The sequence below is a fragment of the Salvelinus alpinus genome, chromosome 33, assembly GCF_045679555.1.
Source record: "Salvelinus alpinus chromosome 33, SLU_Salpinus.1, whole genome shotgun sequence".
NCBI classification, from domain to species: domain Eukaryota; kingdom Metazoa; phylum Chordata; class Actinopteri; order Salmoniformes; family Salmonidae; genus Salvelinus; species Salvelinus alpinus.
Genome location: NC_092118.1, coordinates 21,223,795 through 21,353,505, shown reverse-complemented (window position 1 = coordinate 21,353,505; position 129,711 = coordinate 21,223,795). Strand labels below are relative to the sequence as shown.

General features: G+C 42.7%; 7 protein-coding genes and 1 long non-coding RNA gene across 18 annotated transcripts; 4 read left to right on the top strand and 4 right to left on the bottom strand.

Annotated features, from left to right (window-relative positions):
* The first annotated feature begins 126 nt into the window (after positions 1-126).
* Positions 127-12,349, top strand: LOC139562831 (genetic suppressor element 1-like). The gene is made up of 7 exons (XM_071380945.1): positions 127-260; positions 339-606; positions 1,516-1,629; positions 1,874-2,236; positions 7,741-8,085; positions 8,895-8,998; positions 9,428-12,349. The coding sequence occupies exons 2-7, from the start codon at positions 426-428 to the stop codon at positions 9,566-9,568; spliced, it is 1,248 nt and encodes a 415-aa protein (XP_071237046.1). The 5' UTR covers positions 127-260; positions 339-425; the 3' UTR covers positions 9,569-12,349.
* Positions 12,350-24,068: 11,719 nt separating this feature from the next.
* Positions 24,069-26,581, bottom strand: gins2 (GINS complex subunit 2). Its single transcript, XM_071381268.1, has 5 exons — positions 26,392-26,581; positions 25,950-26,064; positions 25,692-25,791; positions 25,430-25,556; positions 24,069-25,138 (listed from the first exon to the last, which is right to left on the bottom strand). The coding sequence occupies exons 1-5, from the start codon at positions 26,479-26,481 to the stop codon at positions 25,007-25,009; spliced, it is 564 nt and encodes a 187-aa protein (XP_071237369.1). The 5' UTR covers positions 26,482-26,581; the 3' UTR covers positions 24,069-25,006.
* A 3,941-nt stretch (positions 26,582-30,522) lies between these two features.
* On the bottom strand, positions 30,523-33,412 carry LOC139563241 (ER membrane protein complex subunit 8-like). The gene is made up of 5 exons (XM_071381705.1): positions 32,882-33,412; positions 32,518-32,594; positions 32,353-32,422; positions 32,160-32,254; positions 30,523-31,489 (listed from the first exon to the last, which is right to left on the bottom strand). Exons 1-5 carry the CDS (start codon positions 33,098-33,100, stop codon positions 31,330-31,332), a joined length of 621 nt encoding a protein of 206 aa, XP_071237806.1. The 5' UTR covers positions 33,101-33,412; the 3' UTR covers positions 30,523-31,329.
* Positions 33,413-34,951: 1,539 nt separating this feature from the next.
* On the top strand, positions 34,952-44,497 carry LOC139563239 (cytochrome c oxidase subunit 4 isoform 1, mitochondrial-like). Of its 3 annotated transcripts, none has more exons than XM_071381700.1 (5): positions 34,952-35,307; positions 39,012-39,088; positions 39,457-39,621; positions 42,851-42,982; positions 44,185-44,497. In XM_071381700.1, exons 1-5 carry the CDS (start codon positions 35,138-35,140, stop codon positions 44,319-44,321), a joined length of 681 nt encoding a protein of 226 aa, XP_071237801.1. In that variant the 5' UTR covers positions 34,952-35,137; the 3' UTR covers positions 44,322-44,497. The 3 variants fall into 3 exon arrangements, with proteins under 3 accessions (XP_071237801.1, XP_071237804.1, XP_071237803.1); XM_071381702.1 differs by having other exon boundaries at positions 35,173-35,321; XM_071381703.1 differs by lacking the exon at positions 42,851-42,982 and having other exon boundaries at positions 35,123-35,307.
* On the bottom strand, positions 36,342-37,417 carry LOC139563240 (histone H3.3A-like). Its single transcript, XM_071381704.1, has one exon. The coding sequence runs from the start codon at positions 37,330-37,332 to the stop codon at positions 36,922-36,924; it is 411 nt and encodes a 136-aa protein (XP_071237805.1). The 5' UTR covers positions 37,333-37,417; the 3' UTR covers positions 36,342-36,921.
* A 483-nt stretch (positions 44,498-44,980) lies between the features above and the next one.
* Positions 44,981-80,467, top strand: LOC139563238 (dual specificity protein phosphatase 22-A-like). 5 transcript variants are annotated; one of them, XM_071381698.1, is made up of 8 exons: positions 44,981-45,299; positions 47,766-47,799; positions 48,024-48,066; positions 48,631-48,713; positions 49,443-49,492; positions 59,400-59,474; positions 59,560-59,731; positions 78,974-80,467. In XM_071381698.1, the coding sequence occupies exons 2-8, from the start codon at positions 47,773-47,775 to the stop codon at positions 79,082-79,084; spliced, it is 561 nt and encodes a 186-aa protein (XP_071237799.1). In that variant the 5' UTR covers positions 44,981-45,299; positions 47,766-47,772; the 3' UTR covers positions 79,085-80,467. The 5 variants fall into 5 exon arrangements, with proteins under 5 accessions (XP_071237799.1, XP_071237800.1, XP_071237797.1 ...); XM_071381699.1 differs by having other exon boundaries at positions 44,982-45,299; positions 78,969-80,467; XM_071381696.1 differs by lacking the exon at positions 78,974-80,467 and adding an exon at positions 65,043-66,393 and having other exon boundaries at positions 44,986-45,299.
* Positions 80,468-84,261: 3,794 nt separating this feature from the next.
* On the top strand, positions 84,262-91,224 carry LOC139562998 (interferon regulatory factor 8-like). Of its 5 annotated transcripts, none has more exons than XM_071381224.1 (9): positions 84,262-84,401; positions 84,669-84,842; positions 86,911-87,094; positions 87,384-87,475; positions 87,731-87,839; positions 88,562-88,609; positions 88,722-89,126; positions 89,324-89,439; positions 89,983-91,224. In XM_071381224.1, the coding sequence occupies exons 2-9, from the start codon at positions 84,669-84,671 to the stop codon at positions 90,178-90,180; spliced, it is 1,326 nt and encodes a 441-aa protein (XP_071237325.1). In that variant the 5' UTR covers positions 84,262-84,401; the 3' UTR covers positions 90,181-91,224. The 5 variants fall into 5 exon arrangements, with proteins under 5 accessions (XP_071237325.1, XP_071237323.1, XP_071237324.1 ...); XM_071381222.1 differs by having other exon boundaries at positions 87,384-87,484; XM_071381223.1 differs by having other exon boundaries at positions 87,381-87,475.
* Positions 91,225-100,175: 8,951 nt separating this feature from the next.
* LOC139563353 (uncharacterized) lies at positions 100,176-115,163 on the bottom strand. Its single transcript, XR_011672540.1, has 3 exons — positions 115,024-115,163; positions 114,785-114,866; positions 100,176-100,473 (listed from the first exon to the last, which is right to left on the bottom strand). It is a non-coding gene; the product is annotated as an uncharacterized lncRNA (long non-coding RNA).
* Positions 115,164-129,711: the final 14,548 nt, after the last annotated feature.

Genomic DNA, 129,711 nt, shown 5'->3' with positions numbered 1-129,711 from the left:
TGGTAGTATGTACTGAAGTTGTTAGTTGTGTTTGTGTAGTGGTAGTATGTACTGAAGTTGTTAGGTTGTGTTTGTGTAGTGGTAGTATGTACTGAAGTTGTTAGTTGTATGTAAGTCAGTACTAACTGCCTCCTCTGGTCATTCCAGGTTACTACTACGAGCTGGATGACTCGTATGATGAGAGTGATGAGGAGGAGGTCAGGGCCCACCTCAGGAGGGTAGCAGGGCAGCCCCCTCTCAAACTGGACGACTCCACGGAGGTACGGTTTTATCCTGCACACACACTCTATACACACTGTTATCTCCTGGCTTTATAATACGTTCCTGTCCCCCTGTAGAAAGTGGACTTCCTGTGTGTGTTTGGTCTGACCACGGTGTCACGACGCGACCACCTGGTGCAGCAGAAGAGGAGGAAGAGGAGGAGGATGCTGAGGGAGCGCAGCCCCTCGCCCCCGGCTGTGCTGTCCAAACGCACCCCTCCTCCCCCGGCCCCCCTCAGCACCCACTTCACCCCAGAGGAGATGGACAGAGCCCCCGAACTGGAAGACAAGAAACGCTTCCTCACCATGTTCAGCCTGTCCCACGTCTCTGTACAGCAGAGGAGAGGTATGTACCCTACATCCTAAACACTACACCCTAACCCCTACTCACCATCCAACCTCACCGCACAGAGCAACTAACCTCCTAACCCTAAAGCTGTCATGGACATGGTTATCATGTCCACTGTGCTCTGGAGACATGTACACAGTGTGACAGACACCTGACATTTCACTATCTCTATTGTACATTATAAACTGGGTGGTTCCAGCCCTGATTCCTGATTGGCTGAAAGCCGTTGTATATCAAACCGTATACCACGGGTAAGACCATTTGTTTTGACTGTTCTAATTACATTGGTAACCAGTTTAGATGCGTTGTGCCTAAGAACACCTCTTAGCCTTGGTATATTGGCCATATACCACAGCCCTTGTGCCTTATTGCTTAATTATACGTTATATATTAAACACACTGTTGCTAGCATGCATTACACATTACACTGCCTCCCTCTTCAGTGTGACAGCTGGACTTTCTGTGAGGAGAAACAGATACACACACACACACAAACACACACACACACACACACACTGCTGTGGCGAGGCGTGTTGTGGCAGCGGCAGGTTTACGGCGATCCCGTGCTAATCCTGTGGATTTACCGCATGCTGCCTGCAGATGGTAGTGTGCAGCCTCCCACACAAACACACACACACACACTCACAGCAGAGGTGCAGCAGGAATTACAAAGACGTGGATGAGATGTTAATGCTCTCTCTCTCTCTCTCTCTCTCTCTCTCTCTCTCTCTCTCTCTCTCTCTCTCTCTCTCTCTCTCTCTCTCTCTCTCTCTCTCTCTCTCTCTCTCTCTCTCTCTCTCTCTCTCTCTCTCTCTCTCTCCCTCTCTCCCTCTCTCTCTCCCTCTCTCTCTCTCTCTCGCTCTCTCTCCCACTCTCTCTCTCTATATATACCTCTCTCTCTGCCAGATAATGAGATAGTGGTAGAATTGCTTCAGGCCATTAAACAGAAGAGCGTAACCTTGGATACCATCAGACATGCCCCTCAACCCCTATGTAAGACCCCCCAAGCACAGAACTCAGGTAAGCGCGCACGCACGCACAAACACAAACAAACACACACCCTCATTCTTTCCCTGCTGTTTGTGCTTAATCGATCAGACAGGTGTGTGAGAGACATCTCTGTAGCAATGTTACAGGCGGTAATGTTATGGGTTGGGGTTCAAATGATTGATTGCCTGCTGATGTCTTGATACAGTATATTTATATGATTCTGGGTGGGAATGTGTCTCAATTCATTGACTGTGACATCCGCCTGTCCCAACAGATCCTGCCTCAACGCTTTCCAGCGAATCAGATGAGCCACTCAGTGTCAGTCCCTCCTCCCCCGGCGGACTCCTGGGGCAGTCTAAACCCCCCTCCTCCTCTGACGCACTGAGACCAAAGGACCCCCCTCCTCCACTCCCCTACCCGGAAAAGACCCGTGGGCTCCCTGAGGGCCCCCCCTCCAAGAGGACCTCGTCATCCAGCCTGCTGAATAGCCTGCGGCCCCCCATGCAGCCTAAAGACGCTCCCCCCAGCCTGAACGGCCGGACCAAGCCCTGGGAGAGCTTTACTGCTGAAGAGTTTGCCCAGCAGTTCCACGAGTCTGTCCTCCAGTCCACACAGAAGGCCCTGCAGAAGCACAAAGGTACCGCAGCAGCTCTCGTTCATACTCCAGGTAGAAGTTACCCTCAGGCACAGATCTAGGATCAGCTTATACTGGGAATCTCCAGATCAAATCAAATTGTATTTGTCACATGCGCCGAATACAACAGGTGTAGACCTTACCGTGAAATGCTTACTTTCAAGCCCTCAACCAAAAATGCAGTTTTAAGAAAAATAAGAGTTAAGAAAAGATTTACTAAATAAACTAAAGTAAAAAGAAAGTAACGCAATAAAGTAACAATAACGAGGGTATATACAGGGGGTACCGCTACTGAGTCAATGTGCTGGGGTACAGGTTAGTCGAGGTAATGTGTACATGTAGGTAGGGGTAAAGTGACTATGTATAGATAATAGATAATAAACAGCGAGTAGCAGCATTGTAAAAAAACGGGGGTAAATGCAAATAGCAATTTTCTTAACTGTTCAGCAGTCTTATAGCTTGGTGGTAGAAGCTGTTAAGGAGCCTTTTGGACCTAGACTTGGAACTCCCGTACCTCTTGCCGTGCGGTAACAGAGAGAACAGTCTATGACTGGGGTGGCTGGAGTCTTTGACAATTTTTAGGGCCTTCCTCTGACACCGCCTGGTGTAGAGGTCCTGGATGGCAGGGAGACTCCAGCCACCCTAGTCATAGACTGTTCTCACTGCTACCGCACGGCAAGCGGTACCGGAGCGCCGAGTCTAGGTAAGAAAGGCTTCTTAACAGCTTCTACCCCCAAGCCATAAGCCTGCTGAACAGTTCATCAAATGGCTACCCAGACTATTTGCATTGCCCCCACCCTCTTTTATGCTGCTGCTGCTCTCTGTTTATAATCTATGCATAGTCACTTTAACTCTACCTACATGTACATATTACCTCAATTAACCGGTGCACCTGAACATTGACTCTGTAGCAGTACCCCCTGTATATAGCCTCGCTTGTTATTTTACTGCTGTTGTTTAATTATTTGTTACTTTTATTTTCTATTTTTTACCTAACACTTATTTTTCTTAAAACGGTATTGTTGGTTAAGGGCTTGTAAGTAAGCATTTCACTGTAGGGTCTTCACCTGTTGTATTTGGTGCATATGACAAATACAATTTGATTAGATTAGATTTTTCTGTTGTCCATGATCATCTCCTTTGTCTTGATTATGTTGAGGGAGATGTTGTTGTCCTGGCACAACACGGCCAGGTCTCTGACCTCCTCCCTATAGGCTGTCTCGTTGTTGACGGTGATCAGGCCTACCACTGTTGTGTCATCTGCAAACTTAATGATGGTGTTGGAGTCATGCTTGCCCACGCAGTCATGGGTGAACAGGGAATACAGGAGGAGACTAAGCATGCACCCTTGAGGGGCACCGGTGTTGAGGATCAGTGTGGCAGATGTGTTGTTGCCTACCCTACCCTGTTCAGTCCCAGGGTCCTTAGCTTAGTGATGAGCTTTGAGGGTACTATGGTGTTGAACGCTAAGCTGAAGTCAATGAATAGCATTCTCACGTAGGTGTTCCTTTTGACCAGGTGGGAAAGGGCAGTGTGGAGTGCAATAGAGATTGCATCATCTGTGGATCTGTTGGGGCGGTATGCAAATTGGAGTGGGTCTAGGGTTTCTGGGATGATGGTGTTGATGTGAGCCATGACCAGCCTTTCAAGCACTTCATGGCTACTGATGTGAGTGCTACGGGTCTGTAGTTATTTAGGCAGGTTACCTTGGTGTTCTTGGGCACAGGGACTATGGTGGTCTGCTTGAAGCATGTTGGTATTACAGACTCGGTCAGGGAGAGGTTGAAAATGTCAGTGAAGAAACCAGTTGAAACCAAAATAGATCCTAACCCTGACCATTAAGGTTGTGCAGCATTCATGGTGTTTTCTCATCGCAAGGGGTTAAATTTTAAAAAGATACTATCGTAAGTGCCAATGTATTGCCATTAAAGTAACAGGGTTGACTGTAACAGGGTTGAGGTTTTCATCTTAAATCAGCCATAAATCCCCTCGTGACAGAGGGAATGGAAGCTTGTTCTGTGCAACAGGGATGGGCAATTGAATGCAAGTTCCCCCCAAAAAATGTATTGTTAAAAAATGTCTCGCCTATCTATCAAATCAAATGTATTTATATAGCCCTTCTTACATCAGCTGATATCTCAAAGTGCTGTACAGAAACCCAGCCTAAAACCCCAAACAGCAAGCAATGCAGGTGTAGAAGCATGGTGGCTAGGAAAAACTCCCTAGAAAGGCCAAAACCTAGGAAGAAACCTAGAGAGGAACCAGGCTATGAGGGGTGGCCAGTCCTCTTCTGGCTGTGCCGGGTGGAGATTATAACAGAACATGGCCAAGATGTTCAAATGTTCATAAATGACCAGCATGGTCAAATAATAATAATCACAGTAGTTGTCGAGGGTGCAGCAAGTCAGCACCTCAGGAGTAAATGTCAGTTGGCTTTTCATAGCCGATCATTAAGAGTATCTCTACCGCTCCTGCTGTCTCTAGAGAGTTGAAAACAGCAGGTCTGGGACAGGTAGCACGTCCGGTGAACAGGTCAGGGTTCCATAGCCGCAGGCAGAACAGTTGAAACTGGAGCAGCAGCACGGCCATGTGGACTGGGGACAGCAAGGAGTCATCATGCCAGGTAATCCTGAGGCATGGTCCTAGGGCTCAGGTCCTCCGAGAGAAAGAAAAAGAGAGAATTAGAGAGAGCATACTTAAATTCACACAGGACACCGATAAGACAGGAGAAGTACTCCAGATATAACAAACTGACCCTAGCCAACCGACACATAAACTACTGCAGCATAAATACTGGAGGCTGAGACAGGAGGGGTCAGGAGACACTGTGGCCCCATCCGATGATACCCCCGGACAGGGCCAAAGAGGAAGGATATAACCCCACCCACTTTGCCAAAGCACAGCCCCCACACCACTAGAGGGATATCTTCAACCACCAACTTACCATCCTGAGACAAGGCCGAGTATAGCCCACAAAGATCTCCGCCACGGCACAACCCAAGGGGGGGGGGTGCCAACCCAGACAGGAAGACCACGTCAGTGACTCAACCCACTCAAGTGATGCACCCCTCCTAGGGACGGAATGAAAGTGCACCAGTAAGCCAGTGACTCAGCCCCTGTAATAGTGTTAGAGGCAGAGAATCCCAGTGGAGAGAGGGGAACCGGCCAGGCAGTGACAGCAAGGGCGGTTCGTTGCTCCAGAGCCTTTCCGTTCACCTTCACACTCCTGGGCCAGACTACACTCAATCATATAACCCACTGAAGAGATGAGTCTTCAGTAAAGACTTAAAAGTTGAGACCGAGTCTGCGTCTCTCACATGGGTAGGCAGACCATTCCATTAAAATGGAACTCTATAGGAGAAAGCCCTGCCTCCAGCTGTTTCCTTAGAAATTCTAGGGACAATTAGGAGGCCTGCGTCTTGTGACCGTAGCGTACGTGTAGGTATGTACGGCAGGACCAAATCGGAAAGATAGGTAGGAGCAAGCCCATGTAATGCTTTGTAGGTTAGCAGTAAAACCTTGGGTTCTAGTCAGGATTCTAGCAGCCGTATTTAGCACTAACTGAAGTTTATTTAGTGCTTTATCCGGGTAGCCGGAAAGTAGAGCATTGCAGTAGTCTAACCTAGAAGTAACAAAAGCATGGATAAATTTTTCTGCATCATTTTTGGACAGAAAGTTTCTGATTTTTGCAATGTTACATAGATGGAAAAAAGCTGTCTTTGAAACAGTCTTGATATGTTCGTCAAAAGAGAGATCAGGGTCCAGAGTAACGCCGAGGTCCTTCACAGTTTTATTTGAGACGACTTTACAAACATCAAGATTAATTGTCAGATTCAATAGAAGATCTCTTTGTTTCTTGGGACCTAGAACAAGCATCTCTGTTTTGTCCGAGTTTAAAAGTAGAAAGTTTGCAGCCATCCACTTCCTTATGTCTGAAACACAGGCTTCTAGCGAGAGCAATTTTGGGGCTTCACCATGTTTCATTGAAATGTACAACTGTGTGTCATCCGCATAGCAGTGAAAGTTAACATTATGTTTTCGAATGACATCCCGAAGAGGTAAAATATATAGTGAAAACAATAGTGGTCCTAAAACGGAACCTTGAGGAACACCGAAATGTACAGTTGATTTGTCAGAGGACAAACCATTCACAGAGACAAACTGATATCTTTCCGACAGATAAGATCTAAACCAGGCCAGAACTTGTCCGTGTAGACCAATTTGGGTTTCCAACCTCTACAAAAGAATGTGGTGATCGATGGTATCAAAGGCAGCACTAAGGTCTCTATCATCTCTATCATCTATCAATGGGTAACAGTGGTGACTTGTTTTGCTTGACTCGCACGGTTTTCCAGCCAAAAAGCATAGACCCAACTCACCTGCTTTTACACGATGATTTGACTATTATTTGTTCAATGTTTATTTTGAAAAACATATTTAAAAAGGAATAGTTTCACCATATTAAAACAAAAGTTCACTAAATTAAATGAATATTAATCTTCAGAAATTATTTTGTCAAACAAGAACATAACTAGGGCTAACAATGATGGTAATAAACTTGAAGAACTTTGGGTTAAAGACCCAATACAGTCAGAAACATGATATTCCTGTGTTTTATAAATATTTCCACACTATGAGTTTGAGATAATACTGTGAAATTGTGAAAATTATGATAATTCCCTTTTAGTGTAAGACTGTTTGGTGATTGGAGTTTTGGCCTGCCTGGTGACATCACCAGAAGGTACATTTGTTAATAAACCAATAAGAAAGAGAATAACTACTAGTTTTTAGTTTTCCCTGCCCTACTTTGACCACTCCCAGACAGTCCTAGCAAAATTCTTGCTTGAGAAATTGCTCTTTGCTAAAAGGCTATTTTGGTTTATTTTTGACCATTTTAATTGAAAACAATCACAGTACGATCCTTCATTTTTACCCAGAAATTATTTGAAATGTAGATAAAAAAAACTGCTGCATTGGACCTTTAAAAACATGCAAAGGACATGTTCTGAAGTTTGGCACCTTAGCAAATTTTTATTCAAAAGAAAAATCTGATTTATTGAATTTCCCATGTGGTCAATATTAAAGGGCACTTCATTGAGTATAACAGGCTTATACAATTCAGTATTGGTGCACAATTTCTCCTTTAAATATCAAAGGGGCGCAAAATGTTCTCTATTTGTGGAACAACCCAAGTAATAACAGTGATGATGTGTTAATGTAATATCTTGGGCTCCCGAGCGGCGCAGCGGTCAAAGACACTGTATCTCAGTGCAAGAGGCATCACTACAGTCCCTGGTTCGAATCCATCCTGTATCACATCTGGCTGTGATTGGGAGTCCTATAGGGCGGCGCACAATTGGCCCAGCGTTGTCTGGGTTTGGCCGGGGTAGGCCGTCATTGTAAATAAGAATTTGTTCTTAACTGACTTGCTAAGTTAAATAATGGTTAAATAAATATAAATATCCCTTTCTCTCCCTTTCTCTCTACCCCCCCCCCCCCCTCTCAAGGTGGAGCCACAGTGATCTCAGCGCCCTCTCACCTCCAGGACTCCTCCGTGCACTACAACATTCCAGAGCTGCAGAGCACCCCCAGCCGGCCGCCCCCGCCACACACACACCCTCACACACACCCGCACGCACACTCCATCCAACACCCGCACTCACACCCGCACCCCCAGCCCAATGGGCAGCACTGCCCCCCGCACCCCCACCGAGAGCCCCCAGGAGCGAGGGAGGAGCAGTCTGCACCAGAGGACTCAGAAGAAGACGAGGAAGAGGAGGAAGAGGAGGCCCCAGTACCCAGGTGGCAGGGGATTGAAGCGATCTTTGAAGCCTATCAGGAATACATTGAAGGTAAGCAGTCAGTCACTTTTCTGTTTATTTAAAGGCCCAGTGCAGTCAAAACGTTATTATTCTTTTTTGGGGCTGTTTTAGTGGGGTGAAGTTTTGTCCTGCTTGGCAGTGAATTAGTTAATAGACCAATAAGAAAGAGAGCTCCAAACCTCTCTGCCAATAAAATATATTTTTCAGTTTTCCCCTTCCCACTTAGAGCACTACCAGACACTCCTAGTCAAATTCTTGCTTGAGAAATTGCTATTTGCTAAGAAGCTTTTTTTTCTTCTTTTTTTGACCATTTTAATTGAAAACAATCACAATAAGGTACTTAACTGGCTGCATTGGACCTTTAATGACTAATGTCCTTGATTTTGGAATCGTTCATGTATGGTTGAAATCTAGAGACCAATGGACATTTATGACTTTTTGGTTATGAGTAGTTGTAGCGTATTCCCAACACTAGAGGGTGGTATTTATCTTTTTCTACTACTCTGTTGGTCCAACAAATAGGATGTAAACAGTCAAACATACATACACTATCTGTAATGAGTCTTGTGTAGTGAGTTGTGTGCTGCTTGCCTGTGGCAGTATGGTCTGCTGTAGCTCTAGCTGTGTCCTGCTCTCTGGTTATTGGTACATGGGGAGAGACAGGTAGGGAGTGTTAGCATGGATGCTAATGAGAACCCAGGTCATATCCCCTCAGGCTCACTGTTATTCTCTTCTCCTTCCTCTCTCCCTCTCCTCCTCTGCCTCCCTCCTCTCCTTCTCCTCCTTCTCCTCTCCCCCCCTTCTCTTCCCCTGCCTTCGGTCCTCCCTCCCTCCTTCAGAGCAAGGTGTGGAGCGCCAGGTGCTGCAGAGCCAGTGTCGGAGACTGGAGAACCAGCACTACAACCTGAGCCTGACAGCAGAGCAGCTCTCCCACAGCATGGGGGTAAGACCCTGTCTGCTACATCTATCATCACTGAGCTTCTTTCAAATCGTTTGGAGGAAATATAGTTTATATTTTAATCAGCTATGTTCAATTGTATTCTTCATACTGTAAAATATTATTAAATAATGCCACAGAATTCTAAGCAAATGTGTGTGTGTGTGTGTGTGTGTGTGTGTGTGTGTGTGTGTGTGTGTGTGTGTGTGTGTGTGTGTGTGTGTGTGTGTGTGTGTGTGTGTGTGTGTGTGTGTGTGTGTGTGTGTGTGTATACTTGTGCTGCATTTTTGTTACTTTCTCTTTATGGTGTTGTTACATTTTTGTTAATATGGTTTTATTGACTCTACTCCCCTCTCTCTCCTCTCTCTCCTCTCTCCTCTCTCTCCTCTCTCTCCTCTCTCTCTCTTCCCCCCCTCCCTCCTTCTCTGTTTAAAGGAGTTGATGTCTCAGAGACAGAAGTTGGCGGTGGAGAGGGAGAAGTTACAGGCCGAGTTGGAGCACTTCAGGAAGTGTCTGACGCTGCCGCAGCCCCACTGGGCCAGGGGAGGGCACTACAAGGGTTACCCCCCCAGGTGACAGCTCCACAGGAGAGAGGGATGGATTCATGGATTCATTGATAGATGGATGGGGCTGCCGCCAGCCTGCCAGGGACGGTGCCACCAGCCAGTGGTCTGTGCTAACCCTGGGGTCAGAGGGCGCAACGGGCACGTCACACATGGGGCAAAGCTCTAGGACGGCATGGTCAACACACACACAAACATACAGAAGAACACACTCACACCATTCTCTTCAGCAGGCACCAGTTACTCTCTTACATTGCAGTCCCAGCCCCATCCTGGGCTCCCCTCACAGCCACACCCACACAGACAATCCTGCAACCGGAGAGCAGCTCAGCCCTAGAATGGGTGTGGTCACGTGACAGAGCGCCATCTACCACCAATCCAATGCCCCTACCTCTGGCCAATCGGACAGGACTGAACCTCCCAGCATCTCTCCTGGCGGCAGGTCAGGCCAGCTTTCAAACTTGAAATGCACTTAAAGAGAAAGACCTGAAGAACTACCTGGTGGTACTGTGTTACGACAAAGAACTGTTCAAATTAGGGAAGAACTTACAAAATGCACATTTTGGAATGAATAAAGGAAATGTTTTATTTCGAGATGAGAATAAGAATTTAAAAGGTGCTTCAGCCTTGTATTGTAAATAATATTAAGACTAAAAATAATTTTGTATGTTTTTATTACTTTAATCATTGTTCTATTAAGAAGAAGAAAATAAGCCTGCCATTTTTTTATATGTTCATGCTTTTTTGGTTGAAACAGAAAGCTTAGCTTTTAGTGTTTGTTCTGCTGCTGGTCAGGACTGCCCTGTTCGGGGGTGTAGATTGAAGGAGAAAGGAGAGAGAGAACATGCTCCACTCCTCTCCTCTCCCCCTTTGACCCAGCCATGTGTTCTGCCATAGCAGCAGCCTGAGCTCCAGCCACAGCCCTCCCTCCCCTGGCCTCCAGGCCCTGTAAGGCTCACAGAGATGGGGGTAAGACCTAACTCCAGGCCCCACAGCCCTCCCTCCCCTGGCCTCCAGGCCCTGTAAGGCTCACTGAGATGGGGGTAAGACCTAACTCCAGGCCCCACAGCCCTCCCTCCCCTGGCCTCCAGGCCCTGTAAGGCTCACTGAGATGGGGGTAAGACCTAACTCCAGGCCCCACAGCCCTCCCTCCCCTGGCCTCCAGGCCCTGTAAGGCTCACAGAGATGGGGGTAAGACCTAACTCCAGGCCCCACAGCCCTCCCTCCCCTGGCCTCCAGGCCCCGTAAGGCTCACTGAGATGGGGGTAAGACCTAACTCCAGGCCCCACAGCCCTCCCTCTCCTGGCCTCCAGGCCCCGTAAGGCTCACTGAGATGGGGGTAAGACCTAACTCCAGGCCCCACAGCCCTCCCTCCCCTGGCCTCCAGGCCCCGTAAGGCTCACTGAGATGGGGGTAAGACCTAACTCCAGGCCCCACAGGCCTCCCAGATCCATGCACTCCGTCAGAACACCCACACAGAACCCCTCCTGTCAGGAACAGCATGTTTTACCACTCTCCCTGTGTGAGTAGTTACCCATGGGAAAGAGTGAGTGACAGCTACAGTTACAATGTCATCCTTTATTTTCTCTCTCTCCTTTTCCCCCCTTCAGCTCTAGTCCAGGGATGAGCCCTTAGTAGAACTGTTAACTGATAACTAGACCCATCTCTCTGGACCTTATCATTAAGCACGAGGGGCACAACACCCATTATAATGAGACATTCATATCACTAAACCCACAGAGAGGAGGGAACAATGCAGACAATACCACGTCAAGATTCTTCTCCTTTGTGTTTGCCATAAAAGGAAATAGTGCCAAAAAGTAGCCCTCCCTCGCACAAAATATCATGAGACTTTTTTAAACCTCCAAATAGAGTAATTAAACTAACTCCCTGAATTTAAATGACCATCCCACTTCTAAACATATTATATTACTACATTGATCCCACTTATCATAATGTCAAATCCCTTGCCAACAATTGGTTAATGGACAATTGTTTTTCACTTGAGGGCCTTCAAATCCAAAGTCAATTAAAGGTTCTCTTTTGCCAAGTATATGAATCCTTGTCCTGCACTGCACTATGCATCTATAGTGTGTGTTTTCATGCCTGCATCAGTGTCCACCTCGCTGCTGGCTATAGCTGTCTCCTGTGCCTCAGTACCCCTGTTCCCCATTCTCTCTATTCCCCTACCTTCCTTCTGTGGGAGTGTCTGGCCTTTTAGCCTTGCAGGAGGACCTCTGGCAGCATAGATCGCAATGCAGCGTGGGTATTGTAGTGCTGTCAGTCAGAGTTGACAAGGCTGAGTATGTAGTCCTAAACGGGTTCTGTTTGAACTCCAGTCTGATGCTGTGGATGTGAGATGACAGGGAGGGGAGGGTGGCTGCAGGTCTGGTCCCTACATCCCTCTTTGTTCCACTCCTGGTGAGCTCTCAGAGGAACACCCAGTTAGGGAGGCGGAACCATGTTTACAGACCAGAGCAGAGCTACGATAGAGCACCACTTGTCAATCAGACAGCAAGCGCTACTACTGAGTTAAGCAGCCAATGAGTTAGCGGGAGGACGTTAGGCCCTTCCCCAGAGCCTCCTTACTCTACCACGCACGCACACGCAATAGCCCCCTTACTCTATGGAGGATGTCTAGACTCTAGATGCTGTGAAACTCTGATTTTAAAATGTACTTGTTTGAATTAATTGTAATGTAATATATTATTTGTTGAATGTAGTAATTAGGTATTTATGAATATATTGCTGTAATTTCAGACAAAAAAATAAAAGAAAATATTTCAAAAATGTACTTGAATAGTTAAGTCTTCTCTTGGCACCATATCTTCCTGCAGGTTCACTGCATCCTTTTTCAGTATCTGAGTAAAATTCGAACTCTGATGTGTGTTTAACAGTGAGACTGAAGTCACACATGTCTGATAGAGATGGGGGTTATCAATTAAGTGTTTCTACTACATTGGATTTACCATCTGTTTATTATGAGGCAGGCAAAAACTGACAAGAGAAAATATAGTGAAATCATAAAATCACTCTTATGTCAAAACTTAATTATCTGTGATTACTGGACATAATATGTGATGGTTAGAATATGCATGGCATAGTTATAAAATGACAGTGTAGATTGTTACAGTACTTAACCACAACTGTTAGTATAGGACTCGGGAAGGACAAATCTTACCATTACATAGTATAGCTTTATATCCTTTAATAAAATGGTTAGTTCTGGCCTGGCATTATGATTATTGCAAACTAAAAGGTGTTTTCCATTGACGCTATATATCACTGTATTATATCAATAACTCTTTGTTAATATTAATTATGATTCAAACTAAAAGTTTCACAACAAAGTATTCAGTGATAAAGTTCATATGAATCATCACAGCCTGAAGGGCAGTCCTTCAGTCGCAGTCAGACAAGTTTCTCTACTCTTCCATCAAACCCTATCTACCCTACAGTAGGCTGGAAGTGGTGTGTTGGAGGACCAGTAGGGGGCACTCTTCCCTCTGGTCTAAGGAGTTCCCAATGCCCAGGGGCACTGACAGGGACATTGCCCTGCGTAAGGTGCAGCCTTTCAAACGGATGTCCTGACTGTGGTCATTAAAGATTCCATGGTACTTATTGTAACAGTAAGTGATGTAACCCTGGTGTCCTGGCTAACTTATTACACCCCTCAATCCTAATGGGTTTATACTGTGTGTTACTCCTCACCTCTACACCATGAAAGCTGATGTCTGGTGAGAATTCTGGCACAAATGGTTGCACCCATAGTTGTGTATGACTAGAGATTGATCCAGTCATAAGGTCATTTAGCAACATTTGACTTTATGTCTTGTTCGGAAATGACATTCTCATTCTGGATTGGATAGATTTGTATCACCCTTATTACTGCTTGAAGATATTTAACACTACCTCCAACAGAGGACTTGTGGATTGGCAGTACAAATCAAACACGGGCTACAATGGAAAACTATTACGTGTAGTTGAATTTCTCTGCACCTAGAGATACAGCCAGGCAGTCATCAACATCCACTTTGTCTTTTTCTCCACACTCTCTCAAAGGTGCCTCTGGGAATACTATCTCTTTCAAAATAAAAGTTCCCAGGGTGTAAACAATAACGGTGCCTCTACATTACAGTAAAATAAAAGTCGTAACAAAAGTAAGGCTAGAGATTTTTATATCAACATAAGTCTAGGCTTTAGAGCTTCCATTAGTACATATGTGTTACATCTCTGATTGTTTTGCCTGCCTGCTCTCATCCTTTTGGTTCTCAGCCTCTCTCACTTCCTTTTCTGAAATTTCTGACCCCACAAGCTGCATTACACATGCTCTTAAAGGCCTCATCATTTTCCACAGGATGTTTTGTATAGTTGTTCTCAAATTCAACTTCTGGACAAGTCAACAGTTCCATCAAGAGTTTTCTTAATTTACCAGAATGTCCTTGGCCTGTTAGTTGACTCTTTATCTCATAATGTATGTATATACTTGTTGCCCAAACTCTAGGATCATAATGTGATTGGGCAGTTGTCAGGCCATCCTTATTTACTTTACACCTTGCTGAAACAGAGGTAATTATGGGATTGCCCTTGGGAAAGACTGCTGTGAATTGTACACGTTGCTTAACGCTTCTGATCAATGTTGGTGACTCCATTGTTTTGCCTTTTCCAAGAAAGCTCTCTGTTAGTGTTTCCTCCCCATCTAGAAGTAAAACACAGAAGTTGGGCTCTGGATAGTATGTGCCTAGACTGAAGTATTTTGCTGTTTCATTTTGAATGCCGTTGTCAACCTGGCTTGGCCTCTTGAAATCCCCCTCAGGAAACTCAGTCTGTGGACATCACTGTTGGTCGGATGCCAGAGTGAGTGTTAGAGTGCTTTCTGACTATCTCTAAATAAGAGCTGTACACTTGGTTAAAGCTTCCAGTATCAGCGTCAATGAAACTGAAATAGATCAGATCGTCAGTATCCTCTCCTCTCAACTCTCTAACAAGCTGTTTAGTTTCTGCATGATTTTTTAGATATTCTCTGATATCCGTATGTGGTATTTCTTAAGGTCAGGTATGGGGCCATATTTAATGGTACTATTGGGTCCCCAGGTAAATGAAATGTTTTTTCCTATTTTTCTACCAGTTGAGGCAGCTGCTTCCTGAGCTCAGGAGGATCTTTGCCATTGAGGCCAATGATGATGGCCACGTCTTTCAGGAGCTCCTTATCTTCCTCCTTAAAGCCTGTATCCTCGAACAACATCAGTAACCTTTGAACCTGCGACTGGATTTGCTCCAGTGGTCGGTTGTTGTCAGGTAGTGGCACCCACATGGGCACATTGATCAGAAACTTGATCTTTTGATTCTGCTTCTGCTTCTGGGTTTGTTAGGAGAAATAACAAACACAAAGCATGTAAGGTTAGAAAATGATAATACTTTTGGTTAAAGGTCACTGTTAGAAATTTGCAGTATCCCTTGGAGAGGATATATTTCAACTGAAGCTCATTGACCTCTCACTGTAATTCATAGATTTGAGCCCAGATGTTGTTCTACTACAATAACACTGTTGTTGGCTCACCTGACTGGAACCCTGGTTGAGCTCGTTCCGTTCATCTTGTCTTCCACCCCTCCCCTGTCCCTCTTCCTACTAGAGGGCCCTGGCTGTGGGGTGTTGTTCGACCTCTTGGCACCAGGGGGCAAACCTTGCAGCTCAGTATTCTCCAAACTGCAGAACAAAACAGGAATAAATCATGCTTTGTTTAAACAGGTGTTATAACATAACTACCAGTAATAGGAATACTTACTTTGTTTTCCTCCAAAACTCCCTACATTAATAATTTTCACCAAATGGTGTCCCCACTATCCCCAATCTCCCTATTGTATTATGTGGTCGCTGGTGTCTGGGTTGTTGACATGAGACTGTCTGGTGGGCGGCTTCACAGTAGAGTCTGAGGGGAGAAACAGGCTATTCGGAGACAGAGCATTTGGGGAGGGAGGTAGAGATAGTGTTAGATTGAATGTGTAGTGATAAACCATCCTCTTCTCACCTGGTGGTACTTTACAAGCTGGGATGTCTACAGATTCATCAGATGCCTTCCCCAAACAGCAGGAGAACATTGAGGAGCGGGGATCTGGGGTCTTTCTTCTGATCTTTCTCATGATCTTTGTCTCTGTTGTCTGTTATTACCCTCCATGATGTCTCGGACAGACCTACTGTTATTACCCTCCATGATGTCTCGGACAGACCTACTGTTATTACCCTCCATGATGTCTCGGACAGACCTACTGTTATTACCCTCCATGATGTCTCGGACAGACCTACTGTTATTACCCTCCATGATGTCTCGGACAGACCTACTGTTATTACCCTCCATGATGTCTCGGACAGACCTACTGTATGAAAGCACAATACAAGACTCAGATGAGGAAAGGATCTGTGTCAAATCAAATTATATGTGCAATACATCTCCATTTCACAAATCTTCTTCTTAATTTGATAAATAATTGTAAATAGCAATACTTTTTTTGAGCACTTTCCTGTTACCGAGAATGGATTCTCATTTGATTACTGGCTATTGACATTTTATAAATCCAACCATACTTCATTGACACTTGAATGTTGATAGAGAATATACTAGAGCTTAGAATAGCATACTACATTTGATGAAGACATCGATCAACCCATTCACTATTTCCTTGTTTCTTAGTGAAACTAAATGATTCAGATGAAGGTTTTTCCTAATGCCTCTAAAGATGGAGATATGATTTGACCTCTGTAAAAATATATATCTGTTGATGTTCTCAGCAATCTACCCCAGTAGTTTCCCTGTGGGACTTGTGTTGTGTTGCAGGTCACCAACATTCCTCCACCATGTTGAATATTTCATTAGAGACCCATCTTCCCTTTCAGATATGTTCGCTAGAAAACTCTTGCGTCCCTGGTACTGTTCCTTATTTACTGTACAACATGAGGAAGCATTGTTGTGAGCACATTTTGGATAACTAAGGTTCCAAATATTATTTGTGGAACTAAAACAAGTTGACTAACATTTGGGGGTGATTACTAATACTGTATTTTAATACAGACAGCAATAAGTGACTACTTAAAAAAAAATATATATATATATTCAATACAGATATCAGAAAGCCACTACTTAAAAAATATATTTAAATTCAGATCTCAGGAAGTGATTCAGAAACAATTTAATTGGCAACCTTCAACTAATGGCAGATTAGTTGAACTAGCGTAAATTAACAAACAAATCAACCAATCAGATATTACTCCTTGAACAGCACATACAGACATCATGATACATACAGCGCATTCAGAAAGTATTCAGACCCCTTCACTTTTTCCACATTTTGTTACGTTACAGCCTTATTCTAAATGGATTAAATAAAAAATATCCTCATCAATCTACACATAATACTCCATAATGACAAAGCGAAAAAAGGTTACCTTATCGGTTACCCAGGATCGAGGGGAAAATGAACGTAGCAAAGTACAGAGAGATCCTTGATGAAAACCTGCTCCAGAGCGCTCAGGACCTCAGACTGGGTCGAAGGTTTACCTTCCAACAGGACAATGACCCTACGCACACAGCCAAGACAACGCAGGAGTAGCTTCAGGACAAGTCTCTGAATGTCCTTGAGTGGCCCAGCCAGAGCCCGGACTTAAACCCGATCTAACATCTCTGGAGAGACCTGAAAATATCTGTGCAGCGACACTCCCCATCCAACCTGACAGAGCTTGAGAGGATCTGCTGAGAAGATTGGGAGAAACTCCCACAAATACAGGTGTGCCAAGCTTGTAGCGTCATACCCAAGAAGACTCAAGGCTGTAATCGCTGTCAAAGGTGCTTCAACAAAGTACTGAGTAAGGGGTCTGAATACTTATGTAAATGTGATATTTCAGTTTTTTATTTTTAATACATTTGCACACACAAAAAAACTGTTTTTGCTTTGTCATTAAGAGGTATTATTGTAAAATTGACTGAATGTGTTTTTTCCCTCATCAATCTACATACAGTAAAAAAATATGTTTTTATCAATTTTAGAATAAGGATGCAATGCAAGAAAATGTGGAAAAGTCAAGGGGTGTGAATACTTTCCGAATGCACTGTCTGTTTTTCCATTTAGAAATAAAAGCATTTTATGTATCTAGTTCCCCCCCTACTTCTGCAACTACTATATTTTAGTTATAACATTTTCATGAATCTTTAAAAGAAAAATGAATTTCTCTTCCAATTTATCATTACATAATATTTAGTGTAGATCATTGACAAAAAAAATGGCAATCAAATCCATTTTAATCCCACTTTGTAACGCAATAAAATGTGAAGAAGTCCAAGTGGGTTGTAGAATTACTATAGGCACTGTATAGCCAAAATTAAAAATGTAGCTTCACTGTCCAGATTCACAGTGCTTGACTTGGGCAGGAGCTCACCGGAGCTCACCGGAGCTCACCGGAGCTGAGTACTGGCACTTAACATGTTCTTCTGCTTGAGCTCCTGTTCCTCTTATAGAATATTAGCACAAAAGTATTGTGGAGCTCCTGCACCAATATAAACAGTACCGACACCCAAAATGAGTACCGGCACCTATTTCAGTACAAGTCAAGCACTGCAAATTCATATGGTGAGGACTGTAAGTACAAACAAGGTGTCTTCTTGTTTCAAACATACACATCATACCAGTTTTAAAGGGATATTTTCCTGAGAATACATTATTTTCCACTTACTGGTACCTTGGCTGTAGTCGATTCAACAATGCAGTGTTTGGATATTCCCTTAGATACTTAGTCTTATATTTAGTTTTGTTATTATTACCGTTAACACTTATGGCTCTGTAATAACACTAACATTTTATTAACATGTTGTGTTACATATTGCATTTTCCCGATTGCATAGCAATGTAGTTGAGTTGATCATGTACAGTAAAGGTAATTAAAGGCAATTTACACTTGAGCCTTGTACTGAATCCCCACCCTTGTCCTTTAGTGTCAGTAGAATTACATAAACAAAAATACTTTGTGTTGTGTATATTTACGCTGCTAAGTTGTCATATAGGCCTATATTCCCTGTTCCTGATAGTCAATCCTGTCAATTTAGACAAATACGTAAATATACAATAAAACCTGACACAAAGTCTTACCCACTAATCGTCTTCTGATGACTCCACTGTCTTTACATGCCTTTTTTATTCATGCTTCAATGAGTGGTCCTTTGAGGCAGAAGCTCTGTATGTGAGCTGTTGACGGTTCCTCTTTATGAAGCCCAGAATAGGATGTGGCCTCTTATACCTCTCAAGAAAGAAGTTATCTGCATATTCTGCTCCTTTTCTAATAGGTGGAGGGAAGCATCTAAGAGGGAGAGGCATACTGTATAGCCTTCCCGTCAGTCATCTCATGGTCACTTTTAGAAAACAGGATATAGCAAGTTGGTGGCCATGAATCATGTCAAGCTAAACTTTGACACTATGTGTGTAACTGTAGTACATGCATTTGTGGGAAAAATTACAGTAAAGTGTGACTGCTTATTTTAATGAATAAAATTAGTTTTATTGAGGCAGTAGTGTAGGCTTACAGATATCTCTATAGACAGGTTTGTCACACCCTGATCTGTTTCACCTGTCTTTATGCTTGTCTCCACCCCCCTCCAGGTGTCGCCCATCTTCCTCATTATCCCCAGTGTATTTATACCTGTGGTCTCTGTTTGTCTGTTACCAGTTTGTCTTGTCTTGTCAAGCTTACCAGCGTGTTTTTCCGTGCTCCTGTTTTCCTAGTCTCTGTTTTTCTAGCCCTCCCGGTTCTGACCAGTTCTGCCTGCCCTGGCGCTGAGCCCGGCTGCCTGATCATTCAGCCTGCCTTAACCTCGAGCCTGCCTGCCCCACTGTACCTTTCAGACTATGACCTGGTTTATGAACTTCTGCCTGTCCCCGACCTGCCAATTGCCTGCCCCTTGTATTTCAATAAATATCAGAGACTCGAACCATCTGCCTCCTGTGTCTGCATCTGGGTCTCGCCCTGTGTCGTTATAAGGTTAGCTGACAACGTAAGGAAAACGATGTGCACGCTTCAATGGGGCAGAAGTCCATGTGTTGTTGCCTGATAGCTAGGAACAATGACAATAAGCTGCCTTGTGTGGAATCGTAGGTGGCTCGTTTCAGCTAGTTTTAACTTGTTCTTGATACCATGTCTTGTTTTTTTAGGTGTTTTGACTGTTGCCACATCTTTGCCAATATGACAACAACTGTAAAGATATATTTGAGAGACAACAAGTGCTAATTGTGTAAGTGTATTTATGTTTTCAATAAATATTGGAGATGAAGTATAGTTTACATGCTGTCAACAATCTTAGCCAGCCCCATTGGTCAAAATGAGCCAAGATTAGACCAGAAATAGATCCCACTTGTGACCGATGTAAACAGGCTCCTGCTACTTTATTACACATGTTTTGGACATGGCCGAAATGGACAGATTTCTGGATATCAATTTTTTAAACCTTTTCTAAGATACTGGAGAGACCTATAGAACCTTCTGCCTTTACTGCATAATTAAGAGTGGCACCACAGGAGGCCCCTCAACAGTTCTATGGAGTGGCACCACAGGAGGCCCCTCAACAGTTCTATGGAGTGGCACCACAGGAGCCCCCTCAGCAGTTCTATGGAGTGGCACCACGGGAGGCCCCTCTAAACAGTTCTATGGAGTAGCACCACGGTAGGCCCCTCTAAACAGTTCTATGGAGTGGCACGACAGCAGGCCCTCTAAACAGTTCTATGGAGTGGTACCACAGGAGGCCCCTCTAAACAGTTCTATGGAGTGGCACAACAGGAGGCCCCTCTAAACAGTTCTATGGAGTGGCACCAAAGAAGGCCCCTCTAAACAGTTCTATGGAGTGGCACGACAGCAGGCCCTCTAAACAGTTCTATGGAGTGGTACCACAGGAGGCCCCTCTAAACAGTTCTATGGAGTGGCACAACAGGAGGCCCCTCTAAACAGTTCTATGGAGTGGCACCACAGGAGGTCCTCTAAACAGTTATTTGGAGTGGCACAACAGGAGGCCCCTCTAAACAGTTCTATGGAGTGGCACCACAGGAGACCCCTCTAAACAGTTCTATGCAGTGGCACCACAGAAGGTCCCTCTAAACAGTTCTATGGAGTGGCACCACAGGAGGCCCCTCTAAACAGTTCTATGGAGTGGCACCACAGGAGACCCCTCTAAACAGTTCTATGGAGTGGCACCACAGGAGGCCCCTCTAAACAGTTCTATGGGCAACATGCTGGCATATACTACTCTTCAAGCTAGACGTCTTCTACTATTTAAGTTGAAGGATGGGTTTCCTCCTACTTTAACCATTTGATAAAGGAAGTTATGCAACATCTCAAGCTAGAGAAAATACGCTACTCCGTTATTTACATTTACATTTAAGTCATTTAGCAGACGCTCTTATCCAGAGCGACTTACAACGTTATGGGATCTGCAATGACATTGTATAATATCTAGCAACCTTTCCTATCGTTTGTAGAAGACATGGACCAGCTAATTTCACAACTCCATAAACCAAACCAAATTAGAATTTGTATCATTATTTCATTTTTTATTATTTTTTTTAACTTTTTGTTTTACATATCTTTATTTTTTATTTTTTTACTATTTGATTATATTATTCATTGTATATCATGCCTGCTTTCAGTCTAGTGTTGGGGTGGGGCTCTAATAGAGCATGGGGGGGTTGGGGGGGGGGGTTTGATTTGGTAGCGGATCCGTGTGTGTTCTGCCCTCTTACCTGTCTGTCCATTATCTGAATATTCATAAAAAAATGCCAAATATATATATTTTTTAATTCTTAGTCAGCTCTGTCTGTTTTGCCCCATAGCTCCCACGCGTCGGTTGTGTTGCTAAAGAACCCGTCTATACTAACCTGAACAGAGGCGTCATTAGAGTTTCAGAACATTCAGGGCTCAGCCCTGAAAACCTGGGGCTGACTCACCGCGAGGGGGAAGGGTGAAATAATATTACATATAATAAAGCATTGCATGTACTACGCCACCTTTTTAATACATGAGGGGAGGTTATCACATCTAGCCATAATGGTCCTGGAAGCATAGCCAGAAGGGTCCCCGAAAGCATAGCCAGAATGGTCTCTTCCGGGAAGGTCCCGGATGCATAGCCATTGCTATGCTTCTGGGACCATTCTGGCTACGCACTTAAATATTAACCTCTATATAGGCTATAATGTGACAAGATATACATGAATTCATATTTAATATGATTAATTCAACCTGAACAACAGTAGTCATTGCGTGGGTTAACCAGAGATGGAAGAAGAAGGACTTTTCTGTGGGTGGATGACATTTCTCAAGTCGGCTGAGGTCTGATTCTCCACTCTATCATTTCTTAGGAACTGAGCAACATGCGAGAGGGCTGCCCAGTCCCACATGAAAAACATTTCCTGAGGTGTAACATCTATTCTGTCAGTAAATAGAAAGGCTACACAACATTGTTAATAATAAAACCTGTAGGATTCTATTCCAATGGTCTTACCAGGGCGGAAGACTCATACTCGTTCTGTCGGTGGATAGGTGTGTTGTCCTTACTAGCGCTATCAAGGACTAATTCTCCTGCAGCAAACCATATTTTTGTGAGGACATTATTACATGAAATCGTGTCAGTTTACACTGACAAACACTGCAACACTAGACATTTTATGTAGAATGCATACGCTGAGGCAAAGTACTGAACACAGTTATTTGGACATAGACTGGCTAAAACTTTTCATTTGGCTCTATACTCCAGCATTTTGGATTTGAGATCAAATGTTTTCTATGAGGTGACAGTACAGAATGTCACCTTTTATTTGAGGGTATTTTCATACATATCTGTTATACCGTTTATAAATGAAAGCACTTTATGTATCTAGTCCCCCCATTTGAATGCGTCATAAGTATTCTGAGAAATTCACTTATAGTGTATTCAATTTAGTCAAGTTAAGTATTTGGTCCCATATTCCTAGCACGCAATGACTATATCAAGCTTGTGACTCTACAAACTTGTTTCAGTTTTTCCCTGAAACTCAAAAGTACTCATTACATTTTGAACGGCTAGCATGACAGGAAAATGGTCCAGTTCACACACTTATCAAGAGAGCATCCCTGGTCATCCCTATTGCCTCTAATCTGGCAGACTCACTAAACACAAATACTTTGTTTGTAAATGATGTCTGTGTTGGAGTGTGCTCCTGGCTATCCATAAATAAATTAAAACAAATTGTGCCATCTAGTTTGTTTAATATAGGGAATTTGAAATGATTTATAGCAATTACATTTACTTTTGATACTTAAGTATATTTAAAACCAAATACTTTTAGACTTTTACTCAAGTAGCATTTTATTGGGTGACTTTCACTTTTACTTGAGTCATTTTCTATTTAAGGTATCTTTACTTTCACTTACTGACTGCGACATCATGTCAAAGAAGCAGTCCTTAGTAAAAACATATATCCAGCTGGACTGCTTCATGGCACAGACATGGCAAAGCAATCACTGAATTTATCTAGAGTAGGCGGATCTAAATATACTGAACAAAAATTTTACGCAACATGCAACAATTTCAAAGTTTTTACTGAGTTACAGTTCATATAAGGAGATAAGTCAATTGAAATAAATGAATTAGGCCCTAATCTATGGATTTCACATGATTGGGTAGGGGTGCAGCCATGGGTGGGCCTTGGAGGGCATAGGCCCACCCACTTGGCAGCCAGGCCCAGCCAACCAGAATTATTTTTTTTCCACACAAAGGGGCTTTATTACAGACAGAAATACTTAATTCCCAATTTTTTTACATTTCTATCGGTTTTATTATACTTTCGTTGTGTGCTAGATCATATGGGTTGAAAAGTGTTTTTATCCTCAGATGAAAGCCTAAGGTCATAGCTAGATTAATAAAATATTGCCCTCTTGCTAACTTCATGACTACAGCCATAGCGAAACAGCTGTCAGCTCAACTTTAATAAACTTAACTGGGAAAGCTGATATGCTTCAGTTTTCTGCCATACGACTGGTTTCACATTTTGTTTGCAGTGATTATAAGGTAAAATAGATCTAAAACAACTGTCATTTCTAACTACAATCCCATTATCCAAACGGTTTACTCATTTAGCTAGCTCTTATCAATCTGTAAATTGCAGTGCATGGAGGATGGTATTATTGGAAACCGACAGGGTGCTCGGTCTTATTAGTTTTATCATGCGTAATGGAGGTAGAATAATGAGGGAATTAAGTTAAAAAAACAGTGTAGAATACAGCGTATCTGTAGACACACCACCACACCTTCATTTCTTTAATCGCCACCCCAAACGAATAGCGGTTATGATTAGCATGCTATTCTCAAGCTTAAATTCAAGGTCAGAATACACATAAAGAGTGTACATGCAACTGTCTTATGTATCCAGAGGGCCATACATGTAGAAATGTGGGTTATGAGGTGTCCCCTGGCCTAACATAAGGGGATGTACTTTGTCACAACACACACTTAACAAAAATATATACATATTTTAATTACACATACTGAAACATAACATGTTATAACGTTCCGCATGTTGCTTCTTTGATTTCCCAATGTAGGCCTGCCCCCCTCCGTCCATAACATTATGTTGTTCCTCTTCCTCAAACTAGACTTACCAGTCTATTCAGAATCATACATGGATGATACCTGTTACACAAGGTATCTATCTCTAAACCATCACTGCTACCTCTATTAAGCATGACATTTATACAAATATTTTAAAAGGCATCAACCCAGATTTTGGGGGGAAAAGTCCAACCATACATGGATCAGCCAGACCAAAGCAGGGCGTTTCCTCCAGGGAGTCCATGACCTGTTGAAGAGGACTGCCGAAACAAATCCAATGAGATAACACATTGTACTAAGGAATCAGATAGTTGTGGCATGACAACTTCAGATAAGGGCTCCCACTTCAAAAGATCTGCTGGTCAGCTCTGTCTTCACTTGGACCAGACTTAAGGCCCTATAAAATCGGTTTTACTTTTTGCCTGATTCCATTAGATGTTTTTCTAAATTTCCATTTTGTTTTCCAGGTTTCGTGTTTTCACTCAAAAAACAACAACACTTTTAATAGAAAAGTCCACAAGAATGATTAAACCACATCAGAAATGTACTCTTCAGAAAGTAGCAGGAAATACAAACCACTGACGCATTCTGTTCATGCCTTATGATAAACTTGGGCTAATTAATGTTCAATAAGATTCCCTACTAAGTTCAATGCATTTTAGAATTTTGTTGAATTCTGATTTAATGTCTGGATTCCATGATTCCATCCGCGTTCTCCGTATTGCAGATTTTATTTTACTTTGCAGCTGGTGCAAATGCTTAGTAAAGCTGGGCCTAAGTCTGCTCCATCTTGGAGGAGAAGGAGAGGCTGCGGCGCAGGTCTAGTCCGTAAATACAGATCAGTGGTGGTCCTGGGCTTTGCCCCCACTGGAGCCGGGCTGCAAGTTGGAGCGCAGCTTATACATGCAGTTGAGAGTGTCCAGCAGGAACGACCGTGTCGTGTTAATCTCCATCAGAGTCAGGTTGTCCAGCTGGAGACGGAAAGATGGAGAGGGAGATGAAAAGGAGAATGTAAATAAGGGAAGAAAATGTTTCTACACAAAGTTCATAGACAGATGCATTCATCTAACTATACTTTACTTCTATCAACATATTAATGCCACGTCTATCATGCTGCCTTGTTGACAATATGACCCGGTGGCGCTGACTACTGTTCCATTTGAGCAGGGAGGTACGCCCTTGTCGGTTTTTCCGGTCAAATGACGGGCCATAACCCGGTGTCCCCAGGTTATAATCGAACTTCCTCTGTGATTGATTGATACCTTGGCGTGTGCTTCCTGCTGGCTGATGAAGCTGTCAGCAGAGAGGCGGAGCTTGGCGATGCGCGTGTCCCAGATGTCCTTCACCAGTGTGCGGATCTCATCCGCTTTGGGAATGTTATCAGATGCACTGCAGAGAAACAGGGATATATGACAACAGCTTGAACACACCTTCCAATTCCAGTCAAATTATAAATCAATAGCTATATCCAAACTAAGACAATATATCCAAGCTTAAAGTTAGGAAGTGTAGGATGATACTGACTGGTTGAGTAGCAGCTTGGTCAGCTCCATGTAGTATGGACTGGGGACAGGGGTGAATGTGTCTTCCTTCCTCTCTAGCTCTCTTATCTCCTCCAGTTTCTCTTCACACATGTGAAAAAATAAAGAAGTTCAGCTCTGACAATGGTTTAAGTAGAAGTACCATCTTTGTAGAGAATATATTAACATACATAATTTATACATATTGATATTTAACCAGGATTATGATAAACCCTCAGAGACACCTGTCTCCTTAACTTACCTACATCCATCCACTCTGGTGGCACTATCCTGCATTTCTGCCTCTGTTTCAGATTGAGGGCCAGCCACACAGGCACGTCGACAGGTAGCCCTGGGTTAAAAGGACCAAGATCACCCTGGAGACAGAAATCCACTTCTGAGTCATACAGAATGTAAACAAACGTACAGTATCAGTAACGCGTTAGCTAGTTAGCCATGTGCCATCCCCATGGATCTGGCATAAAAACATGGGAGTCTGGAGTGTAGCCAGCTAGCTAGCTAGATGGCTAGTAAATGACTGTGGTCTGTATTAATGTAGCTAGCTAGTAGTTATGAATTAGCTAGTTATTAAACAACATCCGTGATCAGGCCAGAAAAAATAGCCTAGCTAGCTAACAAGCTAGGCTAACGTCGTAACTAAACAAGAAACTGGTTAGCCATGCTAAAGACGTTAACCAACTCACCCCGATCAAGTAGATTTTGTCAAGACTGAAATTGGGGATAATCTTCACTACCTCCTTCTCGGCAAGGAATTCGACCTCAGAAGGGTCCATTATAACCTTACTTTTATCGTTTTACGTGTAACGTTATCTCCGCAGCAACAGTGCCTATAGTATCGACGTTTTCGCAAGTTCCCGCGAAATATTCAGAGTAGTGTCACTTCAAACGCGGAAGTCCCGCCTCCTCTCCAAATCAGTCAATTGCATACAATCGTCACTGGGTGGCAGTATTTACCCACACTAGAGGCACAGACGCACAACATGGCCAGAGACCGTAGAGAAAGACCTGCAGAGAGAAACAACACTTCATGTAGCCATCTGAAATAATTGGATGGGTTTCATAAACAATTTGGGGTCGATTCCGACCCGAGTTAAGCGTGCGTAAATGGAATGTAGGCTAATTCTCTTTTTTTATGCACTTTTCTATCTATGTGTATGCTGACCTTGATTCTATTCAACCCGCTATTCGTTCCGGCTGGAGAGCTAAGAAATTAAGGTGTGGCGGAGATATGTCCAAAAAGAAAAACGTACTGAACAGTGTTCAATACGAATGGGGTAATTAACAATGGGATTTAAAAGTGTTTTCTAAAGATGATTATTATAATTATTATAATTATATTATTATTCATATTGTTATTACTAGTATTATTAATACTACCATTAAAAATAACGTTTTGTTATTTCTAACTGTTATTTCCATGATAACTATTTAGTAATCATTATTTTTAAAGCTGTTAACAATAATGTCAATGTTATAATCAGGCTGACTAGCTCTCGTTCAGGCAAATGAGAAAGAAGTCCACTCAGGCTATCCGGAAGGCTAAAGTTAGTTACTTTAAGGAGAAGTTCTCTCTGAGTCTAACCCCAAGAAGTTCTGGAAAATGGTTAAAGACCTGGAGAATAAACCTTCCTCCTCACAGCTGCCCATGTCCCTTAATGTTGATGATGTGGTTGTTACTGACAAGAAGCACATGGCTGAGCTCTTTAATCAACACTTTATTAAGTCAGGATTCCTATTTGACTCAGCCATGCCTCCTTGCCCGTCCAACATTTCCTCATCTCCCACCCCTTCTAATACGAGTATCCCCGATGCTTCTCCCTCTTTTTCCCCTGCCCGCCTCATAGTTTCTCCCTGCAGGCAGTCACTGAGTCCGAGGTGCTAAAGGAGCTCCTGAAACTTGACCCCAAAAAAACATCTGGGTCAGATGGTTTAGACCCATTCTTCTTTAAGGTTGTGGCCCTTATCATCGCCAAGCCTATCTCCGACCTTTTTAACCTGTCTCTCCTTTCTGGGGAGGTTCCCATTGCTTGGAAGGCAGCCACAGTTCGTCCTTTATTTAAAGGGGGAGATCAAGCTGATCCTAATTGTTACAGGCCTATTTCTATTTTGCCCTGTTGGAAAAACTTGTCAATAATCAAATGACTGGCTTTCTTGATGTCTATAGTATTCTCTATGGTATGCAAACTGGTTTCCGCTCAGGTTATGGATGTGTCACTGCAACCTTATATGTCCTTAATGATGTCACCATTGCCCTTGATTCTAAGCAATGTTGTGCTGCTATTTTTATTGACTTGGCCAAAGCTTTTGATACGGTAGACCATTCAATTTTTGTGTCCCGGCTAAGGAGTATGGGTGTCTCTGAGGGGTCTTTGGCCTGGTTTGCTAATTACCTCATTCAAAGAGCGCAGTGTAAAAAGTCAGAAAATCTGCTGTCTCAGCCACTGCCTGTCACCAATGGAGCTCTCCAAGGCTCAACGCTCTTCTCAATTTACATCAACAACATAGCTCAGGCAGTAAGAAGCTCTCTCATCCATTTATATGCAGATGATACCGTCAGCTGGCCCCTCCCCGGATTTTGTGTTAAATGCTCTACAACAAATCTTTCTTACTGTCCAACAAGCTTTCTTTACCCTTAACCTTGTTCTGAACACCTCCAAAACAAAGGTCATGTGGTTTGGTAAGAAGAATGCCCCTCTTCCCACATGTGTTATTACTACCTCTGAGGGTTTAGAGCTTGAGGTAGTCACCTCATACAAGTACTTGAGAGTATGGCTAGACGGTACACTGTCCTTCTCTCAGCACATATCAAAGCTGCAGACTAAAGTTAAATCTAGACTTGGTTTCCTCTATTGTAATTGCGCCTCTTTCACTCCAGCTGCCAAATTAACCCTGATTCAGATGACCATCCTACCCATGCTAGATTACGGAGACATAATTTATAGATCGGCAGGTAAGGGTGCTCTCGAGCGGCTAGATGTTCTTTATCATTTGGCCATCAGATTTTCCGCCAATGCTCCTTATAGGACACATCAATGCACTCTATACTCCTCTGTAAACTGGTCATCTCTGTATACCTGTCGCATAACCCACTGGTTGATGCTTATTTATCAAAACCTCTTAGGTCTCACTCCCCCCTATTTGAGATATCTACTGCAGCCCTCATACTCCACATACAACACCCGTTCTGCCAGTCACATTCTGTTAAAGGTCCCCAAAGCACACACATCCCTGGGTCGCTCATCTTTTCAGTTTGCTGCAGCTAGCGACTGGAACGAGCTGCAACAAACACTCAAACTGGACAGTTTTATCACAATCTCTTCATTCAAAGACTCAATCATGTCAGTTGTGGCTGCTTTGCGTGAGGTATTTTTGTCTCTACCTTCTTGCCCTTTGTGCTGATGTTTGTGCTCAATAATGTTTGTACCATGTTTTGTGCTGCTACCATGTTGTGTTTCTACCATGTTGTTGTCATGTTGTGATAACCCACTGTTCCTAGGCCGTCATTGAAAATAAGAATTTGTTCTTAACTGACTTGCCTAGTTAAATAAAGGTAAAATAAGTAAAAAATGTGTGGATCATATTAGGGTAATGTTGTGCAATAGTGTGGGACATGTAGCCTATTAGAATAATTATGGAACTCAGACCACACATACCCATTGTCATACAGTTCCATGATTAGTGAGGATTAGGGTAGATTAATATGACTGTTGTTCAACACTTATTGTCTGCTTTTTTCCACCTTCCAATATTTAGTGGTTTAAACTCGAATTTGACAACTTTCAGGATGAAACAAACCACTATTTTCGATTCAATATATTTTGTGCATAAAGGCTCTCCAAACCTGTTTTATTAATGATTCATACATACTTTCCTAACCCTAAAATCTACCAGTTGGTGCTGAAACGGTGGGATCTTTCATTGATCCCTGTATTCTGAGTCCCTTCTCTCTATGTTTCCTAGTCTGTCTACAAAATTCTAATGAAAGGTACACCATATTTAAAGGGATGGCTTAAGATAAATGTACTATAAATCCTATGAAATGAAAACTCCACAAGAAAATCTGTTGGCCAAATGTATTCAGCACATGCAAGGGAACCACCTCAAATGTTCTACTGCTTAAGCTCCTGTTTCGCTTACAGAATATTAGTTCAAAAGTATTGTGGAGCTCCTGCACCTAAATGTAAACAGTAATGGCACCCAAAATGAGTACGGACACCTATTTCAGTCCAAGCACTGGGTAAGTCTGATTACTAACTACTGAGAAGTGCTTAGGAAAGGCGTGTGTAAGAAAGGCTTTCCTGATCATTTCCTGTCGGAATGGGGCCCTATGGTAGTAGTTCCATCATATTCTCAGGTTATGGAAAGTTCTTCGGGGTATGTGCTCTTTCAGGAATCAGTTTTTCACCATACCATTTGTCATGGCCCCTTACTTCTACCAGAGATGGTTTAAAATGAACTTTTCTATACTGTTTCAGCTTCTATATCTTGTCTTGATGGACCCTCATAGATTGGAAAGTATTTTCCGGCCTCCCGAGTGGTGCAGCGGTCTAAGGCACTGCATTGCATTGCAGTGCTTGAGGCGTCACTACAGACCCGGGTTTGATCCCGGGCTGTGTCACAACCGGCCGTGACCGGGAGTCCCATAGGGTGACTCCATTAATATCCACTGTATGCTGTCTCAACCCAAAGTGATGGAACACTGCATCCTAAATTGAACACTCAACTCATTCAGATCTATGGATCCCTCAAGTGTGTAGGGCAGCACTAGAGTAAGGGAGTGATTTTAGAAAAAGGCATTAAAAACATGCACAATATCTGAAAAGTTACATTTTATTTGTACATTCTGTCTATTTTATTTTTTTTACAAAAAGGTTTAATATATCAAAACCTCAAATAATTTTATTTAGACTTATCTTAATTCAACCTGAAATATCTAATTAATCAATAATAATAACATGGATATGCTTTTATCCCGAGTGACTTAGTTTATTACCTATCCAATAACATAATTTATTTCAGCAATTAAAGTAAAGAATAATCAGATCATCTTTTAACAAATAAATACTAAGCTATCTCTTATAAGAAAAACAGGAGGAAAACAGTTCTGAGAATATAAACATTAAGACTTAATAGGTAGTGAAATAAAACAACATATCTCATTGATTACAATCCTGTAATATTTCAATAAGTCACAGCTCAGAACAATAATTTATAATGTCTATCATCTCTGTAACACTACTATTTCTGAAGAACCTAAAGTATTCAATAAGTCAAAATAAATGATATTCATGTTTCCCCACCATTCAGAATTACACATACATCTTCATTAACTATTAGCATACAAAAACCATGAGAAAGAAAATTAACACCTTGCATTGAATGACACCAAGGTCTTGATCCTCCCTACTATGGGATCAAAGATCCCAATGGTACCTGTGTCCTGCTTGCCCATGAAAATAGACTGGCCAGTGCTCCGAAAGCTCTCTTCCCTGTGAGAGCAATTCACTAGGAACAAAGACTTAGCATTCAGCATTCCTGCGCTACAGTAGTATTAGCACGTCCAACGCCGTTTTGGCCGCAATGTCTTTGTCTAGTGCAGTGCAGTCACTCGACTGGAAGGCTTAGCACAGGTGCAGCACAGACTTGTTGATCTCAGGGTTGGTCCAGTCATTCCTGAGGTCGTCTAGGTGATTGTCGAAGTCGATCAGGCTCTCGTAGGACCTGCCCTCCAGCAGAGCCGACGTGATCTTCTGAGCCTCACACCAGTCCTCAAAGCAGTCCCTGGAACACACACAAACCAACACTCCAGAACCGCAGCTCCACGTTCGAGAATCACAAATCAAATTGCATTTGTCACAAGCGCCAAATATAACTGGTGTAGACTTCACCGTGAAATGCTCGCTTATGAACCCTTCCCAACAATGCAGAGTTTAAAAATAAAATAGTAACACGAGGAATAAATTTAAATACACAAGAATGGAGCAATATACAGGGAGTACCAGTACCAGATCAATGTGCAGAGGTACGAGGTATTTGAGGTAGATATGTACATGAAGGCAGGGTAAAGTGACTAGGCATCAGGATAGATAATAATAGTAAAATAAATATCTACCACACTAGGTTCTATTTCACTAACAGATATAGTATACCATGTAGTTCCAAATCTTTTTCTTTGGACAGGAATAAGACACCGATCAAGAAATGATGCTTCCACAAGTCTAAAACTGCTGCAGTGTTGCAATGCGGTATGCAAGGCTGACCATATAATTACATATAGAACTCATTTCAGTAATTTTATAGGATCTCTGAGAGGTCGACAGCCTGTGTATATCGTCTAGCAGTTAAGACTGTCAAATGTCTGCATGTCCAAATCTATTTGGATAAATGGCTGTTCAGTAGCTTTGATATATCTAGCCCACATGACATATTAGGAAAGCTCAGGAACACTTACGCATTACAGTCCCTGCATTTCCACTTGTTTTCATGGTGGTCATATATGGCTAATATGGGCTCATAGCAGCCCATGGTGAATCTGGTGCTGTCCACCTGAGGAACACAACATGATTAGAGATACAGTGGTCAGTGTACATTACTGAATTCAGTATTGTGGCAGTTCTGATACTGGACGGCTAATAGAGGATTACCATAATCATTGCTGCTTCGCTGAAGTTCTCTGCAATCCTGGCCCCAACTTTTTCAGCAACCTGGTTAGGTCTGTGGGAGTCAAAAGAAGACAGAGTACATTGTGTATCATATCAACACAACTCTCCACAGAGCTTGAAAGGGATCCTGTATCAAAATATTGTTACCTGAAGTCCTTTGTGCGCTCGTTGGCTTGGTAATACCCAGCTATGACATATTTGTTCTCTTTACACCACGTGTCAATCTGGAAGTGGGCAAAGAAAAAAATGATTAGCTTGTTTGACTAGCTGACTAAACTCAACACCACTGTGAAGGAAGTTTCTGATAAACTCCACCAATAGACAAGTTCATCAGAAACTTCCTTCACTATGATGTTGAGTTTAGCTTGACGTGTCAGCAGGATTGACAGCTGTTAAATGCACTTCTACTTCAACAGCCCCAGTAACTTGTTGTGGTGAACATGCAATGGAGTAACATGAATATTTTATAAACATGATGTGAATAGAAGATAAAGACGATCAATTCACTCACCAATGTAAGTGCCACTTCCAGCATAGGTGCCAATGCAAGTGTGCCGTGGAATAGTGGTATACAATCCACACAGAGGATTGGAGTGGAGTGGCTGTCTTTTTTCTTCTCCTTCTGTTTCTCAGCAACCAGTAATCCGTTCACGGCGCAATGAGGATATTTAGCAGCATGCAAAAGCATCTTGCAATAAGCCTGAGTTGTCAATTTAATACTCATTCTCATTCCGAGATAAACACTAAACTAGCTAATTGTACAAGGATGGTCTGGAGACTGCTAGCTTGACAGCTAGCCAACGGATATCATACCCGATACAACAGAGAGACAGTGACAGCTCCGCCAGGTTGACCACGGTAATCGAGTCTCTTATAACTAGCTACCTACATTAAGGTCACTTTTCGTGAATGTTACAGTGCAGTGATGTATGTTGGTCACGACGATAGCGTTATATCCTACTACAAATTCACTCTGCTTGGCTTCTCTCTGGTGGTTTGCACCGGTACTATACTACACACACACCGCTGTGAAACAGGCAAGAATAACTAAGTACTTCTGGGTCACGGATATTTGGAATCCTTCAGAATAAAAATCCAGCCTTGTATACTTATTAAAATTATGGAAAATGTGCACAATTATCGATATATTGTATACTACTTATCATACAAAGAATAATTTAAAGTAATTATATAAGACATTGTCATTTATTTGTTGATATGTTTATATTTTAAAGCCTAAATGGTCATCAATGTTTTTTGTGTGTGTACTCATTTATTGCACCTTACAAAAGTATTTGTACGTTGTGTCACAGTAAAAGGGGATTCCACTCTACTCAGGAGCACTTCTTGTTTCCAAATACACAGAGTTTACACCCAGAGGAGTGTTGCTGTTCATTTGGCGGCACTTAGAGTGGCCCGTCATCTTAAATCCAATAGTTTGTTCATATTGGACATACATATTGTACCTATCTGTACATTGTGTCACAGTAAAAGGGGGGTCATTCTACTCAGGAGCACATTTAGTTTCCAAATACACAGAGTTTACACCCAGAGGAGCATCACTGCTGATTTGGTGGCCTTTAAAGTGTGGCCCATCAACTTAAATCCAATGTCCAATATGAAAAATCTGTTTTATTTAAATTGATGGGCCACCCTATACGGCCCACCAAATGAGCAGCGACACTCCTCTGGGTGTAAACTCTGTGGATTTGGAAACTTTGAGTGCTCCTAAGTAGAATGGATTGTGTACTACTATGCAAAAAGAAAAACGTACTGAACAGTGTTCAAACCAAATGGGTTAATTAAGAATGGTATTTACAAGTCTTTTCAAAAGTTGATTATTATAATTATTGTAATATTATTAATATTGTTATTACTATTAGTATTAATAGTAGCATTATAAATCATGTTTTGTTATTTATTACTGTTCTTACCATGATAACTATTTAGTCATCATTAGTTTTATCTCAATCTCTTCATTCAAAGACTCAATCATGGACACTCTTACTGACAGTTGTGGCTGCTTTAAGTGATGTATTGTTGTCTCAACCTTCTTGCCCTTTGTGCTGTTGTCTGTGCCCAATAATGTTCATACCCTGTTTTGTGCTGCTACCATGTTTTTGTCATGTTGTGCTGCTACCATGCTATGTTGTTGTCTTGGGTATCTCTTCATGTAGTGTTGTGTTGTCTGTCTTCTCATGATGTGTGTTTTTGTACTATATTTTTTATTTAATTTATTTTTAATCCCAGCACACGTCACTGGCAGGAGGCCTTTTGGTCGGCCTTCATTGTAAATAATAATTTGTTCTTAACTGACTTGCCTAGTTAAATAAAGGTTAAATAAAAGTATTTGTAATGCTGTTAACAATAATGTCAACGCTATAATATTATTTGTGCTATAATGGCGATTAACTGTATTCCTTTTTCACAAAATTCTAAGTCTGCTAACATTTCCTCATAAAATGTTACGAATTTCAACCGTTTGTATTATTTTTCATCATCTTCATTGCGAAACTTTTACTTTAAAGGAAAATCTCCGAGGTCAAGGCCTTATTCTAGCTAGGTCTTGCTTATTCTTGCTGGCGGAACGAAGGTAGCACACACCCTGGTTGAATCCCACACCGTATGGCAGGCCAAATACACCATTTTGGTTAATATCAGGGCACACCGCGTGACAGGAAGAATGCCAATGCTGCGCAACATGGTAGCAATTTAACACTAGTTTCGCTACATTGTCGTAAAAGTTCAAATTCAATTGCACAGCTAAATGAATCACCACGCACATTATTTTACAAACACATTTGAATATGTACATAATAGTGTGACTACTATGACCGATTGTCCTTCCATAGTTTCCCATAATCCCGCGCTAGCTACGTATTTCCGGTTAATCACATATCCTTTATGGTTTTTGGAGCGTTGGCGAAACGAGAACAAGTAAGAGATTGCGGGTGAATTTTCTAAATTATTAGACGTCTGATATACAGCTGTCATAGAAAATATTATATCGTTTTTTAATGAAGATAAACATGCTACACATGTGCTGTGTAATCAGCAATGGATTTGTCAATGTTTCCGAGAGCGGAGTGAAGAGATGTGACATTGAAGAGAGAGGCAGACAAGACAAGGGGCAAATAGGCAATGGTTGGCTAGGCTAGCTTCCTAGCTAACGTTAGCAAGGTGCCCTTTTCCTGTATGTAGTCAGTTTTGTGGGTATTCCTCCTCATAGTAATGTGTAGTGTTACTGTGGATTTTAGACCGGAACAGGAATATTACACAATGTTGGATGTCTGCCATGTATTTGACCTTGCGCCAGTTAGCGATGATTAGCATTGTTAGCTTGCGTGTGAGCCTTCTAGCTAGCTATCGTTTGAGCCAGTGGTGTGTATAACCCCCGGATGCCTGACGGGGCGCAGTATTAAGGTCACTGCGCAGTCATCTTGGTGGTACTCCTCAATTGTAAAACATATTTTGGAAGCTATAGAAATGCATTTATTAATTTCTACATTCGTTTTTGACACGTTCATTCTATTAGACACCTTCATGCATACTTTGACATTAAGCGAGAAACAAATAAATAAAAACTATTTCCTAAAATTATATATTTTCATAGTACTAATGTTACTGTCCCCAGTACAACAACGAATATACTTAAATACATAACATTTTGTCTTTGAAACATTTAATTTAAATACTGTAGAATTCCAATCATTCCAATGGCTGACTGCTCCTACTTGTGAGTGCCAATATGGCCGACCGATGGCTTCAAAGCATCTCAATGACCATTACATAGGTTGCAGTCCAAACACTTAAGACACACTATCCCCTCAGCCCTCAAATTAAGTGGACACCTCTGATGACGTATCATGACGTCTGACGAGTACACTTTCAGGGCAAGAGGCGAGGAAGGAACACGTGTTTTTTTTGTGGAACATCTGTTTATCACATTTTGTGAGAATTCTGCATATTACAAATGTCTGCTTTTAAAAAATTAACAGAAAATTAAAATCAAAACCAGTAAGAAAAGGGTATCACAACCTGAGAAAGGAACTAAAATATTACCTGGATTAAAAAATGGGAGAAATACATAAACATTACGCTACATATAGGCCTTTGCAATGTTTTGAATCAATGTCATTTATCAATTTCAGAACAGAATTAACTATTTGTAAATGTATCCTGTAAACAGTAGAAACACTAGTTGTAAAAAAACTAATGAAAGGGTACATGTAAAAAAAACAATGCATGTCTATCAATTAGAAAAGCCTGTTATAATAATGTAATAGCATCGTCAATAGGAGAAAATGCTTGCCCAAGATGCTTCTTCATGCATGCACCCTTTGCCGTGCTGATTTGCACATACATTAAAGGTGTGACTCCAATCAGCTTCAAAACAGATACACAAAGTACCCTAAAAGTCTTCTGCTAAGAGAACTACAGGGGACAAGACTGCACACTACTTTTAACACATCATTACTCGGATCAAGCTACTCGAGGAAAAATGGGAAGGGAGGGAAAGACAGCTTGAGGACACGTAAATTAGGGAGGCATCTAAGTGCGCTCCCCACGGATACGACGGGCCAGCTGGATGTCTTTGGGCATGATGGTGACACGCTTGGCATGGATGGTGCACAAGTTGGTGTCCTCAAACAAACCAACAAGGTATGCCTTGCTGGCCTCCTGCAGGGCTCCAATGGCTGCACTCTGGAAAGGCAGGTCATTCTTGAAGTCCTGGGCGATTTCTCTCACCAAGCGCTGGAAGGGCAGCTTGCGGATCAGCAGCTCAGTGGACTTCTGGTACCGACGGATCTCATGCAGGGCCACCGTACCAGGCCTGTGGCGATGGGGCTTCTTGACCCCACCAGTAGAAGGGGCGATCTTGCAGGCAGCTTTGGTGGCCAGCTGCTTACGTGGGGCTTTGCCTCCAGTAGATTTACGGGCTGTCTGCTTGGTACGGGCCATGGCTCCTACAAATCACCTTTGATACAACAGACAATGTTAAAAATATGAATCTCGTGTCCTTATTTATTGCGTTTACACCTGGAAGGAACGATTTTTAAACGGACCGCCCTTGCCCAAAAATGTGTCACTTGTTCATCCTGCGATGATTGTTTTCAGCCACTGTAGATTGTGGGTGCTTTATACGCGCTACAGTCAATTATGATTGCATGTCTACTTATATTAACTATATAATTATCAATTTACGCCTACTGTATGATAGCTATCAAATTAATTATCTAACTAATGTTAGCCTGCCTAGCTGGAACTTCTGAAGAAGGAACATGTTTTATTTCTACAATTTCCAAAAGATAACCGAACAAAAACATAATTACTTTTACGAGATGTGTGTGTGCTGTCATGTGCATTAGTAGTACAATTTCTAACCTTTTTACATTAGTTTTTACTTACACTTGTATGTTGACTTCTCCATTGTTGTTTTTATGTTTTAACTGACTTTTCTTAGCGGATGTACAATTGTCGCGAATTGAAATATGGGGAGTTTCAGGCCCGGAGTGAACATAATTGTGCACTCGCAAACTCGACTAAAAACGAGTGCTGAGGTGGCTTCAGTTGCAAACTATCGTTGCTTGGCTAATCATTTGGACCGCCCTCCTGAAACTCCCCGTAATTCAATTTGCAATTGATCCAATACCTGGGCTTGAGGAGATGATGAATATGATGACATTTCCTCTGAAGTCCAGATCCTTCAATTCAAAGTCCCAATAACCAGTTCTGCAAATGTTATGTCAAAACGTTCAGTACACAACAATATATGGTGTTTCATAGAGCAACTATCGTCATTACTGCCGTTACTCATGGTTTGTACTTCCAATAAAGGTCAAAGTAAAAACACATTTTTGTTGACCTTTTTTGGAAGTGCATGCCATGCGTAACATCAGTAATAACGATAGTAGTTCTGCGAAACTCCATATTTTGATGAGTCCAGAATGCATTTTTGCATAATTAAAGTTTGCAGAGCTGGCTAATGGGACTTTGAACTGAAGGATCCTGGGCGTCGGAGGAAATCTCATATTCATCCCCTCCACAAGCCCAGGTACTAGTTCAGCTAACGTTAGCCTAGGTTGAATATAACAAATCATTATTTTCAACATAGATGTTAGCTAGCTATCTATTAGCCTGTCTAATGTTACCATTGAAATGTTTGGTTAATGGAAGCTTGAAATGTCCACTGCTGATGGGATGGCTAGTTAGGTTTAGTTTGCTAGGCAACTTTCTAGCGTAGACATTTTAGCTGGGTAACTTTATCTAGGTTAACGTAGCTAAGTAGCTAGCTAGTTTTTCCTATTTTTTGCCAGTTCTGTTTCTTAGATTTGTATTTGTTACAAAAACTGGTTGCTAGCTATGTGTGCTTGGGCAGTGACCATAACTAGTTGCTAAACGTCAGATTAGGGAGGCGTGCAGTTTCATAAATTATTTTGTTGAACAGTTGCTATTTTTTGACAAATTGATTAAGAAAAAAACTATTTTACAAAGACCTGATGGCTAGCCGCTAGGCTATAGTTCCATGTCATCAGAATAACCTCTTTGCGATGCGTTGGTCAGTAATGTTTTGTTACATTAGTAGCTAGCGATATTCATTTTTCATCAAGGTTTTTCTCATACATGTTATTTTCTTTCAGAATGCTGGCCACCAGAGCCCTTAGCCTTGTTGGCAAACGTGCCATTTCCACATCAATCTGTGTACGTGGGGGACATGGTGAGTGACTGTTGGCAGCACACACCACATACTTGACCTTCATGGTATGGACCTTTAAACCACCGTCTGTAAATTGTACCTACCACTAAAAAGTTGGCACACAAACAAATGTTAACAATGGATAAAATACACCACCACCAGCATGGTTTGGAGATGTACAGTAATCAGACAATACCAGTTTATTGTAGAATTAGAGATTTTAAGTTTTTTTTTAGGTAAACTGAAAAAGCAGTTATGCGGCTCCCATGGGCACACAGTATGTATTTGCATATACACATATTTGCTAAGCAGGTCCCATGCAGGTTTGAATACATGTATTTACTGGTTGTGTGTCAGTCCAATGTAGTAACATGGTGAGTTTCCTGCAGGTGTTGCCAAGGTAGACGACTACGCTCTCCCAGCCTACTTTGACAGGCGGGAGAACCCCCTCCCAGACGTCCAGTTTGTGACAGAACTGAATGCAGTGCAGAAATCCTTAAAGGAGAAGGAGAAGGGCTCCTGGGCCACACTCTCCAATGAGGAGAAGATTGCATGTAAGTGGTTTTCACCTTTGTTGTTGAATACTTGACATTTGTCCGTTTTTTTTTGCTTACTCAAAACAAGACAGAAGTATTGTTTGCCTATCTGTTCTGTTAGTAGGGATATAATGATTCACCGATACGCGTCGGTCCCCGGTTCAAATGTTTAAGATGTGAGTGCATCTGTCTGTGGGAGCCCAAACCGATCCATATGTAGCATGCATCGGTAAGAACAAATAAAAATGTTACGAATCGGTTCACTAATGTTTATTACGCCTTTTTTTTTTTTGCCTTATTCTGAAAATACCTCATCTGTTTGAATTGATGCGTCCTCTCCTTCAGCCTCTCCTTCAGCCTATCACACTTTTATGCATGTAACTGCATGTGATATTGATCTACAAGTCAGATAACTGCGCAGTGCGGGAGACGCAGCTGCTCGCGCCAACGAGAGGTAGGGCTACCCTATCCCAGTTCTAATATTCGTAGGCAACATCTGCACAGCACCTTCAGCATTTAGATGTTTTTAAAATGGCTTTTGCAATATTAAATTGGTTGTCCCTCAATTAATAAAACCTATGTAATTTGCTGGGTCATTTAGCTAGGCTTCCATCCAATTGGAATATTCTCAAATCTGCATAAAAACCATATGCAGATTTTCTTCACACAATTTTCCATCCAATTGACTTGTTGAGGATAAAAGGCTGGCGTTGTGCACATAAAAATAGCGTTTGCGGTTAAATTCCCATGTACCGAATAGAAAATACAAGATAAATGGGTTTCCACCGCATTTTCAACTCTACTGATGGTTTTCTCACAAAAAAATGGATTATATAGTGAGTGTACCCACTCTGGTATTGGCACATGTACTGTAGCCATCAGGTCGCAGACACAGTGTGGGTATAGCCTACATGAGATTATTATGGACAAAAGAGAGATTATTTTTGTCACGGCAGCCAAGCGTCAACGATCATGTCACCAGAATAAGACACTCTATTTATTGGGAGGTAGCATCAAGCTCATCACCTGCACTTTCACCACTCTGTGAAGTTCACTTATTTCATCTGTATCCTCATAAACTGCATGCTTTTCTGACAAGTCCTAATGTGGGAGGATCACACGTCATTGCGTGACTCCAAGTTTACTTCGATATACTGGTTATTATGTAGCGGTATTTATTAGAGAGGGGTAAATATAAAGATTTTGTTCGGGCGCCAGGCAGGTATTAACCATGCCGAAGGGAAAAGAGTAGATTAGAGAGAGTACCACTACCAGACCCACACACATCAGCAGAAGAGACTGCTTCGAGTGTAGCCTGTTTGCCAGATAGCCAGTGGAGAGAAAAGAGGAGACACACCATATAAACCCACGTCACAGCACAGGGGTAACCCCACCAATAATACCTCATACAATAATAATAATGGCAGAACAATTGAACGGCAACTTCATAGAAACAATTTACAAGAAAGAACCCAGTCGTCAACAGAGGATTTGCAATCATCTGTATTATCTTCCAGTGGAGGAGTGTAGATGGTTTGAATGTGGGGGGTGTTCATACACAAAACAAAGGCCTTAAAAATGTCCACAATCTTCTCAGCCACATGTCATTAGTACACCCCGCCTCAATACAGTTGAAATAACAATCCACAACTTGCAAGCAACCTCCCTTTTAACTAAAAAGTCAACCCAAATACTTCTGGCAGGGAAATAATAGTCCAACACTAATGAACATCAACGGGAAGTGCATTTAAAAAATAGAAAGTCTGTTGCAGGGTAAAGCACTGGAACGAGAGGAGAGAAAGAGAACAAGAGATCTTAGTACACTGGCAAGCCGGAAGACCACAGCTGTCTGACCGTCTGATTTGTTGGTTTGTATGTCAAAGCTTCGCAACAATGTTGCTACTAATCCATGCGATCCATAACTGGTGCGGTCCCAAACGAAAACAACCACGACCTAGAGCGGTCACACTGATGATTGAGTTAAATACTTTATAAACTACACACGCTGAAAATTAACAAGGACGTCTGCAGCATAGCACACACAATCAAACTGTCGCGCCACCCAAGAGCTCCTCCCCAGAGAGCTGAAAGAGCTGTCTTTATCTCCTCCTTCCTTACTGCTGATGCGCTCTTAAAGTGGCAGCGCACGGTGAAGGCGCCGTGCAGGATTTCACCACAATTATATCAATATTTGCTCATGTAAGTGTTTCCACCGACATTTCAAGCATAATTAATTTACAGACACTAAAGGATCCCACCTTGTCTAGCGTATTTTGTTTTGTCGACATTTGAAAGTTTACTGACAAATTTTCCATCAGGCATGGCATAACTTTTTTGAGTTTTGACATGTACTTTACTTGCATTAAAAGGTTGAATGGAAACCTGGTTTGTGTTACAAAATGCGCTGTAGAAAATAGTTTGACATGTGGTGCTGTGTAGGCTACCGGAGTGGACACAACTCACATCTTGCTGATTGCACATCTAACTGCTGATTAGGGTTTTTCGATTGCCAAGTTCACCATACAAAATATTTTTGTTCTGCTTTAAACAGTTAATGGATTTGGTCATTTTTACATGAACAGGGTAAAGGTGTATTTCATATCAAGGACAGCAATCATATTTGCTAGCCGCACTGGTCAGAACGGGAGAAGAGAGCCGCTCTGGTTCCAAACTGTCAATACCATTCACTTTTGAGAGGTGAAATCTAAAGCTGGGTTATATTAATTGGCTATGTATGTAAAAGCTAATTTCTTAAGATAAATATATACATTTTACTAGCTCAAATTGTATCTGTTATATGACAAGTTATAGCAGTGTGGGGACAAGACATAAATTGCCCCCCCTAATCTGATAGTGGTAGATGCTCAGTCTGCCCTATGGATCAACTCACACATTACATTACACACACGGCAGAAATACTTCTCTATCATACAGCAACGACAAGCTGTGGTTCGTTCACTCAGCTCAGAGAAGTCAGCTCAGTCAGATCCAACTCAGCTCCTGAGCTCCATCACTATCAGATATTAATTTAGAATGGAAAATTAATGTGTTCATGCCCTTGTTAATCGCATCGACTCATTCCACTAATTAAATCAAATCGTTTCAAACTACAAATATCGTTCCTGTATCGGAACCCATGTATCTAGATGCATATTGAATCGTGCTTGTAAGGAGCAATGCACATCCCTACCCGTTCGGCTGTGTTAAATGTTATCTAACAAGTCTTGCATTTTCTTTTTACCTACAGTGTACCGTATTAGCTTCAAGCAGAGCTTCGCAGAGATGAACGAGGGCACAAAGGAGTGGAAATCAGTTATCGCAGGAATGTTCTTCTTTATTGGCATGACAGGACTGGTTGTCCTATGGCAGAGGAAGTTTGGTATGTCTTCTAATAAGAAAAGGAATGAGAACATTTATTGTGGATGGAGTCTGTGATCATTCAGTTGTAATATACTGAACAAAAAATATCAACACAACAATTTCAGATTTTACTGAGTTAAAGTTCAAGTAAGGAAATAAATAAATAAGGCCCTAATCTATAGATTTCACATGACTGGGTAGGGGTGCAGCCATGGGTGGGCCTTGGAGGGCATAGGCCCACTCACTGGGGAGCCAGGCCCAGCCAATCAGGATGAGGTTTATCCCCAGAAAAGGCCTTTATTCCAGACAGAAATACTCCTCAGCATCCCCCCCACCCACCCTCAGACGATCCTGCAGGTGAAGAAGCTGGATGTGGAGATCTAGGGCTGGCGTGGTAACACATGGTCTGCGGTTGTGAGGCCGGCTGGACGTACTGACAAATTCTCTAAAACAACATTGGAGGCAGAGATGGATATTAAATTCTCTAGCAACAGCTCTGGTGGACCTTCCTGCAGTCAGCATGCCAATTGCACACTCCCTCAACTTGAAACATCTGTTACATTATGTTGTGTGACAAACTGCACATTTTAGAATGGCCTTTTATTGTCCCCAGCACAAGGTGCACCTGTTTTATTGATCATGCTGTTTAATCAGCTTCTTGATATGCCACAACTGTCAGGAGGATGGATGATCTTGGCAAAGGATAAATGCTCACTCACAGGGCTGTAAACAAATTTGTGCTCAAAATTTGAGCGAAATAAGCTTTGTGTGGAACATTTCTTGGCTATTTTATTTCATCTCATAAAACATGGATCCAACACTTTACATGTTGCGTTTTATATTTTTGTTCAGTGTATGTTGATGTTAATGGTTTTTCCACCCACCTGTTAAACGCCATAAGTCAGCATTATTTTGCAATGAGATGGATATACAATATATTATTTTCAGACATATTTATACAATATATTATTTGACATAATTCAAATACTGTATTTGGCCATCAGTGCCCCTTCAAATAAGTGGGTTGTGTGTCTTCTCTGCCCAATGTATTGCCTCAACCATAATTGGTGTAACTGACCACCAACCAGGTTGGTATTGTGAAACAGAATGTTTAAATTATAATTACCTTGGTAGATAAATGTTCAATACAGACTATTAGAGAATAGATGTCCATAGGTGAACTTTGAGGCAGAGCCTAACAAGCTGTCTGTCTCGCTGCAGTGTACGGACCTGTCCCCCCCACCTTTGAGTCAGAATGGAAAGAGAAGGAGGTGCAGAGGATGCTGGACATGAGGATCAACCCCGTGGAGGGCTTCTCAGCCAAATGGGACTATGAGAACAAGGAATGGAAGAAGTAAACCAACCATCCAGTGGACCACATTACATACCATGTCACCAACAAACGTACAAACATACCAATTACTTGTCTGTATTTATCTATTGTCCACATTACCTCAGTCAGTACGTTTTGGAAGGTCTCTTCCTCTTAAGGTTATGTATTATAGAGCAAAATAAAGGTCCTATGTTTACCCAATAGTATGTCTCCACTTTGCTGTTATACTACCATGTGGAGGGTTAAATGACACTGGAGGAGTAGGCCCTACATGTCAGGTATAGGTGTAGGGCTTACTAGTACAAGGAACATCATAAACGGCATAGGTGTGATATTTCCACATCCATGGTTTTCCCTATTTTTAAAACTGGCAAGATTTGTTTTGTTGCCTCTAATTGTGTGAAAACGGTACTGGGGACAATAAATTGTAAAGCACCATGTTTTTAGTTGCCATTTTTAAGGAATCCACGCTGTAGTCCTGGATTAGGCTATGGCAAGCATTTGTGGGTTTACAGGAATGAAAAAAGCATAGGCTATCAGATCATTCCAATACTTCAAATGCATATATTTAGGACATAGTACAAAGCAGTAGTACTGAATGAATTGATAATCCTTTCCAGCTCTGAGATCGCGAAACCCGCGCGGACTGGGTTGCATTACGGTCCCATGTACCAATGAAATCATTTATCGGGGGAAACCCGGAAGAGGATTATGGAGCGCAGGTCATACAGAGCAGCATTATGGCGATCGTCTTGTGAAGCAATGTAGACAAAGCGGTCAAAAGTACACCCATGTTGATCTACAGAGGCGCAAAGTGGTCTCGCTAGTGACCGACCGACCATTTCGCAATCATTCGCTGGCACCCCTTCATGTTAGTGAAAGTCCGTCCATGTTCTTTTCCAATATTTTGCGTTGTTGCATTGAGACGTAAATACTCAGCTGTATTTTAAATTCTTCATAATCGTTATCGCCTGCGAGAGACATGGGGAATGGAATGAACAAGGTAGGGGCCTTTGTGTTTTTGTTATTAATGTAGCTGTTCTGTTCAATGGCTTTTGATTGTAGCAAGGCACTTCCTTGCTACACTTCCTCCGTGAACGTTGCACATAGATATGCGCGGAATAGATTGTCATGTTATTTACATCAACCATCTACATGCAACGCTGAAGTCCCCTGAATAAAACCAAAGGGTATGCTACTCATCACACACTGTCACTTGATATAATAACGTGATAACTCATACAGGTTTGGATTTAGGGTATCAAATGGAGAAAACACTTAGCCCTTCTATTTTGACTGTTTTAAAGCCCGTATTGTGATCTGTCAATCGTTGGGTGTTTAAATGTTTTGTATATACAGTACCAGTCAAAGGTTTGGCCACATGTATTCATTCAAGGTTTTGTCTTTATTTTTTAATATTTTCTACATTGTAGAATAACAGTGAAGACATCAAAACTATGAAATAACACATGGAATCATGTAGTAACCAAAAAAGTGTTAAACAAATGAAAAGATATCTTCAAAGTAGTCACCCTTTGCCTTGATGACAGCTTTATACACTCTTGGTATTCTCTCAACCAGCTTCATGAGGTAGTCATCTGGAATGCATTTCAATTAACAGGTGTGCCTTGTTAAAAGTTAATTTGTGGAATATCATTCCTTCTTAATGTGTTTGAGCCAATCAGTTGTATTGTGACATGGTAAGGGTGGTATACAGAAGATAGCCCTATTTGGCAAAATACCAAGTCCATATGATGGCAAGAACAGCTCAAATAAGCAAAGAGAAATGACAGTTCATCATAAATTTAAGACATGAAGGTTAGTCAATGCAGAAAATGTAAAGAACTTTGAAAGTTTCTTCAAGTGAAGTCGCCAAAACTATCAAGCCCTGTGATGAAACTGGGCCTCGTGAGGACCGCCACAGGAAAGGAAGACCCAGAGTTACTTCTGCTGCAGAGGATAAGTTCATTAGAGTTGCAGCCCAAATAAATGCTTCACAGAGTTCAAGTAACAGACACATCTCAACATCCACTGTTCAGAGGAGACTGCGTGAATCAGGCATTCATGGTTGAATTGCTGCAAAGAAACCACTACTAAAGAACACCAATAAGAAGAGACTTGCTTGGCCAAGAAACACGAGCAATGGACATTAGACCAGTGGAAATATTTTCCTTTGGTCTGATGAGTCCAAATATTAGATTTTTCATTCCAACCGCTGTGTCTTTGTGAGACAGAGTAGGTGAACGGATAATCTCTGCATGTGTGGTTCCCACCGTGAAGCATGGAGGAGGATGTGTGGGCGTGCTTTGCTGGTGTCATTGCGTTGATTTATTTAGAATTCAAGGCACACTTAACCAGCATGGCTATCCCAGTATTCTGCAGCGATACACCATCCCATCTGGTTTGGGCTCAGTGGGACTATCATTTGTTTTTCAACAGGACAATGACCCAACACACCTCCAGGCTGTGTAAGGGCTATTTGACCAAGAAGGAGAGTGATGGAGTGCTGGATCAGATGACCTGGCCTCCACAATCACCCAACCTCATCCCTATTGAGATGGTTTGGGATGAGTTGGACCTCAGAGTGAAGGAAAAGCAACCAACAAGTGCTTAGCATTGCTTGTTTTGTTTAACACTTTTTTGGGGTTAATACATTATTCCATTTGTGTTATTACATAGTGTTTATGTCTTCACTATTATTCTACAATGTAGAAAATAGTAAAAATAAAGAAAAACCCTGGAATGAGTGGGTGTGTCCACTTTTGACTGGTACTGTATATACTACACATCTTAGTGTCCCGTTAACGGTGATGGGAGTGTCCAGAAGCACCTCTGGGCACCACTGTAATTCTTCTTAGTGTCCCGTTAACGGTGATGGGAGTGTCCAGAAGCACCTCTGGGCACCACTGTAATTCTTCTTAGTGTCCCGTTAACGGTGATGGGAGTGTCCAGAAGCACCTCTGGGCACCACTGTAATTCTTCTTAGTGTCCCGTTAACGGTGATGGGAGTGTCCAGAAGCACCTCTGGGCACCACTGTAATTCCACCCTGACTGAAGCTCTAAGCTAATCTGAATTTCAGAGGACACTAACATCATAGGCAGGCATATACTTTTTATTTTGAAGTCTTAAGTAATGCTGGAGTCTTGTAATGTCTAGATGAGATCATGATCGGATCGCTACAGCACTATTGCACAGCTTTGTGTCAACATGGCCTTAACCATCAGTTGGTTCAGTGCTCCTCACTCCCAGTCATGTCAGGCAATACTTTGTATTACATGCCCTATAAGGCTTGACTTAGCTATGAGAACGGTTCCTGTTTGTTTTCTCAATTGGGAAAATACTGTTTGACCAAACTGGACACCTGAATACGTCCTATGACCATAGATAAGGAGCATCACTAAGGTTAAGGCCATGCTCAAATTGTGAATATCTAACTAGTGAAATGTCTCTTTGTTTTCCTATTTGCAGGTTGTTGATGGGGTCTACCTGGGAAATATCAGAGGTGGGAACAAGATTCTGTTGAAATCCATTCAGTTGTTTTATATGTTGCACAGTCAGGCATCCCACCCAAGAGACAACACTCACTCTAATTCACTAGGTGTGGCAGCAGCAGCAGCTTGCTTGAATCCAGGGCAGCTTTCAAAGAGACTCAGGCATTTTCTTCTGTTATTGATGCACATGAGCTTTACTTTCTCTGTCCTTATGTTGTTGATACGTTACCTGCAGGTATGGTCAAATGCTACAAGGGAAGAGATGACAAGAATATCTAGTGAGTGGACTATAGTTATGTATAGATCGAAATAGAGTAGCAGAAGGTTATACGTGTACTGTAGCTCAATTAACTAAGGCATGGCCTGAATTAAGGCTGCTGCATGCATCATACTGTATCCATCAGTAGCATATAGCACATTTAGTCCCTCTGGTAATGTTGGGGATTAATCAAAAGAAAAGTAAAAAAATGTTTAAGGCAAACACATACATCATGTACAATATTGGGCAATATTTCTGCTCCTCGGCCAAGGGGGTTTCTGCCCTACCAGCTTAATGTGACATCTACCCTGCTATAATGTTACCCATACTAATGATGGCTTCACAAGATGGTCCAAGTACTGCTCACACACTGAAAATAGCTTTAAGTGACAAGGCCAAATGATTGCTACCCAAATTACAGCCACACAGTCACAGATGCTGCTTCTGGGCAAGCCACTCCTGGGTCTTAAACACTTCAACACATCTCTCCTTATGACATTGCTTTGTCTACTGAGGATCTCATAGAAATTCACTGAGAAGAATCACTGATAGACATTTTCTCCCTCCCTTCATCTTTTCCCAGACTCTGAGAACAGAGAAAGTTTGTCCCAGAACAACATCACCCACATCCTGTCTGTGTATAACAATGCTAAACCCGTGCTGGAGGTGAGTGGGGCAGGTGGCCATAGAGGACCCAAGGCCAGTTTCACAGACAGACTGAATAAATTGTTGTCTTGAGTCGGCTGGAGTAGGCTTCATTCTGGTTTAGTTGGTCATGAACTGAAAAAGGGATTTCATGACCATTGACTATAACCTTGAATAACATGTCTTACATGAGTCAAACTCATTGAAATTATTTTTTAACTTCCTCATACTCAGTCAGTAAATATGCTACTTTGTCTCAAATTCTAGAGAGATGTCTAATAACTTTTTGGGTCAGTATTCAGTTCCTTGGATTTGATTCATGGGAATTGTGAAGTGTAATGAAATCTGTACATTTTGTAAAAGTGGAAAACATTGATTTTGTAGTACACAGTTGAAGCCAGCTGGGGGTAGTGGTGTCTCACAGTTTAATACATACCAGTGACATTGGGCTGTAGAACTTTAGACACAGCTTTAACTGTTCATTAAAACACTTCACTCTACTTGAAGCATCAAATGTTTGTTTTATTTGACCTATGGGGTTCATTTATAATACTCAGTTGAGTATGTGTGTGCATTTACAATGTGCAGTTGATGACCACACACCTTACCTACTAATTACTATGCTAATTGGCAGAAAGTGAAGGATATACAGCTGATAAACTGTACTGTGAATCCATGTAGATGGTATGTGTTGTGTGCAGAACAAAACGGACCCTTGTGTTTGTACTCCTTTTTGTTTACCTCTCACAGGACATGACCTACCTGTGTATACACGCAGCTGATGCGTCTAGCCAGAACCTGTGAGTTACCACGCACACACACACACACACACACACACACACACACACACACACACACACACACACACACACACACACACACACACACACACACACACCCTATTCATTGTCAAACAAATCCACCAACACAAGCCACTCCACTGTGTACCATCGTCAGAGGTCCTTCTTTTCTTCCTGTGAACAAGACATGACTCGTGTCATTTTGTTGAACATAACTCTTCAGTTTGTGACTCCAGCGTGTCACGCAGGCAGGAAAAGTAGATTAGTCACTTTGTCGTTGAAACAACTGAAATAAGCCTGGAAGTCTTTTAAAGGTTCATACAGTATGTATCAGGTAGAGATAAACAAGGTACCTACAGTATCAAGTCAGGGACCAATAATAATAAGACCTGATCATCTAAAGGACTCTGAGAGAAAGACATCTCAGTTTGATTTGTCTGGCTCTGCTATCAGATCAGGAAAGAATGTGGAGATGGTGCAGTATTTTAAATGGCTGTAGTTTTATATAGACTCCATCACCACTGTGTGAAATGAGCTAGATAGACTGCTGCTGCTTCACGTGTGTTATCAAGTCCCCCTCTGTCATTATAGCAGCAGACCAAAACATTTACTTCACTGTCTCTAAGCTGCTCTCATGTTTGGTGGGTCGCCATTGGCATACTACCATTTAGTATAAATACTGAAAATGTTATAAAACAAGTTGCAGAAATGTAACAGTTGAAAATAAAAACTAATCAGGGGTTGGAACCGAAGAGAAAAAAAATGCCTGGAACGTAAAATAACGTTATTAAAGGGTGTCCTTGCTTTTAATATAACGGTTCTGTTCCAGAACAGTATGGATCACTTTCATTCCCGGTTCCATTTGTGTTCCTTGAAAAATGTCATTATTTTCCGGTTTTCGGTTCTGTTCCTTGAACCGGTTCCAACCCATGAAAATAATAATACAAATGCTGTAACACACGAGAATCATTTCAGTAGTAAGGGACTCAGACTCTAGTGTTGTGGTGGTCATTGGAGGCAGGTCTTTCATGTCACTTGATTACACATTGTGGTTATTTGAAAAGAAAAGTAGTGTCAGAGTCCCCCTAGCATCACATGGTAACCCTGTGATGTCTCTCCAAGTGACTTGACAGCTGAGTGTAGAGTCCCTGTAGCACTGAGACCGTTCTGCTCTGCTCTGTGTGGGTGTCCTTCCTTCCACCCATGCCATTATCACTTTCACATTCAGTCTTTAGTAGAGTTGAATATTTTCCCGGTATTTAAAAAATGTTCCATCCCGAGAATAAATCACTTTTCTCTCGGGCACCCGATGTTTCCCGCCAAATCCGGAAGTGTCATTCCAAAGCATGTAAAACATATACACTGAGTGTACCAACATTAGGAACACCTTCCTAATATTGAGTTGCTCCCCCTTGTGCCCTCAGAACAGCCTCAATTAATCGGAGCATGGACTCTACAAGGTGTCGAAAGCATTCCACAGGAATGCTGGCACATGTTGACTCCCAATGCTTTCCACAGTTAACTGGATGTCCTTTGGGTAGTGGATCCAGCAGTGTTGCAGTTCTTGACACACTCAAACTGGTGCACCTGACACCTACTACCATACCCCGTTCAAAGGCACTTCAATCTTTTGTCTTGCCCATTCAACCAATGAATGGCACACATACACAATCCATGTCTCAATTGTCTCAAGGCTTAAAAATATTTTTTCCACCTGTCTCTTCCCCTTCTTGTACACTGATTGAAGTGGATTTAACAAGCGATATCATTAAGTGATGATAGCTTTCACCTGGATTAGAGGTCGATTTCAAGTTTTCATAACAATCGGTAAACAGCTTTTTATGGTGATTATGGCCGATTACATTGCAATCCATGAGGAGACTGCGTGCCAGGCTGACCACATGTTACGCGAGTGCAGCATCAAAATGACCTTGTGGCTGCAAGGAGCCAAGGTAAGTTGCTAGCTGGCATTAAACTTATAAAAAAACAATCAATCTTCACATAATCACTAGTTAACTACACATGGTTGAAGATATTACTAGGTTAACTATCTTGTTCTGCGTTGCATATAATCAATGCGGTGCCTATTAATTTATCATCGAATCACAGCCTACTTCAACTTGATTTAACAAAAGCGCATTCGCGAGAAAAGCACAATCGTTGCAATAATGTACCCAACCACAAACATCAATGCCTTTCTTAAAATCAATACACAAGTATATATTTTTTAAACCTGCATATGTAGTTAAAATAAATTCATGTCAGCAGGCAATATTAACTAGGGAAATTGTGTCACTTCCCTTGTGTTCAGTGCAAGCATAGTCAGGGTATATGCAGCAGTTTGGGCCGCCTGGCTCGTTGCGAACTGTTGAAAGGCCATTTATTCCTAACAAAGACCGTAATGAATTTACCAGAATTTTACATAATTATGACATAACATTGAAGGTTGTGCAATGTAACAGTAATATTTAGAGTTAGGGTTGCCACCCGTTCGATAAAATACGGAACGGTTCCGTATTTCACTTAAAGAATAAACGTTTAGTTTTCGAAATTATAGTTTCCGGATTTGACCATATTAATGACCAAAGGCTCGTATTTTTGTGTGTTTATTATATTATAATTAAGTATATGATTTGATATTTGATAGAGCAGTCTGACTGAGCGGTGGTAGGCAGCAGCAGGCTCGTAAGCATTCATTCAAACAGCAGCTCTTAGCAATGCTGGGATGCACAGCTCTGTTTATGACTTCAAGCCTATCAACTCCTGAGATTAGGCTGGCAATACTAAAGTGCCTATTAGAACATCCAATAGTCAAAGGTATATGAAATACAAATGGTATAGAGAGAAATAGTCCTATAATTCCTATAATAACTACAACCTAAAACTTCTTAACTGGAAATATTGAAGACTCATGTTAAAAGGAACCACCAGCTTTCATATGTTCTCATGTTCTGAGCAAGGAACTTAAACGTTAGCTTTTTTACATGGCACATATTGCACTTTCACTTTATTTCACATTATTTAAACCAAATTGAACATGTTTCATTATTTATGAGACTAAATTGATTTTATTTATGTATTATATTATGTTAAAATAAGTGTTCATTGTACATTCAGTATTGTTGTAATTGTCATTTATTACAAAGATATGAATAAAAATCGTCCGATTAATCGGTATCGGCTTTTTTTGGACCTCCAATTGATATCGGCGTTGAAAAATCATAGTTGGTCGACCTCTAACCTGGATTCACTTGGTCAGTCTATGTCATAGAAAGAACAATAATTGGTACACTGGGCTAGTATGTCGGGAATAGATTAGAGCTTTGATCGGCATGAAAATTCAAATCTCAGTATACATTGGCGCGTTATGTTCAGTAGTTCCAAAAACATCCGGTGATTTTGCAGAGAGCCACATCAATTTACAGAAATACTCATCATAAATGTTGATGAAAATACAAGTGTTATACATGGAACTTTAGATAAACTTCTCCTTAATGCAACCGCTGTGTCAGATTTCAAAAAAGCTTTACCGAAAAAGCACACCATGCAATAATCTGAGTACAGTGCTCAGAGACCAAAACAAGCCAAACAGATATCCGCCATGTTGTGTGGTCAACAGAAGTCAGAAATAGCATTATAAATATTCACTTACCTTTGATGATCTTCATCAGAATGCACTCCCAGGAATCCCAGTTCCACCATAAATGTTTGATTTGTTCGATAAAGTTAATCATTTACGTCCAAATACCTCCTTTTTGTTCGCGCGTTTAATTCCAAAATCCAAATTGTTGACGAGCAGGTCAGACGAAAAGTCAAAAATTCCATTACAGTTCGTAGAAACATGTCAAGCGATGTATAGAATCAATCTTTAGGATGTTTTTAACATAAATCTTCAATAAGGTTTCAACCGGAGAATTCCTTTGTCTTCAGAAATGCGATGGAACGCAGGTCGCTTTCACCGGTGCACGCGTGACCAGCTCTTGCCAGACACCTGACTCAAAGAGCTCTCCTTCCCTCATTCTTCACAGTAGAAGCCTGAAACAAGGTTCTAAAGACATCTGTTGGAAGCCTTAGGAAGTGCAATATGACCCCAAAGACACTGTATATTGGATAGACAAACCTCAGATTTCCCACTTCCTGGTTGGATTCTTTCTCACGTTTTTGCCAGCCATATGAGTTCTTCAGAGTGTTTTCTATCCAAATAAATGTATTTATTCTAAATAAATTACCGACAGTGTCACCATCAAAGCACCCCCACACCATCACACCTCCTCCTCCATGCTCCACGGTGGGAGCCACACGTGGAGATCATCCGTTAAACTATTCTGTGTCTCACAAAGACATGGCGGTTGGAACCAAAAATCTAAATTCTGGACTCATCTGACAAAAGGACAGATTGCCACCGGTCTAATGTCCATTGCTCGTGTTTCTTGGCCAAGCAAGTCTCTTCTTCTTATTGGTGTCCTTTAGTAGGGGTTTCTTTGCAGCAATTTGACCATGAAGGCCTGATTCACACCGTCTCCTCTGAACAGTTGATGTTGAGATGTGTCTGTTACTTGAACTCTGTGAAGCATTTATTTGGGCTGCAATTTCTGAGGCTGGTAACTCTAATGAACTTATTCTCTGCAGCAGAGGTAACTCTGGGTCTTCCTTTCCTGTGGTGGTCCTCATGAGAGCCAGTTTCATCACAGCGCTTGATGGTTTTTGCGACTGCACTTGAAGAAACTTTCAAATTTCTTGAAATGTTCGGTATTGACTGATCTTCATGTCTTAAAGTAATGGATGGACTGTCATTTCTCTTTGCTTATTTGAGCTGTTCTTGCCATAACATGGACTTGGTATTTTACCAAATAGGGCTATCTTCTGTAAACCAACCCTACCTTGTCACAACACAACTGATTGCCTCAAACGCATTAAGGATAAAAAATTCCACAAATGTACTTTTAACAAGGCACACCTGTTAATTGAAATGCATTTCAGGCGACTACCTCATGAAGCTGGTTGAGTGAATGCCAAAAGTGTGCAAAGCTGTCATCAAGGCAAAGGGTGACTATTTTGAAGAATCTCATATAAAATATATTTAGATTTATTTAACACTTTTTTGGTTTCTACATGATTGCATATGTGTTATTTCATAGTTTTGATGTCTTCACTATTATTCTACAATGTAGAAAATAGTAAAAATAAAGAAAAACCCTTGAATTAGTAGGTGTGTCCTACTAGTTCCCGCTATTCAACCCTAGTCTTTAGTCATGCTCATAACCTTTGTGCCACGCACTACTATTAGAGCTCCTATAAAAGAGAGCTAGCTACTTCCCTGGTACCTATGACCTGTACCATCTGTTGAGTTTGTTCTGTGTCCACTGTCCACATTAATTGGATGGAAGGGTGGAATGTCCTACCCTGCTTTTCATACCTGGACAGAAACACCCTGTCTGCCAGTCAGTCAGAAAGAGACAGACACTAGAGTTAAAGACATGCTCCGTAACTTTGGCGACTAGTAAGTCTTTTTTTATACCTCCGCAAGCAGAGCATAACTCGGTCAGTCTGTCAATCACTTGTCTTCTCAGAGGAAAATAAGGAGAGATGATGATGATGATAATGATGAGGGTGGTTGGAGGTTGCGGATGAGGGGATGTTGTTGTTGGGTTGGGGGGCCTCTGACCCCCCTGTCGCAACCAACTGGTCTGCAGGCAGCAGGAAGGAAGCCTTGCTGTGACATCCTGCTGTGCCTCGGTCACCAGGCCTATTATAGTCCCTCTCTGTCACAATCCCTAGGCTGGGAAAACAGGGCTAACGGTCGTCCCGCTGGTTTCATCACGTCCCCCTGTTCCCCGCTTTTAGAGACCAGGCCAGGGACTGACATGGCTAGGGGCCCTAGGGGCTAGGACTTTATGTGTAACTCTGTGTTGTTTTTGTCGCACTGCTTTGCTTTATCTTGGCCAGGTCGCAGTTGTAAATGAGAACTTGTTTTCAACTGGCCTACCTGGTTAAATAAAGGTGAAATAAATAAATATCTGTGAGCTCCTGATGAGTCTGTGTGTGTCAAATGATTGTGGTAGGATGCGGACCTGACCCCCACTTCATGTTGGGGGTCCGGTCCGCATTAAACACTCAAGAACCAAGAATTATAATTAGAATCAGGTGGACATGTCCTATATCTTCAGCTACCAGATAAGCACCACAGAGTCTTTGTTTGGATACAACCATACAGTTTGCCACTGTCCTTCATTTGTGATTTTAATATGGGTGGTTCGAGCCCTGAATGCTGATTGGCTGACAGCCGTGGTATATCAGACCGTATACCACGTGTATGACAAAACATGTATTTTTACTGCTCTAATTACGTTGGTAACCAGTTCATAATAGCAATAAGGCACCTCGGGGGTTAGTGATATATGGCCAATATACCACGGCTAAGGGCTGTGTCCAGGCACTCTGCGATGCGTCGTGCATAAGAACAGCCCTTAGCCGTGGTATATCGGCTATATACCACACCTCCTCGGGCCTTATTGCTTAAATATACACTGAGTACACCAACCCCCCAATTGCAGTTCTTGACACGAACCGGTGCACCTGGCACCTACTACCATACCCCTTTCAAAGGCACTATTTTGTCTTGCCCATTCACCCTCTGAATGGCACACATACCCAATCCGTGTCTCAAGGTTTAAGAATTTGTCTTTAGCCTGTCTCCGCCCCTTCATCTACACTGATTGAATTGGATTCAATCAAGTGACATCAATAAGGGATCATAGCTTTCACCTGGATTCACCTTGTCAGTCTGTCATGGAAAGAGCAGGTGTTCTTAATGTTTTGTCTACTCAGTGTAAGATCCTAATTCTTTTTGTTTTCATTTGGAGTTCAGCCTGTCAAAACACAAAATAGTCGCCACCTAATACATTTCTGCACATTTAACAAGATAGCCGGAAACTGCTGGACCAGAAATAAATTGAAAAGTGCTGAGGAGACATCTTTCAGCAAGAGTTTGGCTCCAAGTGAGGAGGGAACGTGCAATCCATCTATTTTAGCCCCTGGCTGTTGAGTTGGTTGGGTAACCAAGCAGCCTTTGCTGTTATAGGACAATGCTCCCCACCATATGACTCTCCTATTGTGCAACGCTTCACTACTATTTCCCAATAGTGTTTGGAGTGGTAGCCATACACCAACAGCAAAAAACAGATCAAGTCACAGTATAGGGAAGGAGAATGTTAGTTGGGGTATATGCTCTATTGATCTACATGAAAAGATGATCTCTAAAGATGGAATGATAGTGGTTATAAAGTCTGTGAGGGGAAGCAGTATCGGAGTCCCCTATACTCTCATTACCTCACAGTCCTACAAAGGTGCTTGAATTGACAAACCAATGGGCTGTATGAGAGATATTATGACTTTCTTGGATGACAGTGGAAGTTGAATAGAAAATACTTCTAGGTTCTCCTGGTAGTGTCCAGTGGAGAGTGCTACTAAACAAGACAACTGTATAGGACAGATCACTTCCACCACCATCTCCAGAGTAAGCTACCCATCCCTTCCCCCTCCATAACATCCTTATGCGTCTTTTCCCACTAGCACTGACTTTGCTGAAAAATACTTTGTTCAGGGAAAATGTACTTGATACAATTGTGATGTGTTGTTGTCTCACCTACAGTAGCTATCTTAAGATGAATGCATGAATGTAAGTCGTTCTAGATAAGAGCATCTGCTAAATTACTAAACTATAAAATATGCCCTGGGACTTCCCAGTGATGTGATGATTGGACACAGATACATGGTTACTTGGGTATAAGACAGGACAGGTATCTATCTGGACATCATGAATAAGATTAAACGGATTGAAGGAACTTGTGCTGTGCAGAGATGGGGTCCAGATGACTTTTACACCTTAGTTTCACTTCTTCCTGTTCTTTCTCATATCCCATAAAATGTGAACTGAAATCTATTTATATAGTTATAGATCTGGTCTCACCTAGGGCTGTGACGGTCATGACATTTTGTCAGCTGGGGATTGTCAAGTAATTGACCGGTAATTAACATAAACACATTTTAGCGTCTCCGGGCTTCCACACTGATGCAGACCTTTGGAATATCTACATTTTAAAAAGTCGAATAAATCCATGTAATATTGCCTACATCATCACAATAAATCCGTTACGTATTTTAGACAGGTCAAAAGAAACATGATATGAAGAAAATGAAGTCTATTTCAGAAGAACAGAATAGCCTACTCTGAGTTGTCCTAATGTTAGGCCCTGATCTGGCTATGCCATATGGCTGTGGGCTACACTAGTTCATTTAGCAGACAAGATTTGCTTAGAATTCTGTGGCATTATTTTACATTCTTTTATAGCATGAAGAATACAATTCAACATAGCTGAATAAAATAGAAAGGATATTTTATCCAAACATTTCCTAAATACTTATTTTCGAGTTATTTATGTAACTTTGGTTGTGATACAAACATTGGGCTATCTGTTCTGATGTTTAATACATTCTAAGGCTGCATGATGCGACTCTAATGATGATTTGAAGAAAGTTGCATGAAAGGCATAAGCTCTGCTTTGTTTTTTGCTCAAGCTGTACACACTTCACCAGTCTCTCATTCCCAATTTGACAAGCACTTGACAATGCATAGAATTTTCCGGTGGCATCCCCTTTGTGTGGCTGTAATGCCAAACATCGATGTATTTTGCAGCCAGTGGCCATTGTGCCCTTGGGCTGAATATAATAATTATAATTCCCTTCTCCCGAAAATTTAGCATAAAATGTTGATAAACTATTAGGATATTTCTTCACATTATAAGCGCAGCAATGTGCACACCGTAGTAGGCTAAAAATGCAAATCTTCCATTAGCAGGAAAACACCATTCTCAAAAGTGACCGCAAATGTGATTATAAATGTAATGCTTTTATTATAGAAGTGAATTTTTATGGTGAAAATGATTTTCCCCAAACTTGAAACTCACACACTGCTTATATGTATGCCAGTTAGGCTCTACACCTGTTGTAAAACTGATTAATGTGCTTCATTTTAAGAAGTTATTTGGCCACTTCAGTTGTGATACAAACCGTATCAAACATATAGGCCTATGGGCTAGGCTACATGAGGTGTGTGACTATGATTTGAAAAAGTCCCCCAAAAACGGCATGCACTGTTTCTTGCCTTAATCTGGGCATCATTCACAAGTGATAGGCTAATATTGTCACCCATCAGACTATTCTTGATTTAATCTTGTCTTTACATATACTAAATAATATATGTGGGAAATTTTGATTTATCATACCCCTGTCTCCAAACAGGGGCAGGGGGAAAAATACATGTAATCTATGCACTTAAATAGCGAATGGAGGATGCTTTTCCCCGTGGTTTATTTTCATGCCAGCCAGGTAGGCTATACTCCTGTTGTAAATATAATCAATTTGCTTAGTATTAGGAAAGTTGAGAAATAACTATAGTATACCTAGCCTATAGAAAGCTGATGGGATCCTCCTCTTTCTAATAGAGGCCATCACTCTGTTTTCTCATGCAATTGCATAGCCTATAGAAATGTTGCACAACATGAGCTCATGGGCTCTCATTAAGTGTTTGATTTAGATTTTCAATTACATTTGCATTGATGTCAGAGTGATTAGAGGGACAATAGAGTGCTGAGTACCAAGCAGTTAGCAAGTTAGGTAGGCTACTAATGACCATCGGCAGCATCAGAGCTTGGAGAAGCCTAATTACTGTGACTAAATGGTCATGACTCATGACCACCAGTGGGGCGGTAATATGGTCATCTTAACAGCCCTAGTCTCACCTATGACAAGACAATCCACATCCTGATATGATCAGTGATACACTTTTTACACTACACTGTTTATTCTGTACTTGTACCTATAAGGCCATGTGTTTTTGTCTTTGCAGGTCACAGCATTTCAAAGAGAGCATCAGGTTCATCCACGAATGTCGTCTAAATGGAGGGGCCTGTCTGGTGCACTGGTACGTACACCACCTAACCATAAACCACTAACTTTCTGTTGACCGTACCTGACCCCTCATGACTATGCTCTGTCCCATAATGCAGCCTGGCCGGTGTGTCCCGTAGTACTACCATGGTGGTGGCCTACCTGATGACTGTCACCACCTACAGCTGGGAGGAGTGTCTGTCGGCTGTCAAGGCTGTGCGTTCCTTTGTAGGCCCGAATTATGGCTTCCAACATCAACTACAGGAGTACCAGATGAACCAAGTCACAGAGGTAGTTACACACATTGAAACACACAATATACATACACACACCCTGTATAGATGACATAATGATGTCCCCTAACCACAGAAATATACTCGCTGTGCCCTTGAGCAAGGCACTTAACCCTTAATGCTCCAGGGGTGCTGTACAATGGTGACCCTGGACGTGACCCCACTCCCTGCGGGTGTCTCAGGGGGAGTTGGGATATGCAACAAATAACAGGACAAATATAAGCAACCCCCAAATTGTTGTTATTATTCTACAGCTTCCCGCAATTCAATGTGGGCAGAAAAACACCCTGTAACACAGCTCAGGCGTAATATTTAGACTTGAATAGTTCAGGCATATCAACAGTAAACAATTTCAGTGAGTAAGAAGAATGCCGGTTAAGGCCCACCTTTTCTCTAACACCCACTCGGAAGCCAAACTGTTAGCTTACTCCCACTCATAGTACAGAGTCACAGGAATATGTCATCATTCAGCTGCTATCAGTTAATGATGCAGCTGTTTTTACAAGGCCACGCCTGCCCTGTCAGGTTCATACTTTTGGTTTACTTTCACTTCTGTGGATGGAGGTGGGTCTCTGACAGTAAACCTGGAGCCCATCCTTCCTGGTTGCCTGTCTCAACTTTATATGACCTACCAGGGATCTTCCTAAACTCATCATACTGGGAGATGATCTCTGTGATGGCTGATGGCTTGTCTGGACTTGCTGTTATGCCTGAGGTGGGTTATGAACCCTCAATGTATTGAGGCCAACAGAAGACTATTAGATCAGTGTAAACTGTTACTATGTGACTTTTGTCTGGTCCACCAGAAATACATAAGTTATTTAATTAGAAGTGCCACCATCGTGTATATTAACCGTGACTTCACCCTCCTTCACTCTCATGTCACTAGACCTACACTAAAGTGTTTGCTGGTTTCAAAGTGAGTATCTGTGTTGTCAGTTTATTTATACCCATCTGCATATTATTCACACAAGATGTAGTGGGGTGAGAAAATGGCTTTCCTGTTGTGGGGCAGCTATTTCCACACACATCAGACTTCAAACCTGTGAAATGATGTGTGACATGCACACGCACAGACGCACACACACACACACACACACACACGTTTCTAGAACATGCTGCAAAGAGAGCTGTGTATGGAGGTTGCTGAGAGAGGCTTTGTCTCTCTAGCTGATGACATGCACCCAGCCAGTGGTACTCAGTACGTGTGTGTCGTATACAGAAGGGGAACTGGAGGGGCTTGCTGAAATTGCATTAGCCTGGTACTAACCATCACGTGACTGTAATTACTGTCAGAGGCTTGCAACATGTCTTCACTGAAGAAAAAAACATTTGTTATTTTCTTATTGTTTGGTTGAGTTGACAGTGATTTTGAGGATCAAAGGGGAAATGGGATTCCTTTCTTCATGCTTTTCCCATGACTGTGTCTTAGAGAGAATTTGCTATTGTCATACCAATAGTTTTATCTAGTGTTGCATTGTATATATGTTGTATTGTTTATAGGGTTGATCACTTTTATCTTTTTTTCATTTCACAACACTTTGCCTAAAACACTGATACAACTAAGGCATGTCTGTTGTTACAAATGATTATAAATGCATTATTACGTGGGTGTTTTGTTGAGTGTAAGGTAAGGTAAGGTTCAGTAAGTGTGATAGTGTCTTAGGGGTTGTGTCCAGGTCCTTGTTTCTCAGTTTGGACTTTGACTTACTTTGAATGGATTCAAAGCAGAGAGTTGTTTTCAAGCAAACAAAACTGAAATTGACATAATTTGTTCACATTTTGAGTAATCCTTTTCTCAAGAATTGATGATCCGGAAGTGAAAACTGGTAAAGGGATGGTGGAGAGTCTGACTGAAAGCTGGGTTTGGGACTCAAGTCTCTCGTCTGTCCTTATCATATGTAGTCTAACTGTTCATTGTACCTTCCTTGGTGTGTATTTTTGTAACACAGTGCATGTTATTTTAAAGAGGTTTGAGTATGTTGTATGGCTGGTTATGGATGGTGGTAATGTGTGGGAGTTGCTGTGACACCTGACGGTTGTGTGGGAAGAAACATGCGACACACCTGAACACAACTCTTCTCTTTTACCAGACATGGGAACTGTCTTGGTTCATCTGGAACTCCTGCATTTATGATAGGAAGTCTGTAACACTATTTTGATATAACATAAAATTATACTGTACATCATGATTACCCATCTAACGTAAATAATGTACCACTAGTTTGTTTACCTATAATTTATTACAGTAGTGTATTGGACTATCACATTGGTGGCTATGCACTGATACTAGTAGCCACCCACCACTCCATCCAACACATGTCTACCAGAAGCCCATGATGTGATGTTCAACACATGTCTACCAGAAGCCCATGATGTGATGTTCAACACCTGTCTACCAGAAGCCCATGATGTGATGTTCAACACATGTCTACCAGAAGCCCATGATATGATGTTCAACACCTGTCTACCAGAAGCCCATGATGTGATGTTCAACACATGTCTACCAGAAGCCCATGATGTGATGTTCAACACCTGTCTACCAGAAGCCCATGATATGATGTTCAACACCTGTCTACCAGAAGCCCATGATGTGATGTCCAACACCTGTCTACCAGAAGCCCATGATGTGATGTTCAACACATGTCTACCAGAAGCCCATGATATGATGTTCAACACCTGTCTACCAGAAGCCCATGATGTGATGTTCAACACATGTCTACCAGAAGCCCATGATGTGATGTTCAACACCTGTCTACCAGAAGCCCATGATATGATGTTCAACACCTGTCTACCAGAAGCCTATGATGTGATGTTCAACACCTGTCTACCAGAAGCCCATGATGTGATGTTCAACACCTGTCTACCAGAAGCCCATGATATGATGTTCAACACCTGTCTACCAGAAGCCCATGATGTGATGTTCAACACCTGTCTACCAGAAGCCCATGATGTGATGTTCAACACATGTCTACCAGAAGCCCATGATATGATGTTCAACTCCTGTCTACCAGAAGCCCATGATGTGATGTTCAACACATGTCTACCAGAAGCCCATGATATGATGTTCAACACCTGTCTACCAGAAGCCCATGATGTGATGTCCAACACCTGTCTACCAGAAGCCCATGATGTGATGTCCAACACCTGTCTACCAGAAGCCCATGATGTGATGTTCAACACCTGTCTACCAGAAGCCCATGATGTGATGTCCAACACCTGTCTACCAGAAGCCCATGATGTGATGTTCAACACCTGTCTACCAGAAGCCCATGATGTGATGTTCAACATCTGTCTACCAGAAGCCCATGATGTGATGTCCAACACCTGTCTACCAGAAGCCCATGATGTGATGTTCAACTCCTGTCTACCAGAAGCCCATGATGAGCTGTTCAACTCCTGTCTACCAGAAGCCCATGATGAGCTGTTCAACTCCTGTCTACCAGAAGCCCAGCGGTGTGGAACACATCTAAGCTGCATAACCTTGATTAGTGAACACACAGGTGCCAAAAGGTATGTGACAACTGAAGCAAAAACATTACAATACATTCACAGACTGTGTGTCATCAGGCACCTACTCCACCACTACCACGTATATACAGTACAAAATCCATGTGTATGTTTGTGTATAGTGCGTATGCTATTGTGTGTAGGTGTATATGTGCCTATGTTTGTGCCTGTGCCTATGTTTGTGCTGCTTCACAGTCCCCGCTGATCCATAAGTTGCTTTTTGACATGCATATGATTAATATTAGTTCTCTGTGTACATCCAAGGGCCAGCCGTGCTGCTTTGTTCTGAACCAATTGAGATTTTCCTAAGTCCTTTTTAGTAAAGTGTACTTTTCTACAAGCTTCAATGGAATTGGGAGACATCACTTGCACAGTCACTACAATCTAAGCTGGTCCTAGATCTGTTTTTGCTTGAGAGCCCTGTAGCTACTGTGTGAGCAGGAATGTCAGAGGAGAAGTGACAGAAGTGGAGGCAGGTTCCTGGTAAAGCTCTGATTCAGAGCTAGCTTTCCCCACCCCTTCCTCAGCTCTCACTGGTCCCTATGTGGGCCCACTGACCGCTGGGCTAAAGACCTGGGACTTCTGCCAGGGGTTTCCCACCCAACCCCTGCTGCCTCCTCGAGGCCCTCTAACCAGGACTAATCCCCGTGTACCGTTAAACCCAGAAAACACAGACACTGGGCCATTATAGAGGACATTGTCTGTGTAAGGATATGATACTTACAGTCCTCATAGAAGGTCACATCTCATCTTGAGATCAGCATGTGTAACTTCAATTTTCACAAGTTACACATGCAATGACATCAAAGCATGATTTACGTGCACAGAATTCAAGTTGGGATCAAGCCCAGAAGCAATGTTGGTAAAGCCAGAGTGAGTGTGTTGGGGTCATAGCTGTTGGACCTCTTATGGCTCTCTGAGCTGCCGAGGAAAGTCCCTCGTTTTCAGGAATGTCTGCCGTCCGTTTGCCAACCACACACAGAGATTGATCTAGAGATAGATTGCTTAGATTGTAGCTGCCACTATCTACATCTATCACCATCTACTGGGAAGGGAAAGAAACAAGAGAAAGTGTGGTAAACTACACCACAATAGAGAAATCTCCTTTGATACCAGAACACTCTGCTCTGACACAAGCTCACTCTGCTCTGATACTAGAACACTCTTCTCTGACACCAGCCCACTCTTCTCTGACACCAGCCCACTCTTCTCTGACACCAGCCCACTCTGCTCTGACACCAGCCCACTCCTCTCTGACACCAGCCCACTCTTCTCAGACACCAGCACACTCTTCTCAGACACCAGCACACTCTTCTCTGACACCAGCACACTCTGCTCTGATACCAGCACACTCTGCTCAGATACCAGCACACTCTGCTCAGACACCAGCACACTCTGCTCAGACACCAGCACACTCTGCTCAGACACCAGCACACTCTGCTCTGATACCAGCACACTCTGCTCTGATACCAGAACACTGCTCAGACACCAGCACACTCTGCTCTGATACCAGACCACTCTGCTCTGATACCAGCACACTCTGCTCTGATACCAGAACACACTCCTCTGACACCAGAACACACTTCTCTAACACCAGAACACTCTTCTCTGACACCAGAACACTCTTCTCTGACACCAGAACACTCTTCTCTGACACCAGAACACTCTTCTCTGACACCAGAACACTGCTCTGATACCAGAACACTCTGCTCTGACATCCCACCCTTGGAGGACCATAGAACACTAATTGAGCTGAACCATCGAACATGGTCTTTTCTGTCTGTCTGTCTTCTCTCCAGTACCGGGCGTGGCTGCGGGCCAGTTTCCGCCCCAGTCCTTTTAAGGACCAGGAGCAGGTGGGAGCGCTGCTGAACCAGTACATAGAGCAGCAACAGCAGGAGAACCAGAGGAGAGGAGGGGACCAGGGCTGGATGAACCAGGCCTCCAGTGTCTACCCTCTACCCTACAATGCCTACAACGGCTCTGGGGGCAACAGATGAGCCAAGGGGCCTCGAGTCTCCGTGATCCCACCAACCTCCAGCTCAGGCCTGCCTGGAGAGTGAGACAATGGCCCAGTCCCAAAATCACCCCTAGGCACTTAGATCTGAAAGGATCGAATGGGTGTAAGATGGGGCCAGGGGTTTCTCTTGACCAAGACATTCTCCAGGCCCTAGTCCTAAGCAATATGGGAATAGCTCCACCCTGCCCTCTGATAGACTAGGTGGAATTGTCACCCTATTGCCTGTAACTATTTAGTACTTACAGGTCCCAAGTGCATAGGGGTATTTTGGGGGCATTGGCTAACTGACTCTCTCACCACTGCACTACCTCCCATGTCCCTCGCCACCTTCACCACTGAACTGACCTTAGTGCAGCCTGATCAGGAGCTCTGATGCTCACTGAAGCCTTAGTCCAAACACCTCCACACCTCAACACCTTGACCTTACAGCCACATACTACCATGAGGATTCACCTGTCCTATAACCTCGCCTCAACTCACCTCTAAACCCAACGGGTCAATAGATAAAGAATTGTAGGACTAGCAGTTTTTTTTCCGTAATCATCTGCCTAAGACCTATAACGAGGACCTGGTTAGGTCACATGATCAGGAAAAAGTCCTGCACATAACATTACATTTAATCAATTATTATTAATATGTTTATCAATATGTTATTACATGGTACCATGATTACTTCATGTTAAATGCAGTCCGCTGGTTAGATGGAGGATCTGATTGGTGTTGAGGGTTGAATGGACATATGAATGAACATAAGATGCTCTCCGCCCTAATTTAAACTGATCCAGCTACTGTATACTTGCATGTGATAAAGGTTTAAATAACAGCAGCTTTGCCATAGAAAATGAATGCCTCGTTCCAGCTAGTAAAATGAAGGATCATTACAGCCCAAAGTCATAATATGGGGTCTTCCTAAAATCTACCATAAATCTGCTATGGAAATTTGCTTGTCAATTTATCAGAAGCTATAAATATACATTTCTTTTTAGGGAATTTTTAAGATCTTTGTTAAATGTTTAGTGGTACAAATGATGTTGTATCATAGTGTATATATCTGCTTTATTAATATTAAAATGTACACTTTCATTGTTTGCCCAAAAATATATGCTAATAAATACTACTATGAAGCCAAAGCAGCATCCTGTAATTGAGGCTGAAACAACCTTACAACAATTGTATAAGGCTGGCTACAAACCGAAGTATTATCGTAACAAATCATAGCAAAACTAATGTGTGTGTGTGTGTGTGTGTGTGTGTGTGTGTGTGTGTGTGTGTGTGTGTGTGTGTGTGTGTGTGTGTGTGTGTGTGTGTGTGTGTGTGTGTCGACACGTACATACATGTGTGTGTGAGAGAGAGCTTGTGCTTGAAAGTGTATGGTACTGGAGCATCAGCTTTTGGACCAACAGCTTCTATCATGCCATAATACTGCTAAATAGCCATAAGACTACTACATAGTCCAGGTAACCACTAATTAACTATCCACACTGACCCTGACTCTATGCACACTCACAAGACTATATATACACACTATATACACACACACGCACACTACACTGACACTCTCACACAAAACCCTCACACATTTACATATGCGCGCACACACACACACGCATACACTTCTACACATCATATGCTGCTGCTACTATGTTGTTTATGTTCTTATTATCTATGCTGATGTCTAGTCACTTTACCCTGCCTTCATGTACATATCTACCTCTAATACCGTATTATTATCTATGCTGATGTCTAGTCACTTTACCCTGCCTTCATGTACATATCTACCTCTAATACCTTATTATTATCTATGCTGATGTCTAGTCACTTTACCCTGCCTTCATGTACATATCTACCTATAATACCTTATTATTATCTATGCTGATGTCTAGTCACTTTACCCTGCCTTCATGTACATATCTACCTATAATACCGTATTATTATCTATGCTGATGTCTAGTCACTTTACCCTGCCTTCATGTACATATCTACCTCTAATACCTTATTATTATCTATGCTGATGTCTAGTCACTTTACCCTGCCTTCATGTACATATCTACCTCTAATACCTTATTATTATCTATGCGGATGTCTAGTCACTTTACCCTGCCTTCATGTACATATCTACCTCTAATACCTTATTATTATCTATGCTGATGTCTAGTCACTTTACCCTGCCTTCATGTACATATCTACCTCTAATACCTTATTATTATCTATGCTGATGTCTAGTCACTTTACCCTGCCTTCATGTACATATCTACCTCTAATACCTTATTATTATCTATGCTGATGTCTAGTCACTTTACCCTGCCTTCATGTACATATCTACCTCTAATACCTTATTATTATCTATGCTGATGTCTAGTCACTTTACCCTGCCTTCATGTACATATCTACCTCTAATACCTTATTATTATCTATGCTGATGTCTAGTCACTTTACCCTGCCTTCATGTACATATCTACCTCTAATACCTTATTATTATCTATGCTGATGTCTAGTCACTTTACCCTGCCTTCATGTACAGTGCCTATAGAAAGTCTACACCCCCTTGAACTTTTTTCACACTTGGTTGTGTCAGTGCTTTTGAGCTGTTTGGGAAACGCTGGTTTTTAATCGCTTTGGTACTATTTTTGCAAGTATGTGGTAAAATTTCACAACTCTTAGTACAAAACTCAAACATATCCTCAAAAAGGCTGTTTTTTAAAACATTAAGAGGTCAAAGACCTGGGCATGGGCTCCGTCAGGGAACTGTTGTGTCTAATGAAGCTCGGGCCATCATCATTGACCATGTGGCAAACAGAGGCCTTACCATGGCAGAGGCTGCCAAATTAGTTCACCCCAATCTGAAAAGATCAATTGTCAATTTGATAATGAGAACATTTCGCCAAGAAAACCGGTAAGTCTGCAGGATATGCACAATGCTTTGCCATTACATTTACAGTAAATTACATTGTAATGCAAGTAAATTCACATAAAATGTTACAGTATTCTTACAGTATGATCTATTGACAGTATACTCTGTTCTACAGTCAGACTTGACAGAAGACCAAATGGTGGTGGCCGTGTGCTGACCGACCAGCAGGAGTGGGAAGTAGTGGAAATGGTGAGGGCCAGGAATGGCATACGACTGTCTGAAATAAAGCAGGCCATTGAGGAGAACGATGACATCCTGTCACGAGAATTTTCAATCCCAATGATGATAACAATCACTATAGCTTTGACCAATTCCCCCTAGGTTGTAAAGCTAGGGTTAATAAGAATTAGCCATTCTGCAAAAGGTTCGTTGTAGTTTTTTCATGAGAGCTCTAAAGTCAACCAAAATTTGAACAGTCTTTATAACCCCCTCTATGCACGCACGCACGCACGCACGCACACACACACACACACACACACACACACAGGTTTATCACTTTTCTACCAGCCTTGGCAGTTTCTCACTGTTCTCTCCTCCCTAAATTAGAGAGGCCTTGGAAGTGATAAACTGGCCCTCCTGTTGTCAGCTTTTTCAGAGTTATCATATGTAGTCTACCAGCCTCTGTTTTCTCCCTCTTACACACACACATACATTATTAGATTTATAGTGTTATATGTTTCAGGGTGGAATTCTTTAGTCATTACTTTAAACATATAAATTCCTTTATCACATCCCCATGAGCGTGACACCCTCCTGGCCATGGATGAGGCATGTTACGACATCAATGCAGACCAAATGCCAAGCTTGGATTCGCCATGCCAAAAGCTTTTTCCCGTGGTGCATGAACAATGAGGACATTCACTGTGATGTGGATGGCAATTTATGGCCAAACGCTCAAGACAGGCTTGATGCAAATTAATGTGTGCTAAACGTTATGTTTTATTATCATTGATTTAATTTGTTTCATTTAATTTCTTACATTTTATTACAGACAGTACACCTATATTATAATAATATTTTTTGTTGTTGCATGAATGGTTGTAGAGGATGGTTGTAGTGGATGTCTTCATTGATCACACCTTTTCTGTACATTGCTCTGTTAATTTTACCTTCTATCCTGATCAGTCCCTGACGATAAAAAACATCCCCATAACATGATGCTGCCACCACCATGCTTCACATTAGGGATAGTGTACGTTGGCTGATGTGTTGGGTTTGCGCCAAACGTAACGCTTTACATTTAGGCCAAATAGTTTAATTTTAGTTTTGTCAGACCACAAACATTTTGGCCACACGGTTACAGAATCTCCCAAGTGTTTTATTATATACTTCAAATGGATTCAAGGTGGGCTTTCTTGAGTAATGGCTTCCTTCTTGCCACCCTACCATACATGCCGGATTTGTGGAGTGCTTGGGATATTGTTGTCACATGCACACTTTGACCAGTCTTGGCTATAAAAGCCTGTAGCTCTTTCAAAGTTGCCATTGGACTGTTGGTAGCCTCTCTGATTAGTCTCCTACTTGACCAGTCATCAAGTTTGGAGGGACAGCCTGATTCAGGCACTGTCTTGATGGTGCCATACACCTTCCACTTCTTAATAATCGTCTCGTCTATGCTTCAAGGGATATTCAAGGCATTTAAAATATTTTCATACCCATCCCCTGATCTGTGCCTTTCCACAACTTTGTCCCAGAGTTCTTTTGAAAGTGCCCTGGAGCTCATGGTTGAGTGTTTGCTTTGCAATTCACTACCCAACAGAGTTAACCTACAGGTGTGGTGCCAGGAAAACAACCTCTCCCTCAACGTGATCAGGACAAAGGAGATGATTGTGGACTGAAGAAGGACTGAGCAAATGAAATCAAATTTGATTGGTCACAAACACATGGTTAGCAGATGTGAGTGTAGTGAAATGCTTGTGCTTCTAGTTCCGACCATGCAGTAATATCTAACAAGTAATCTAACAATTTCACAACAACAAGGAATGAATAAGAATATGTACATAAATATATGGATGAGCGATGGCTGTGCGGCATAGGCAAGATGCAGTAGATGATATAGAGTACAGTCTATACATATGAGATGAGTAATGTAGGATATGTAAACATGATATGAAGTGGCATTGTTTAAAGTGACTAGTGATACATTTATTACATCCAATTTGTAATTATTAAAGTGGCTAGAGATTTGAGTTAGTATGTTGGCAGCAGCCACTCAATGTTAGTGATGGCTGTTTAACAGTCTGATGACCTTGAGATAGAAGCTGTTTTTCAGTCTCTTGGTCCCAGCTTTGATGCACCTGTACTGACCTCGCCTTCTGGATGATGGCGGGGTGACCAGGCAGTGGCTCGGGGGGTTGTTGTCCTTGATGATATTTTTGGCCTTCCTGTGACATCGGGTGGTGTAGGTGTCCTGGAGGGCAGGTAGTTTGCCCCCGGTAGCATGCCCCCATTCTCATCGCCGGGGCTGTAGTGGAGCAGGTTGAGAGCTTCAAGTTCCTTGGTGTCCACATCACCAACAAACTAACATGGTCCAAGCACAACAAGACAATCGTGAAGAGGGCACGACAAAACCTATTCCTCCTCAGGAGACTGAAAAGATTTGGCATGGGTCCTCAGATCCTCAAAAGGATCTACAGCTTCACCATCGAGAGCATCCTGATGGGTTGCATCACTGCTTGGTATGGTAACTGTTCGGCCTCCGACCGCAAGGCACTACAGAGGGTAGTGTGTACGGCCCAGTACATCACTTGGGCCAAACTTTCTGCCATCCAGGACCTCTATACTAGGTGGTGTCAGAGGAAGGCCCTAGAAATTGTCAAAGACTCCAGCCAACCTAGTCATAGACTGTTCTTTCTGCTACCACACGGCAAGGGGTACCAGAGTGCCAAGTATAGGTCCAAGAGGCTTCTAAACAGCTTCTAACCCCAAGCCATAAGACTCCTGAACATCTCATCAAATGGCTACGCAGACTATTTGCATTTTCCCTCCCCCCTCCCCTTTTACGCTGCTGTTACTCTCTGTTATTATTTATGCATAGTCACTTTAATAACTCTACCTACATGTACATATTACCTCAATTACCTAAAGTAACCGGTGCCCCCGCACATTGACTCAGTAGCGGTACCCCCTGTATATAGCCTCGCTATTGTTATTTTACTGTTGCTCTTTAATTATTTGTTACTTTTATTTTTATTTGTTGGTTAAGGGCTTGTAAGTAAGCATTTCACTGTAAGGTCTACACCTGTTGTATTCTTTGTATGTGATAAATACAATTTGATTTGAACTGCTGAATTTATCCTGAAATCATGTGAATCACTACAATTTAACACAGATGGAGGCCAATAAACTTAGTGTGTGATTTTGAAGGTGATTGGTTACACCTGAGGTAATTCAGGATTGCTATTCTATTAACCAACCAAGCTTTTCAATTCAATTTTTTAAATAGATTTAATTTTAAAAATCCAATATTTTTTTCACTTCATAGTTGTGGGGTAGGATGTGTAAATCAATGGGGGGAAAAATACCATTTTAATTCCAGGCGAGATGAAAATGTTGAATGGGAGTGTAGACTTTCTATATCTACCTGATATAGAATTGTATTATCAATGTCTATAATTTTCAATTATTCTAATTGGTCTGCAACCCAGAGTGTGTAAAGTTCTGGTTTAAATGAAACAGACAGAATTCCCAGCTCACCATTAGTCAAATCAAAGTTTATTCACGAGAGCTCTGCCGTTTATATACAAAGATATTCCTTTTATAACATTCTTCTAACCTACGCACACACATGCACACTAACATTAGGAGAGCTAGCTTCTTCTCCAGAATTCTCACTACCCAGCTGACAGTTCCAGTCCCCCCCAGATAAAGGAAACCTGGAGGGGTACTCCCTCTCCTATCGTACTTTCTCAAGAGTTATAGCCGGGTCGGTTCAACCATAGTTGAATTGTTTCTAGGTGTTTTCTTAGGCATACACATACATTCCTCTCTTCCCCAGTCCAACCTAGTTGGACATATGTTTAATATTTTTAATTACTCCTTGTCTATGCTACATAACCTCTAATCCCTAATGGTTAAGTTTCCGAGTACTATTATTTAATCATTTATCTTAATAAACCTTATAAATTATTTTATCACTACCTCAAATACCTCATACCCCTGCACGTTGATCTGGTACTGGTACTTCCTGTATATATTTTTACATTTGAGGTTTTAGTCATTTAGCAGACACTCTTATGCATTTTTTTCGTACTGGTCCCTCGTGGGAATCGAACCCCAACCCTGGCGTTGCAAGTGACCTGTTCTACCAACTGAGCCACATGGAACCTATATTAAAGTATGTGGACACCCCTTCAAATTAGTGGATTCGGCTATTTCAGCCACATCTGTTGCTGGCAGGTGTATAAAATCAAGCACACAGCCATGAAATCTCTATCGACAAACATTGGCAGTAGAATGGTCTTACTGAAGAGCAAAGTGACATTCAATGTGGCACTGTCATAGGATGCCACCTTTCCAACAAATCAGTTCGTCAAATTTCTGCCCTGCTAGAGCTGCCCCGGTCAACTGTAAGTGCTGTTATTGTGAAGTGGAAACGTCTAGGAACAGCAAAGGCTCAGCCACGAAGTGGTAGACCACACAAGCTCACAGAACAAGACCGCCGAGTGCTGAAGCGCATAAAAATCGTCTGTTCTCTGTTGCAACACTCACTACTGAGTTCCAAACTGCCTCTGGAAGCAACATCAGCACAATAACTGTTTGTCTGGAGCTTCATGAAATAGGTTTCCATGGCCGAGCATCAGCCCACAAGCCTAAGATCTCCATGCGCAATGCCAAGCATCGGCTGGAGTGGTGTAAAGCTCGCTGCCATTGGACTCTGGAGCAGTGGAAACGCATTCTTTGGAGTGATGAATCACGCTTCACCATCTGGCAGTCTAACAGAAGAATCTGGGTTTGGCGGATGCCAGGAGAACACTAGCTGCCCCAATGCTTAGTGCTAACTGTAAAGTTTGGTGGAGGAGGAATAATGGTCTGGGGCTGTTACTATGGCTCGGACTAGGCACATTAGTTCCAGTGAAGAAAAATCTTAACATTACAGCAGGTATTCCCAAACTGGGGTACGCAGTCCTCTCAATGCCGTCGGGGGTACGCCAAATAAAAATGTGATTCACGTTTTTTTTTTTATCATACAAATAAAAAAATATTTAAAAAAGAATAATAATTCTTCACATTTTCAAACAGTCCATTTCTATTTTCCAACGGGGCTATACAGTTGGGTGAGTCTTTTTTTCTTGCCTGAGTAGCCTCGTTTCACTGCCAAAAATGTAATTAAACCATCTGGTGTTCAGCAAAATAACAACACAATGTCAAATACAGGTAGTCTCGTCAAATAATTTACATCCAATCACATTAACTGTTACTCTGTCGCGGGAATTTCACTAATGGTCCGTACGTAGCCAAACGTAGCTGCTTCTCATTCCGTTTGCACGAAAATTGATAAATGGTTAAAAAAGGTAAGGCCCGCGTCCATAGACACATACCATTTTGAAAAGAAGGTCGACGACATCCGATCCTCGTTTGCTAAGTCAAACGACACCGCTGGTTCTGCTCACACTGCCCTACCCTGTGCTTTGACCTCTTTCTCCCCTCTCTCTCCAGATGAAATCTCGCGTCTTGTGACGGCCGGCCGCCCAACAACCTGCCCGCTTGACCCTATCCCCTCCTCTCTTCTCCAGACCATTTCCGGAGACCTTCTCCCTTACCTCACCTCGCTCATCAACTCATCCTTGACCGCTGGCTACGTCCCTTCCGTCTTCAAGAGAGCGAGAGTTGCACCCCTTCTGAAAAAACCTACACTCGATCCCTCCGATGTCAACAACTACAGACCAGTATCCCTTCTTTCTTTTCTCTCCAAAACTCTTGAACGTGCCGTCCTTGGCCAGCTCTCCTGCTATCTCTCTCAGAATGACCTTCTTGATCCAAATCAGTCAGGTTTCAAGACTAGTCATTCAACTGAGACTGCTCTTCTCTGTGTCACGGAGGCGCTCCGCACTGCTAAAGCTAACTCTCTCTCCTCTGCTCTCATCCTTCTAGACCTATCGGCTGCCTTTGATACTGTGAACCATCAGATCCTCCTCTCCACCCTCTCCGAGCTGGGCATCTCCGGCGCGGCCCACGCTTGGATTGCGTCCTACCTGACAGGTCGCTCCTACCAGGTGGCGTGGCGAGAATCTGTCTCCGCACCACGTGCTCTCACCACTGGTGTCCCCCAGGGCTCTGTTCTAGGCCCTCTCCTATTCTCGCTATACACCAAGTCACTTGGCTCTGTCATATCCTCACATGGTCTCTCCTATCATTGCTATGCAGACGACACACAATTAATCTTCTCCTTTCCCCCCTCTGATAACCAGGTGGTGAATCGCATCTCTGCATGTCTGGCAGACATATCAGTGTGGATGACGGATCACCACCTCAAGCTGAACCTCGGCAAGACGGAGCTGCTCTTCCTCCCGGGGAAGGACTGCCCGTTCCATGATCTCGCCATCACGGTTGACAACTCCATTGTGTCCTCCTCCCAGAGTGCTAAGAACCTTGGCGTGATCCTGGACAACACCCTGTCGTTCTCAACTAATATCAAGGCGGTGACCCGTTCCTGTAGGTTCATGCTCTACAACATTCGCAGAGTACGACCCTGCCTCACGCAGGAAGCGGCGCAGGTCCTAATCCAGGCACTTGTCATCTCCCGTCTGGATTACTGCAACTCGCTGTTGGCTGGGCTCCCTGCCTGTGCCATTAAACCCCTACAACTCATCCAGAACGCCGCAGCCCGTCTGGTGTTCAACTTTCCCAAGTTCTCTCACGTCACCCCGCTCCTCCGCTCTCTCCACTGGCTTCCAGTTGAAGCTCGCATCCGCTACAAGACCATGGTGCTTGCCTACGGAGCTGTGAGGGGAACGGCACCTCCGTACCTTCAGGCTCTGATCAGGCCCTACACCCAAACAAGGGCACTGCGTTCATCCACCTCTGGCCTGCTCGCCTCCCTACCTCTGAGGAAGTACAGTTCCCACTCAGCCCAGTCAAAACTGTTCGCTGCTCTGGCACCCCAATGGTGGAACAAACTCCCTCACGACGCCAGGTCAGCGGAGTCAATCACCACCTTCCGGAGACACCTGAAACCCCACCTCTTTAAGGAATACCTAGGATAGGATAAAGTAATCCTTCTAACCCCCCCCCCCCTTAAAAGAGTTAGATGCACTATTGTAAAGTGGTTGTTCCACTGGATATCATAAGGTGAATGCACCAATTTGTAAGTCGCTCTGGATAAGAGCGTCTGCTAAATGACTTAAATGTAATGTAAAATGTAATACCAGCTCTACTGGTAGTACTGCTACTACCAGGAGTACTACACCTGCACCTGTCGACGAAACAAGTTGTTCTGCTTCCACGAGCACATCCAATGCTAGCATCAGTAATTCTACATTTGTTGTTAGCCCAGCTAGCATGGACACTGACAGTTGTGAATCGGATGCAGCTGAAGAGATACAGTACTGCCCCCTTACCTGGGAAAGCACCGAACAACAGACAGGGACGTTGGACAATCGAAGAGGCAAAAATATGATGAGAACTACATTGATTTGGGGTTCACTTATATTGAGAGTAGTGCCTTTCCTCAGCCACGGTGTGTTATATGTGCAAAAGTACTATCTCACATTTCGATGAAACCTTCAGACTTTTAGAAACAACACGTGCCAATTTGAAAAAAAAGCCACAGGAGTTTTTTGAGTGAGAATTAAGACGACTTTCGAGTAGTAAGGCAAGTATAAAAGCAAAAGATACCATTAATAAGAAGGGGCAAGAAGAGTCTTTTATGGTGAGCTACCGAGTGGCTATGACAGGCAAGCCCCATACTATTGTGGAGGACTTAATTCTTCCTGCTGCCGCGGATATGGCTGGGACAATGCTGGGGGAAAAGGCCAAAAAAACTATACAGACAATGCCTTCATCAAACAACACTGTTTCACAACGCATCAGTGACATGGCAGGAGATGTTTTGAAACAATTACTGCTTTGCATACAAGCAAGTGAATTCTATGCATTACAGCTGGATGAGTCAACAGACGTGGCGGGCCTGGCACAGCTCCTGGTATATGTCCGTTACGTTTATGGGGGGGGTCAATTAATGAAGACATCCTCTTCTGGAAACCAGGACAACAGGAGAGGATATTTTTTAAGTACTGGACAGCTTTGTGACATCAAATGGACTTTGGAGGTCAAGATGTGTTGGTATCTGTACTGATGGCGTAAAAGCCATGACAGGGAGACATAGTGGATTGGTAACGCACATGCAAGCAATTGCTCCTGACGCCACTTGGGTATACTGCAGCATACACCGAGAGGCTCTTGCTGCCAAGGGAATGCCTAACAGCTTGAAAGACGTTTTGGACACTACAGTGAAAATGGTTAACTTGGTTAAAGCAAGGCCCCTGAACTCTTGTGTATTTTCTGCACTATGCAATGATATGGGTAGCGACCATGTAACGCTTTTACAACATACAGAAGTGCGCTGGTTATCAAGGGGCTAAGTATTGACACTTTTTTAATTGAGAGACGAGCTTAAAGTTTTCTTTACTGACCATAATTTTCACTTGTCTGACCGCTTGCATGATGACGAGTTTCTCACACGACTGGCCTATCTGGGTGATGTTTTTTCTCGCCTGAATGATCTGAATCTAGGATTACAGAGACTCTCCGCAACTATATTCAATGTGTGGGACAAAATTTAGTCTATGATTAAGAAGTTGGAGCTCTTCTAAGTCTGCATTAACAAAGACAACACACAGGTCTTTCCATCATTGTATGATTTTTTGTATGCAAATGAACTCAAGCTTATGGACTATGTCAAATGTGATATAGCGAAGCACCTGAGTGAGTTGGGTATGCAATTACGCAGCTACTTTCCCGAAACGGATGACATAAACAACTGGATTCGGTATCCCTTTCATGCCCTGCCTCCAGTCCACTTACCGATATCTGAACAAGAGAGACTCATCGAAATTGCAACACACGGTTCTGTGAAAATTGAATTTAATCAGAAGCCACTGCCAGATTTCTGGATTGGGCTGCGCTCAGAGTATCCTGCCTTGGCAAATTGTGCTGTTAAGACACTGATGCCATTTGCAACCACGTACCTATGTGAGAGTGGATTCTCGGCCCTCACTAGCATGAAAACTAAATACAGACACAGACTGTGTGTGGAAAATTATTTAAGACTGAGACTCTCTCCAATACAACCCAACATTGCAGAGTTATGCGCATCCTTTCAAGCACACCCTTCTCATTAACCTGTGGGGAGTTATTCACCATTTTAGATGAACAAATAAGGTTTTACATGTAAGATGGCTAAATAAAGAGCAAAATTATTGAATATTATTATATTATTATTTGTGCCCTGGTCCTATAAGAGCTCTTTGTCACTTCCCACCAGCTGGGTTGTGACAAACTCACACTCATTCTTACGTTTAATAAGTGTATCGTATAGTGTGTGTGTGGCAGGCTTACAATGATGGCAAAAAACAACATTTGAGAGTGCGCTCACCCTGCTGCAAGAGGGGGTACGCAGCTGGAGGTTGAATGTTTGGGACTATAAAAAGTTTGGGAACCACTGCACTACAGCATACAATGACATTCTAGCGAGTCTGTGTTTCCAACTTTGTGGCAACAGTTTGGGGAAGGCCCTTTCCTGTTTCAGCATGACAATGCCTGTGCACTAAGCGAGGTCCATACAGAAATGGTTTGTCGAGATCGGTGTGGAAGAGCTTGACTGGCCTGCACAGAGCCCTGTCCTCAACCCCATCGAACACCTTTGGGATGAATTGGAGCCCAGACTGCGAGCCAGGCCTAATCGCCCAACATCAGTGCCCGACCTCACTAATGATCTTGTGGCTGAATGGAAGCAAGTCTCCGTAGCATTGTTCTAGCATCTAGCCTTCCCAGAAGAGTGGAGGCTGTTATAGCAGCAAAGGGGGGACCAACTCCATACTAATGCCCATGATTTTGAAATTAGATGTTCGACGATTAGGTGTCCACTTACTTCTGGTTATGTAGTGTAGCTCCATTCTTGTGTATTTTTTTCCTCGTGTTATATATATTTTTCCTCTGCATCATTGGGAAGGGAGCATCAATAAGAATTTCACTATTCAGTCTACACCTGTTGTATTCAGTGATAACATGTGACAAGTAAAATGTTATTTGTGTATGTGTTAGGGAAAGACCCAGAGATGGAGGGTTGGTCAAAGACAGAGTGCCTTCGCCGTGCCACCCCAGACTGGCATGGACACAGTAGTAACAATTAGTGTTCTGTTCCCCTCAGTGAGAAGTCCTTCTCTGACCCAGAGACCATGCCACCCCCAGCTTCCCCAAACAGTCCTCCCCCCGTACAGACTCCACCCCTTTCTGTACAGGTGAGGCCAGACCACGACATGGCTCAAATCCTCAAAACTTACCCTGGACATGTGACCTTACCTCCACCACAACTGCTTTTCTTAGTTTCGAAATGATACATACTAAGGCTGTGTGATCACAATACTGAGGATTGGGTACAACAAGTTAACCCTCTCCGCCAACATTCAGTCCTGTAGTATCTGTTGAAACCACTGAACCATTCCTGTGTAGAATAAAGTTTTAATATTAGTCAGATGAAATCGGCTATCTGCTGTAGGGCAGGCTATTTTTAGCATATAAACTGAGTGTACAAACGCATTCCTAATATTGACTTGCATCCCCTTTTTCCCTCAGAACAGCCTCAATTCGTCGGGCATGGACTACAAGGTTTCGAAAGCGTTCTACAGGGATGCTGGCCCATGTTGACTCCAATGCTTCCCACAAATGGCTGGATGTCCTTTGGGTGGTGAACCATTCTTTTTTTGGTAAGATTTTATAAACAATACAAAACATACACATAAATGACAACATCATACAAACATTAACTACATCCCACCTGGCCAGACCCACTAGCACACACCCCCATCTCCAGTGCCCGAATCACTTTCAACATGGCCTGACACTGCACCATTTTCCCCCCTCTGTAGCCCACGCACTTTCAATATTTAAATAATAAATCATTACATTTTTCCATTGTGTTAATGATGGCGGATTGATTGATTTCCAAGTTTTCTGTATCTATTTTTTCAAGATGAGTGATGAGAAGATAATTGTCCCACCCATTGGGTATCTCACTATGCCATGTCTTGAAATATGCAGACAGACAGATAAAAATTAAGTTTACATTGTAATACTTCTGACAGCCAACTTTCTAGCTCCATCCACAAAGCATGGATTATTGAGTCATTATTCGTTTTACACTTAAGACATGATTCTGTCATTGTAATGTAGAATTTGTGAATTTTGTCTCTTGTATAATAAATTCTATACATCATCTTAAACTGGATTAGGCGTACATTTTTGTTAGCTGTAATTTCATTAGTTATGCTACAACTTTCCTTCCATTTTGTGCCAACATCAGTTTTTTAAAGTCTTGGTTTCAATAGTTTATTTATTTTTTCTAAGAGATTGTCAGTTGGATATGCTCTCTAGGTTTTGTATATCTTCCCGATCATATGAATATCCTTTATCTGACTCAAATAAGATTCCCTCAAGGTTGCTCTGGTGCCCAAAAGTTTTCAAATATACATTTTGTGATATCTCACTTTTAAGTTGCATGGATTTTTTATTCTGTCATGGAAATAAATGTATTTCCTTTACCAAGTCAATTCCGGTTTCAATGCCTTACATTTTCCATGTTGACCAACTTATCTGTGAATTCTGAAAAGCTCTCCAAGGATTGTTCCATAGGGTTGTGTTTTTAAAAAGTGATATTGGTTTAATTTTCTTCCATGTTGTGATAGTGTTCTTAGCTTTATCCTTTGAAAATAGACACGTGAAAAGATTCTGGGGATGAGCATGCGCATCTTCAGTATGTACCCATTTTTCCTCTTTACCGAGTCTGGAAGGTTAAAACCAACCTCAGATTTAGGAAGATGTAAAACTTTCCTTTTTATTCTATGCATTTTATTTTCCCATATAAAGTCTGTTATGACTGAGTACACTTTTTTTTAAGACTGTCTTCGGTTGGTAGTGTATTGGTATTACTGAAAATAAATACAAAAACTTTGTCAGCCATGCCATTCTAAAGAGGTTTATTCTACCTGTAAGATTTATGGGAAGACAATTGAATTGCATTAGATCTGCTTTCATATTGTTGAGTAATGGAATAAAGTTATCTGTATATATTTGAAGTTTGTTGTCACTTATTAAGTATCCTAAGTATTTTATATTTTTTGTGGTCCACTTAAAGTAATGCTGTATATCGTGAGTATTTTTTTTAAAATGTTCCTATTTCCATTATTTAGTTTTTTCCCATGTTAATATTATTTCCTGAGATTTTCGAATATTCTGTAAATAATTTTAGCAAAGGGGGCATTGAGTTTTCAATATTGGTCAGGTACAGTTGAAGTCGGAAGTTTATATACACCTTAGCCAAATACATTTAAACTCAGTTTTTCACAATTCCTGACATTTAATCCTAGTAAAAATTCCCTGTCTTAGGTTAGTTAGGATCACCACTTTATTTTAAGAATGTGAAATGCCAGAATAATAGTAGAGAGAATGATTTATTTCAGCTTTTATTTCTTTCATCACATTCCCAGTGGGTCAGAAGTTTACATACACTCAATTAGTATTTGGTAGCATTGCCTTTAAATTGTTTAATAACTTGGGTCAAACGTTTCGGGTAGCCTTCCACAAGCTTCCCACAATAAGTTGGGTGAATTTTGGCCCATTCCTCCTGACAGAGCTGGTGTAACCGAGTCAGGTTTGTAGGCCTCAGGGCTTTGAGGTCAGGGCTTTGTTATGGCCACTCCAATACCTTGACTTTGTTGTCCTTAAGCCATTTTGCCACAACTTTGGAAGTATGCTGGGGTCATTGTCCATTTGGAAGACCCATTTGCGACCAAGCTTTAATGTCCTGACTGATGTCTTGAGATGTTGCTTCAATATATCCACATCCTTTTCCTGCCTCATGATGCCATCTATTTTGTGAAGTGCACCAGTCCCTCCTGCAGCAAAGCACCCCCACAACATGATGCTGCCACCCCAGTGCTTCACAGTTGGGATGGTGTTTTTCGGCTTGCAAGCCTCCCCCTTTATCCTCCAAACATAACGATGGTCATTATGGCCAAACAGTTCTATTTTTGTTTCATCAGACCAGAGGACATTTCTCCAAAAAGTATGATCTTTGTCCCCATGTGCAGTTGTAAACCGTAGTCTGGCTTTTTTATGCCGGTTTTGGAGCAGTGGCTTTTTCCTTGCTGAGCGGCCTTTCAGGTTATGTCGATATAGGACTCATTTTACTGTGGATATAGATACTTTTCTACCTGTTTCCTCCAGTATCTTCACAAGGTCCTTTGCTGTTGTTCTGGGATTGATTTGCACTTTTCACACCAAAGTACGTTTATCTCTAGGAGACAGAACGCGTCTCCTTCCTGAGCGGTATGACGGCTGCGTGGTCCCATGGTGTTTATACTTGCATAATATTGTTTGTACAGATGAACGTGGTACTTTCAGGCGTTTGGAAATTGCACCCAAGGATGAACCAGACTTGTGGAGGTCTACAATTTTTTTTCTGAGGTCTTGGCTGATTTCTTTTAATTGTCCCATGATGTCAAGCGAAGAGGCACTGAGTTTGAAGGTAGGCCATGAAAAACATCCACAGGTACACCTCCAATTGACTCAAACGATGTCAATTAGCCTATCAGAAGCTTCTAAAGCCATGACATTATTTTCTGTAATTTTCCAAGCTGTTTAAAGGCACAGTCAACTTAGTGTATGTAAACTTCTGACCCACTGTAATTGTGATACAGTGAATTATAAGTGAAATAATCTGTCTGTAAACAATTGTTGGAAAAATTACTTGTGTCATGCACAAAGTAGATGTTCTAACCGACTGGCCAAAACTATAGTTTGTTAACAAGAAATTTGTGAAGTGGTTGAAAAACGAGTTTTAATGACTCCAACCTAAGTGTATGTAAACTTCCGACTGCACCTGTATATCAAGAGGTCATCTGCCAATAAGATTAGTTTATATTCATGTTTACCAATACTGACACCTGTTACGTTTGGGACCTGTCTAATTATTTCTGCAAGCGGTTAAATTGCCAGTGCAAACAGGTGGGGGAGAGGGGACATCCCTGTCTTGTGCCCCTTTCTAAAGCAATTATTATTATTTATTTTTTACCTTTATTTAACTAGGCAAGTCAGTTAAAAGAACAAATTCTTATTTTCAATGACGGCCTAGGAACAGTGCCTTGTTCAGGGGCAGAACGACAGATTTGTACCTTATCAGCCTGGGGATTTGATCTTGCAACCTTTCGGTTACTGGTCCAATGCTCTAACCACTAGGCTACGCTGCCGCCCCAATTTCATCAGATATTGTATTATTTGTGTGTATTTTTACTTCAGGACAATTGTACAACATTTTTATTAAATGTATTATTACAGCTGGAAAGTTGAAAGCTTCCAAAGTTTTTAATCGAAAAGGCCATTCATGACCATTTAAAGTATTTTTGTCATCAACAACCATTACTGATAAATCTATATTTAGTTTTTTTGCGTATTGTATTAAACTGAAACATGTTCTCGTATTTGCTTGTGTCTATTTTGAATAAACCCTGTTTGATTGATATGCATCAAGTCTGATAAGACTTTTGCCATTCTATTGTTTATAAGTTTTAATATTTTGTCATAATTTATTAAACTTATGGGTCAATAATCAGCAGAGGACTCTCCAAATTTTCCTGGTTTTAATATAACTGAAACAACTGTTTGATACATGGAACTAGGAAGTACTGGTTTGAGTAACGTGTTTTGTCAGTTGTGTAAATAGTGGGGCTACTTTGTCACCAAATGTTGAATAGAATTCTATGGGAAAGCCATCCATTCCTGGTGCTTTTCTCCATGTGAATGTTTTAACACTATCTAATATCTCTGTTTTTTGTGGTTATTTTTTGTCTTGCTTCAGAGTTGTTGAGTCTAAGAAGGCTATAGTATCAGTCCAACTGTTGTTTAATTCTGATTTATATACATTTTCATAGAAGCTTTTAAAATTGAAATGAATCGTGGTGGACCATTTTTGATACACACGTGAAACTGTTGAGTGTGAAAAACCCATCAGCGTTGCAGTTCTTGACACACTCAAACCAGTGTAACTGGCAGCTACTACCATACCCCATTCAAAGGCACTTCAATATTTTGTCTTGCCCATTCACCCTCTGAATGGCACACATACACAATCCATATCTCAATTGCCCCAAGGCTTAAAAATCTTCTTCAACCTGTCTTCTCCCCTTCATCTATACTGATTGAAGTGGATTTAACAGGTGACATCATTAATAGATCATAGCTTTCACCTAGATTCACCTGGTCAGTAAATGTCATGGAACGAGCAGGTGTTCTTAATGTTTTGTACACTCGGTGTATAGTCCTTTCAGTACAAGGCCTATGAATAAGCATGTTGGCATTAGAGACTTTGTATTTTTTTTGGGACACTTATTCTCACGAAATAAAAACTAATTAACATGGTAACATGATAAACACTTTATAATTGCATCTATTTCAGCGTACATATCAGTCAACCATAGCCAACCTGAAAGTTACCCTGCCTACACCTACATTATGTTTGAATGTAGCCTAAACTGTAGTAAAACCTGCACAAGTGGGGGTTTTAGTAACGAAGGAACAATACCTGTTGGGCCAACCTTTACAGTAAAATGTATTTTATGACGCTGTGAAATCCCCTTTATCCTTTACTAATTATTATCCAGGGTTGTTCAATACCCCGCCGTCTGTAGCCAACTGTGGCATAGACCCTACGATATCTCCTGTCAGATGATTTCTTGTAAATGACACTGCGTCGAAGAACAAGACTTCCGGATTGGGTTGTCTATAAGTATTTCCCAAACCTTATTGGATACAAATGAAACGCATCCGTCCAATCAGCCTCCAGTCAATGTTTCATTCATCTGAAAGAAGATATTAAACTGTTATGCGAGTAAAGACTTATTCTATTGACGCTGAGACATCGACTTGGTATTAAGGTTTAACAATAGTCTTCAATAAGCTATTTGAAGGATATCTCAAGGATATCTAAAATACTTATCAATACAAAAATAAAAGGTAAGATTTAGTTGTCTTTGTTTTAACTCTTCAAGCGTGTTCCCTTTGCTACCTATATAACAACGTAGGCTATTAGAAAATTATAGTTGTTATGAAATAATAAACCATTATTATCTTGTTTTACTTTTTGCTCTCTCTCTTTGTCTCTCTCTCTCTCTCCCCGTCTCTCTCTCTCTTGAAATAAGTTCCTAATTATCACAAACAAGCATAAAATAAAATAAAACGTTTAGCCCATACAGTGACATATCTTATGAATGTATATTACAGATGTCTATAAACCCGGGCGGTCGGAGGCTGAAACAGTGGCTAGTTGAGCAGATCCAGAGCGGTCAGTACCCGGGGCTGGTCTGGGAGGACGACAGCCGCACTATGTTCCGTATCCCCTGGAAACATGCTGGGAAGCAGGATTACAACCAGGAGGTCGACGCTTCTATCTTCAAGGTGGGTTCATTGACACAAATTTCAAACCAGGATTGTGTTGATAGCGGTGGATTTGAGAGCATATTTAGATCACCGATATGTGTAGCCTTACGCACGACTTTTGGAGAGGCACATATAACACACACTTTTTTCCCGCGCCTACAAATAGAGCAGGTGTGAATTACGTTTTGTTGCTTTAACTAAAACATTCTCACCACCTGTAACACACATACGATACACATTAATTGTTGAGTATGCGCCTACAGATAGAACGGGTGTGAATTACGTTTTGTTTGTTTAACTAACACATTCTCACCACCTGTAACGCACATATAGGTTACACATTAATTGCAGAGTATGATGACAATACGTTGATCTATGAGTCATGGGGCTCTATTTTAACTAACACAATACTAAATCTAAGTGCTGGCAGTATCTCTTGTTCTGGGGGTGTGTCAGAAATATTGTTGCTGTTTTCATAGCCAGAATTATAAGCACAATAGCTGGCAGTGGCACGAAAGGGCTGGGTTTTGATGAATAAACAAGTTGTAGGTGTGACAAGGTCTTGTAGGTGTGACAAGAGCTCAACACATTCCATGGCTTAATAATGCATGCATTTGTCTCAAGTTCTGTAGGTTATTGATGATCTTTGCATTGTCATCTACTCCAATTCCTGCTGGTCCATTGTGGATTGATACTAAAGCTTATTAAATAGCATAGGCTACAGTAATGAGTAATAGTAACAGTAAAAAAAAGAGTTAGCTCAATAGCCTATGTTTGCAATGTTGTCAGTCAACAGTGTTGTAATTGGCTTCAATGAGCCTAGCCTATAGCCTACATGTCTTTACGCATCGCACTTCTTCTAAAATAAAGAACACTAGGTTCCCGCAAATCACATTGTATGTGTGGGGCACGTTATCAATAAGCAAAATATAGCATAGGCCTACCGTTGATAATGCATTATAGGACTGAATAATTTAAATACATTTGGAGGAACGTGTCTTTGGTAACCAGATGAAATGCACTCTGTGGAGATGAGGATGGATACTTGAACAAGCGAAATGAACTACGCAGGTATGTGAATTTTGAAAAATGAAAAAGCATGAGAGCGATAACCTCCAAAATATTTCTACGCACTCTCAGCAGACCATTAACCCCCTTTTCCATAGGCTACTTGGCTAATGGCCAGGATAAAAAATATGCATCTATGCAATGCTGATAAATCGGCCTTGAATAAGGGGAGGTTAGGCTATGCTCATGAAAAAATTTATATAATTAAACTAAATGAAAGCAATCGTTTTTTTATGTTTCTAAATAAGAGATTCACTGGCATAAAAAGCACATCTCTCTTCCATGGTCACTGTGCATTAAACCTGGATAGGCTACCTCTCAAAATCCATGCCATTATCAGCTGTGTTACTGTTAACCTGCTTTTTGTGAGTCTTAAAACTTCCCATTTGCGCTCCATGAAATTGTCACTTTTGCGCTTGTTTACACCTCAAATATTGCCACCCCTCCTCCTCAGATGTGCCTCTCCAAAAGTCGTGCGTAAGGCTACACATATCAGTGCAAGCGAGCTGATTTTAGACAGGTAAATTGCTGAACCTGGCGTTATGGCTGGAAAATGCCAGTGTACCAGTTTTTACATGATGAAATTGCAAACTAATCTGCATTTGACACTTGCGCCTCCTTGGAGCCAGCTAAAATAGAGCTCATGGTCATAATAAGACAAGCAGAGAAAAATGACATTGAAAATCGAATATCTTTGTGTAATTATATGTAATTATAACTTAACAGTTAACAAATAATTTAAACCAGAACCTGTCCAGTTTCATGTCATTACAATTCAACCTTTGTTTTATGTAACCTACCTGTATTTATCATGTGATTCATTGTATTCTGGCTATGAAAGTAGTTGAATTCTAATTACTTCTATGTATGGCTTCATTGTGGACTTTTGTAATCTCTATCGTTCAGTTCCAGACCTTTTTGAATATAACAAGTTGTTGATAGCACCAGCAGGTATGTGTTATGTTTGGATGTGTGTTACTATGGCTCTCGTTCTAATGCACCTGCTCCCTCCCTGCAGGCCTGGGCTGTGTTTAAGGGGAAGTTTAAGGAGGGGGAGAAGGCTGAGCCTGCTACATGGAAGACCAGGCTGCGGTGTGCCCTGAATAAGAGCCCTGACTTCGAGGAGGTGGGAGACAGGTCCCAGCTGGACATCTCTGAGCCCTACAAGGTGTACCGCATCGTCCCCGAGGAGGAGCAGAAGAGTGAGTTCATATTTCACTATGGAGACATTAGAATAATGAACATTATAAACACCTGTATTGAATGGATGTAGAGTCAAATTGCACCAATGCAAATTATTTATTAAAAGTCACTAATGTTTCAGCAGCAGGACGTTGCCTTGATCAGAGTTGAAAACTCAGAAATCCGGACAAAGACAACTTGCTGCTAAAACTTGATTTACATTTGACCATCAGCCTTTTCCGTAGTAAATAGAAAGAATAGCTGTGATAATAAGACTAACAACCATGCTGTCCCCCTCTGCTCCAGCAGGTAAAAGTGCAGCAGCAGCTTTGACATCTAGCCCTGGTGACAGTACTGACATGGACTGCAGCTCTGCACACCTGGAGGAGCTCATCAAAGAGGTAAAACAGGTATGTTTTCTTACTTCCATCAATTTCTTCCCTTCCTCTCTCTGTCTATATTTCTCACCGACTTCACTCACTCTGTTTTTCTGTTTTCTTGTTTTAATGTCTGTCAAGTTTTCCCTCCTTTTCTGTCTCTCTATCCTCCACTATCAACTATATTACCTCTTCTGTTTCTAAAGCAGCTTTTATATGTATGGTTGTTGATGTATGGTTATTAGAGACTAATTGCATGGTGTGTCATTCCATTGTCAGTCTTCCAGTGATGAGTACCTTGGCATCGTCAAGAGGAGCCACTCTCCCCAGGAGGATGGCTGTAGGATGCAGCCCAGCCCAGAGTACTGGTCCCAGGGCAGCGTCAGTGGTAAGGGTCCTTCTCCACTCAGTCAACGGTTATTTTCTTTAGCAGTGTCATCCAATCTAGTGGAGTATCTCCAACATGCAGTGGTGTCATGTCCATTTAAACACTTTCATACAGTGGCGACTGGAACATATGTCAATTATCTGATCTATTTAATTAGAGTTAGCAAATGCCTATACATCATATTGTCCTTTGTTAAAAGTATCTGTCTAGCTGTTTTCCATGAGGACATTTTCTAGAGAAACTTGCATGTTTATGTCTCCTGTATCAAAGTGTGCATTATTGTGGTATGTTCTATGAGGCTACAGCATGAGGCTCCAGTTCCTCCTTTGTGAGAGTTGAGATTTATTTGTTTAAAAATAACTGCGTATCTATAGCGATGCAAAACTGCGACATTACCTTGCAGTTATGGCTTCTAACACAGGCTTGTTTACATGATTCTAGAATTCTAGAGGGGGAACGATTTGCTCATTTCCTTTAGCACTTTGCTGACTAAGGTGTTTTTTTCTTGGTCACGCCGCCTGTTGTGCTTGACGGGCTGTATTTTTTGATGAAATGACAAACCATGACATGATAGAGGGGTGAGATGTTTTTCACGGTCACTCAAGATCATTGCATCTTAACGAGCATGCTGCATATGTAAGAGGAAGGCCATATTTGAATTTCATGATAGAAAAAATCTATACCACAAAGTCAGTTATCTTTTTTTTTTTATTACCCTGCAGTCTTCCCGGGGCATCAAGATCCCTCGCCAATGGGTTCTTTCAATGCCGGTATGTTTCCTCAGTATTTCTAAATACAAATGTATTTATTTCCATTCCTCTGCGAGACTTAATAGAAGACAATGCGGTGGCTTACTCAACACTTTCCTCCCTCTGTTTCCAGCCTTCTCCCAGATGATCATTAACTTCTTCTATGGTGGGAAGCTGATGGACAGCGTGGTGACATCTCATGCTGATGGCTGTCGTATCTCTCCGGGTCAGCCTCCCTTGGTCCAGCACAGGTCCCCCTACGGTCTCCCAGACAGCCTGCAGAACGTCTGTTTCCCTCCCGCTGAACTCATCGAGGTTGAGCGCCAACGCCATGTCACCCGCAAGCTCCTGGGGCACCTGGAGAGGGGTGTGCTGGTCCGTGCCAACCGCGAGGGCATCTTCATCAAGAGGCTGTGCCAGAGCCGTGTGTTCTGGAGCGGGCTGGGGGGATTGGGCCCCCACTACAGCCCTGGGGGGCCCTGCAAACTGGAGAGAGATGCTGTGGTCAAGATTTTTGACACAGGAAGGTTCTTCCAAGGTGAGGAGGAAGGAACTCATGTTGTTTTTGTTGTTGATTTAGGATGTTGTGCTCTGAAGAGGACAGGAATACATGTACTCTTTACTGACAGACAGATACTCTTTGGAGTACATGCCTTCACTCATCAGTGTGCAGTTATGATGAAGCATTCTCTGTCTGTGTAATAAGTTCTTCTCTGTCTGCTTTGTTTGTCCCAGCTCTCCAGCTGTACCAGGAGGGCCAGCTTCCCGCCCCTGACCCCATGGTGACCCTGTGTTTCGGGGAGGAGCTTCATGACCTCAGCACAGCCAAGAGCAAACTTATCATCGTCCAGGTAACAGAGGTTATATCCCCTGGATCACTGAAACATGTGGTATCCCCCCAGCACAGTCCCAGAATGTGTTTGAGTAAATAGAGGTAACTTCAGTCTTCAAGGTGATTTGGTCAAAAGGGCACCACTACACTCTTAGAAAAAAGGGATCCAAAGGGGTTCTTCGGGCTGTCCCCAACCCTTTTTGCTTCCAGGTAGAACCCTTTTGGGTTCCATGTAGAACCCTCTAGAAAAAGGTTCTACATGGAACCTAAAAGGGTTCTATCTGGAACCAAAAGTGTTCTACTTGCAACTAAAAAGGGTTCTTCAAATGGTTCTCTTATGGGGACAGTCGAAGAACCCTTTAAGGTTCTAGATAGCACCTTTTTTTCTAAGAGTGTACCTTAAAAATACAAGCTGAGCTAACAGTTACCTCTCTTCTTCTCTCCCTGTCTGGTTGTGTTCAGATCACTCCAGTCTACTGTCAGAAGCTGGCAGACTGAGCTTACAGTTCCCCCTCTCCTTTTCTCCCTCTCTCCTTCTTTCTCTGTCTGTGCTCGGCTACAGGTCACTCCAGTGAACTGTCAGCAGCTGTTGGAAGCAGTGAGCATGCGTCGTTCCCAGTACAGCAGTCCTAACCTGGAGATCCAGTCAGACGAGCTGCAGGCCGGGGAACAGATGGCCCGGATCTACCAGGACCTGTGTAGCTACACCGCCCCCCAGAGGGCAGCCTGCTACAGGGACAACATGCCCATCACCGCCTGAACAGAGCACCTTCCTTCACTCCCCCTCATTGATGTAACAAGAAAGGACTGACATGACATATGGTGAAATATGTCACTAACATACACTTCAGCCTCTCACACCTTTTAGCCCTTGCTTACACCATTCCAATGCTTTTCAATTCTTCAGAGCCAATGAGCAAGAGCATACTTTGATGAATGGAGAAAGAGATGGGATAGAGGGTCAGAACAAAGGCAACACTTGCAAGGTGTGAACTGATAGGACCCAAAGCTATGCAGCTTGGGTGTTACAGAGGCACTGTGTGTCACGAAAGGGAATTACTATACAACCGTATTACAAATGGTGCTGTAAAGGTATTAAAGGGTTTATTACTCATCAAATGTACCACCCCAGTAAGTATACCACATGTTTCCCCCAATCCAGAAGAAAAATAGTTAAAATGTAATACAATTCAGAATAAATAGTGTTTTGAACTATTCTGTCCTGTAAACCTACTATCATCAAGGTTATCACTATTCGTTTTTAAACAACATGTGGTTAATTTACTACAGCAGTAAAGTTGATTGAATAAACCCTGAAGTGTTGAATGTTATATTAGAATTTGTGTGTCTATCGACTGACTAGCTTTTGTGTGATTTGTTTGTCAGATTTCTCACTTGCTTTTAATGTATTTTTATTATGGAAAATATGATTGATATTCAATCCAATACGCCATACTAGTCATCATATCAGAGTGTATATACATTTAAACATTTTAAATCAAGGGCCAGTATAACTGTAAAAGGAAGGCAGGACATTTAGCTACCAGTACACCAGATTACCTATTTTCTTTATATGTAGAACATCCTAAACTTTTAAATTTGTTCTATTTGTACTGTAGAAACATACTGTAGACGTACTGTAGAAACAACATTTTCATATACTGTATGAGAGATTTTAACAGCAACATGATTGCTTGGATTGTATTTGATATAGATAGGTTTTACTATCGTATTCTGCCCACTGTTTTACTCTCTCTGAATTCATTTTTCAAACTTTGAAATAAATATCAAACTTTTCAGTGAATCTCTTCATTTGGCTTGTATTTTATTTATGAGCTGTTATACAGCAATATCTATAAAGTCACTTACTGAAAGTATCATTGATTGAGGCTTTGATGATGGCTTGAAAACCACAGCTAAAACTATTCAGCACACCATAGGCCAGAATAAATGGTAAAATTACATATTTTTTCTGTGTGTGTGTATTTCATTGAATACTTTCAAAGCTGCAGCCAGCCTAAAAGCCAGCCTAAAAAAGCATCTTCCAGAGAAGTGTACCCATACTAGCCACCACCGACTGTTCCATGGCAGTAGCGCTCCTTGTCACAATAGTATATAAGGAACTCCTTCACATGCATCCCACAAGTGAACTTACATCCCACAAGTGGAATCGCGGGTGTCTGAGTAAGTGAATGAGTATATTAGTGATGGAACAACAGCCAACATTTTCTATTGTTGGTCAGAAACCATAGAGGACGGACCTTAGAAAGGGTACTATAGAGGAGTGAAACTAGTGTCTAGGACATCCCCAGTGAGTAAGACATGGCTGATGGAGAAGGAGGATGACAGCAGAAGAAGAGAGACAAAGGTCATTGTGATCTCCCCATTCCTTCTGTGGGGGATTCATTATTTGTTCTTCTCATTGCTGGTAACTTCTAGAGAATGGGCTATTTTCCCATCTCCATTCATGAGAAACTACTCAAGTACAAAAGAACAACCTACACAAAACACAAACATTCACCCCCCCCCCCCCCCTCCCCTCACTCTCAGTTCCACTTCACACCCACACAGATATTAGAGTTCTCAGGTCATTCAGCACTTATTTATTTGGAATTCAGCAACAAAACATTGCTAACATGCCACACACGTACTCGTACACTCTCATCACAAACAGTCTAGGTAATCTATTTCACTTGACTTGTGCCTGATTCACACTACAGGGATGACCAGAACCGTACTGGCTCGGATACATTTGTGTGTGTGTGCGTGTGCGTGTGCATGTGCGTGTGCGTGCGTGTGTGCGTGTGCGCGTGTGGTCCACAGACATGTAGAGGTGTTACACGTCTGTCAGACCCCTCCACAGGGTTTCAACGAGCAGGAACTGACTGCAAGCCATCAGAAACTGTCAACGGAAACCAAGTCTACCCCCCAAATAAGATCAGTCTGAGTCTAGGCTAATTTAACCCCCTGTGTCTCTAATATTCAGAAGAATAGCCTATTGACTCTACTTATGTGATCTGGCCAGGACAATAATAACTAGAGCTCAGACTTCCTGGTCAGATCAAGTGGTCAGGAAAAACTGCTGTCCCTAGTTATAATGAGAAAAATTGGTTATGGGGGGATAGAGTGAGGTTATGCACGAAGCACGAGCCTATGTTTTCTGTCTACAGTTGCAGTATCTGCAGTGTGATGTCTCCTGTGTTGCAAGGCTGCCTTGTGGTGTCTGAGGCTTCCCACAATAAATGATCATAAAAAAGCAAGTCTTCCATTTAACATCAGCAGCTGTGGTGGTAGCATACAGACACTACAGTAGTAATGGAATGGAATGTTCTCTACACATATAAACTCAGCAAAAAAAGAAACGTCCTCTCACTCCTTTCAGAAAACTTAACATGTGTAAATATTTGTATGAACATAACAAGATTCAACAACTGAGACATAAACTGAACAAGTTCCGCAGACATGTGACTAACAGAAATTGAATAATGTGTCCCTGAACAAAGGGTGGGTCAAAATCAAAAGTAACAGTCAGTATCTGGTGTGGCCACCAGCTGCATTAAGTACTGTAGTGCATCTCCTCCTGGACTGCACCATATTTGCCAGTTCTTGCTGTGAGATGTTACCCCACTCTTCCACCAAGGCACCTGCAAGTTCCCAGACATTTCTGGGGGGGAACGGCCCTAGCCCTCAGGTCCCAGACGTGCTCAATGGGATTGAGATCCAGGCTCTTCGCTGGCCATGGCAGAACACTGACATTCCTGTCTTGCAGGAAATCACACACAGAACGAGCAGTATGGCTGGTGGCATTGTCATGCTGGAGGGTCATGTCAGGATGAGCCTGCAGGAAGGGTACCACATGAGGGAGGAGGATGTCTTCCCTGTAACGCACAGCGTTGAGATTGCCTGCAACCTGCCTTACAACAGGCCTACAAGCCCTCAGTCCAGCCTCTTTCAGCCTATTGCGGACAGTCTGAGCACTGATGGAGGGATTGTGCGTTCCTGGTGGAACTCGGGGCAGTTAGTGTTGCCATCCTGTACCTGTCCCGCAGGTGTGATGTTCGGATGTATCGATCCTGTGCAGGTGTTGTTACACGTGGTCTGCCACTGTGAGGACGATCAGCTGTCCGTCCTGTCTCCCTGTAGCACTGTCTTAGGCGTCTCATAGTACGGACATTGCAATTTATTGCCCTGGCCACATCTGCAGTCCTCATGCCTCCTTGCAGCATGCCTAAGGCACGTTCACGCAGCTGAGCAGGGACCCTGGGCATCTTTCTTTTGGTGTTATTCAGAGTCAGTAGAAAGGCCTCTTTAGTGTCCTAAGTTTTCATAACTGTGACCTTAATTTCCTACCGTCTGTAAGCTGTTAGTGTCTTAGCGACCGTTCCACAGGTGCATGTTCATTAATTGTTTATACTTCATTGAACAAGCATGGGAAACAGTGTTATAACCCTTTATAATGAAGATCTGTAAAGTTATTGGATTTTTACGAATTATATTTGGAAAACAGGGTCCTGAAAAAGGGACCTTTCTTTTTTTGCTGAGTTTATTATGCCAGATCTAGAGACACTGACATACACTTCAGCCTCTCACGAACTAACAAGAATCATCAAAGAAATTAAAGATTAAATAAAGAGGAATTACTATTCTCCAAAGTATTTCCTTGAAAATCTGCTTTTTCTCTTTTTGGTTTTGTGGCCAGATTTGTTGCTTACTTCTCTGAAAATGTCAAGATGTCTCTGAAATGGACTGTAGAGTCAGCAATGACCCCCCCCCCCCAATGTTTTGGTCTGTGAATCCCCTCATCCTGTTTCATCATATTCACCATTGACACACAAACACACAGGAAACAAAAATATGTCATTTTTCCCATGTGAGCACAGTCGTATGTAAAAGCAGAACACAACAGTAGCATTTACTGTACTGCTATGTTTTTCATTTATTTAATTTTGATGTGAAACAAGAATTGCGTTCATTCAGTTAACTTAACATCTAGGCTACAAACCAAAATAGAGACATAAAAAAGGAACTAAGGTCAGGACGTGACAGTACCCCCCCCCCCCCCCCCCCGAAAGGTGCGGACTCCGGCCGCAAAACCTGAACCTATAGGGGAGGGTCTGGGTGGGCATTTCATTGCGGTGGCGGCTCTGGTGCGGGACTTAGACCCCACTCCACCTTAGTCTTGGCCCACTTAGGTGGCGCCTCTGGAGTGGCGACCCTCGCCGCCGACCCTGGACTGGGGACCCTTACAGCGGGCCCCGAATAGGCGGGAGACTCTGGCAGCGCCGGACAGGCGGGAGACTCTGGCAGCGCCGGACAGGCGGGAGACTCTGGCAGCGCCGGACAGGCGGGAGACTCTGGCAGCGCCGGACAGGCGGGAGACTCTGGCAGCGCCGGACAGGCGGGAGACTCTGGAGGGAGGAGACGGAGAGACAGCCTGGTCCTTGGAGGAGGCACAGGATAGACCGGGCCGTGGAGGCGCACTGGAGGTCTCGAACTAAGGGCCTGCACAACCCGTCCTGGCTGGATGGTGATTTTAGCCCGGCACACGGGACACACAGTGCGCAGAGCCGACGCAGGATATCCTGGCCCGAGGAGACGCACTGGCGGTCTGGAGAGCAGGGCTGGCACCATCCGTCCTGGCTGGATCCTCACCCTAGCCCGGCAGATGCGGGGAACTGGAATGTAGCGCACCGGGCTCAGAGCACGTATTGGAGAGCTGTAGCGCCGAGCTGGCACAGGACGTGCAGGGCTAGGGAGGCGCACAGGAGGCCTGGTGCGTGGGACTGGCACAGTCTTCACCAGACGGCTAGCACGCACCTCAGGACGAGTATGGAGAGCTGACTAAGGTCACATCAAATCGCGGACACGCTCCGTCGGGCGGATGTCGTGCCTCATGCACCAACACAGCAGCTCTCTCATTGCTCTCTCCTCCAATCTCCCCATCAACTCCTTCACAGTCTCGACTTCGCTTCCTTTGCTCACCTCCAATTTCACCCCATAGCCCGGGGCCTGACCAGTCCCATGATCGCCACGGTAAGCACGGGGAGTGGGCTCAGGTCTCCAACCTGACTCTGCCACACTCCCCGTGTGCCTCCCCCCCAAAAATTTTGGGGGCTGCCTCTCGGGCTTCCTTGCCAGCCGTGTTCCCTCGTATCTCCGGTTCCCTTCTCCTGCTGCCTCCGCCTGTTCCCATGTCCAGTCCTCTTCTCCACACTGCTTGGTCCTTTGGTGGTGGGTAGTTCTGTAACGATCGTCGTCCTCGTCTGATGAGGAATAGGAAGGATCGGACCAAAATGCAGCGTGGTACGTGTCCATGTTAAATTTATTAAACTGAACACTGAATACAAAATAACAAAAGTGAAACAACAAAAATCGAAACAGTCCTATCAGGTGACACAACACAAAACAGGAAACAACTACCCACAAACACAGGTGGGAACAGGCTACCTAAGTATGGTTCTCAATCAGAGACAACGATTGACAACTGCCTCTGATTGGGAACCATACCAGGCCAAACACATAGAAATACAACACACAGAACAAAACATAGAACGAACAACATAGAATGCCCACCCCAACTCACGCCCTGACCAAACCAAAATAGAGACATAAAAAAGGAACTAAGGTCAGGACGTGACAACATATGAGATCGTTTGCCTTTTTTAAAGAAAGACAACATTTACAAGAAACAATGCATGTGAAGCTGTGGGTAGAGTCATATCTAGTGGCAAACACTTTGTTTTCTTCTCTCACTTGTGTTCAATATTATACATGTTTGTATAACCATACTATCTTCTGTATATGTTTTTCATTTTCTTAACTGTATTGAGATGTGTTTTGAATACTGTATTGTGACTACTGTTATCAAGTTACTGTATCAGTGCTGATGATTGGATGATACTGTATCATATGAATCCTGGTCTCAATAACCGCAGGGACAAGGTGGAGAAGCAGGTAACAGAAACCCAGGACAGGATGTGGAGAAAGACTGTGTGAATTGCCATGAATAAGGGACATACAGTAAATACATACCAGATTAAAGATTGACAGTTGTTGTTGATGATGCTTTAGCTGCCCCACCCAAATAGATGATAACTTAAAGTTCAAAGGTCTTGGTGAGATCTACAGGTGCATTCCCACATAACCTTTTTGCTAAATGGTATTTTCTACTGCTTGTTTCAAATGATATCATTGTTTTATTAATTTGTTAAGTGATGTTTTTGTTTATAAAGCCCTCCTTTATAAACTTCCTCCGTACCTTACTTCATTTTTAACTTACAGACGTACAAGATACCAGACCCGGTCTCAGGGAAGGCTAAATCTGGAGATCCCCTCCATCTCCACTGAGTTAGGTAAATCTGCTTTTAGTTTTTTTGCACATGACTTGTGGAATGATCTCCAAGGCTCTCTAAAGGTGGATGAATTGGTGCCTCTAGGGCATTTCAAAAGGATGATTGTGGAAACTTTACTGAAGAATGATTCTATGATTGTGTTTTGCTTTTCGTGTATTGATGTTTATTTATTTAACCTTTATTTAATTAGGCAAGTCAGTTAAGAACAAATTATTATTTACAACAACAGCCTAACCCGGTAAAACCCTAACGACGCTGGGCCAATTGTGCATCGCCCTATGGGACTCCGAATCACGGCCGGTTGTGATACAGCCTGGAATCAAACCAAGATCTGTAGTGACGACTCTAGCACTGAGATGCAGCGCCTTAGACCGCTGCGCCACTCGGGAGTATAGTGATGTGTATTGATTTGTACACAAGGCTCATCTGTGAAAGAGAGATTGGTCTCATCATCATTTCCTGTTACAATAAAGGTTAAAAAAACATTTGACATAGTAAATACCAAGTGAGAAGCAAAAGCATAACCAAGACATACACAAAACAACAGAATTCAATATTATGCTAGAACCTGTGATTTCCTAAGAAAAGGATCTTTGTTATGCAATCAGAGTGAGTTGGGAGTTTGACTTGTGTCTCTGGGGAGGAGTGGGTTAGAGACAAGCATGTGTGACACGAGAATAGTCATCAAGAGAGGAACTGGGAGAGCAGCGAGAACACTGAGGTGTGGAGAGACAGGTGGAAAGGGAACCCACATCCTGGAACCTGGAGGATAGACACAAACACACACACACACCCACATGCATTCACACAAACCACAAACACACACACACACATTGGCCAGCAGTCCAGGGTTGTTTCCTCTAATCAGTATCGGTTCACTTATGTCCCTCTGACCCCAAACCCACCACCAAGCCCCTCTGGGAGGGGTCCCTGCAAGGCGGGGGAGCCACGAGCGCTGAGGGTCTATGCGCCTTTTATCTCACACCTATCTCTACATTTTATGAATTTTTTAAGTGACACTCCTTTTTCATGTCCACATGTAGCAAGCAATCTACATGGACTAGTAGGTGAGACAGACAGGTAATATAGTTGCCATGCATCTACACTGAACAAAAATATAAATGCAACATGCAACAATTTGAAAATATTTTAATGAGTTACAGTTCATATAAGGAAATCAGTGAATTGAAATAAATTCATTACGGCCTAATCTATGGATTTCACAATACTGGGAATAAAGATATGCATCTGTTGGTCACAGATACCTTTAAAAAAAGGTAGGGGCGTGGATCAGAAAACCAGCCAGTATCTGGAGTGAACACCATTTGACTCATGCAGCGTGACACATCTCCTTCACATAGAGTTGATTAGGCTGTTGATTGTGGCCTGTGGAATGTTGTCCCACTTCTCTTCAATGGCTGTGCAAAGTTGCTGGATATTGGCAGAAACTGGAACATGTACAATACCTGTCAAAAGTTTGAACACACCTACTCTTTCAAGGGTTTTTCTTTATTTTTGCTATTTTCTCCATTGTAGAGTAATAGTGAAGACATCAAAACTATGAAATAACACATATGGAATCATGTAGTAACCAAAAACGTGTTAAACAAATCCAAATATATTTTAGATTTTAGATTCTTCAAAGTAGCCACCCTTTGCCTTGATGACAGCATTGCACACTCTTGGCATTCTCTCAACCAGCTTCACCTGGAATGCTTTTCCAACAGTCTTGAAGTAGTTCCCACATATGCTGAGCACTTGCTGGCTGCTTTTCCTTCACTCTGCTGTCCAACTCATCCTAAACCATCTTAATTGGGTTGAGGTTGGGTGATTGTGGAGGCCAGGTCATCTGATGCAGCACTCCATTACTCTCTTTCTTGGTCAAATAGCCCTTACACAGCCTGGAGGTGTGTTGGGTCATTGTCCTGTTTTCAAAAACAAATTATAGTCCCACTAAGCGCAAACCAGATGCAATGGCATATCGCTGCAGAATTCTGTGGTAGCCATGCTGGTTAAGTGTGCCTTGAATTCTAAATAAATCACAGACAGTGTCACCATCAAAGCACCTCCACACCATCACACCTCCTCCTCCATGCTTCATGGAGAACCACACATGTGGAGATCATCCGTTCACTTACTCTGCGTCTCACAAAGACATGGCAGTTGGAACCAAAAATCTCAAATTTGGACTCATCAGACCAAAGGACAGATTTCCACCGGTCTAATGTCCATTGCTCAAATGTAAAATATATTTTGATTCCATACGTATTATTTTACAGTTTTGATGTCTTCACAATTATTCTACAATTTAGAAAACAGTAAAAATAAAGAAAAACCCTTGAATGAGTAGGTGTGTCCAAACTTTTGACTGGTACTGTACATCAAAATCCAGATCATCCCAAACATGCTCAATGGTTGACATGTCTGGTGAGTATGCATGGAAGAACTGGGACAGGAAGAACTGGGACAGATGAGCTTCCCTGAGATGGTTTCTGAGAGTTTGTGCAGAAATTCTTCAGTTGTGCAAACCCATAGTCAAACCCATAGTTTCATCAGCTGTCCAGGTGGCTGGTGTCAGACGATCTCGCAGGTAAAGAAGCCGGATGTGGAGGTCCTGGGTTGGCGTGGTTACACGTGGTCTTCCATTTAGCCACAAGAGCATTTGCGAGGTCGGGCACTGATGTTGGGCGATTAGGCCTGCCTCGCAGTTGGCATTCCAGTTCATCCCAAAAGTGTTCGATGGGGTTGAGGTCAGGGCTCTGTGCAGGCCAGTTAAGTTCTTCCACACTGATCTCGACAAAGCATTTCTGTATGGACCTCCCTTTGTGCACAGGGGCATTGTCATGCTGAAACAGGAAAGGGCCTTCCCCAAACTGTTGCCACAAAGTTGGAAGCACAGAATTGTTTAGAATTTCATTGTATGCTGTAGCGTTAAGATATCCCTTCACTGGAACTAAGGGGCCTAGGTTGAACCATGACAAACAGCCCCAGACCATTATTCCTCCTCCACCAAACTGTACAGTAGGCACTATGCATTGGGGCAGGTAGCGTTCTTCTGGTATCCGCCAAACTCAGAATCATCCGTTGGACTGCCAGATGGTGAAGTGTGATTCATCACTCCAGATAACGTGTTTCCTCTGCTCCAGAATCCAATAACGGCAAGTTTACACCACTCCAGCCAACGGTTGGCATTGCACATGGTGATCTGCTATAAGCCAGTGGGTCTGGGCCCATGTGTAACCAGCCTCTACAGGGGGCTGTACCCATAGGAAGCTTATTAGCAAGCTTTTGTTCAGAAATAATGAGTTAGATAAGACCAGCTGAAGACACATACTGTACATGTGTTGAACATCCTTCAATATGAGTGAGAAATGTATACAGTAGGCTGTCTAAAGTTGTGAATGTTTTTATTTTTTATTTAACCTTTTTTTAACTGAAGAGCCCTAAAGGTATACAGTACATATAACACACTGTATCCATCTCCTACTAGCTAACATGCACGTACAGTTCACAGTTTAAAGTCCATAGAACATAAAATACATAGAGCTTTCACTGTGTAAAGTCAGTTGAGAGTTGCAGCAGTGTGAGGGCATCTGGTGTTCCTGTCCGGAGGAGTGATCTGTGACCTCCTCATCTGGCCTGGCCTGGACAGGAAGAGCATGTGGACCGGAGAGGATCCGACTGAGCAGCATGCAACTTCCCTATAGAAAAGAGGAAGAAGACACAGAGCATTGGAGCCAGAGACAGACAGTGGTCAAGGAGTCAAAGATCCTGGCTGGAGCACATAGATTATACTCATATAGAAAATACTACATATAGAAGTGAAAGGGGAAATTGTGTGTAGGGGAGGTGTCTGTACACATCGAGAGGACATTGCTGAACAGGAATTGTTCGCCATTGAGATATAGACAACTTTTAAATAGTATTTTTTCTTTACTTGGTGAGTCCTAGGTTGACCCTTTGCTCGTCTGTTTTGTATTCGGGTGGAACAAAACTTACAGTGTCAGCAGGGTAATAGGGGGTGGGTGGTGGTTGTGTAGAGTGGGGTGGGGTGTCAGTCCCAAGGGAGAGTATGGGGGCTGCCACAGTGATCTCAGGGTCACAGTACAGGGGATTTCTGCTCCAACCTGCCGCTCTGACCCAGGCCATCTCAAACGGCTCAGTGCTCACTGGATTGTGTGTGTGTGTGTCAGGGGACAGGATGTGGTTGGCCAGCTCAAAGACAGGTGACAGTCATAGGGTTCCGATAGGTGAGAGACACAGAAAAGCACCTGAGATGAGAATAGCTGAAGTGTAAAGTACCAGTCAAAAGTTTGGGCACACCCACTCATTCAAGGGTTTTTCTTTATTTTTAATTTTTTTTACATTGTAGAATAATAGTGAAGACATAAAAACGATGAAATAACATGTATGGAGTCATGTAATAACCAAAATGGTGTTAAACAAATCCAAATATATTTTATATTTGAGATTCTTCAAAGTATTTGCCTTGATGACAGCTTTACACACTTGGCATTCTCTCAACCAGCTTCATGAGGTAGTCACCTGGAATGCATTTCAGTTAACAGGTTCATTTGTGGAATTGATTTCCTTCTTAATGCGTTTGAGCTAATCAGTTGTGTTCTGACAAGGTAGGGGTGGTATACAGAAGATAGTCCATATTATGGCAAGAACAGCTCAAATAAGCAAAGAGAAATGACAGTCCATCATTACTTTAAGACATGAGGGTCAGTTAATCAGTTGCAAAAACCATCAAGCGCTATGATGAAACTGTCTCTCATGAGGGCCGCCACAGGAAAGGAAGACTCAGAGTTTCCTCTGCTGCAGAGGACAAGTTCATTAGAGTTACCAGCCTCAGAAATTGCAGCCCAAATAAATGCATCACAGAGTTCAAGTAACAGACACATCTCAACATCAACTGTTCAGAGACTGCGTGAATCAGGCCTTCATGGTCGAATTGCTGCAAAGAAACCACTACTAAAGGACACCAATAACAAGAAGAGACTTGCTTGGGAGACTTGCTTGGGCCACAAAACACGAGCAATGGACATTAGACCAGTGCAAATCTGTCCTTTGGTCTGATGAGTCCAAATTTGAGATTTTTGCTTCCAACCACCATTTTTTTTAGCTTTATTTAACTAGGTAAGTGTTAAGAACTCATTCTTATTTCAGTGACGGCCTGGGTTAACTGCCTTGTTCAGGGGAAGAATGACAGATTTTTACCTTGTCAGCTCGGGGATTCGATTTTGCAACCTCTCAGCTATTAGTTCAACACTCTAACCACTAGGCTACCTGCCACCCGCCATGTCTTTGTGAAACGCAGAGTAGGTGAACAGATTATCTCTGCATGTGTGGTTCCCATCGTGAAGCATGGAGGAGGAGGTGTGATGTTGTGGGGGTCTTTTGCTGGTGACACTGTCTGTGATTTATTTAGAATTCAAGGCACACTTAACTAGCATGGCTACCACAGAATTCTGCAGTGATACGCCATCCCATCTGTTTTGTGCTTGGTGGGACGTTTTGTTCTATGACATAATATCAGTCAGTTAACATGACTAGGAATTATGAAGCCTTTATGTGCTTTTTTTTATTACATAAATGCTTAAAAATTCACAAAATGAAAATGATCTCATGGAACAAAACATATAATATGTCCTAAGCCTGTGTTAACCACAGACCTTATTTTTGGCGTTTAATAAAAACCCTTACAAAAACGGCATTCATTTTCCCATAGGTTTTGTCCAACGAACCAGGGCGGAGTTAGTGCCTACAAAAAGAGGCCATTAATATTTCTCTCTATAGAGTAGGTTGTAAATAAACAGCATTAAGTGTCTTGGTGACTGAAGTCACAGCTTTGTGAAGGAATTAAAACCTAGTTGGTAACAAGGAGGTGGAAATAACTTCCTGCAGACCTGCACTAGAAAACTTTAGCACATTTAGCACAGTTACAAGAACTCTTAAAGATAAAGCACACATTTATGTGCATAAGTTATGCACACTATACCCCCTGAAACTAAAGTTGATATAGATTTTTTCTTCAAAATGGAATGATCCAACCCTGTCATGTATGATAGAGGAACAACATTTTGTAGGTGAAACCACCACATCAGACCCCAGATATGTTACCGTGATTACACAACCTCTTACTGAGGAAAAACCACCCGCTCAGGCCACAGGTGCTGCTGGGATGGATATTAATAAAAGTCAGTCTATAACGGTTGGAGTGCAGCTGGAGGAGCGTGTGGTCCAACCTCAGCTATAGGGCTACAGGGTTGTCTGTTGACTGCAGTATGCCTGTGTGTAGCCATTTGATTCCTTCTCTGATGTCAATCGGAACCTGAACATGAACTATTATGTAAACATATTTGAACAAAGGTTGTATATTTTTCTATGTATAATATCCTGATGTATTATGAATCAAATGTAAGAATTGGTTGGATAAAATTTGATGTAAACATCTCACTAACTAATTAATGGTTGCAAAATATTCTGTTGTAGATGTAAATAAATGTTGGCTACTACAGTGGCTTGCAAAAGTATTCACCCCCTTGGAATTTTTCCTATTTTGTTGCCTTACAACCTGGAATTAAAATAGATTTTTGGGGGGTTTGTATCATTTGATTTACACAACATGCCTACCACTTTTATTGTGAAAGAAACAAGAAATAAGCGCGCAAAACTTGAGCGTGCATAACTATTCACCCCCCCAAAGTCAATACTTTGTAGAGCCACCATTTGCAGCAATTACAGCTGCAAGTCTCTTGGGGTAAGTCTCTATAAGCTTGGCACATCTAGCCACTGGGATTTTTGCCCATTGTTCAAGACAAAACTGCTCCAGCTGCTTCAAGTTGGATGGGTTCCGCTGGGGTACAGCAATCTTTAAGTCATACCACAGATTCTCAATTTGATTGAAGTCTGGGCTTTGACTAGGCCATTACAATACATTTAAATGTTTCCCCGTAAACCACTCGAGTGTTGCTTTAGCAGTATGCTTAGGGTCATTGTCCTGCTGGAAGGTGAACCTCCGTCCCAGTCTCAAATCTCTGGAAGACTGAAACAGGTTTCCCTCAAGAATTACCCTGTATTTAGAGCCATCCATCAATCCTTCAATTCTGCCACCACCATGCTTCACAATGCTGCCACCACCATGCTTCACTGTGGGGATGGTGTTCTCGGGGTGATGAGAGGTGTTAGGTTTGCGCCAGACATAGTGTTTTCCTTGACGCCAAAAAGCTTAATTTTTGTCTCATCTGACCAGAGTACCTTCTTCCATATGTTTGAGGAGTCTCCCACATGCCTTTTGGCGAACACCAAACATGTTCTCTTATTTTTTCTTTAAGCAATGGCTTTTTTCTGGCCACTCTTCCGTAAAGCACAGCTCTGTGGAGTGTACGGCTTAAAGTGGTCCTATGGACAGATACTCCAATCTCCGCTGTGGAGCTTTGAAGCTCCTTCAGGGTTATCTTTGGTCTCTTTGTTGCCTCTCTGATTAATGCCCTCCTTGCCTGGTCCTTGAGTTTTGGTGGGCGGCACTCTCTTGGCAGGTTTGATGTGGTGCCATATTCTTTCCATTTTTTAATAATGGATTAATGGATTTAATGGTGCTCCGTGGGATGTTCAAAGTTTCTGATATTTTTTTATAACCCAACCCTGATCTGTACTTCTCTACAACTTTGTCTCTGACCTGTTTGGAGAGCTCCTTGATCTTCATAGTGCCACTTGCTTTGTGGTGCCCCTTGCTTAGTGGTGTTGCAGACTCTGGGGCCTTTCAGAAAAGGCGTATATATACTGAGATCATGTGACAGCTCATGTGCCACTTAGATTGCACACAGGTGGACGTTATTTAACTAATTATGTGACTTCTGAAGGTAATTGGTTGCACCAGATCTTATTTAGGGGCTTCGTGGCAAAGGGGGTGAATACATATGCACGCCACACTTTTCTGTTTTTAATTTTTTTTAATTTTTTGAAACAAGTCATCTTTTTCATTTTACTTCACCAATTTGGACTATTATGTGTATGTCCATTACATGAAATCCAAATAAAAATCAATTTAAATTACAGGTTGTAATGCAACAAAATAGGAAAAACGCCAAGGGGTTAATACTTTTGCAAGGCACTGTATTTAGTATGAAGGACAATTTTCTGTAATCAACGATCATTATGAGAAAATAAAAAAGGGACCTGGGAACTTTTATGATAAGAATTACAGAAGAACCACACATGATAACAATCTGGAAGGTTTTCATGCAAACAAAATGTTGACAGCCACCATTCAGCCCGCCACCCATGAAGAATATCAACGTCATGGTTCACAAACATAACAAACACTGAGCTAAAATAATCTCCCAGTAAGCACAGTCTCATCGATAGCCTGGCAGGGTAACATGCAGTCATTTGCATGGTTATAAACAGCAGCTAGGTGAGGGGGGAAAGTGTATTTCTGTCTGCTCATTTGCATGTAAGTCTAACATGCACCACGCTGGGGCTTGAGGGGAAGGTAACGCAGAGCTGTAGAGTTCACTGAAGCACATCCCCTATGACCGGCTAACGGCATGCTAGTGAAGGCTACACTAGCTGTAGAGGATAGACCTTGTTATGTAACCAAGAAGAACCAAGAAGAACTATGGGTAATGCTATGCGGAATCTTTCAAAGATATGAAACAAGCTAAGGATAGCTTGTGAAAGAGGAAAACAAGTGAATGGGGTACGAATGCTATTTCCATACACCTTGGTAAAGCCTAAGTGACCTTGATAATTCTCTGCCCTATTCAGTAATAACTCAGTAATAAACCGCGAGCCAGTCCAGTGAGTCCACCATCAGAGTTTATGTTACCACATTACCCTCTAGTGGTGCTACTCAGGACTACTCCTTATTGAATCCAACATGAAACACAAGGGGGCCGGTTTCCCAGACACATATTAAGATTAGTCTTTGACTAAAAAGAAAACTCAGTGGAGAATCTGCATTGGATTAGGCTTAATCTGTGTGCAGGAAACCTCTCCGAAATGTACACTGGTTCTCAGTAATGTACTTTGTTGCAATGACAAATTACATATTGTATGAGACAAATCATGTGACTAAAATGAAAATAACCATTGCACAGCATTAGCCATGGTTATTTACCTATGATGAAATACAGAGGGATTTTCTGCATCCACTTCTGCTTTTTACTTCCGTGTTTTCAAGTTGCATATTTACAGAGTAAATGTATTTTCATTTTAATATCAGGAAATTATTGTTATTTCATTACCAACAAAATGTATGAATAATGGGTAAAGTATGGAAACTTTAATGGTGTAAACAGTGGATGTCTATTATTTTTCATTTACTGAATTAAATTAGTACATTTACTGAATTAAATAATACTATTACTTAGTTAATGAAAATCCAATTCAGAATATGATATAAGTTATTTAATAATAACAGTATTTGAGAGAGAAAATCTTCCCTATTGCTAGTTGGATTTCAGACCTGAATGCAGCTACAACTATGCTAAGGTAATAATTAAATAGTTTTACTCAAAAGCATTATTTATATCCCTAAACATACAGGATTAGTGGCATAGGGTCAAACTAAAATGTGAATTAAAATGTGTTATTTTGCAAAACGCTATATATCCATTTTATCCTGTAAATTTGACGCTGGTATGTGCTTGTCTCATGTACTGTAGCTATCTTAAGAGGAATTCATTAACTGTAAGTTGCTCTGGATAAGAGCATCTGCTAAATTGCTAAAATGACAAATGTAAATGTTTTACATACAGATCTCATATTACTTTATCAAATATATAAACATTTTATTAATATTGATGTCACAAATGTATCATTTGTACGGTTCTTTATCTAAAATGTACTTATTTCTTACATTTGACTGTGTAAAACCTAGCAATACTACTTGTTTCTTTGAGAGTGAGGCGGATATAGAGCATTTTGCAAAACAAACATCATTATTTGTCACTCTAAAATGATCGATTTTAAACAAATACATGACTGTCATTGAACAATCCCATACCATGATTAGAAAGTAAGAAAGAAACACCAATCTCTTTCATAAGTTCTTCAAACAATAAAAGCAAATTTGCGAACATTTCTGAAATGGATATATAGTGTTTTGGCAATAAACTCTTCATTTGATAACTCAATACTAAACCCTAAGCTCATGTATCAATCCTCTCACTAATATAATGATGCCACATTTTAGTAGTATGACGGCAGGTTCCCTTAAACCTTCAAATCAGAACTGTCAAATCAGAACTGCACATGTTTGCATATTTCCACCATTGCAGCTGTGGCATGTATCTGGGCATTCCCTACTGTACAGTCCCTGTCTGTCAGTCTCTCTCTCTCTGTTATTCCAACAACTACAGTAACCACACAGGAAAAACAAACAGGAAAAATGTGTCTGATAAGGTTGGGGTGCGTGGGTGTAAAAGGGGGTGTAATGGGGTGTAGCAGAAGCAAGCGGGGGTGGTCAGGGTGAACAGAGCACAGCGTCTCCTGCCAAACTTCTCATAGGGTCGCCACGATGTGACGTCTCCTACTCACATTGGCCATTGTACGCTTGTAAGTAAGAATTTCACGGTATACACCAAATTGACTGTGCCTTTAAACAGCTTGGAAAATTCCAGAAAATAATGTCATGGCTTTAGAAGCTTCTGATAGGCTAATTGACATAATTTGAGTCAATTGGAGGTGTACCTGTGGATGTCTTTCAAGGCCTACCTTCAAACTCAGTGCCTCTTTGCTTGACATCATGGGAAAATCCCCAAAAATCAGCCAATACCTCAGAAAAATTTTAGACCTCCACAAGTCTGGTTCATCCTTGAGAGCAATTGCCAAATGCCTGAAGGTACCACGTTCATCTGTACGCACAATAGCACGCAAGTATAAACACCATGGGACCACGCAGCCGTCATACCGCTCAGGAAGGAGACGTGTTTTGTCTCCTAGAGATGAACGTACTTTTGTGCGAAAAGTGCAAATCAATCCCAGAACAACAGCAACGGTATCTATATCCACAGTAAAACGAGTCCTATATCAACATAACCTGAAAGGCCGCTCAGCAAGGAGAGGCCACTGCTCCAAAACCGTAATAAAAAAGCCAGACTACAGTTTGCAAATGCACATGGAGACAAAGATCATACTTTTTGGAGAAATGTCCTCTGGTCTGATGAAACAATTTTTTTACTGTTTGGCCATAATGACCATCGTTATGTTTGGAGGAAAAAGGGGGGGGGCTTGCAAGCCGAAGAACACCATCCCAACCGTGAAGCAAGGGGGTGGCAGCATCATGTTGTGGGGGTGCTTTGCTGCAGGAGGGACTGGTGCACTTCACAAAATAGATGGCATCATAAGGGATGGAAAATTATGTGGATATATTAAAGCAACATCTCAAGACATCAGTCAGGACGTTAAAGCTTGGTCGCAAATGGGTTTTCCAAATGGACAATGAGCCCAAGCATACTTCAAAAGTTGTGGCAAAATGGATTAAGGACAACAAAGTCAAGGTATTGGAGTGGCCATCACAAAGCCCTGACCTCAATCCTAAAGAAAATTTGTGGGCAGAACTGAAAAAGCGTTAGCGAGCAAGGAGGCCTACAAACCTGACTCGGTTACACCAGCTCTGTCAGGAGGAATGGGCCAAAATTCACCCAACTTATTGTGGGAAGCCTGTTGGAAGCTTACCGGAAACTTTTGACCAAAGTTATTAAACAATTTAAAGGCAATGCTACCAAATACTAATTGAGTGTATATCAACTTCTGACCCACTGGGAATGTGATGAAAGAAATAAAAGCTGAAATAAATCATTCTCTCTACTATTATTCTGACATTTCACATTCTTAAAATAAAGTGGTGATCCTAACAGACCTAAGACAGGGAATTTTTACCAGGATTAAATGTCAGGAATTGTGAAAAACTGAGTTTAAATGTATTTGGCTAAGGTGTATGTAAACTTCCGACTTCAACTTCCGACTTCAATCCACAATACAAGTCTAATAAAAACTTATTGATGTTACATTTTGTGTCAAAGATGGGCATTGCTGCCCACAGAGATAATATTGTTTGGAAAATAGAAAAATCCTGTCAACTTCTCTTTAATATCTCAACTGTAGTATGAGGCTCAGCCATGAGAGGGAGCTAGATGGCAACTGGGATGAAAGCTCATACCTTGACACCAAGACGGACACATTGACTGTATCCCAACAGAAAGATGAATCCTAAACATAAAATTCAGAAATAACATAATATCATTAAGGAAAAACAAATGTTTAGTGCTTTGTGGTCATAAGTCCTATTCCTCTTTTTGTGAAATAGAGCGAAATAGTGAAAGTTATTTTCTAGTTTTATTTGAGGTTTCGAGTGTGAGAGTTCCCTCAGCTTTTGGGGCTGTGAGTGTGTGATTTTCGCATTTTGTGGTTTTGGTCAAACCCAACCAGATTATCAAATCAAATCAAATTTTATTCGTCACATGCGCAGAATACAACAGGTATTCACTTTACAGTGAAATGCTTTCTTACGAGCCCCTAACCAACAATGCAGTTTAAAAAAATACGAGATAAATAAAAAGAATAAGAGATAAAAGTAACAAGTAATTAAAGAGCAGCAGTAAAATAACAATAGTTAGACTATATACAGGGGGGTACTGGTACAGAGTCAATGTGCGGGGTCACTGGTTAGTTGAGGTAATATGTACATGTAGGTAGAGTTATTAAAGTGACTATGCATAGATGATAACAACAGAGAGTAGCAGCGTAAAAAGATGGGGGGGGGCAATGCAAATAGTCTGGGTAGCCATTTGATTAGATATTCAGGAGTCTTACACGGAACCCAAACCGGCTGCGCGCGTGCGCCATCGTGCGCTATCGTGCATAAATTTATTTTGCCCCCCCACACCAAACGCGATCACGACACACAGGTTAAAATATCAAAACAAACTCTGAACCAATGACATTAATTTGGGGACAGGTCGAAAAGCATTAAACATGTATGGCAATTTAGCTAGCTAGCTTGCACTTGCTAGACAATGTTAATTTGTCCTATTTAGCTAGCTTGCTGTTGCTAGCTAATTTCTCCTGGGATATAAACATTGAGTTGTTATTTTACCTGAAATGCACAAGGACCTCTACTCCGACAATTAATCCACACATAAAACGGCCAACCGAATCGTTTCTAGTCATCTCTCCTCCTTCCAGGCTTTTTCATCTTTGAACTTATATGGTGATCGCATCTAAACTTTCATTGTATTACCACGACAACCGGCAACAAAGTTCGTCTTTCAGTCACCCACGTGGGTACAACCAATGAGGAGATGGCACGTGGGTACCTGCTTCTATAAACCAATGAGGAGATTACTTTCGTTCCTATTTCCGATCTGCGTCAGAAATAGGAACGACTTCTATTTTAGCCCTTGGCGTCGCAGCCACTCGTTGGCGCGCGCAAGCAGTGTGGGTGCAATAATTGAATAACATGGATTTCTACATTTATTTTGCGACGCTCGCGCACGCGACGTGTCCGGTCTGGTCAGCATGTTATGGCTTGGGGGTAGAAGCTGTTTAGAAGCCTCTTTGACCTAGACTTGGCGCTCCGGTACCGCTTGCCGTGCGGTTGCAGAGCGAACAATCTATGACTAGGGTGGCTGGAGTCTTTGACAATTTTCAGGGCCTTCCTCTGACACCACCTGGTATAGAGGTCCTGGATGGCAGGAAGCTTGGCCCCAGTGATGTACTGAGCTGGTCGCACTACCCTCTGTAGTGCCTTGTGGTCTGAGGCTGAGCAGTTGCCATACCAGGCAGTGATGCAACCCATCAGGATGCTCTCGATGGTGCAGCTGTAGAACCTTTTGAGGATCTGAGGACCCATGCCAAATCTTTTCAGACACCTGACGGGAAAAGGTTTTGTCGTGCCCTCTTCACGACTGTCTTGGTGTGCTTGGACCATGTTAGTTTGTTGGTGAGGTGAACACCAAGGAACTTGAAGCTCTCGACCTGCTCCACTGCAGCCCCGTCGATGAGAATGGGGGCTTGCTCAGTCCTCTATTCCTGTAGTCCACGATCAGCTCCTTAGTCTTCCTCACATTGAGGGAGAGGTCGTTGTCCTGGCACGACACTGCCAGTTCTCTGACCTCCTCCCTATAGTCTTTCTCATCGTTGTTGGTGATCAGGCCTACCACTGTTGTGTCATCAGCAAACTTAATGATGGTGTTGGAGTTGTGTTTAGCCATGCAGTCGTGGGTGAACAGGGAGTACAGGAGGGGACTAAGTACACACCCCTGAGGGGCCCCAGTGTTAAGGATCAGCGTGGCAGACATGTTGTTGCCGACTCTTACCACCTGGGGGCGGCCCGTCAGGATGTCCAGGATCCAGTTGCAGAGGGAGGTGTTTAGTCCCAGAGTCCTTAGCTGAGTGATGAGCTTCATGGGCACTATGGTGTTGAGCTGTAGTCAATGAACATCATTCTCACATAGGTGTTCCTTTTGTCCAGGTGAGAACGGGCAGTATGGAGTGCGATTGAGATTGCGTCATCTGTGGATCTGTTGTTGCGGTATGCGAATTGGAGAGGTTCTAGGGTGTTCGGGGGGATGCTGTTGATGTGAGCCATGACCAGCCTTTCAAAGCACTTCATGGCTACCAACGTGAGTGCCACGGGGCGGTAATAATTTAGGCTGGTTACCTTCGCTTCCTTGGGCACTGGGACTATGGTGGTCTGCTTGAAACATGTAGGTATTACAGACTCGGTCAGGGAGAGGTTGAAAATGTCAGTGAAGACACAGTTGGTCCACGCATGCTTTGAGTACACGTCCTGGTAATCCGTCTGGCCCAGCGGCTTTGTGAATGTTGACCTGTTTAAAGGTTTTGTTCACATCGGCTACCGATAGCGTTATCACACAGTCATCCAGAACAGCTGGTAATCTCGTGCATGCTTCAGTGTTGCTTGCCTCGAAGCGAGCATAAAAGGCATTTAGCTCGTCTGGTAGGCTCGCGTCACTCGGCAGCTCGCGTCTGGGTTTCCCTTTGTAGACCGTAGTAGTTTTCAATCCCTGCCACATCCGACGAGTGCCAGAGCCGGTGTTGTAGGATTCAATCTTAATCCTGTATTGATGCTTTGCTTGTTTGATGGTTCGTCTGAGGGCATAGCAGGATTTCTTATAAGCGTCCGGATTAGTCTCCCGCTCGTTGAAAGCGGCAGCTCTAGCTTTTTGCTCGATGCGCATGTTGCCTGTAATCCATGGCTTCTGGTTGGGATATGTACGTACAGTCACTGTGGGGACGACGTCGTCGATGCACTTATTGATGAAGCCGATGACTGAGGTTGTGTACTCCTCAAAGCCATTGGATGAATCCTGGAACATATTCCAGTCTGTGCGAGCAAAACAGTCCTGTAGTGTAGCATCCACGTCATCTGACCACTTCCGTATTGAGCAAGTCACTGGTACTTCCTGCTTTAGTTTTTGCTTGTAAGCAGGAATCAGGAGGATAGAATTATGGTCAAATTTGCCAAATGGAGGGCGGGGGAGAGCTTTGTATGCATCTCTGTGTGTGGAGTAAATGTGGTCTAGAATTTTTTTCCCTCTGGTTGCACATGTGACATGCTGGTAAAAAATTGGTAAAACTGGTTTAAGTTTGCCTGCATTAAAGTCCCCGGCCACTAGGAGCGCCGCTTCTGGGTGAGCATTTTCTTCTTTGCTTATGGCCTTATAGAGTTGGTTGAGAGCGGTCTTAGTGCCAGCTTTGTTCTGTGGTGATAAATAGACGGCTACGAATAATATAGATGAGAACTCTCTTGGTAGATAGTGTGGTCTACAGCTTATCATAAGGTACTCTACCTCAGGCGAGCAATACCTCGAGACCTCTTTAATATTAGACCTCGTACACCAGCTGTTATTGACAAAAAGACACACACCCACACCCCTTGTCTAACCAGAGGTAGTGTCTCTGTTCTGCCGGTGCATGGAAAATCCCGCTAGCTCTATATTGTCCGTATCGTCGTTCGGCCACGTCTCGGTGAAACATAAGATATTACAGTTTTTAATGTCCCGTTGGCAGGATAATCTTAATCGTAGGTTATCAATTTTATTTTCCAATGATTGCACATTAGCAAGAAGAACAGATAGCAGTGGAGTTTACTCACTTGCCTACGGATTCTCAGAAGGCTGCCCGATCTGCGGCCACTTTTCGGAGATCTGGGCCTGTTCCAGTTAAAACAGTATATCTTTCTCATCGGACTCGCTAAAGGAAAAAGTTTATTCCAGTCCGCGGTGAGTAATCGCTGTTCTGATGTCCAGAAGTTATTTTCAGGTATAAGAGATGGTAGCAGCAACATTATGTACACAATAAGCTAACATTTTTTGGGGAGAATGTGAAACGTCAGCCTTCTACTCCAGCGCCATTGTTAGGTAGGTGTGTGTGTGTATGTATGTGTGTCTGTGGTCATGTAAATTCCAGTCTATGGTCTGTGTGCTGCCATCCTGTTAGAAGGTAACAGATTATTTTATTACAATGGTTAAGATGGATTTTCATTGTGTTCCATGGTGTTATTTGCCCCCTAGTGGAGCTTTCTGGTACTTAGACTGTACGCAAACAGGAAGTAGAGAATTCGTTCTGCACGCATAGAAGCAGCTAAAAACAACGCTACGGTGCAGGTCTTTCAGTGTAGTTATTTCTTGTCACGCTTCAGCCTTGGAAAATATTTGTTTGTAAATTCGATTCAAGCATTTAGCTAATGATGATAATCTTGTTATTGATAGAGTTGCTTACATATCAATGTTGGTTGGTTGCATTTACTCACACAAATTGCAATGCCTTTCATGTATGCCGTTAGCTGTATTACTTTGCTCGTGCGTCATGCAAACGAATTGTAAAATATACAATACTGTAGTTTTGTTACTGTTTTTAGTGTAATATGCTTTGTTATTCTACATAGATGGTTGTACATTATTAGAGTAATGAAAGGAGTTAGCCAATTACCATATGAGTAACAATTAGCCAAATGATTTGGCATCATGCCAGATGCATGGTACCTTAACACGTGCTTTGTATTCATGCAACTTCAATTGTATAATGTACAGCTACAGTATGTTGGTGTGAATTGAATACTAAAGTATATTCTTTTCTGTATTTTGCAGTTTTACAACATAAACGTTTTCAATATATTCATTCAAGAAAAGTCACGCCTTGGGAGTTTTATTGAAGACTTAGTTGTTAGCTATCTGTCTAGTTTTGCATGGGAACGCAACTCAAGGGCAGAATAGTCTGGAATTATTTTAATTATCAGTTATGTTTTGAGGTTAAAATAAAAGATTGGGTAATTCAGACATCCTTTTTGTCATTCAAGGTCAATTATTAGGAAACATGCTCACACACGCACACGCACACACACCCACACACACACGCACGCACACACACACGCACACACACACACCACACGCACGCGCAATCACAGATAACACCTGTGAATGGGGAAGAAATATGTATGTTTTCACCTACTAACAGAGAGAGGGAGAGAAAAAAAGAGAGAGAAGGAGAGAGAGTGAGAGAGGTTCAGTACACCTACAGCCAGGGGCGCAACTTTCACTGGGGACGGGGGGACATGTCCCCTCCACTTCTAAAACCAAAGTTGCACCCTTGCCTACAGCAGTGCCTCGTTTCCAACAGGAAAAAACATGAATGGCTCCTGTAAGTCAGGCCTCAGAAGGCTGTGGTCACTAACATAAACACATGTGATACTCTGACATTTAACTCAAAGAAACACATGCACACTCAGACAGGATATTGCTCATCTGCACAACTTCGCAACTTTCTGTGAGACAGAGAGAGAGCGAGAGAGAGAGACAGAGAGAGAGAGAGAGAGAGAGAGAGAGAGAGAGACAGAGAGAGAGAGAGAGAGAGAGAGAGAGAGAGAGAGAGAGAGAGAGAGAGAGAGAGAGAGAGAGAGAGAGAGAGAGAGAGAGAGACAGACAGAGAGAGAGAGAGAGGGGGAGGTTAAAGAGAGGGATGACGAGAGAGAGAGACCTTCCTGAAGTGGTTGGGATTAAAGAAAACCAAACACCAGAGTAAATTCCTCTGTGGCGGCCATTTCCCTCCTCAGCTCTTTCTGCAGTAAAGAGAGATACACAGAGGGGGACAGGGGAACAGTGAGGTGTATAGTGAGGTGTATACACAGAGACCACGGCTTCAATATTGATAGAAGACTCACTCTACTATAGTTAGCTAACGCACTTTTGTATATCGCGCTGTAACGTACGATTTACCTTATTTTAGCTCCTAAAAAACATAACACTTCCAGGTCAACTGTAATGTGAATACCATTGTAAAGCACAATTTCTCCCCTTTCCAGCAAAATGAATGACGAGACCTTCATGCTGCCCGTCTCTGCATGATTGAAGAAGGCTATGAGCTCTGTCGGGTCTTTTTAAAGATGACGGGTGGGGAAGCGAAACCTACTGTGTGATAGTGAAAGAGGGAGATATCCCATGTGGGTAACAGCTTTTTTCACCCGATCTGTCCATCTTAGAAAGAAAGAAAAGAAATGAACGCATTCAGTTGTACAATTGACTAGATATCCCCCCTGTCCCTGTCCCTGTCCCTGTCCCTGTCCCTGTCCCTGTCCCTGTCCCTGTCCCTGTCCCTGTCCCTGTCCCTGTCCCTGTCCCTTTCCCTGTCCCTGTCCCTGTCCCTGTCCCTGTCCCTGTCCCTGCCCCTGCCCCTTTCCCTGTCCCTGTCCCTGCCCATGCCCCTTTCCCTGTCCCTGTCCCTGTCCCTGTCCCTTTCTTGTTTTTAAACGGTGAGAGAAGTGCTACACCTGGTGGAGAGAGGCTGTAAGACAGAATTAGTTGCTTTATGCGTGCTGTACATTACGTCATGACACGTCACAGTTTAACATACAGCGCCAGATGGGTCCGTTTTAAACTTTTCTCCAATACTATTGGGCCATTACCATGTCAAACAACGCTTGAATAGAAACACAGTTCACACCCCTGATTTTGATGCCAACACAGTTGCTACAGCCCCATTCGTTTTCATTGCAGCCTAGATTGAATGCCTCTGTTGCGCAGATTTGTACGGAATGGAGTTAGTCAACAGTACAGTGTCTATGTGTGTTGGGGTCATTGAGAGTGCACACATGTGGTGCAACAATATTTTTGTTTGCTGACCATTCCAAGTGTGTGATAGTGTGTTTGTGATGGAAACATACTGTTGAAGGTGGACAGGTACAGTAAATGAGGCTTGACTGTACAGTACATCAGTCATGTGTAGGTGTTCCATGACAGTAATGAGTATGAGATAGTATGTATATAGCATCACCTGCAGTGTCCTGGTATCCTACTGCAGGAGATAGAGGACAGCTGTGTGTGAAGATTTACTCTCTGTCCTATCCTTCTATCCTAGCCCACTGAGCTCTCTCTCTCCTTCCCTCTCCCCTTCTCTCCCTCCCTCCCTCCCTACTTCCCCCTCTCCCCCTCTCCCTCCCTCCCTCTCCCCTTCACTCCCTACCTCCCTCCCTACTTCCGCCTCTCCCCCTCTCCCTCCCTCCCTCTCCCCTTCTCTCCCTACCTCCCTACCTCCCTACTTCCCCCCCTCCCTCCCTCCCTCCCTCCCTCCCTCCCTCCCTCCCTCCCTCCCTCCCTCCCTCCCTCCCTCCCTCCCTCCCTCCCTCCCTCCCTCCCTCCCTCCCTCTCCCAGAACCTCTTCATCTCTTCCTGAATTCAGGAATAAACTTGTGCAGAGCAGCAGAGAGGGGCCTGATCCGTGTTCATGTTCCTCCACTGTGTGAAATACGGTTTCCCGTCTGCAGCTGAACCAGGGAACAAGTCTGAACGGCCATCCATCAGCCACTGTGTCTGCAGCTCTGCGTCCTCCTGAACAATGTGTGACCCTCTCCTAACCCTAACGCTGGGCACGCAGAGGGGTCAGGAGAGGGGTGACTTCCACACCATGTTTCCAGCCTACACCGGAAACCCAGTAACACAGCACAGTAAATCATAAAGTGAAACTGAAATAGTTCCACAGAGGTAGTTTAATTTGGTGAGCTGGGAGAGTTGATGGCAACAGTGGTGGGATAAAACTCAACAGCTATAGAGCATTATGCTATCCTCAAGGACATTCAAAATACTTCCTTGGAGGTCAAATCAATCTCAACCAGTACCTGACATCCTGTTGCCAGTTGGATGGATGATTAACTGGTCTGAGCAGTTTCTGGTCTGTTGTCTGAAGAGGCTGGCTGGGTGGCAGAAGTACTGATGCTCTCTCTCTGTAATGTCTGGGTTTAGTCTACAACCTGTCCCCCAAACATACCCCCATCCCCTCACTCTACCCCCTGCCTCTCCATATATCTATAAATCAACTCTAACAGACCACACACACACAATCACAAATGCACGCAGACACACGCATGTTCATATATGCACACAAATACACACAGACATATTTGAGCGATTTCTTATGTAACCTTGCTTGAACCTTGCTTAAGGTCCGTCCTCTTTCTCTGTTTTTTCCTTTTATGGGCTCAAAGAAAATGTATCCAAAACCTCTCTTTGCAAAGTAAGCAAAGGCTTTTGGGTAACAGTACTGTCGTGGGTGTGTCATGTATATGTATGACATTGAGGGTGTGCAAGAGGGAGGGAGAGAGAGAGAGAGAGAGAGAGAGAGAGAGGGAGTGAGGGAGGGAGGGAGGGAGAGGAAGAGAGAGGAAGAGGAAGAGGAAGAGAGAGAGAATGAAAGGGAGTGGGGGAGAGAGAGAGAGAGAAGGAGAGGGAGTGGGGAGAGAGAGAGAAGGAGAGGGAGTGGGGGAGAGAGAGAGAGAGAGAGAGAGAAGGAGAGGGAGTGGGGGAGAGAGAGAGAGAGAAGGAGATGGATTGGGGGGAGAGAGAGAGAAGGAGAGGGAGTGGGGGAGAGAGAGAGAAGGAAAGGGAGTGGGGGGAGAGAGAGAGAAGGAGAGGGAGTGGGGGAGAGAGAGAGAGAAGGAGAGGGAGTGGAGGAGAGAGAGAGAGGAGAGGGACTGGGGAGAGAGAAAGAGAAGGAAAGGGAGTGGGGGGGAGAGAGAGAGAAGGAGATGGAGTGGGGAGAGAGAGAGAGAGAGAGAGAGAGAGAGAGAGAGAGAGAGAGAGAGAGAGAGAGAGAAGGAGAGGGAGTGGGGAGAGAGAGAGGGAGGGAAGGAGAGGGAGTGGGGGAGAGAGAGAAGGAGAGGGAGTGGGGAGAGAGAGAGAGACAGACAAAGAGGGGGAGGTAGAGACAGAGAGGTGGAGGTAATGGAGGTAGAGGCTAGCAGGATGTTATCGACATCCTGTCTGAGTGAACTGATGGTAATTGTATGTAGAGACAGCGACCCCCTGGCTTTGACAAGCCCTTAGAGACAACCCCTGACCTTAACCGGGTACAACCCAGCCGTGAGAGAGCTGGGCGAAGGGAGTGTGTGTCTGTGCGTGTGTCAACTTTAGATATCACGTCACATGATCTGCCTGCTATGTACTCACGTCAAGCTATTGTCCAAATCAACAACTCAATTTCCACATTTCTCTCTGAGCAACATAGACACACCATGTTATTGCTGAAAGAACCCCATATCTACAGCAGGGGGCTGAAATATGTGCCTTGTGTCTGCTCAGCTCATGACAATTGCAATCATTTCTCTGTCCTCATCTCCTTATCTGAGCTCTGCTTGACACACACACACACACACACACACACACACACACACACACACACACACACACACACACACACACACACACACACACACACACACACACACACACACACACACACACACACACACACACACACACACACACACGGTGTGACAGTAAATTATGTCAGACATAGTTGCCCTGCCAGACTGCTATGCATTTCATTCCAGTAGTTTTTAAATACAGTACACTAACCAATGGTGTTGACACAGAGTTCCCTGGAGTCTGATGTTATTTTACCCTCAACACCAGTTATGATGGAGAATACTCAGTTGTACCACAGCCGTCAGTGATGAATTCTCTCCCAATTCTGAATTTGTGGCTTTGATTTACCACACAATGGTGAGGACATTGAGACATTCACGCACATACACAGTGGTGTAAAGTGATTCCCTCTCTCTTTAGGCCCATGTCAACAGATGGGGTCTCTCTCAGTGTGGTGGGACTAGCTGAATCTGACAGGGTGATATAAGGGGAAAAACAGCCAGGCCAGGCTCAGAGAGTGTGTGTGTGTGAGAGAGATTTGACTGAATTAGCCGAGTCTTGCTAAATGCTCTCAACCCCTCACAGGGTGCTGGTTCACATGGGAAAGGTGAGGGGCCGGGGCAGACCGGGTGTCTGGGGGATGGAGGGGGGAGGCAGTCTGACCCATGATGGATGGACAGGACAGAGGAGAAAAGGGAGGGCAGAGGGGGATGATGGGTAGGCAGGTGGGTCTTCCTGCTCTTATACCAGGCTGCAATAATCCCCCTTATTCTCCCAAGACTGCGCAACAGTGAATATCTCACAGACACCGCCTATGTTGACCACACACACTTACGAGAGCACACACAAACACGCTTGCTCACACGCATTCACACAAGCGCACACACACACAGACATCTGATAACAAAAGTGGTAAAATGATATTGTTGAATATTGCAACAGAAGATTCCTCTTATAGCGCTGTAAATCATTAGTGGCAGACAAGGAGTGTACCAACATACATTACCATACACATTATCCCAAGAGATTAATCATACTCATCTTTTTAAGATGAAACGACTCCTCTTTCTGATGGGATAGTGTTCTGAGAGGTTGAGAAAGGGCAGAATCCCCCAGTGTCCAGGTATCACAGCCTGGCATCAGCTTGTTGAGAGCCTCATCCCCACAAACTGCTCTTTTATTACAGGAAATGACCACTGAAACGAGCGTCAATCTGTCTCTTACCCACAGACTGGACAGAATGACGCAGGGGAGGCCAACACAATGTGGGCTGGGAATTTAGAGCACTGAAGCCCCTCTCTTTCTCTGAAGCCCCTGTTTGTGTGTGTGTGTGTGTGTGTGTGTGTGTGTGTTGTGTGTGTGTGTGTGTGTGTGTGTGTGTGTGTGTGTGTGTGTGTGTGTGTGTGTGTGTGTGTGTGTGTGTGTGTGTGTGTGTGTGTGTGTGTGTGTGTGTGTGTGTGTGTGTTTGAGGCAGGTTCTTTGGCATTTAGTGAACTGACGCTATTAAAATTGTTTGATTCACAAGTAATAACGGACATAAGGTGTGGACCAAAAATGAACTTGTGGTTGCTAAGTTGCAAAATGCCTAGTTAAGTCTCATAGTCCTGGTCATCTCTTTTTCTATTCTCCTCTGTCTATGAACTGATTAAAGGCCCAATGCAGCTGTTTTTTTTTAAAATCTCAATTTAAAATCATTTCTGGGTAACAATTACGTACCTTACAGTGATTGTTTTCAATTAAAATGGTCAAAAAGAAACAAAAATAACTTCTTAGCACATAGCGATTCATCAAGTAAGAATTTTGCTAGGACTGTCTGGGAGTGGTTTGAGTGGGAGGGGAAAACTGAAGACTAGCTGTTATTGGCAGAGAGGTTTGGAACTCTCTTTCTTATTAATTTACCACCTGGTGACGTCACCAGGCAGGCCAAAACTCCATCCCACCAAAACGGGTGGAAATTTCAGGCAGTCTTTTCGAACAACTCTTGCACTAAAAGGGCATTATCAGCATTTTTACAATTTCACCGTATTATTCCATCCTCAGTGTAGGAATAGATTTATAACACAGGAATCATGTTTTTTACTACACTGGGCCTTTAATACCTTAGAATAGATTCACTGTCTGCATCACACCCCATAACGGTTATTTAGGAAACTCCAATGCTGTGTCACCATGAGTTACATTTTTAGGAATTTAGTGATGACTCATTTGTAAATGAAAACTTAACATTAGAGGTGAATGTGATGAGATATACCCCCATACAGAATGTAAACCTTTTTGAGATTTACTAGGAATTGTTAAATGTAGTCCATTTACGAGACCAGCATTATGCAATGCAACATTAACACAGGAAGACAGGACTCATTGTATATTTCATTGAGTTACTCAACAGCACTCTGCTGTCCATGACTATTCAATGATCTGGCATTAAATAGCGGATGAGGTTAAAGAAATGTTTACTCACACGCCTCCCAGTTGCTGGCAGCTGTCCAGTGGACTGGGTCCTAGGCGAGGCCCTGGTCTGGGCCCGGCCTAGCCTGGATCCTCTAGCCCTGATTACAATGCTGTCAGAGGAAGACAGATGAACAGAGCCACTTGAACTTACTATGTTTAGCCACAGTGTGCTGGGCTGTATTCTCCTCTTATATATATATATATATATATATATATATGAAAGAAAGAAAGAAAGAAAGGAAAGAGAGAGAGAGAGAAAGGAGAGAGAGAGAAAGGAGAGAGAGCGAGAAAGGGGAGAGAGAGTGAGAGAGAGAGAGAGAGGAGAGAGAGAGAGAGAGAGAGAGAGAGAGAGAGAGAGAGAGAGAGAGAGAGAGAGAGAGAGAGAGAGAGAGAGAGAGAGAGAGAGAGAGAGAAAGGAGAGACAGAGAGAAAGAGAGAGAGGGAAAGGAGAGAGAGAGAGAAAGGAGAGAGAGAGAAAGGAGAGAGAGAGAGAAAGGAGAGAGAGAGAAAGGAGAGAGAGAGAGAGAGAAAGGAGAGACAGAGAGAAAGGAGAGACAGAGAGAAAGGAGAGAGAGAGAGAAAGGAGAGAGAGAGAAAGGAGAGAGAGAGAAAGGAGAGAGAGAAAGGAGAGAGAGAGAGGGAGAGAAAGGAGAGAGAGGGAGAAAGGAGATCGAGAGAGAAAGGAGAGCAAGAGCGAAAGAGAGAGAATGAGTACACTGCATAAAGACGTGAAGAAAGTCATGTAAGTCGTCACATATACAAAATTATTCTTGGAACATCAAGTCAACTACAGAATTGTGTTACTCTACTACTCTTTATTTTGTAACCACTTGAACACACACAACACACACACACACATATACACACACAGGACCCTTACAGACACAGACGCACAGCGTTGACAGTGACACCAGTGAATAATGACCACTTGTCTGCTTGTCCACAGTGATAGTCTCTCTCGTATCTTCACTCCATGTCACAGACACTGTCATCTGTCACTAGAGAAGAAGACAAAGCAACATTTACCCTGGCCTCCCTCCATCATTCACCTCATTCTCCTCTCCTCCTCCCCCTCCCATGGCAGTGTTGGTTTAACCCTGGTGGGCAGCAGGCAGGCAGGGTGGGTGGACGCCACACAGACACTATAATGTGATTTATGGTCAGCTCTCAGTGTGGGGAGGAGATGACCACTCTGATCTGACCTACTGTGTTATCATCACTATGGCTGTATGGGACTGGATTGGACAGGCTGCCACATCAACAAACACACTACACTTAGAGTCTACAGTCTGCACACACAGCATACTGAGAGAGCACGCTTACTCACCTCTCAGACACTAAGGGCAACAAGGTCACAATACTTTGAGCACGATTCATCTTAGGACAAAACTTCCCCTTTTACAAAATTCCGGTTCTTCCAGACTTACAATAAAAAGTATTAAAACTCTTCAAAATCTCTATCTGCAGCATTTCCAACTGGAGACGTGCGCATACGCTGTCTATAGAGCAATGCAGACTATCTCCAGCAGGGGGGGGGCCTTACCAATGCAATCAGACAGAAGGGAGACAGTAAGAGGACCTGGTAGACCTGCACCACACCACTCATCACATTCTCTGACTAGAGCACTGGGTCTCAACTGGTTTTGCCTCAGGACCCAAATTGAACCAGGTTGTCTCAGTCGCGACACAATATTCGAATTGCAGGAAAACTTTTTTTGATGCTAAATATATTGCAATTATATGACAAGGAAACAACATTCCCACCTCTTTCATTGTCAATAATAAAACGTTGCCCATATTCTTGATGAAGAATGTTAAACTCACTGGTTTGCATCGTTGCTAATAGCTCTATATTGAAAATAATGTGATATCATTTTTTTTATGAGATTAAATGATTTAACAATTTAAATTCATTATAATTTCTACACACGTTCTACCTGGTTTAAGTAATTTAAGTTCAGACGGGAGTTTTTTTCTCTAATATATATATTTTTTAAATGTTTTTTAAAAATCTTTAAATGTTTTTACTCAGACACCAGCAACCCATTCCAAACTTCCCGCGACCCAAATGTGGGTCTTGACCCACCAGTTGAAAAATCGCTGGACAAGAAGACTGAGGTACAAAACCGTTATATTCTATGGATAATATTTTGAATCTTAGAAAATTGAGAATAAAATAATGTGTAACACAGCTTTAGGGGCTCACAGGACAAGAACACTTACAGACCACTGGAACAAAGAACAATGGCATTTAAAATTCTTATTCTTTTACATGAATAGCTGCAAAGACCACCGTTAATACAACCTCAGTGGAGACATACTGTATACCTGGTGCTTTAAGTTCAAACCAGAATAAAGATTTTTTTTAATTCACAGAGTTCACCGCTGAACATCTTTGAAAACAAAAATGCAGTTGGGATCTGGGCAATATAAACAGGGATCTATTTCTGTAGCTGTGACACACAGTGGTTTCTCTGGAAAAGGAACACCAAGAGTAACATCCCAACAAAGGAGGCCACACAGGCACTGGTGGTTAGGACAACTGGGAATGTCATCCCTTCCCTCTAGACCCATACACACTGGGAGGCAGAGAGGGATGGAGGGGTAGAGGAGAGAGGGAGAGATGGAAAGGGAGAAAGTAAGCGAGAGAGGAAGAAGGAGAAAAAGAGGGAGAGGGATGGTTGAGGGGAGGGAGGGAGATTGATGGAGGGGAGAGAGGCAGAGAGAGTTTGAGTAGAAAGAGAGAGAAGCGGGGGAAAGAAAGGAGTTAGCAAGAGAGAGAGAGAGAGAGAGATAGAGAGAGTTGCAGAGGTAAAGGAGACAGCAAGGGAAAGATAGAGGGGGAGAGGGAGAGGAGGGAGAGATAGAGGGGGAGAGATAGAGGGGGAGAGATATAGGGGGAGAGGAGGGAGAGATAGAGGGGGAGAGATAGAGGAGCAGAGGAGGGAGAGACATAGGGGGAGAGATAGAGGGGGAGAGGAGGGAGAGATAGAGGGGGAGAGATATAGAGGGAGAGATATAGGGGGAGAGGAGGGAGAGATAGAGGGGGAGAGATAGAGGGGGAGAGATAGAGGAGCAGAGGAGGGAGAGATAGAGGGGGAAAGACAGAGGGGGGAGATAGAGGAGCAGAGGAGGGAGAGATAGAGGGGGAGAGATAGAGGGGGGGAGATAGAGGGATGTTAGGACAGGGAGTGCGTCAGACCATCCCAGTAAAGTCACCCTGACATGCAGAGAGAGACCAGATAGAACTCTCCCCCTCATAAACTCAGCAACCAGAGCTCAGTTTAACCTGGCAAGTGTCCCTGCACAAAAACAAGTACAAGTGAATGTGAACTACAGTACTTACCCAAATGTCTGCAAGCAGAGAGACATTGCAAAGAGATAAAAGCAGGGTGTACTTAAAAAAGAAGAAGCTTTTTTAGCTTTCATTCATCCATTTATGTACATATCAAATAACATGCACACTGACATGTTTGGGCATAGGGCTTCATCAGTCCGTGGGGGTAGGGACATAGCCACCAAGCAGCCTGGATCAGACAGGAGACAGAGGGAGGCCAGACAAGACCCGCTCTCCTCCCAGACAAACCCTAGCCCACCCAATTTACCCCATCAATCAAAGGATTAGGCACCAAACACTCCCATCCCCTCCCTTAATCCAAACAACAACATACACACGAAGACACACACGGACACACACATATCACTGATTCTACCTCAATCTACTTCCTCCCATTTCCAGTCTACCCCTCCACCTAACAAGCCCTGTTTAGGATGGGTCACTATCAGCATAGCAATCTCTGATATGTTTGGAGATGCTCTGACTCATGTGCGGGTCACAGTAGTCATGCTCAACAGATGTGACTAATGCTAAACATAGTGTTCTTTATGAGAAATGACCGTCTCAGAGACAGTATCACTGGCATCTTAGTAACACACTGTGTCTGTGGGCAGCATTTTGTGTGTGTGCAGCATGTGTGTGTGTGGATTTCGATCCAACCAATCGCTGTTGTTCCTCTGATGATATCTGTTGACTGTCATGTAGAAATGGTGTACAGATAAATATTCAGTTTACTAGTTTGTTTTTGGACAGTGTTCTCGGTGCAGTGTTCACACAATGAAGCAGTACCAACTCACATGGGAAGGTGCATGAGAGGACATCGTCATCCTCCTCACCACCTACGTAGTTGTGTGGGAGCAGGAAGATAAATGAGAGATGACTCGTGTAAAGTGTGTGTGGGGGTAGGAATGGGCTGGGGAGGGTCAGTCGGTCCTCAGGGCATGTATCGTCTAGTCTAGTGTGTGTGTGTGTGTGTGTGTGTGTGTGTGTGTGTGTGTGTGTGTGTGTGTGTGTGTGTGTGTGTGTGTGTGTGTGTGTGTGTGTGTGTGTGTGTGTGCGCGTGTGTCTCGTAGTCCAGTAGTTCCCAACCAGAGGGGGTACTTGGCCTATCCACAGGGGGTACGTGAGTAGATTCATGAGACCATAGGCCTACTGGTCAAATGCACATGAGAGGGTACTTCAGGGGTACTCCGGGCAAAGCAAAATTCAGTTTGTGGTACAGTAACTGAATAAGGTTGGGAATTACTGGCCTAGTTTATGCCAGTCAGTAGATTTCACTGTTCTGCTTTGCTTGTCTCTAGACTTCTGCCTTCTGTTTTTTTTTTACTTGGGTTCTTTACAAAGGACCAGTCCCTTACATTACAACTGTATCAAAGTACATTACAACTGTATCATTAAAACTGTATCAAAGTACATTACAACTGTATTTACTTTTTTTATCCTTTATTTAACTAGGTAAGTCAGTTAAGAACAAATTCTTATTTACAATGACGGCCTACCCTGGACGTCACTGAGCCAATTGTGCGCCGCCCTATGGGACTGCCAATAACAGCCGGATGTGATGCAGCCCACTTGCACTGTGATGCAGTGTCTTAGACCACTGCACCACTCGGGAGCCCAGGAAGGTATCCTGACCGTCTCACTGGTGTCACTGCGTAATGACACTGACGATGACTAACAACCTACAATGGCGTCACCAGATCTAAAATAGAAGCACGGCGGCCATTTTTCAGGAAGGTTAACAATGACAGGATCCTAAACCCTGATGTCATCTCTCAGCGCCACAGCGTGCCATAATTCCACCGTGACGACATTTAGCAACAACACCATCATCCATCAACACCCTATCTGGAGAGAGAGGGCTGCTGTTGTACAGTGTTACAGACTGATACAGACAGCGATAAGGTCCTGATCCCTGATATCCTGGACAAGATGTCTGACACGGAGTGTTCTCTTTTAAAGAGACAGTGGTGGAGGTATTGACAGGGGTAAAATGAGGTAACACATCCCTCCTCTCCTCTCCTCCTCCTCCTCATGCTTCTGGTTTATTTCCATACTGCTCCGCTAGGTTCGAGTGTGACGCACATTTGAAATAGCTGGGAAAATAATCAGCCCTTTTATTACGGTGGTGTCATCAGAAGCAGAAAAGCCACAGTAAGTGACCGTTTAGTTTCTCCTGCCTGGCCTGGTGTAGTCTGGCTGACACCAAACTCAACGTCTTCATGACTTCAGAGTCTGGCAAGGCTGCTTGATGTTATAGGCACGATGCATCCATAATGAAGGGGAGTATGCTTTTTGCTGATTGGTTCTCTTCTGTGTCTTTCTCACTCAAACACCCACATGGACAACCACACACAGCCCTCGAGCACCGCCCACTTCCAATACAACTGTTGGATTTTCTAATCAAGACAACGTGAGGTCTCAACTCCCCAGAAAAAGAAGAAAATGTTTCAGAAAACCAATCAAAGCTCGGCACATTTCTGTGTGAATGCTGCATTTCCAACAGACTCCTGTCCAGACCAGTGTGTCACCGCTCGCCCTCGTGTCAGCCAGGCTAGGCCTTGTCTGGTCTTGTCTGATAGGGGCCTCCAGGGCCATGATTCAAACACCCGAACATGAGAGCCAAGGGGGCCACCAGGCTGTAGAACCACCACAGACCTACAGCACAGGGGCCAACAGGACAGTAGAACCACCACAGACCTACAGCCCAGGGGCCAATAGGACAGTAGAACCACTACAGACCTACAGCCCAGCGGCCAGCCGAGAGCATACTGGATATTAGGGTGGGGTCCATTCTGATTCACTTCAGTCTTTTCATGAAGTGAATTTAAAATGTAATACACCATAAAAAAATAGATAATAAAATAATGGTCAATCATTGGAGAGAACTTTAATTGAGCCCTATTCTGCTGAGAGCAATATGTGAGGGAGAAAAACTAAGCCGACTACTGCCACTTCATTAACTAGCCAAGCTGTTATATCCCTGACTTAACAGGTTCAATGCTTAATGTCATTTATAAGCAAATGAAAACAATTTAATGCAGAGTCATCTTTACAGTTGTCCTGTGTGTGTGCGTGTGTCTGTCACACACTGGGCTAATGTAAGCTGGAGAAATACAGGACCTGTACACACAGAAGCAGAGCGCACAAACAAAACACACACACACACACACACAGATACACCATCATGCACACACACATTTCCACACACACATAAAGACATCGACTACACAGTTCCACAAGCAGTAGAACTGTAGATCCAGGAGCTGAGATGGGATGTTTGTTTGGATTGTCTGTGTTCATCCATTGCAGTAAGTAGAAGACACAGTTGGAGACCAGCTAAACTGATGCTGAGGACATCTGGGCCATAGAGCCATAGTCATATGCTTCAGAGAAAGACAGGATACGGTATACAGTTTCTCTCTCAACCTATGTGTAGGTAGCTGGAGGAAGGTGTCTTGACCCAATCTTCTCCTCTTCCCCTATTATTCTCAAGAACTACAGTTGAAGTCAGAAGTTTACATACACCTTAAACAGTTTTTCACAATTCCTGACATTTAATCCTAGTAAAAATTCCCTGTCTTAGGTCAGTTAGGATCACCACCTTATTTTAAGAATGTGAAATGTCAAAATAATAGTAGAGAGAATGATTTATTTCAGCTTTTATTTCTTCACATTCCCAGTGGGTCAGAAGTTTACATACACTCAATTAGTATTTGGTAGCATTGCCTTTAAATGATTTAACTTGGGTCAAATGTTTCGGGTAGCCTTCCACAAGCTTCCCACAATAAGTTGGGTGAATTTTGACCCATTCCTCCTGACAGCTGGTGTAACTGAGTCAGGTTTGTAGGCCTCCTTGCTAGCTAACGCAGTTCTGCCAACACATTTTCTATAGGATTGAGGTCAGGGCTTTGTGATGGCCACTCCAATACCTTTGTTGTCCTTAAGCCATTTTGCCACAACTTTGGAAGTATGCATGGGGTCATTGTCCATTTGGAAGACCCATTTGCGACCAAGCTTTAACTTCCTGACTGATGTCTTGAAATGTTGCTTCAATATATCCACATAATTTTCCTTCCATCTATTTTGTGAAGTGCACCAGTCCCTCCTGCAGCAAAGCACCCCCACAACATGATGCTGCCACCCCCATGCTTCACGGTTGGGAGGGTGTTCTTCAGCTTGCAAGCTTCCCCCTTTTTCCTCCAAACATAACGATGGTCATTATGGCCAAACAGTTATATGTTTGTTTCATCAGACCAGAGGACATTTCTCCAAAAAGAACGATCTTCGTCCCCATGTGCACTGTATGACAGCTGCGTGGTCCCATGGTGTTTATACTTGCATATTATTGTTTGTACAGATGAACGTGGTACCTTCAGGCATTTGGAAATTGCTCCCAAGGATGAATCAGACTTGTGGTCTACGATTTCTGTCTTGGCTGATTTCTTTTGATTTTCCCATGATGTCAAGCAAAGAGGCACTGAGTTTGAAGGTAGGCCTTGAAATACATCCACAGGTACACCTCCAGTTGACTCAAATGATGTCAATTAGCCTATCAGAAGCTTCTAAAGCCATGACATAATTTTCTGGAACTTTCCAAGCTGTTTAAAGGCACAGTCAACTTAGTGTATGTAAACTTCTGACCCACTGGAATTGTGATACAGTGAATTATAAGTGAAATAATCTGTCTGTAATCAATTGTTGGAAAAATAAGTTGTGTCATGCACAAAGTAGATGTCCTAACCGACTTGCCAAAACTATCGTTTGTTAACAAGAAATTTGTGGAGTGGTTGAAAAATGTGTTGTAATGACTCCAACCTAAGTGTATGTAAACTTCTGACTTCAACTGTATGTAGGCCCATAGCCATATTTTCAGAATATAAAATCCATGGCTCTGTGTAGGCCAATCCCTCTTTGACTCTCACTTTATCACCATCCTCTCCATCGCTCCTTACCTTCTGACCTCCACTGTTCCCTTTCTCTCCTCTCATCCCCCCTTTCCCTCAACATGGCCAAGTTTACCTCCTATAGGATCATTTCTCACCTGCAATAACAAACAATGGCTGTGTGCGATGTGACAGGCCACCACCGATTGGATTTTAAACCTATCTATCATGACACAGGGCAGTCATTGGCTGGTCGGAGACCTCTGAGTGATCAATAACGCCGCCCCATAAGACCCCACTCCATACTGTCTGTTTGACAGACCACAAGTGGTGGGAATCAACAGTGCAAAGGAACATAAACAAACACGTGGAGATTGTTAACGATGCATCATCAAATATTATTGGTTTAGTGATCGTTCCATCGTCAGATGATAATCATTCCTGCTTGGTGATTGGATAGACACTTAGACTGGTGTGTGGTGATAGGGGATGGAGAGGGAGAAAATAGTCCCATATGTAGCACTCTGAGCACGGTGTGTGTGAGTGTGTGTGTTAGTGTAGGGGGAAGTTCATGCTGGCAGGGTCATAACTACT

Excerpts from the sequence above, each read along its gene's own strand:
- LOC139562831 (XM_071380945.1), top strand. The coding sequence starts at position 426 with ATGCTGAGGGAGCGCAGCCCCTCGCCCCCGGCTGTGCTGTCCAAACGC. Across the intron at positions 607-1,515 it reads CTCTGTACAGCAGAGGAGAG|ATAATGAGATAGTGGTAGAA; the intron begins GTATGTACCCTA and ends TCTCTCTGCCAG. Across the intron at positions 2,237-7,740 it reads GGCCCTGCAGAAGCACAAAG|GTGGAGCCACAGTGATCTCA; the intron begins GTACCGCAGCAG and ends CCCCCTCTCAAG.
- gins2 (XM_071381268.1), bottom strand. The coding sequence starts at position 26,481 with ATGGACCCTTCTGAGGTCGAATTCCTTGCCGAGAAGGAGGTAGTGAAG. Across the intron at positions 25,792-25,949 it reads ACCAGAGTGGATGGATGTAG|AGAAACTGGAGGAGATAAGA; the intron begins GTAAGTTAAGGA and ends ACATGTGTGAAG. Across the intron at positions 25,557-25,691 it reads ACCAAGCTGCTACTCAACCA|TGCATCTGATAACATTCCCA; the intron begins GTCAGTATCATC and ends GTTTCTCTGCAG.
- LOC139563241 (XM_071381705.1), bottom strand. The coding sequence starts at position 33,100 with ATGAGAATGAGTATTAAATTGACAACTCAGGCTTATTGCAAGATGCTT. Across the intron at positions 32,595-32,881 it reads TGGAAGTGGCACTTACATTG|ATTGACACGTGGTGTAAAGA; the intron begins GTGAGTGAATTG and ends GCCCACTTCCAG. Across the intron at positions 31,490-32,159 it reads AAATGCAGGGACTGTAATGC|GGACTGCTTTGAGGACTGGT; the intron begins GTAAGTGTTCCT and ends TGTGTGTTCCAG.
- LOC139563239 (XM_071381700.1), top strand. The coding sequence starts at position 35,138 with ATGAATCACCACGCACATTATTTTACAAACACATTTGAATATGTACAT. Across the intron at positions 39,089-39,456 it reads CTGTGTACGTGGGGGACATG|GTGTTGCCAAGGTAGACGAC; the intron begins GTGAGTGACTGT and ends AGTTTCCTGCAG. Across the intron at positions 39,622-42,850 it reads CAATGAGGAGAAGATTGCAT|TGTACCGTATTAGCTTCAAG; the intron begins GTAAGTGGTTTT and ends TTTTACCTACAG.
- LOC139563240 (XM_071381704.1), bottom strand. The coding sequence starts at position 37,332 with ATGGCCCGTACCAAGCAGACAGCCCGTAAATCTACTGGAGGCAAAGCC.
- LOC139563238 (XM_071381695.1), top strand. The coding sequence starts at position 62,078 with ATGTTCAACACATGTCTACCAGAAGCCCATGATGTGATGTTCAACACC. Across the intron at positions 63,247-65,042 it reads GAACACACAGGTGCCAAAAG|TACCGGGCGTGGCTGCGGGC; the intron begins GTATGTGACAAC and ends TCTTCTCTCCAG.
- LOC139562998 (XM_071381221.1), top strand. The coding sequence starts at position 84,669 with ATGTCTATAAACCCGGGCGGTCGGAGGCTGAAACAGTGGCTAGTTGAG. Across the intron at positions 87,485-87,730 it reads TCATCAAAGAGGTAAAACAG|TCTTCCAGTGATGAGTACCT; the intron begins GTATGTTTTCTT and ends TTCCATTGTCAG. Across the intron at positions 87,840-88,561 it reads GTCCCAGGGCAGCGTCAGTG|TCTTCCCGGGGCATCAAGAT; the intron begins GTAAGGGTCCTT and ends ATTACCCTGCAG.